Source organism: Danio aesculapii, chromosome 9, assembly GCF_903798145.1.
Source record: "Danio aesculapii chromosome 9, fDanAes4.1, whole genome shotgun sequence".
In the NCBI taxonomy this organism is placed as follows: Eukaryota; Metazoa; Chordata; class Actinopteri; order Cypriniformes; family Danionidae; genus Danio; species Danio aesculapii.
In genome coordinates, this window is record NC_079443.1 from 39,746,269 (window position 1) to 39,874,899 (window position 128,631).

General features: G+C 36.0%; 5 protein-coding genes across 9 annotated transcripts in view; all 5 read left to right on the forward strand.

The window, feature by feature from the left end:
- slc12a8 (solute carrier family 12 member 8) overlaps nucleotides 1–32,729 on the forward strand; it is a 39,971-nt gene extending 7,242 nt beyond the window's left edge. For all 3 annotated transcript variants that reach the window (XM_056465882.1, XM_056465883.1, XM_056465884.1), the window contains 9 exons: nucleotides 15,805–15,918; nucleotides 20,025–20,112; nucleotides 21,389–21,476; nucleotides 22,903–23,049; nucleotides 28,138–28,771; nucleotides 28,856–28,947; nucleotides 29,061–29,178; nucleotides 29,923–29,983; nucleotides 32,308–32,729. In XM_056465882.1, coding sequence (XP_056321857.1) covers nucleotides 15,805–15,918; nucleotides 20,025–20,112; nucleotides 21,389–21,476; nucleotides 22,903–23,049; nucleotides 28,138–28,771; nucleotides 28,856–28,947; nucleotides 29,061–29,178; nucleotides 29,923–29,983; nucleotides 32,308–32,479 — 1,514 coding nt within the window. In that variant the 3' untranslated portion in view covers nucleotides 32,480–32,729. The remainder of the gene's footprint in view (nucleotides 1–15,804; nucleotides 15,919–20,024; nucleotides 20,113–21,388; nucleotides 21,477–22,902; nucleotides 23,050–28,137; nucleotides 28,772–28,855; nucleotides 28,948–29,060; nucleotides 29,179–29,922; nucleotides 29,984–32,307) is intronic.
- A 1,896-nt stretch (nucleotides 32,730–34,625) lies between these two features.
- On the forward strand, nucleotides 34,626–51,923 carry heg1 (heart development protein with EGF-like domains 1). Its single transcript, XM_056465690.1, has 13 exons — nucleotides 34,626–35,081; nucleotides 38,339–39,829; nucleotides 42,745–42,858; nucleotides 42,974–43,096; nucleotides 43,185–43,276; nucleotides 43,411–43,466; nucleotides 44,876–45,036; nucleotides 45,231–45,365; nucleotides 45,452–45,494; nucleotides 47,298–47,335; nucleotides 47,442–47,529; nucleotides 47,613–47,790; nucleotides 49,642–51,923. Exons 1-13 carry the CDS (start codon nucleotides 34,820–34,822, stop codon nucleotides 49,783–49,785), a joined length of 2,925 nt encoding a protein of 974 aa, XP_056321665.1. The 5' UTR covers nucleotides 34,626–34,819; the 3' UTR covers nucleotides 49,786–51,923.
- A 6,542-nt stretch (nucleotides 51,924–58,465) lies between these two features.
- Nucleotides 58,466–67,718, forward strand: LOC130235481 (uncharacterized). The gene is made up of 2 exons (XM_056466071.1): nucleotides 58,466–58,742; nucleotides 67,009–67,718. The coding sequence occupies exons 1-2, from the start codon at nucleotides 58,466–58,468 to the stop codon at nucleotides 67,716–67,718; spliced, it is 987 nt and encodes a 328-aa protein (XP_056322046.1).
- A 6,874-nt stretch (nucleotides 67,719–74,592) lies between these two features.
- On the forward strand, nucleotides 74,593–80,738 carry LOC130234984 (uncharacterized). The gene is made up of 2 exons (XM_056465344.1): nucleotides 74,593–74,941; nucleotides 79,791–80,738. Exons 1-2 carry the CDS (start codon nucleotides 74,674–74,676, stop codon nucleotides 80,513–80,515), a joined length of 993 nt encoding a protein of 330 aa, XP_056321319.1. The 5' UTR covers nucleotides 74,593–74,673; the 3' UTR covers nucleotides 80,516–80,738.
- Nucleotides 80,739–84,226: 3,488 nt separating this feature from the next.
- On the forward strand, nucleotides 84,227–121,537 carry kansl1l (KAT8 regulatory NSL complex subunit 1-like). 3 transcript variants are annotated; one of them, XM_056465879.1, is made up of 16 exons: nucleotides 84,227–84,334; nucleotides 84,886–85,530; nucleotides 94,784–94,925; nucleotides 95,384–95,557; nucleotides 95,667–95,791; nucleotides 99,035–99,200; nucleotides 103,982–104,117; nucleotides 106,338–106,475; nucleotides 109,739–109,885; nucleotides 110,960–111,087; nucleotides 111,232–111,344; nucleotides 113,813–113,876; nucleotides 113,978–114,081; nucleotides 114,168–114,291; nucleotides 119,108–119,206; nucleotides 121,122–121,535. In XM_056465879.1, exons 2-16 carry the CDS (start codon nucleotides 84,920–84,922, stop codon nucleotides 121,149–121,151), a joined length of 2,301 nt encoding a protein of 766 aa, XP_056321854.1. In that variant the 5' UTR covers nucleotides 84,227–84,334; nucleotides 84,886–84,919; the 3' UTR covers nucleotides 121,152–121,535. The 3 variants fall into 3 exon arrangements, with proteins under 3 accessions (XP_056321854.1, XP_056321852.1, XP_056321853.1); XM_056465877.1 differs by having other exon boundaries at nucleotides 84,227–85,530; nucleotides 121,122–121,537; XM_056465878.1 differs by having other exon boundaries at nucleotides 84,227–85,530; nucleotides 119,108–119,169; nucleotides 121,122–121,536.
- Nucleotides 121,538–128,631: the final 7,094 nt, after the last annotated feature.

The window sequence follows — 128,631 nt, forward strand, 5'->3', positions numbered from 1 at the left end:
TTGCCTTACAACAAGCATGAAATTAAAACAATTACCATCAGAACAAATTAATAAAACGTTGCCAAACAAAGCTTTGAATGCATGTATGGAGTTGCAGGTACAAACACATCGTGATTCGTGAGTATGAAATAACATGATAAAAGATAGTCAAAAGAATGCCTGCTTAAAAAGATCAGTCTTGAGATGAGATTTAAGGGTATGAAGAATATCACTGCTCCTTAGGTCCAGGGAACGTGAGTTCCATAGTCGAGGAGCCACGGAGTTAAAAGATCTGGCTCCCATTGTGCTTAATCGAGTGTGAGATGGCACCAGGAAGAAAGAGTTGTCTGATCTAAGAGTGCAAGAATGTGTATGGAGAAGTTTGGTAAGATATTGAGGAGCAAGTTTATAAAGTGCCTTGAAAGTGAGAAGTAGTATTTTAAAATTAATACAAAACTTTACCGGAAGCCAGTGAAGCTGATAAAGAAGTGGTATGACATGCTTGTGAGATGAGGTCCTAGAGATGACACGAGCTGCATGGTTCTGAACCAGTTGGAGTTTATGGAGGAGTTTAGAAGGAATGGTGAGGAAAGCATTACAGTAGTCAAGACGTGAAGTAACTAATGCATGGATGAGAATTGCTGTGTTATTGGTCATGAGTCATGTCCAATAACACAGCAATTCTCATCCATGCATTAGTTACTTCACTCCAAAGGGCGGAGACGAGTGATATTACGCAGGTGGAAATATGCAGTACATGTAATATTATTGATGTGACCTTCAAATGAGAGTGTACTATCCAAGAGGACACCCAAACATTTGACCTGCACAGAGGGTAGAATTGTGCTATTTTCAACATCAATTGTAAAACTATCAGCTTTATCTAAAACACTTTTAGTCACAATGAGAAAGGCTTCAGTTTTGTCACTATTTAATTTCAAAAGGTAATGGCTGATAGCCAGATTTTTATTTCAGCTAAATATCTACTCCAAGCAGAAGGAGGAAATGAACTGGAGGGTTTAGTGGACAGGTAGAGTTGAGTGTCTTCAGCATAGCAGTGAAATTGTATGTTGTATTTTCTAAAAATGTGACCAAGAGGCAGTAAATGTATGATAAACAGGAGTGGACCCAGTAAAGCAAATTAATAGCTGCTAATAGTCTTCACAGGAATAAATGATATTTTAAAATGTCATTAAAAAAATGAAATAAATATAACTTTAAACTGTTATTTTGAATTATTATTTATTCTGTAATTAAGAAATGCAGCTTTGGGGAGCATACAACATTTTTAGATGCATTTAAATATCTTACTAACTTGCCAACAATAAATGTGTATGTAAATTTATTTAAATACTCTGTGACTTCAGCTATAGGAAACAGCTTACCTGCCTTTAACACTTGAACAACTGTGTTTATGTAAATGTATTTAAATAATGTGTGTGACTTTAGATATACTCATCTCTGATACTAATCTGAAATGGTTTTGGTAGTGTCAATATTATGTCTATTGGGATTAATGATCTAGAATAATGTCAACATTAATGCTGACTGATTTCATGTGTGTACATCTCAGTTACTTTGGGTTTATCTAAATATTATCGGTATTAGGGGCACTGTAACATGAGCTCATATGTCCTTACAACAACTGTCCAGTAGATGTCAGGGTAACATAAATGTCCCTAACTATGCTTTATCTAAGTTATTTGGAATGTGCTTCAGAAAAATATATGATATGATTAATTTATTAATATATCTTTTGCATCAGGTTTCTAAAATTCATTCTTAAAAACAATTTAGGCTCAACAATCAATGCAAGTCAAGATTTTGCACATTGAGTCAGGGTTTATGGTCTGCACTGACAATATAAACAGCTGAATGTATCTTCTGGGAGTGGTGCAAAAGGCCACCAGGGAATACAGGGTCTCTTCCTAAAATAAACACAATGACAGAACTCCAGCACCAATCATAATATGGAAGTTGAAGGAACAGGAAGGGTGAAATGGTTTGTCTTCCTATTATATACTCTCATATATATAAACCTGGACATCAGTAGGCAAAATGGTTTATGTAAATGTTTATAGTCAGTAAGCTTTAAAAAAATATTTTAAATTCTGCATTAAGTTCATGAAAGGTAAAAGTCAAGACATTCAATAGTGTTACATAGGATTTTATTATTAGAGATTTTAGCAGACATTCACTTTGAAAAAAATAAATAATAATAATAATAATAATATATATATATATATATATATATATATATATATATATATATATATATATATATATATATATATATATATATATATATATAAACATAAAACTTGCCTTACCTCAAATAAACCTTTCATCTAAATGTAAAAAAAAACTATTTTAGTTTTATTTTGTTAACTACATGTGACATTTTGTCTGAATTTTGAATAAAAAGATAAAAATGTTGCATTTTAGAGCATAAAAGGTGCAATGTAATACAATATAACAAATAAATATTATATATACAATATATAACAAATAAATATTTTTATTAATATATAAAGAAATTTTTATATATAATAAATAACAACATTTATAATATTCTTCTTGTATTTAAATGGGCAGTAGGTGATCTGCTAAAATGCTATCCGGTTAGCATAATATCTTTGAAACACAGTCCCACCCCTGCCGTCCAAAGCCACGCCTCCTGAAGCCGAATGTGGGCACGACAGCAAGCAATCCACATGTTCATGTCATTCGCCAGTTAGAAATGCAGTTAGTGGTTGGCTGGTGACGTGCAGGAATTACACTTATTACTAAGCCATACTTGCATGCTATTTCAGACTGAATATTTAGAATAGCATGGTAAACGATATATGGAGCGCGTCACAGGTTGTCATTGTTCAAAAACGAACCAATGTTAATATAAAACCAACTTCACCTCAGTAAAGCAGGCTAGGCATAATAGCGCTGTTTACCAATGTTTTGTTGTTAAACTAAATAAAAATCTACATTATTGATGCTGTTAAAGGTCTATTGAAAATAGTCACATTAATCTATTGCCAGAAGATTTCAGTGGCTGAACAACACATCTGTGCATGTAACCCATTCATAACAACACAATCTACGTCAGCTTTGCGTGACTAAAATACTTTTAAAACAAAACGTTACCTGTCAAAGAGAAACACTTCAGGCATGGTGTCATCCTTCCTTCCTATCCACACGTGTACGCGCTAATGGCAGATCTGAGTGAACAGGGATAGTTCAGACAGTCAGTTTGGGCTACTAATCAGAGTTATGGGAAATGTCGGCCTGACAAATTTTAATTGGATAAACATTTTTTAGTCTTATGCCTTACCCAGAATACAAAAATACATATAAATACATTTAAATCATTCACTTTCATCATTACTATTGGAATGTGAAGAGACTTTCAACAACACAACAAAAAATGTCTCTGACGACAATCACGTAATGCACCTTTAAAAGATGTTATTCTGACTGTGATCTGTCAACTGTGTGTATGTTAGTAAAACTGTGGGAATGTTTTTTTTTTTTCAATTAAGAAAAATGAGGAGCATTGCTCAGATATTTTAGTCGAAGGAGATGTAATAAATATAGTTGATCATTTTTAAATATTTAGGTATAATTATTGACTAATTAAAAATTTTAAAAACAAATCAGTTACCTACTGTATGGCTGCTGCTAAACTTTTTATGAAAACAATGATTTTGCCTCATTTATCTTATTGTGCCACAAGCTGGTCCCACACGAACAACTACAACATTAAATCCATCGTATAATATCTATAAGCAAATTGTAAACATTTTAGCTAAAAAAGAGCTATCATTACTTTAACTATATCGAACAACATAAATTACTAACTTTTGTTAGCTGATGTGTGTTTAATGTATAAAATATTTAATGATCTTGCACCAACACCTCTCAAACAATGTGGGATTGTCTGCAAGGACAATATAAGAAAGACTAGGTTATCGGTTAGAGGTGATTGTTCAGTTAAACTCAAGAGGACTGCTTTAGGACAATCAGTGTTTTCAGTCAGAGCAGCAGAAAGATGGAATAAAATAGCAGTGCATGTCAGAGAGAGTACCACTTTTAATCATTTTAAAACTGTTCTTAAAGTTCGGATTAAGCAAAATCAAATATGCAACCACCGATATGATTTCATTTCATTTTATTGACTATGATGTATTGTATGTATTATACTGTAAGTGTATATTCATTTATTATTGTATTATTTTTATTGTTAAACTTGTTACAACTTTCTGCCCAGGGACTACAGATGTAAAGTAGCTTTATAGCTAACTCTGGCACAACATGTCATGTTGTACATTGTCCCTGTATAAATAAAGAAAAATAATGATAAATAAATAGTAAAACTGTCATTTGAAATTGAAATATTTCACATTTCTAATACAGAATTCAAATGTCTTTACAATAAACTTCAATAAATTATTATTTCTATATTAGTAGTGCTTGTTATTAAGAGTGTCAATGAAATGTAGTCTTACAGTCCAATGAGTAGTTCAATCATTTGAAATGTCAGCTTGGTCATATATTTCAAATTGTTTAGATGTGCTTTTATACATATGTGCTGAAAAATCCTATTGCATTTAGTGCATATTAAAGCCATTTTAGTTCCTTGTAGAAGTAAAGGAGTATAATTGGCACTAGTTCAAATAATACAAGTTTATAATAGCAACTTGTCAGCATCCAGAAATGCATGTGTGATATAAGAGTCATTTGCTCTAAAGACAAGCATGCAGGCATTCTTAGTCCATTGTAATTTTTACATTTTTTTGGCTGCCCACTTCTGACGAGGTCAGTATGTACTTTCACACTGAGCTTGCAGGAAATCCATCCCAACGCTTCCTGTTCTCCTGATTACTGGTTTCCTGTCCAGAGAGCAGGCAAGACACTCAGAAAGATGCTGCTCTCAGTCTCTCGCTGCAGAGAAAGTAAGATATATTGGTGTGAACATGAGGCATTAACCCCAAACCACTGCTTCTGTTGTGGTCATCTTGCTCTGGTCTCTTTTAAGAGCTGGTCTAGGGGTGCATTGAGCACTGGCAGTGAGAAAAGGACGTGCTGGTTCCTCCAGGTTTTTCCAATTAAGCCTTTGTGGTTATATAGTGATCTCATAATTGGCATGACTCCAGGGGGGTTGCACGGTTTAGACCAGGCGCCGCATGGGCGGGTTACCTGCCAGTGGCCGGAAAAAGGAGCTGCTGTGCAGATGTGTTTACAATTTGATAACGCGGTTAATCACGTAGTCAAGGCCAGGTGGTCAGCACAAGGAAAGCTTCATAACCGTTACGATATAGAGATCCCAGCACGTCCGCATTCCTTGACAATTTAAAGGGCATGGTTCACACCAAAAATGCATGTTTTGTTATTGCAAAGCTGTATGCCTTTCTTTTTTCAGAACAAAAAATGCTACATTTTAAAATGTACCATGGTCACTTTTTTATATAATAAAAGTGAATGGAGAGGGGCTTTGGGCTAGTATTGGGTGAGTTAGGAATTGGTAAATAAAGTGGTCTGAAGGGGTCTTTTGTGGAGACTCAAGAAGGACATTGCTTGTTCTGCCTGAATTAATATGTTACCATACAGAAAGGGCAAAAATTAAAGTCGCTAAATGATAATCATGTCAACAATGTTGATGTCATGCAATAATTAGCATTTTGATGATGTCATCTCATTGAAGCAGCACTTTGCATTTGATTCTTTTTTAATGCAGCCTATTCCTATTTTGATACAGTAAAAAAAATAATTTTTCATTTACACGTTTATGTTTCTGTTGTCAGACAGTGTGGCCCACATTAAAGGTGCTGTATGTAAGTTTTCGACTGTTCTAAAGCATAATAATATCATAATATTTTTGCAGATATTTAAGAAACATGCCAAGTATATATTCTTGTTTATCTGAAAAACAATGCTGAAGTCAGATATTCTGCTTTGAAAATGTGTTTCATGTGCTGGAATGCTGTCTTTGTTTTGGTTCTTTTAAACCGCCCACTGCCAGTTTAGCCAATTATATATAAGCACCCTGTGTTGCCTTGATTGAAAACAGCATATTTCATTCATTCAGAAAGGATCTGAAAGCATGCGCTCGTGACCGAAAAGTGACCTCCAGTGGACAGTAGCAGATTCCGAAATGACTCAGATTCAGAGTTCCACATGAGGTTATTAGTTAGCAAATAATGTAAATATTACGAACATAATCATTAGGGTGAGCAGGTTACATTGTAACCCCATGTCTTAGTCTGTGTTTTAGGTAATGTGTGGCTTTTGAAATACCGCTGAAGGGAGGGTGCATGGAATCTTGTGCTTTCAGCGCTACCTTGCTATTGCTATCCTTTCCTGTTTTGTATATCCTAGCTTTAATTGTATTCAATTATTAATTGTGGGGAATAAACTGACATTGATTTCAATACGTGCTGAACGCCTACCCCTCCTGCGAGCTGGTAAATCACTGTGACCAAATCAACTGAGAATCAGATCAGTTAAATTGTTTTTTTTTTTACCAAATATATTTAACATTTTGTGCAGATACAATATCAAATACATACAAAGATAAGTAATACACTGATCTGCTTTTCACAACTAAGAACCAATGACCGTAAAAACAATATAGTTATTAAATAACACCGTAAATGTAAAGAGAATTAATAAAATTAATTAAGAAATAACAAAAAAACTAACAATAAAAGTAATAAATAAATAATAAAAAAGCTTTATTCCTCTTCTTCTTCAAGACCAAAAGTCAATATAATTCAACAAAAGTTTCCATGTTTTTGTAAAAAGATTTTAAAGACTCTCTTAATGAAAACCGAAGTTTTGCCAACTTTAAACACACAAAAAAATTCTTTTATCCATCTGTCATATAAAGATGTTTGTTTCCACTTAAGGAGAATAAGCCTCCTAGCCAATAATGTGGTAAAAGCAACAGCGTTCTGCGTTGTTTGCAAATTTGGCCCAAAAGGAATTCTGAATAGTGCTGTTTGAGGGTTTGGGGTGGCTGATATGTTAAAAGTTTTTTCAGTATCAAATATTTTAGACCAAAACACTGTCAATCTTGGACAAGACCAAAACATGTGTGTGTGATTTGCTGGAGATTGTTGACACCTATTACAACTATTACTTCTATTTGGGTATATTTTTTGTCTAATCTGGCATTAGTATAGTGTGCTCTGTGAAAAATTTTGCATTGCATTAAACTGTCGGGCACATTTAGAATAACTGTGTACAAAATTGAGTATATAATCCCATTCTATTTCACTGATGGTGATCCCCAACTCTTGTCCCTAGATCAGTTAATTTTTAAATGAATCATTGAGGTCATTTTATTAATTGATTAACGGAATAAATCTGACCATATATGAATATATGACTTTAAAATGAAAGTTTACTCATCATTTACCCGCCCTCAAGTGTGAGTTTCTTTAGTCTGTTTAACTAAAAAAAAGATATTTTGAAGAATGGTGAAAAAAATGTAACCATTGTCATCCATAGTAGGAGAAAACTAATACTGCAGAAGTCAACGAAACCCCTAGTTTTCTGAGTTCTTGATGTTTTTCTGCATTGACATTTTAAAAGTATAGGATATTAGGAAGGATGAAGAATGTGGTCACAGTTCATAGGGAGTGAACTATTCTTCCTGAAAGGCTGAATTAAGCTTTGGGGCAGAGCACATACTGACACATATTGTATCTTGGTTGTGAAATAATTCTTGGTAAAGGATATGTTTGAGTTATACACCCATTGGCTACTATTGTGCCCAGACACATAGCCAAAATGGCAGAGGAGTGATAGTTTTTTAATGCTGCTACCTAGTACTCCAGTGTTTTGTTAAATCATTTTAAAATATTATTGCTGGGAGAGATGAAGAAAATGTGAGCACAGTCCCCATGAGTGTTCATACCATTGTGGTGAACACATTTGTGCTAGATAAAAAAAACAAGAGCACCTCCTAGTTCTGTCCCTTCCCTCCTGCATATTACCACACAAGAGGAGCTATGAGAAAAGCTTTTCTACTACTGTACACTTTCTAGGTTCTTGCAAATAATGTTGGGAAAGTATTGCTAAAATATGAGAAGTAAAATTAATTTAATTGAAAATGGAATTCTTTGACTTGTTTATCTTGTCATGGTACTCTCAATCGCCTTGTTTTCCACTCACATAATCACGGTAGTTATTTTTGTAAAGGTGTGATATTCATGTCATGTAGAAAATGTTCTGTGTTTCTCGCCTTTAAACTCAAAGACACTCTATTTAAGCACCCAGAGTTGGACAGGAAGCTGACATGCGCTCAAAGTTTTGGGTTAAGGGTGTTGACCGGGCTCACCCACATTTTTGGCCCGAGACAAAAGAGCAGGCAGGAAGCAGATCCGAGTTCTTCACTAGCAACGTCCACATCATCACTTCCTCTTCCAAATCTTCAGATCAGATGGACTCTCACTATAAATATCCAAAGTTCAATCAAAATGCGTGTAGTGGTGGCTGAGAGGGCAACAGTAACGGCACTGCTCTTATCCACTGAGTCAGCACAGCCTGTTTTTCATGCTTTGTGCGTTTGTTCTCAATTCTGTCTATTTCTTTTTCCTGCTATGCATGGCCTTATTCTCTTTAAAAAAAGAACCTATTACACAATATTTTGAGTTTGATTCTTGTGTTTGAACAGCTACTGTTCACATGTTTGGAGTTGTTTTTGAAAGAATATGTACTGCTCAAAAAATAAAGGGAACACAATGTAACTCCAAGTGTTACCTTTGTTTTTTGAGCAGTATATAATGCCAAGCCTTAAATTTCTGTACAGAATTTCTGTCATGTTTTGTTTCGTTTTGTTTGTTTTTGATTGGTCTCACACAGTCACATGATGTGATTTCACAGGTCACCAAGCTTGAACTTTGCAATGCAATGAACTACGAAACTTGTCGCACAAGCTGGTGTTTCCGATTTGTTACATCCGCTTGCGTATGAAGGGAAGTCTATGGGGCTAAATGCAGTGTGACCATGGCTTAAAGATGAGTTTTTATCAGCCATTACTCTAGCCTTCATTGATTCAATGATTTTTCATAAATCATCCTAAATTATGCTGATATGGCTAGATTTGAGCTTTGGCTAGAAGATTGCTTAAAACAGTAGCAATGTTATACTGCATTGTGCCAGTTAAATAAATATACATAATAATAATTATTACAATTTTGCTGCTTAATTTTATTCTGCAAACGTATTTGCCGGCAGCTTGCTCTCTGCAACTCTCACATGGTCGCCCACTGATGCTAACGCCCTATTCACACGGGGCATCACTGTCAACACTTTTCATTCACTTTGAATTGGTGACGTCAAGCGTTGCCGAACTGAATTGGGGGTCCATCGGCGCTGCTTCAGCTGCGTTGCTTGCTGCTGAAGTTGGGAGTTTCTCAACTTTTCAATCGGCAATCAAAGCGTCAGCGAATCAGATTTATGCAAATTACCCAGAAACCGATTGCAGACTTGTTTCATTGGCTGACGGTGCTATGATTATTGCGTCAGCCCCAACTTCAGACATGCCCTCCGTTAAGCGTTGACGCTGAAGCCCTGTGTGAATCAGGGCTGCACCCGGTCAGTACCTGGGAGACCACATTGGAAAGCTAGGTTGCTGCCGGAAATGGTCTTAGTGAGACCAGCATGGGGCACTCAACCTGTGGTCTCTGTGGGTCCTAATGCCCCAGGATATTGATGGGGACTTTATACTGCTCAGTGAGCGCCGTCTTTTGGATGAGACGTTAAACTGAGGTCTTGACTCTCTGAATTTTTGTTAAAAATCCCAGGATGTCTTTCAAAAAGAGTAGGGGTTTAACCCCGGCATCCTGGTCAAATTTGCCCACTGGCCTCTGTCCATCGTGGCCTCCTAACCATCCTCATATCACAATTAGCTTCATCATATCTCCTCTCCACTAATCAGCTTCTGTGTGGTCTGGCGCAATATGGCTCCCGTCGCGTTATCCAGGTGGATGCTGCACACTGATTCCCCTCAAAAATGTGTAAAGCGATTTGAGTGTCCAGAAAATCGCAATATAAATGTTAGAAATTATTGTTATTATTATTATTATTGTTATTGTTATTATTTCAAAATTCTATATGAAAAGAAAAGTTCAAAAGAACATCATTTGAAATAAATATTCTTCTGTATTTTAAAAATTTGATGCATTTTTGTTTAATAAAAGTATTTAGTTTGTCGTATTGTGGTAAAGAAAAATAGTTTAGTCTTTCAGCTTGAATTCCATGCTTTTTTTGCCAATATGGTAAGATATTTTGGTTTTTCTTGTATTTGTTAAATATCAGACTCTGTCTTTGAGTCTAAGAGGAGTTGTTATGAATTCCTCATTTATAAATTTTGACCTCTAGGTGTCCTGAAGTGTTTTGAGTAATTCCTAGACTTAGTGCCGAAGTGCTAGTGACATTTTTAAAATTTAAAATAGTCATTTGCATATCTTCTGACCACTACAGTATGTGACTCCATGCTAAAACTGCTAAAGAAATGTCAGGACATTGTCATCATAACACACACCAGGTTTGGTCTGAACACAAATAATTACAAATAAGGTTACAAAGAATTTACAAAGAGGGTGACAAAGATATAGGTTGCGTCCCAATTCACATACTTGTATTATTTCATAAAATTATGTACTTTTTTTGTAAAGGAAAAGTATATACTTTTGAGTGTGTAACAGAAGAGTATGCAAGCTTTGGGACATGCTATTTCCCCCTTAACAGATCATTATGTTGCTTAGTTACGTCCCCTGTCAATCATCTCGACACATCATCCACATATCTTTCATATTTAATTACTGGAGAAGCAGCAGCAGGATAATCTGCCATTTGCAAGTCTTTCATGCAGAGAAATCTCCTCAGGTCTTTGAATAATTATGCATTCAGAAGGTAATGTCCAAATATATCTTGATATAAATTCACGTTGTTGTAGATGAAATATAACATAGAAAACGCAGTTTAAACATTTTCCAGTTGGCTAGATATTAATTAATAGTCATTCAAACAACTTTACCGAAGCCTCTCTACTTGACGGGTGGTCTCGTGCATCCGCTATGTTTGTCGTTTACACTTTTTACCCAAGCTTGTAGTTCTAAACAAGTTCACATATAACATGTAATGTATTGTGGCAAATATTAGCGGTTAGAGTATGGATGCTTCTACACTTCGAGTTTTTACCTGAAATAGTAAACCGTCCGGGAACCTTTGGCATGCTCTTTTTAACATACTATGGTTTGGGACATACTAATTCTATTTACGATTACTATTTAGAATGGATAGTATGTGAATTGGGAAACTGCACTAGGCTCACATCCAGTTTGTCAAGATCTTCATGTTGTAAAAAATACAGCCCTTATGGTACAAATGTTATTAGCACAAATGTCACAAAGGTTGGCAGCACTACAGGGACTAAGATAGAGATTTCAAATGTGCTGTGATTGATATTCAGACTGCCCCCTATCTGTGTGCTAAATCTCACAACTTTTTGCTATATGGTTCTGCCATGGACTCTAAAGGGGCAGGCTCAAAACTATTGCAACGATTGTATTTTTTTCACTTGCTATTGCAGATTGACCAAAGTTCACATTAGAGGCCAACTATGTAAAGGTGTTTCATGATGTGATGAAGTACAATCTGTTGTTTTTTTCTTACTTGCATGTTATTAGCCGTGTACTTGATATCTGTTATTTCTAAGACTGCGTGTATCTAAACTTTCTTTATGCACTTCCTCTACCACTTTCTCCTCATCCTTTCTATTGTGTCTTACTCTCTTTCTCTCGCTCTCCTTGTAGCCAAGAAACTATGACTTGGAAGTGTAGGAACAGGCAGGGCTTCTGAAAGGGTGGTGACTTCCTTTTGGATAAACATGTCATTAATCCAAGAGAACACATTCTTTCCCATCACAAGATAACCAAGAGGGAAACAGATCATGCTCTTACATAGCCAGGTCCTGTAGATCTCTCTTTCTGGATGAGCGGCTTGTCTCTGCAGAGGTGACACATCATCTCCCCAACCCACCACAGCTTACTTTCTTTTTCATTTACTCTTTTGTACGTTTTGACTGATTGGAAAAAACTATTATAACACAACATCATTGTGTTTAGACCAGACTGAGGCATTCCTGTTGGTGTTTTTCCATCATTTGAAGTGTTTTCCAGTACAAAAATGATTAGTCCAAACCATTCAAATGAATAAAGTTCCACCCCAAATTGCACATCCTTACACTGTAAAAAAATGATATGATCAGTAAGTCATGACATGTTTTAGGTCATTGTAACTTATTAAACAAAGTTAATCATGTTCTAACTTAATTTTACAAGTTACACAAGCTGTTTTAAGTCTGTTTAATATAATATAAGTTCAATGGACTCAAAAGGTTAGTTTGATTCAGCTTAAAAATTTAAATCAACAAGGATTTTTTACATTGTATGCTATTCCAAATTTGCATTTATTTAATTGGAAGTTAAAAGGAAGGTTTGACGAATATCTAAACCTCTGTTTTTATAAAGCGGACAGTGTTTTACAGTACTGTTTTTGCTTGGTGTTAATAAGCATTCAGTTCATCACTTGTGACTGCTTGTGTTTGAGTTTGAGCTCAAGGAATGTGATTGTGGTTTTTATTTTTCACCAAGAAATCCATTCAAATGTGTTTTAGACTGATTCCAGAAGTGGTTGAAAGCCCAAAATATTTCAGACCTTATTTAACCTGAATTTAGTGTCGTACATTTAAAATTGGATTGACAAAAATGCATCTTAATTCTAAGTGTAAATTGAATTACCACAGGGTTTAAATCTGATTTTACATAATGGATACACCTCAGCAACATTTTGTATTTGTAGAGCCAAGGCTCCTATGTTTTGCAAAAAAATGTGATTAATTATTCTTGAAGCCAATGAATATTGTAGACAACAGTGCTTAAAGAGGATCTATTTTGCAAAATTCACTTCCATAAGTAGTTTAAACACAGTTGTTTCCCAGCAGTATTTGTATATAGTGATGCAGTGGATTTCGGTCTTCAAATTGGTTCCAGGAAAGATAAATGTTTATCCTTTTTCACATTACTCTATTAATATGATTATTTGAATCAGTATTTAATCTTTGAAATGATTTGGATTTATGAGTTAAGTTAAACATTACCTAATTTTGGAATGATCAGTTGAAATGTCAGTCACATAGCAGTGGTGGAACTCATAACACTCTCTGAGTTAATTTAGTCATTACTAAATACAAAAAACCAGTCCAAGTTTTATCCCAGAGAATGTTTCCAAGCCTCTTACAATAGCTAGCTTCTATGGTACAGATTAGTTAATTATATTTTTATAGTTTCATAAAAACAGTCTCCTTAAACTCTTTCTCCCTTTTACATGTCATCAGAGGGGGTAAGCCCTGCCAACCAGTGACAATCTCTCACTCATTATCATAAAAAGCCCTGAGAGAGAAGCAGTCATCCGCCATTAGATTTGTCACGTTGTACCTCTCAAAGATAATGTCCGCAAAAAAGACACATTATAAATTATGAGTTTTAGAAAGCACAAATGAACAGCGTAGTCTCCATGTACTGCCTACTCCTGAGACATTTCTTTTGACATTTTCAGTTTTTTATAACTAACATTAGTCCTGTTTTGAATCTGGTGCTATGCTGACACACAGGCATTTGTAGCTCCGCCCCCTTTTGTAAAGAGCACAATCTAATTCGAATTTAAAGCAGCAGTCACCATTTTTTTTTTTTTTAAGCATGACGGTAAAACATGAATGCGGTTACTAATGTATTAAAACATGTGCTTGTTTGTTGTGAAAATTCGTAATAATGACAAAAAATACTAATTTGTGCATCTCCTTACTTACGGGTGCAGCTATGCTGCCGTTGTGGCTGGTTTTCCTACCCCTTGGTTTCGAGTGTGGTCTTGAAAAATCTCAGTTAGATGGCGTATCTACCTCTTCCCCTTAGCCCTATGACTTCAAGCTAAAGAGAATTGGGACATTGGGTGTAAGGGGAAGGGCTAAGGGGTAAAATTGGGATTGGGCCTTATTTTACATCAAGTAAGAAGGAGCATAGGTCCCTTCCACACGTACACAGGTATTTTTCCCACCCTTGTAAAATAAAAATGAAATAAATGAGTCTTAATGAAAAAGCAAAAACACCCTGTGATGCACTGTCAAGGGCATGCTGAGTCCACAGGCGGCAATAAAACCTTAGAATAAATCTATGTTAGCCAATCAAAAAGGAGAAATTAGCAGGCATGCTGATGTTATAAGGCAAAAAACAGTGGCCACACAAACGCACCATTTCTGAAAATCTTCACTCTGGCCAGAGTTTTCAGAAAGTTTTGGTTTCAGTCACCTGATACTGTGTTTACGTGTTAATGAATGGCTAAACCATGTAAAAACTGTGGTTTTAAAAATATCTGTGTTCGTGTGGACAGGGCCCAAAGAATTTCTTACTGTATGTTTCTTTGATGAAAAGAAAACAAATAAATTTGCATTATTTATAATAATTAAAGCTGTAATGCTTAACTTTCGATAATTTCAGGTGAAAATCTAATCTGTTGGAGACGTCGAATAGGTTATTAGGTACTGAAAAAGTCCACTGAGGTGGGGTGATCACAAGAATGGGGAAGTCCCAGAGTAAAATGAGAAAATATGATACATCTGTGTTTTGGAATATGGAAAAACTGTTTTCATCTGTTTTTATATTATTTGTTTCCATTTTCTTTTATGCGTGTCTCTTTTATTCCGGTTTATGTAAAGCACTTTGAATTGCCACTGGGTATGAAATGTGCTATATAAAAAACTTGCCTTGTCTTGCCTTGCATATTTGCAATATGTTCCCTGTGCTATGATTAATGTTAAATATGCATAAATGAGACATGAGACCTGGAACAAGGGAAATGATTAGACCTACAGTATCTGTTATCCCAAATTGGTCCAGGATTACATGTGGATAAGTAAAGACAGAAGTTATGTTTTGGAATAACTAGTTATTTAATTACCATACAGTATGGCACAGTATATACTGCAATTAATAATTCTAAACAAGTACACAAGCCAACTGAAATACAAGGCGCTCGTGTGACACTTCAGCACAATGCTGATATCTCTCAGTACTGTGTACGTAAATGTTCAGTGGCGCCTGTTCCTGGATTGTTTTGTTTGCATGTGAACACACCCAGACCTTAGTCCAGAATTCCCTCCATCATGTCCACACCGCAGAACTATTGAACTTGGCATGTGCTCCCAAGAAAAAAAAAAAAAAAAAAGGCCAGTCCTTGGTTTGCACGCATCTTGGCGGGGCGTCTGTCCCCCCTGGGTTGTTACATAAAGGGCGGTAACGGTCAGCCGAGAGTCCAAACCTACTCTGTAATATTTCACACCAAACATCTCTCCCACATTATTGATTTCAGAGTGAAAGGGTTATTATATATCAGTGTGCTATAGATCAATATTGCATGTCATAAACGCTGGTTTGGGGTCTTTGAAAGAAGGATATTTTCTTGTAAATGTCGTCACTATATGATTGAAGCAGACGGTAACATGCGTTAGCTGTCAGGAAGTTTTAATGTTATGAAATGTTTAGACTCAAAAATGCCCAAATATTTCCGTTTGGTTTTTCAAAACAAAGATTGTCATTTACAGGAAGACTTCTGTCTGTCTCACGTATACGATATGGCATTTGAGACATGAATCTGATTGTAATCGTTCAGTTTTCCATTAAGCACTCAGTAAAGCTTTAGAGTGGCCAGTAAATGAAATAAACACTATTTCCTAACATTGTTTTGTGCTGAATATGTTTATTGCAGAGCATGGATTCGTGGGCTATTCGGAGGAGCTGCTGCGTAAGAACACCCTGCCAGACTACACAGCTGGCGAGACTTTCTTCACCGTGTTTGGTGTTTTCTTTCCTGCGGCGACAGGTGACCATACACGCACAAACAATAAAGGCAAAACTGTGATATAACAACCACTGATTAAATGATACTGCGCTGTTAGTAAGGTGAAAGCCTGTGTAAATTACTAGAGTGGTCTCAAGTACTTGCAGATGTACATTAGTTTGGGTTTCTGGAGTTTTCAGAAATTGTGCCTTTGACAATAGACATTTTTCATCTCATTTTTTCTGTAATGAGGTTTTGGTCAGAGCTGTACTGTAGTAGGATGGTTTTAGGGCACCAGCAAGCCACACCCAAAGTGTGCTGACAGGGTGGTCTGGGATGATTTCAAACAAATCGCAAGCATGATGATTTTTTTATGCTGAAATCTATTTTAATGAATAAGAATCAATTTATGTTGTGTGTAAAATGCCCAATGTCATTTATTTTAAACATAACAAAATAAAACTGGTGTTTATATTAACATGATATTGCCACAGCCATATCACCCTGCAGCCCAAGACCGGTTACTCACTGAAGCTAAACAGGGCTAAGCCTGGTCAGTACCTGGATGGGAGACCACATAGGAAAACTACAGTAGCTTGCTGTTGGAAGTGGTGTTAGTGAGGCCAGCAGGGGGCGCTCAATCTGCAGTCTGTTTGGGTCCCAATGCCCCAGTAAAGCGAAAGGGACACTATACTGTCAGTGAGCGCCATCAATTGCATGAGACATTAAACTAAGGTCCTGACTCTCTGTGGTCATTAAAAATCCCATGGCACTTCTCGTAGAGAGTAGGGGTGTAACCCCGGTGTCCTGGTTAAATTCCCTCTATCGGCCCTTACCCATCATGGCCTCCCAATCATCCCCATCCACCGCATTGGCTGAATCACTGTCTCTCCACTTCCCCTATTGTGTGGATGCTGCACACTGTTGGTGGTGTGGAGAGACACCCCCCCCCCCCCCCCCTTCATCATGATTGTGATGCGCTTTCGGTGTATGGCCATACACAATAAATGTGCTATATAAATACACATTACATTACATGATTATATAAAACCAATGATTAACATTTTTTGCAGTAATTTTTAGAGGTTTGTTTTGCACTACTCCAATCAACTACTGGATGAATATGTGTGTTATACTGCTTTTGCCATACCTTTTTCCCACATGACTAAATCATTGGATGCTAAATACTAATTTGAGTCAAAGTATTTTATTAGGTCTCACTAAATGCAAAGCAAGTCCAGACTAGATGATCATATAGGGATGCATTATAGTCACACCATGCATTAAATAGAAGTTTACCACATAAATACTGTAAATATTTATGTAAAAATTGGCGAAAAAGTCTTTATTTGAGATGCACTTTTCAAATTGTACCTGTTTATTATTTTCTAATCCATTATCCAAGATCTTTCTGGCAAGATGGTGAACACAGCAGTGATATTAAAGTGCTATTTATACTGATAGCATTCGATTTAATTTTCTGTGCAACATTTATAACAGCAGCTGAGTTTGTAAGAAATGTCAGCCTGATCTAATGAGGAAACGTAACAAATTTTACGTTTTGTCAGTTTAGTGGTGGGTTTGTGCGAGTTCAGTCGTACGAAAATGAACTATTTTAAAAGGAGACATGGCAAAAAAAAAAAACACCCCTAAACCCAACTGCCATTGGGGGATGAGCAAATCATACTAAATTGTATGCTCAATGATGTTCCAGGATCAACATAGATGTTACTCCAGGATTGCATCATACTTTGCGAAATCATGACATACTTGATTTCACTAAGTAGGACATGTTCCTAGATTATTATCTACAGTATATTGATCCTGGAACAACATTTCAATCAGCCAATCAGAACTAAGAGATACGTTGACAGTTTATGTTAAGTTTAGGTTTACGGTTAGGTTTATGCACTTCTACATGATTGTTACTATTATTCCCCTTAGATTTTTGGGAATAATTTACAGTTATGGTTGGGTTTTGGGGTAGGGAAAATAGGTATGGATTACATTTTCCAACAAAAATGATGTTCCAGGATCAACATAGATGTTAATCCAGGATTGCGTCGTACTTGGCTAAATCATGACATGCGTGTCCGCAGGGTCTTAAAAAGTATTAAAAGCTGATAAATCAAGTTAGAAAAATTTATTTAAAAAGTAGTAAAGTAAATGCTATTTTACAAATGAACACATTTTGTATCGTTTTTGCTTGTACAATTAATATAGTCTAAAGTTATAAATATAAATAAAATCCTGCTAGATTTGACATCAAGCTGCTTTGTGTACTTCAATAACCAAGGCAACACCATTATTTCTGCTGGTCTATAGACCGGTGGTCCCCAACCTTTTTATCAACGATTGACGATTTAAACTGCGGACTGGGGCGGTGGTTGGTTGGTTGCTAGGTAACCATCAACCGTTTTCTTGGAGGATGACAAGCTGAAAAAACATTGCTGTAACTCTGATACAAGTTTTATTTATGGAGAAAATTACAAAGCACTGCAGTGTTTGGGTGATCTGTGTTTGTCTGAAATAATTAGTCTACCGAAATGTGCATATTCTATGCAAGCTGAAGCTGGTCATCTGTTCTTGTCATGTGACTCGTGGTGTGCTTGCGGGCATTCATTCAAATGGGTGCGTCTGGAAGGCGCAAGTGCGCAAACCACGCACCCATGTTGGAAATAACGGATTTGCGGAACTCTAGAAAAGACGCGATATGCGAACAGCCCCTAAAGGGCCGACGTCATTTGCGGTCTTCAGCAGTTGGTCTTCTTGCACAGACATGGTGCATTCACCTGCTGATTTGTTGTTGGGTTGCGGATCTATTCTTCGGCAGTTCACGAGTCCTTCACTGGACCTTTTCGCTTTAGCAAAGAAACTTTCCGAAGACGTCTGTTTCTCACTTATTTTGCTGCTTGTGGGTTAAATTTGGGTGCTTAAGTGATCGAGATGTAAGCTAGAGAATACTGTCATTTTTCAAAATAAAAGATTTTTCAAAATAAAAGATCGTTTAGACTCTGAAAATAATAAATGATTTCTTGTGCGGCCCAGTACCAATTGAAATGCCCGGTGGTGGAGGACCGCTGTCAAGGGTGCAATTCTGGTCTGAGAGGTGGGGGCGACAAAATCTGAGTGATGGTGATACTGTAGTTGTGGAATGTTGGTGATAGTTGTCGAAATGTGCAGCAATGTTGAATAATTGTGTGCAGAAAAGCCCAAATTTCAATTTTATTTGCTGAGAGTGCAAGCAGCTAGGGACATCGGCCCTCGCGGCCAAAAAACGGACCGGCCCACCGGGAATTCTCTCGGTCATCCTGATTAGCCAATCCGGGCCTGTGCTAACGTTATATCTAAAAAAAAGTGAGGGGGACATGTCCCCCCTGTCCCCCCCGGGAATTGTGCCACTGACCGCTGTTATAGACAATAACTGCTGGATTAGCATTTTTATTCAGGATATGAATTATGTTTTAGTTTAGGTTTAATTTGTTGCAATCAATATTTATTAGTAAATATACTGCAAGTTAAATTGTCACCAATGTTACCGGTTGAAACCTAAAGTGGCGATAAGGTCTTAGAAAGAGTCTTTAAAAAACTCTTAAAAGTGGGTTGGAGGATGAGTAAATGATGACAGAATTGTAATTTTTTGGGTGAGAACTATCCCTTTAAGTATTGCTTTTCAACATTCACATATTTTGTATAGCTTCAGATTGCCTGTTTGGTTTTAAATCACTATTCACTACTCACTATTTCAGGTTTGAATTAGGTCTTACCTTGTAATCTTAACATACAAAACACATTCATGATGCTTTTGACTTATTTTAAGAAATGAAAGACTCATGAATAAAAACAATCAAAACAAAATACTGTAGATAAATTAAACACCTTATTTTACACTCCCTTCTTGTCTTGGAGGCGAAACACAAGGTAAACTGATGACTTATTCTTGCAAAGTCTGAACGATCAAACAATTAATTTTGAGGAACACGTGGTCCTGTTCATAGTTTCCTTCTTGCTGCTGTTATTAGTCAGGAAGGTGTTTCAGCTGAGCTTCTGTGTGTTGTTCAGGTCTTGAATGGCCTCTTGTCTTCAGTCTTGTTTTCACAGTGACCCTCTCTATGCGTGTGTGTGTGTGTTTTTGTGTGTGTGTGTAGGTGTGATGGCGGGATTCAATATGAGCTCAGATCTTCAGAGGCCCGAACACAACATCCCTGTGGGAACTCTCGCCGCAGTCTGCATCTCGTATGTGTCTCACAGCCACAGAAATTATTATTTCATTCTTCCTCTGTTTACTTTTGGCCTTTGTTGTGTTGACTGTACACACAGCTTAGAAAAGACTGCAAATTATAAAGAAAAAAGATCATAATGAGCAGTCACAGGCTATGTAGCACATATAGGTCACATTAAGTTAACAAAAAAAAAACAGAATAATTTTATTGAATATTATAACAGTTTTAAATAGCTGATTTCTATATTTTAAAGTGTAATGTATTTCCTGGAAAGCAAAGCAGATTTTTTAGCTATTATTACTCATTTACTCTGCTACTATTACATTTTTCTGGGTCAAATGCTGATTTGGTGCTCAATATTATGAAATACAGTATAGGTTTATTGTAATATATTGAATAATATGTTTATATATATATACATATATATTTGTGCATACACAAATACAATACAATTTCCATCTCTATTGAGCAATTTATTGTCTCTTTGCTGAAACTGAGTATTTAATTAGATTTCAAAAAAAAAAAATATATATAGGAATATTAATATATAATAAAATAATACAAAATATATATGATAATAATAATGATAATACATTTTACAACATAGATTCAACATAGAAAGATGATAAAAAAACACATTAGAATGATAAAAAATCTAAAAATATCTGTCTGTCTGTCGTTCTATCTGTGGTTCTGTCTTTTAAATTAAATATTTGACAACTAATTTGATTTTTTTTTATTTTATTATCTTACGTTTAAATATTATTAATCTATTTATTATTATTGTATTTATTATTATTATTGTTGTTATTATCATTCATTCATTCCAAGGAAATACCATGCAGTAAAACGATTTTTCTTGACACCAAAACATCCAGCATTTTAGGATGATTAATGTGACACTAAAATGCTAATTACATTTTAAAATATATTCAAATAGAAAGCAATTCCTTGATACCTTTTTTATTATATTTCTGCATTTTTTATCAAATGCAACTTTGGTAAGACATAAAACTATTCTAATTATAAACAAACCAAATCATTCCAATTATTTCAACATTTCGGATGATAGTGTTAGCTATTATAGTGCAGTTTCATTTGCTGGGTAAGATATATTTAAGTTTATTCTGTAGCAAAAGTTTATTTTTGACCCTACATTATTATGACATGTTTATGTATTGTGTGAGATCACAGATTTGACATTGTTTCATTAAATCATTCTTGTTGCATAATACTCTATAAATAGTATGAATTTATCCCTGACCTATGGGTATTGTGGGAATCCGCAGGTGGTTCCTGTATCTCGTCTTTGTGTTCTTACTGGGAGCCATTTGCACCAGAGAGGCTCTGCGCTATGATTTCTTAATAGCGGAAAAGGTAATCTGATGTGATGTTATTGCAGGCTTGAAAGGATGGCCATCTTCCGTAGGGTTTTCCACTATTAAGACTCATTGTCTCAGCTGAAAGTGAGACTAGAGAATACCACATCATCCACAGACAAAACCTCATATTTGTGTTTATTGCCGTGTCATTCCATTCATGCAACAGAGGCATTTAAGGTCATTCTTAATGCTTCAGCTGGAGCAAGTGCTTGAAAGAAAATGAAGGCCAGTTGACCTTGCACATACTCTGGTTTTTGGCACGATAACCACACAGCTGCCAGTCAACATAGATTACAGAGAACTGCTGAACTAAGCTACATAGATGATGAATGTGTAAGCCTGTAGTTTTGGTGGTCTTATAGCTGTTTGTTAATGTGTGTTGCTTTATGGGGGTTAACACAATACCAGAACCAGTGTTAAGCTGCGCTCAAACTGCGCTTAGCCCCATAGACTTTCATTAAAAATGCAGCAGACAGGAAATGCAAGCTTGTGCGACAAGTTTCCTATGTCGCTGCGTTCCAAATGGTTCCAAAGTTTGGTGAACTCTGACCTGCGAAATCATATCACGTGATTGCGTGAGACCAATAGAAGATCAAAACATGAACCCTCTGTACAGAAATTGAAAATATGGAGCAATCAATCACTTTATTAGAGTTTATTAGAGTTTATTAGAGCAATCAATCACTTTTATCTAGAGTTTGAGCTTGAGAATTTCTGTTGTGCGGCATAAAACAAAATGATTAGACGTTCATAAAGCGAGTGCTTAAACTTATGTCCAGAGAGATCATGTTTTGACTTTTTATTGGTGTCACGCAATCACGTGATGCCATTTTGCAGGTCAGAGTTCACCATGCTTGAATTATGGAACACAGTAGCGCCATCTGAAATCGAATACTTCTATACTATATACTGTAGTATGTTAAAAGCAAGCCGAGTATTCATTCATTCATATTTCTTCCGCTCAGTCCCTTATTTATTAGGGGTTCCCACAACGGAATGAACCACCAACTTTTTCAGCATAGTTTAATGCAGCGTAAGTGAACACTTTTTTTTGGGATGGGGCAAGTAAAAGACTTTTCTTGCTGAACCATTAAAAAAAAACCTGAATTTGACTTGCACAACTCACATTATGTGTAAAGCAATACCAATGACCAGAACTACTATCAATACATACAATACAATTAATCTGAAACATATTAAATCCACAAAAGGTGCATTGTTGTGTTGCAAGATTTACACGTAATCATCACCATACTGTATTCTTCGCCATTGAGCACTGATTATGGGCTCTTGTCGGATTCTGCATTGTTTCTTTGATTTACTTTCAGCACATTATAAGCTCTTTTCAGTCTGGCCAAGCGGAACAGAGCTGGGTGGAGCCCTCTACACTCTCTTCCCCTCTGTGTTTGTTTTTTTCCCAGGTCTCCTTGGTTGGTTTCCTGTTTTTGCTGGGCCTCTACATCTCCTCCCTGGCCTCCTGCATGGGCGGCCTGTACGGTGCACCCAGGATCCTCCAGTGCATCGCCCAGGAGAGAGTCATTCCAGTTCTCGCATTTCTTGGAAAAGGGGTGGGTGCTTTTAGGGATATGATAACCATATTAATGTGGTTATTTCAATGTTCTATACTAAAAAATGGTTCATTATGTAAATTGCTTATGTTTAGATTCTAATCAAGGCTAAATCTGTAGCCTAAAGCTCAGTTTCAGTGATCTGATCACAAGTGGCTTTGATTTTAATCTGTATGTTTTGGTACAACACAGAAAAATACAGTGTGAACACCTTGTTTTGGTGCACTGTTGGTTTCACAACACGTCCCATATGAATAATAATAATAATTATTTATTTTTGTATAGCACCTTTTAAACGTAATTCTCAAAGGGCTTTACACTTAAAAAAAAATACACGGATAGCAGAAAAAAGTTATGCAAAAGATTAAAATTATACATAGAAAAATGAAACAAGTCAGAAACATTGTAAATACAAAACCGATTAAAGAAGTACATCCATTTCTCAAATAGACAAGTCTTAAAATTTTTTCAGTCTTAAGGGATACTTTAAATTCTTAAAAATATTCTGCATGCCTAATATTACAGGGGAGTAAGCTCCAGAGTTTTGGAGCTACAGAAGAAAAAGCCACATTTTAAGATTAACATTTTTCCTTTGGCATTATTGTTCTCAGTGTTTTCTGGCATGGCAGTTTATGATTTGATTTCCTAAAGATAATATCAGAGATGTTAAAGGGTTAATTTATCCCAAAATGAAAATTCTTCCATCACTTATTCACCCTTCACTTTATTTAAATCTGTTTCTTTATTCACAACAAAGTAAAAACTAGTAGCCATTGACATTCATAGTACATTTCCAGCTATGGATGTCAATGGCTAATTTGTTTCTTTAATATCATTCAAAATATCCTGTGTTCAATAGAAAAAAGAAACTCATAAAGGTTTACAACCACTTGTGGGGTGAGTAAGTTTTCATGTTTGGGTGAACTGTCCATTTAAACTATATTTTAGTATGATTATAAATCTGTATTTAGAGTAAAAAGAGGTGTACAAGTGTAATTTTGTGGTGGCTGTTCTTTAAAATTTAATTAATATAATCTAAATTCAAGAGATCTTGAAAGTATTTTGAATGTCTAAGAGTACTATTGTACTGTAAATTTTACCTGGGGTGCGTTTCCCAAACAATGACATGCAGCTGAACTATCATAGTACGATGCATCATTTGGGAAAAGAACAATGTAGTGCAGCGTGTTTCCCAAAACCGTAGCTGCTTTGTCGCAGGTCCATTGCTTAAACCACGCTAGTTATAACGTATAACATCCATAATGACCTACTAAACAGGGTGAAGTAACAATTTCTTTAGAGAAAATACCCTTAATTTTTTGTACAAATTAAATTGTTATACATGCACAAGCATTAAAAAAATCTAATATTAGTTTTGGTAAAAACTTGCACTCGTTTTCCATATTATTTCCATGAAATATATGTAAACAGCACAAATAGGACCTATATTTCCTTTACTAATGTTATTGAGAATATTCCATAAAAAAATCAACTTAGCTAACACTTGTTCTAATCTCATATATAAATCAAATAGCCTAAATCGTTAATGGTTGTAATTTACAGTAGGCTATTTATTAAGAAATGAAAAAAAACTACTATATTATTATTATTATTATTATTATTATTATTATTATTATTATTATTATTAAGTAGGATATGGTTTATTTGTTTACCTATAGGTTTCATCACGAGCCACGGCTGTGTTCAAAATGGAATAAATGTTTTCAAAGTGCGCTACGAAGGGAACGCAATTGTCAATAGGAAGATCGCTAAAACTGAACTGTGAAAGTACTTTGAAAGCAAATTATACCCAAGAGAGATGACTTTAATGTTTTTTTTTTAATCATTCCAAGTTTAAATGTTAGAATGTTCTAAATCAATAGGGCATAGGGGGATAATGGGGAATGCATCTAACCACAGCTCTAGAGGTGTAGTTGGAAATGTACTGTACAACTACAACCTGTTTGAGAATGTTTGTTGGAACAATGGATTTGGGAAACGCCAAATCAGCGAACTATGTTTCAAACGACGAAACTTGCGACCTTAGTTAGCTAACGATGGTTTTCGTAAACGCACCCCTGGCAGGTTTGAATGTTGTTAAAACTGGAAATCAATGGTTACAAAAAGTAATAAAATGTAATTACAATAATAAAATACATAAAATTGTTAAAATCTAAATAACGTAACCCTTAGTAACTTGTAACCTGCAACATTTTCCTATAAAACTATTTTATAGCAAGCAGTCTTCTATGATGCAAATAAAATGCAGGAATGTTACTACAAGGTGTGTTCTCAGATATTAATAAATGATTGTAAATGCGCTTCGGATGACGAGTAAAATCAAGCACTTGTTTTTCATGCACTTTGTGCCACTTTTAATTAATTGTTTACTTTTTCACGCTCACCGAGTAGCTCCACAGACGGCAGGATGAGTTCCTAATTATAGTGTGCCCGAGTGCTCTCCAAAAAAAAGTGAAGGAATGAACTGTAACAATTGTGGCTTTCAAAAGGCACAGCACACCCTTTCCCTCGCCTGAGCTCTGTCTGACCCCTCTCTGTGGGCTACATGCTCACCCGAGACATCTCTGCCTGAATCAAAGTCCCAGAACAAATGCAGGAAGCTCACAGAAGACCAGCCCTGCTGCATTTGGATGTGTGCCAGCCAGTAGTAGCAGTACCTCTATCCTAGAGACTTATGGGATCTAAGTAATGACTGGTCTAAGGTGACGAGAGGTTTTTTTTTATTTGGGATGTTTTAATTGGAGGCTTCCACTCACTTATTACATAACCTAAAGAGTGTGAAAGATATGAGAGTATACGAGCCAAACTCATAATGTGAAAGAAAATGCATCAAAACTTTAAATGAAAGCTGCAGGATAGAACTTTTGCCTCACTATCACCATCTCTGTTAGAAAAATAAAATTTCAAGCTACATGTTGAGAAATTATTTTTATTTTTTTGTTCAAACCATCCTTTTTATACATATATTTTATACATATATATATATATATATATATATATATATATATATATATATATATATATATATATATATATATATATATATATATATATAGACCAGGCTGGTCTGAGTATTTCAGAAACTGCTGATCTACTGGGATTTTCACACACAACCATCTCTAGAGTTTACAGAGAATGGTCAAAAAGAGAGAAAATATCCAGTGAGTGGCAGTTCTTTGGGCGCAACTGCCTTGTTGATGCTAGAGGTCAGAGGAGAATGGCCAGACTGGTTCCAGCTGATAATAAGGCAACAGTAACTCAAATAACCACTCATTACAACAGAGGTATGCAGAAGAGCATCTCTGAACGCACAACACTTCGAACCTTGATGCGGATGGGCTACAGAAGCAGAAGACCACAAAGGTTGCCACTCCTTTCAGCTAAGAATAGGAAACCGAGACTACAATTCACTGAGGCTCACCAAGATTGGACAATTGAAAATTGGAAAAATGTTGCCTGGGCTGATGAGTCTCAATTTTTGCTGCAACGTTTGGATGGTAGGGACACAATTTGGCGTCAACAACATGAAAGCATGGATCCATCCTGCCTTGTATTAATGGTTCAGGCTGGTGGTGGTAGTGTAATGGTGTGGGGGATATTTTCTTGGCACACTCTGGGCCCATTAGTACCAACAGAGCATCGTGTCAACGCAACAGCCTACCTGAGTGTTGTCGCTGACCAGGTCTATCCTTTTATGACCACAGTGTACCCATCTTCTGATGGCTCTATGTCATAAAGTGCGAATCATCTCAGACTGGTTACTTGAACATGACAATGAGTTCACTGTACTCAAATGGCCTCCACAGTCACCAGAACTCAATCCAATCGAGCACCTTTGGCATGTGGTGGAATGGGAGATTCACATCATAGATGTGCAGCTGACAAGTGTACACTAAAAAATGACTGGTTGAATCAAAATAACTTTTCAGTTATTTAGGCATTTCAACCTAAATTATATTAAACTGACTTAAGTAAAAGTGTTATACGTTTATAAACATCAATAACTTAGTTTATTAAGTAATGATTAACATAAACACAAAGATGTTCATGGTTTATCATCTTTAAGATAAGGAGACTGTTTTGATCATTGATGATTGTACATGTTCAGTAGCTGATCTTTGTTAGATAAAAATAGTTATTACAACTTCAAAAAATGAAATGTGGCGTTTTAATAAAGTAGACCTAAGTACTGTACAACATTTGTTTTTGCTTTCCAATTAATACTAGAATAACTGAATATGTAAACTATTGATGACATTTCTTTCAAATTTAATATATAAATGCTGACATTTAGGGCATTTTTCAAAAGTGCTGTTTTTAGACATGTTTATTTACATTTTTAGTGTTCAAATCAATATTTGGTGGAATAACCCTGATTTTCAAACACAATAAATGAAAACATTTGTTATTTTGACCAACTTTCTACAACAAAAAAGTTGTAATATTGTAATATTTTTATTTGAAATTTAACTGTAATATTTTTATTTGAAATTTGAATGGGTACTACCTCTCATGCACTCTGCATTGAGACAAAGATTATAGAATAAGGGACTTTTATTAAGATCAGTTTAGGTTCCTATGCATTTTAATAAAACAATACTGTTAAAATACCTGTAATGAAGCATTTTCCATATTTTGTGATTCGTGTTTTTAATTTTCTCCTTTTATTTCTGCTTTTGAATTGCATTATGGGATCTTGATCTTTCTTCCAGTAACTTTTAACCTTGAAAAGTTTAAAAAAAGTGACTTATAAATGATGTTAACAGTTTAACGTGATGTATTGTCTGCGTTGGTGTTGTGTATTTCAGTACAAAAGCCTTGTAATAAACTGCCAGTACATATTTTTCTAGTGTTATTTCTCTATATATTTCTAATACATTTTATTATTTCAAACTAGTAAAATGTCAATAAAAGTCACTTTGTTAAACCGTGAATTTTCAACATCAAATGTTGACAGAGCAGAAATCAATGTCCCATAATGCAATTCACAACCGTAAATTAATTTTTTTTTAACAGTGTAGGCAGTGCACATTAACACAGCCATATTTTCCTCTCCCCATCTCCTAGCGAGGGCCCAATAAGACACCTGTGGCTGCCATCTGTCTGACCAGCTTGATCACCATGGCCTTCATCTTCATTGGCCAGGTCAATGTCCTGGCTCCCATCGTCACCATTAACTTCATGTTAACCTACAGCGTCATTGATTATTGCTATTTCTGTGTGGTGAAAACCTACGAGCTGCAAGTCCAGCAAAGGAAGAAGCTGATCAGCAGGTCGAGCTCCAGAAAATCACTGGTGTCCAGCACTCACCCCCGTTATGGCAGCGGTGGAGCCATCAGTGACCCTGTGAATGGGACACTGCTGCAGTTCACCAAGGACATGGACCAGATATTTCCATTGCCCAGCACAGAAGAACAGAGAGCCAGTTCTGCCTCTAAAGCCAGAGGCAGGAAGACAAAGATTCCAGCTAAAGAAATGCTGATAAATAGTTTTGGGTTGGACTTGAACAGCAACGGACCATTAGATAAAGGAAAAGATGAGAGAGAGCTGGAACAAACTGCTGGATTGGATGATGATACCAGTGGCCAGATAGGACTGATTGAGTCTGACCCGAAAACAGGAGACCAGAGGAAACTGTCCTTGCCTAATTCTGGCGCGGATGAACTTGAACACCTCCCAAAAGAGAAGATAGACAGGAACGGTATGTAATTATTAAGGAAACATTACATAACTCCTCAATAGAGTGATCACAGTGGTATTTCACTATTTAGCCTTTTATTCACAGGTTCAGAAACAAATCTCGAAGAATCCGAAATCAGATCAATTCAAAATTCAGTTTATGCCAGATTTTGCAACCCCTGGGTTTCGTTAATTGGTGTAAGTTTGCTCAAATTTGTCTTATTATGCCTAATGCAAAAAAAAAAACCAAACAATTAAAATATGTAATTATTAAATCAAATCTTCTAATTATGCTTTTGGTCCTTCTTCAGGCATTGTGCTCTTTTATGATCATGTTCATTATCCAGTGGATGTACGCCTTGATTAACATTTCAGCTGCCCTTATCCTCTTTATCTACATTGGAACAACAAGCCCAGGTTTGCCAACAGGTAACTTAACTTACTTACTTGAAAAATATTAGAAAAATCTGAAAAGTTCATAATAAACTACATGTGCCCTGGGAAAAAAATGAACAAACCCTTAAGAGTACTGCTTATGTTAAATAGTAGTATATATACTTGCATGACTAATAAGTAGGGCCACACAGAATCAGTTTTTTTGCTATTTCTGTGCAGAATTTTGTAGATAATCTGTGGATTTTATGCGGAATGATTTTGGGAGTATCGTAATTAATATTAGTAACTTAATATATTAAAAATAATAAATTTTAACTGTTATTTAACGTTTACAATGCAAATCCATTTTGATCCACTTATTTGGTAAACAAAGCAAGTCTCTCATGTAATATTTCTCCTAAAAGACAGAAAACATCACTTTACAAACCGTATTGTAAAAAAATCTAATGAACTTTTTCATATTAGTCAATATTATTACTGAAATTAAGTAAAAAAACGAAAAAAAGTAAATTTGCACACACATTTACACAAGTAAATAAATAGACTCGATGGGATAAAAATTTGCGGAAATCTGCTGATTTTTTTTTTGTGTGCGCAGATTCCGTGTGAGCCTACTAATAAGATGCTTAAAATGCATTTTCCTTTCTTTGTTTTGCATGTGTTTGGGACATTTTGATATCAAGAAAATAATTTCAATCATTTAAATTAGTCAAAAAAGAGATTTTTTTAACATTAGGCTGACTCTGATATGGTTTAAAATAACTTCTCTTGCCACAGGTGCTGCATCTCACTTCAGCTTCTTCAAGTGGCTCAAGACATCACTGCATAATTTGGGGAGGTATGGTATTAGATCGTATTCGATCGTGTAGGCACTTGATTTTCAGGATGAAGTCTTTGTTTCAAATGTTTATTTTAACTGTGTGGTCATGGAGCACCTGCCGGCACAGTAAAAGACCAACTGAGCAATGTTTTGGTCATGATATTTTAGTAAATGTTTGCTCAATACACTATATAACACAGAAATGACATAAAACAAACAAAAATTTGTCCAATAATAATATAAACTGGTCATAAATGATTCAGTACTGTCTTTGTATCTGACAATATATAAGTCTGTTGCATATTGTGTAAAATATTGAGTATTTTGTAAGATTTAACCAAAATGACACACATAGCTTTCAGTGTATAGCAGTGTCCATCTATTATTCCAACATGCACCTGTTAGCAAATAATAGACGAATATTTGTGACGGGTCTTAATGGGATACTTCATCTAAAAATGGAAATTGTCATTTGCTCTTCCTCCACTTGCTCTGTCGAACACAAAGCGAGATACTCTGATGAAAGTTGGAAAGTTTGTGCCTACTCTGGATGTCAATGGCTACTTTTTCCAATATTCTTTAGAATATCTTGTTTTTTGTTTAGCTGAAAAAAATGAAATTCACATAAGTTGCGAACCACTTGAGTATGAATACATTTTATGTGAACTATCCTTTCAAATTCAGCAAGTTTTTCAAGTAGTTGCAAAGATCCAGCCACGCTAATTTGTTTGTGATATACATCATATGGTCAGTGATCATATTTTTTTTGGCCATCTGTGGTAGGGCCGCCTGTAGCTCAGATTGAGTGTAGGTGTTACAAGATAAATTCAGAGCTGTTGTCTTTTTGCTCTGTTGAACTTTTTATGATTATTGAAACTATCCTTTGCTTGGCTCATTAGGAGAGTTCCTAAATCAAAGACAGCAAATCATATATATACAGTTGAGGGCAAAATTATTATCCCTTGTGTGCAGTAGTTATGTTTTTTTAACATTCAAACACAACAACTTACATATTTGGTCCAACGTACAATATACAAACAATACATACAGATGTAAAATAATAATAGATAAGTACAATATAAAAAATACAAAAAGAAAATAAATAATAAAAATAAATACAAAACAGAATAAATAAAAACAAAAACAAAATACTGACCTTCAGTTTTAATCTAAATTAGTCCAATCCTCTTCAATTCAACTATTTTCTGTAGAATTTATATATTTAAAATAATCTATGAAAGGTTGCCAGACTTTTAGAATTTGTCTTCATTTTTAGGAAGAATCTGATTTTCTCCAGTCCCAAATGTTTCATTACATCCCCCTTTAGATCTACAGTGCTCAGCATATACAAGTACACCCCTCACAAATCTATCTTTTAAATTCATATGTTTAATATGAAGCTATACAATATTATATTTGTGCATATACATTAGATTAGTCAGTACTGAAGCCAAATCTGGAGCTTATCTAACAAAGTAACTTATAATAGTGGTCTAAAAACTAGTACACCCACATTGAAATGTTATAGAAAAATATTAAATACAAATTTAATTAAAAAAGAGGGAAAAAATTGAAAAATTTTGTAAATTTTATAGATTGTATTTTTTTTTTCAATATTTTGCTTGAATTTAATTGTGTTATCTTTCAATTTCTAAATATGTTTGGTGACTTAAATATTATTTTAATAAATATATCTGTTTGATGAATCTGTTTTGTTTAAATGCACCAAAATACACTGCCTATATTCACAGAGAAATGGATAAAATAATAATTCACTTAATTATGCTGAGCACTCTGTATATACACTGTATATTATTCTTTTTCAAATGTTTCTCAAGTGAAATTTAACAGAGCAAGGAAAGTATTTGAGCTGAGCAAAGCACAGTATTTCCTATTAGTTTTTTTCTTCTGGATAAAAACTTATTTGGTTTATTTTGACTGGAATAAAAGCAGTTTTGAATAAAAAAATAAATTAATTAAAAAACACATTTTATGGTCAGTATTATTAGCCCCTTTAAGCAATATTTTTTTCAATTGTCTACAGAACAAACCACTGTTATACAATGACTTGTCTAATTACCTTAACTTGCCTAGTTAACCTTAACCTAGTTAAGCCTTTAAATTGCACTATAAGCTAAATACAAGTATCTTGAAAAATATCTAGTCAAATATTCATCAGTTATTAGAAATCTACTTTTAAAAATATTATGTTTAGAAATGTGTTGAAACGTTTTTTTCTCTCCTTAAACAGAAATTTGGGAATGTATATAGTATATTAAGTATAGTATATTGGACACAAAAAACTGAACCTCACGTCACCAATCAGTGGCCTCTCTTCTTAGGCAAAATGGGGCCCTTCAGGACCAGATTGTGGTGACACCGTCTTTGTCAGCTGTTGGCATGGAGACCCGGCAGCTGACAGAGGAAAATGCAGACTTTGCCCTCCGTGATCGGTACCATCACTCCTCCTTTATCACCACCACAGACAAGATGGTCCATCCTCAGTCCAACTGAGTATGAAGCAGCTGTGCCCTGATGACCAGCTGGACTGAAACCATGGACACATGGGACATAATAATCTTGACTGATCACTGAATTGAGCAAGTACTGTATTTTTATTTACTGCAATTGTCAAGTACTTGGACTGAGTTTTATTTTCCTGGAAAATCTGAAGAAAAATGTTTCGGGAATGTGCAATCAAATCATGCATTTGTGTTCAGTGTGCCGTTGTGTGGGAAGAATATTTATAAAGAAAATCAACGAACAGCATTGTGTGCTTTGTTTCATTTACACCATGAGAATTGCAGAGGTATATTACTAAATGAAATTTGCACTTTTCTTTTTTTCTTGACCTGATAATACAGTGATGCCCAGAAGTGTCGTGTTCATATAGGCTGGAAAGTCCCCAACAATTTTTGGGCCAAATTATTTTTGAAAGCAACTTTCAAAGAAATCCATGTGGGATTCTTCAGATGAATTTTCACAATTAGTGGCTTGATCAGTGGTTAGCATTGCCGCCTCACAGCAAGAAGATCCCGGTTCAAGTCCCAGCTGGGCCAGGTGGCATTTCTGTGTGGAGTTAGCATGTTCTCCCCGTGTTGGCGTGGGTTTCCTCCAGGTTCTCCGGTTTCTCCCACAGTCCAAAGACATGCTCTATAGGGTGAATTAAATAAACTAAATTGGCCGTAGTGTGTGTGCGTGTGTGTGTGGATTAGTGTATGGGTATTTCCCAGTACTGGGTTGCGGCTGGAAGGGCATCTGCTGCGTAAAACATATGCTGGAATAGTTCGCTAAGGCGACCGCTGAAATAGAGACTAAGCCGAAAGAAAATGAATGAATGATTTTACACAATCTATGTGAAACTACATGCAAGTCTATGGCATTCAAATTGCATCTCTAAATAGAATGTTTTTATCATTTGCTCGCAAAAATCTTTTCACATTTTTTCCTCACTACAATCCAATCATGGATCACCGTGATATTACTTGCAAATAGCAGATTCTGTAACAAATGCACAGGATGACTACACAAACATTCTGTCATCATTTACTCACCCTTCACTTGTTTCCAAACTTGTCAGAGTTTCTTTCTTTTGAGCACAAAGGAAGATAATTAGAATAAAGCTGAAAACCTGTCACAGTTGATCTTAATAGTATTGTTTGGATGTCAATGGTTAAAGCCAGGTTTTCAGCTTTCTTAGAAATATCTTCCATTGTGTTCAACAGAAGGAAGTAACTCGTAAAGGTTTAAAACAACTTGTGGGTTAGTAATAAATGGAGTAAATTTTTATTTTTAGGTGAACTGTCCCTTTAACCGTGTGGACATGGTGTTTTAAGGCATCATAATTCTCACTGCCACTAATGTTGCAGGAAATTGCTGCTTCTCTTATAAATAATACTCAGCAGTCGGTGTGAACAACCATGTGTTTCTCTGATTTTTTTCTTTTCACTTTTTAAAATGTGAAGCAAATTCTGTTAATGCAGATTTCCACTTTTTTATTGATTTGAACAGGGGAATGCAAAGTTATATCTACAATAGCATACACATTTAACTCAAGCATCTTAATCAAGTTTTTTTCCCACCAGTTGATATGTCTGAAGAGCCTTAGATTTACTCTGTATTAAAGTCAGGGAATCATAAAAGATCTTTAGATCAATCAAAAAGGGTCACATTTTATTTTGATGGTCCGTTTGTTGAATTTAAGTTATATTGCATCTGCATGCCAACTAATCCTCATTAGATTATAAGTAGACTGTTAGGTTTGGGGTTGGGGTTAATGTAAGATGACATGTACTTGTAAAGTTTCTTATAGTCAGTAAAATGTCTGTTGAAGGAGCAGTATCAGCAGATATTAAGCAGACAGTCTACTAATACTCAAATGGACCATCAAAATGAAGTGTTACCTCAAAAAGAGTTTACAGTTTCTACACTGCAGTGAATGTGGTACTTTCTAAAATAACATAAGGATTTTAGTGATTTTGTCCATTTCCGATAATGCAGAGTTATAAACCACAAACAAAACCGTTTATATCAGTATCAGATTTCCACCTGTTCCATCATATGACCGTCTTCTATATCTGTCTGAAGCGGATTGAGCAGCACACATTAATGAGTGCGTTCATCCAGAGGAATGGGGTGGAAACCGCTATCGCCTGCCCGAGGGGAGGAGTCACCCGCCGCTCCGGTTTCTCACTCTCGCTGCCTGAAATAAAACCCTTCCAAGACTTCTTCACCAACTTTAAATCAATCCCAAGGAATTTACTAATGGGAAACTGTTAAAAGGGACCCACTTTCCGATGGTGACCCGGATCAGTTTGGCGTTTTATTTATTAGGAAGCCCGCCCGGTCGCCTTTATGATGGAAACGTGCGCTCGCCGTGTGCTTTTCACGGCCGCTCTGCTTGTCCTAAATACTATAATATCGGAAACTTTCTCCACAGACTCGGACACCGATAATCCATTGAGTACAGAAACTTTTTATAGCCGAATAAGTGGTTTAAAACAAACCTCTTCCTGGCCGGGGAGAGAGGCCACTGCCACAGCCGTGGATCTATCGAGCGGACTGGGAGAGATGACGGAGATTCCCGCCAGTGTGTCCATCACTGCAGCCCGAGAGGGTAAGACTTCCATACCCCCTGACTGATGCCCGAAAGTGCTCGCTTAAATAGATAACAGTCCACTAGGTCCTACAACAGCCTCAGTCTGCATAGTATAAAGTAGATGTGATTAAAAAAAATCAGTTTTGCAGTTTGCAAGAAGCAATGTGTTCAAACATTAAAAGATTACAAAGATGCCACCTCCAGTCAGGAGATTCTCATGTGATGAACACCGAAATGTACGTGTTTATCATGTGATAAAGACTGGAAGATGCAAGAATAGCATTTGATGTCTTCTATTTACTATTTTAATAAACCGATTTTGCATCAATTAATGCATTACTGTTATTATGTTGTTATTAATGTGTATAGCTTCAAATATACACAGTGCACATAATATATGCACTGCAGCATATTGTCAAGTATGAAATTTGCAAACTAATGAGATTTCTTACGGTTAGTTTACTCGGTTTTTGGAAGAGCATCTCTTAATGAATGACCTCCTTGGCTCATGACCATCCTCGTTCATAAACTGTTCCACTTTCTTGAGCCAGAGAGCTTTTGTCAGTCTGCAAGTTCGTGTTAGTGGTTTGTTTTTGTTTTAGTTTTGTGATTTAATTAGGAGATTTTGCGTTTTATGTCACTTTTTATGTTGACATTTTGGCATCAATTTTAGGATTAAATAAACAGAAGTGTATCTAGTTCTTATATACACTTGGCTTTTATTTGTTTTATAGAGAATTGAGTATAAACAACATAATTCAGCAGGTGACACTTTATAGGAAGGTTTCGTTTAACATTAGTTAACTACTGTACATTTTTCAACATGAAAAATACTTAAGCATCTTAATATTTATTAACAGATTTTACATTTATAATCTGTTTACACCATTTTAGGCACTGTGAACTAATAAGCATTTTATAAACAATATCAAAGTCTCCTAAACACTGTAAAAAGTTATTAGTTCATGTTAGCTTATGCCTTCTTAATGTTAACAAACAAAACCTTTTTGTATCACTTTATTTTGATAGTCCCTTTAACGCATTTGTTTGAATTTAAGTTACATTTCATCTACATGCCCACTAATTCTTAATAGATTATAAGTAGACTGTTAGGTTGGGGTTAGTGTAAGTTGACATGTACTTGCAAAGTTACTGATAGTCAGTTAAATATCTGTTAAAGGAGCAGTATCAGCAGATGTTAAGCAGTCTACTAATACTCAAATGAGAAGTAATTGGCATGTAGTTGCAATGCAAATTTTAGTCAACAAAATGTGCAAGAGGGACCATCAAAATAAAGTGTTACCGACCTTTTTGTAAAGTGTTATTACTGAGTATTTCATTATGTGTAAGCATTGTACTGGCCATCAGTCACACAACTTTAGGTATTGGTTTCAGAAGTAGCCTGTAAAACCCCTATGGATTTCCCAGTGTTATAGCCTTATATCCCATTAATGACATCAGATAATTTACTGTTTGCTTAAATTTATAATCATTCATGTGCTATGGGATTCAGCTTTTATTGGGATTAAAGCCGATACACATTATTCTAGCTTTACTTTCACTAATAAACTCAAAAATAAAGAAGAGCTAAATTCTTCTGAAGCGTTGAAACGATGTGATAAATGAGTTGAGTGTAAAATTTGTGTTGTGAAATATGTATTTTCATTTCGTCTGCAACTGTGATTGAGCACAATCTTTCTCTTAAGTTGCGTAAGTCTTCTCTGGGTTAGTCCCTGAAAACACTGCATTTCACTACTTTTCTTTATCTCATCTACTATTGTCCAGATCATACACTATAAAACCCAAAAGTCAACTTTATCAAATGAAATGAGTGTAGTTAACTCAAAATTGACTGAAAGTTAATTCTACTCATTTGAAAAGAGTTTTGAACTCAGAGTTGAAGGTAATGAGTTAATTAAATACCTCATTACTTCAACTTAAATGGAATAAGTTCACAGTACTCATATAGATTAGTTTTTTAACTCAAATGGTTTGTAGCAATCGGTTTCCTCAAGCAGCTTGAGTTGCCTTAACTTATTGGGTTTTACAGTACTCAGTTGGTTTGAGTTCTCTTTATTTATTGGGTTTTACTGTGCTCAAATTGCTTCATTTACTCAAATGGATTAAGTTCACAGTACTCATATAGATTAGTTTTTTTCTTAAACTCAAATGTTATGAGTTGCCTTAACTTATTGGGTTTTACAGTACTCAGTTGGTTTGAGTTCTCTTTATTTATCGGGTTTTACTGTGCTCAAATTGCTTCATTTACTCAAATAGATTAAGTTCACAGTACTCATTAGGATTCGTTTTTGAACTTAAAGGTTTGTTGCAATAGGTTTTCTCAAATGGTTTGGGTTACCTTAACTTATTGGGTTTTACAGTGTACTTATTTACTTGATTTTAGATCTTTCTCCATCCCCATTAGTTAGAGCCAAGTAAACATCCCATAAGTAATGCAAGCTAAATGATCTTCTGTTGACAGATTCCTGTAATCCAATCTGAAAGAGACATTATCAGTCAGTGAGCCAATGTTTGGACCGTGACATGACCCAAAAACATATGATGGCTTCCACTCTGAGATCAACTTCAAATTCATCACAGTCTTCATCGGTTTAAATATTATGGGAATCGTAATTTCACAAAAGCTCATTGAGAATAGTATGACTTTTCTTTAAACTAGAATTATGATATTTGTATGTGCTAATTGTATTTTATAGCCATGTTTGAAGGTTCCTACTTAGAAAAACAAATATGTTTTAAGCATTTTTATTAAATCACATCAAAGTATCCAAGGATAAATTGTTGACCATGAAGGTAATTTTACTCCGTTTGTTTCAATAGACTTGTCAAAAATGATTGAACACACATATCCAGTATTCCTCCCTATCCAGTCAGCGGTCCTGTTGATTATAATTTTGCCTGTGTTTGAACTCCATGCAGGCAGCGACAACTCTGTGATATGGACTGTGCTAGGTCAGCTGAAGGAAGGAAACAACAGGTCCCTATGGGTCAGATCCCCTCCATTTTTAGGGCTCAAGCTTTTGTTAGGTTAGACGAGCTTGGCTGCCAATTGTTCTCCACCCAAAATCATTACATCCGCAGTCACTTCTGAAAACATCTCACATGGTTCATGAGGTTTCCCAAGACTCACTCTATATGAAGCGCACCCTTGTGGCCATCTAAAATCCCCCATCCTCAATTTCTGTATTATTTACATTTTGACTGTTTTAAAGTACATAATTTCTAACTCGTTCTTCTTTAATTATCCAATCCAGGACATTCACCAAAATCTTTACAAACCTCTACAAATGCAGCGGATTGGAAGACAAGTATGACCTCAGATGAGACAACAGAACTTCAATCTGACACTGAGTTTACTCATAATGCAACCGCCCATTGGGAGAGTCCATCATCAGCATCTCACAGCATTACCAGCAACCATCCAATAAAAGAGGCCCGAACAGTGCGAGATGTAACTGGTCTGATAGACACCACAGACTCTGTCTCCCACACTGATAGCACCTACATTTCCACAACCAACCGAGTTGGAGAACGCACACTGCTCTCAGTGACCTCCAACAGCACCTCTGCGTATACCCAGAACTCAAGCATCTCTGATGCAGTGTCTCAAACGTCCACATGGGAAGAGAGGACATCAGGAGCCACGCAAGTCAATGACGAAACTGAAAAAGCTGAGTCTACAGTGTCTGAACAGACGCAACCCACTTTTGAAGACCGCAATGCCACCAGTGCAACTCTGGAGACTGAGCGGTCAACGTTATCCCAAGGCACTGAGTCACAGACGGGACAACCTAGTGTCACAGGTCAGACCGTTAAGGAGGTGACTAATAATGACAGTCCAAATTCAACACCGCCTCTCACAGTGACCAGTAGGGATGTAGAGGAAACAGATGCCACATCGGTGAGCAGCGAGACGTCTTATACACAAACCAGCAGTGATTCTGCCTCCTCAATCCTGCCTTTTACTTCTAGCGAACACAACGTCACTAGCACATCCAGAGAGAGCCATAATTCCACATTTACTTATTCCACACATACTGGTGGTTCCACTGAGTTTTCGACTGGATCAGTAAGCTCTACCGCCCATGAAGAAACTGAAGGGTCTCCAACTCACATAGTAGACGAGACGACCCTTCATGATGTTACTCCTGCACCCCCAGTGCTTGAAGATGTAGCCACCACTACTGATGACTCGCTTTCCAAGTTCTCTGCCGGCCAATCGCCTACCATCCCTAAAACCGATGACCAAACCAACACACAAGTGGTGCCAACATCAACTCATAGGCCACAGACTACAGATGAAGTCACCGATGAGACGTCTACAGTTTACAGTTCTACCACCACTTTAACTACCACAGCTCCTTCTGTCACCACCCGACAACTCCAACCACACCACACCACCTCGCAAACCCAAACACAACACACTACAATTGTTACCACAGATATCATTCAGGTACTGCGAACGACACCTTCCACAGCCCATCATGTGCCTACCTCGACTACCAGTGGACCACAGGCTTCAAGTACATTGGATTCTTTTGACGTCACCACATTGCACTTGGAAACCAGCACAGCCACACCGGGGAACACTACATCGCACCATGGACGTGCAACAACGCCTTTTAGCAAGAGCAGCCCGGGTAGAACAACTGTGGTAGTGACCACTGGACATCACACTGATAAAAGCACTACAGAGACAGGAAGCGCAACCACACAGATGCCTCTTAGGACATCAGCATCACCAGGTATGTTCAGCTTTTGGGATTTAAGCAGGGATGTGCAAAAGCAGCATGCAAATTATGATTTATTTTTGTTGGTGTTATTAATGATGCTTGTAAGGCTTGTAACCGATAAATGGACATTATTAAATTGATTCAAAACTTTGGGGTCAATACGATTTTAGCTTTTGAAAAAGAAATGGTTTTTATGCAAATATGCCAAGGATGCTTTGAGTTGATCAAAGGAGACTGTAATGACATTTGGATGTTAGGTAATAATGACATATCATAAATTTCCAATTCAAATTAATTAATTAAGGATGAATGAAAAGAATTTACCACAGTTTGCATAGATTATTACAAAAAAATAACATTGGTAAGAATAAAATTCAGCTCACAATCAGCTTATTAGATACATTTTCTGACGTTTGGTGTAAAATCTATTGAAATTAAGTGACAATTGAATAAAATTAAATGCTACAACTGAATTAAGGCTTACATCATCATAATGCACTGAATTAAAAGATATATGCATTTTAAAATTTGATATTATATTTAAAAAGTAAATTTTTTAAATGATTGGGCCCTATCATACACCCGGCACAATAATGCGCAAGACGTGTTGGTATTTTCAGACCAACGCCACCCTAATTTTCACGTTTTTTGCCACGTTGTTTAAATAGCAAATCCGTTTGCACCACTTTGTGGACTTATGGGATTGCCGGTCTGAAAAGGAGGTGTGTTAAGATGCATTGTTGGTGCGTTGCAATTTTGAGAAACTGAATTAGACCACGCCATTGACCAACTAAAAGCTGGTCTAAAGTCCAGCGCAGAGAGTGTTAGTTATGCGCCTATGCAGGTCCAAACGCATACACATTGCTGAATACACACAGGATGTACAGCAATACACAACTATCTTTACATATTAAAAAAATTAAAGGATTAAAATATTACAAAAATCATTCTTTATCCTTGCGCTGCAGTGAAGCGTTCAGTTTTTCTTCTTACAATGTCTGCCATTTAAATAGCAATCGTAACTGACTCTTAAAGGGAATGAGAGATGAAACTCTGATTGGTTTAATGCACGTAATGCTCAAAACACACCTATAATTCATTAAGTGAATAAGCACAGCCATTTTAGACCATGCGCCGGGGCACAAACCATATTTTTCCATTCTTAAAATAGCAAAAGTGGATTCGGACACACTCTTAATGAGTTTGCGCCATGTGCTTTATGCCTGTTTCACACCGCAAGCGAAAGCAGTGCGTGAGCAGCGCGCACGTGGCGCATATAGAGAGCAGAAGCAGCATGCATGCGTTTGCCTTTCACACGACTGCTTCTGCAGCGCGCAGCTCTTCGGCAGCTGCTGCAGAGATCAATCTATCCCTGTCTATTTTATCTAGTTACCTATCTCTTCTTATATACAAATACACTTTTTAATACCTTTTTATCTGCACCCAGGCCCGCGGCAACTTCCTCCTATGCCGTTTCCTTAACCTGCAAGTTTTTATTTTACAAATTATATAGATCATACAGTACTGTATGCTCCTCAAGCTCTATGAGGGGTGTCATTCATGTCTGGTTCACTCAGAAGACAATCACCTGTGATATCATGTCATTTTTGATTGTCAGGATGTTGTTGGCTTATAGATTTAATAATATTTATACAATATAGTTATAATGATATTTATACATGATCAAGCTAGTGTTACTTTCTCCGCTTCAGCGATGTCCAGTGGCAGAGTAACACCTCATTAATTCAGGCTCGTGCAAAGGATGAGACGGACAAAAGTAGTCAATGCATGCACTTCTTTTACTTATTTTCATGTTGTCACAGTGCATACAGCTCCCGGGTGGAATAACTTGAAACTACACTACCCACAATACACTTCGCTATGGACTACAACTCTCGTAAATAGCAGTCTTAAAGCGGCCACTTCTATTTCTATTCCCCCTCTCCTGCAACACTAGCGTGCAACTTAAGCAAAACTGATACTAAAGTTGTTTTACATTTGGTTTTGTAGTTCAGGCCTAAATGAATATTTGTTGCCGTTTTTAATCGTTTAAGTTCATTTGATTGACTAAATATAATTCAGTGGATATTATTGCATTTAGACATTTACATTTAGTTATTTAGCAGACGCTTTTATCCAAAGCGACTTACAAATGAGGACAAATATTGAAGTATTTATTGGGTAAAATTGCTACTTTTTACTGTCATTCAATGTGTTTTGGTCATTATCAATGCGCTGTCACTTTAATTGAGCGTGAGCAGCGCGGCAAAAATAGACCCAGTGCCGAAACTATCGCGGCACTGCTGCTTCAGCGACGCTCACACCTTACGCTGATGCGCTGCTTCTGGGTGCGGTATGAAAGCTGTAATCTGTTAACATGGATGCCGAAAAAACACGCTCTGCTAACGCGCTGCTTAAGCTTGCGGTGTGAAACAGGCTTTAGACTTTGTGCCTAGATCATTAATATAGAGCCCAATACCTTGTATGAGCGTTAGAAGTCAATACCTTGTATGAGTATGAAGTCAAAGGCAACCTGAAAGTAAAATTAGAAAAGAACTATTTAAAATCTATAATATTGGCTCAAATTTAAATGTGCACGAAGTTTAACAAACATTAATTATAATGTTAATTGAGAAAGGATGTGCTTTTAAAATTTTTCACAAATAATCAAATTTCATCCCTTCTGTCATTCTTTAATGTTATAGAGAAGAAAGTAGTGACAAAAAGTTGATAACCGACTTTTTTTGAGCGTAGTAATCAAAATTACATTGCAATAATTTTGCACATACAAGCACCTCTCACTTTAGAAAAAGTAAAAAATCAATTAAATATGTTTACATTTTTTAATGATTTCATACATTGTTTGTGACTTTATTAGCTCTTTCAAATAACTTGTATACAATTACAACAACACCTTTTCTCTGTAGGCCGTGTATGTGGACCTAAAACCTGTGCAAATGGAGGTCATTGTGTTAGATCAGCTGAAGGAAGTTACTACTGTCAGTGTCTCTCTGCATGGACAGGACCGTCCTGCACTGAAGGTAAGAAGAAATCATTTGTCCACACGTTACAACATGTCACAATATTCACACTTGTTTTGTTTACATCAGTGTATGGGATTAAAACGAATTAATTGGTCTCTGTGTATTTCTCTAGATGTGGACGAGTGTGTGAACAGTCCGTGTCCTCAGGGTTCAGTGTGTGTCAACACAGGTGGTTCTTTCAGCTGTGAATGTGACCTGGGCTTTGATCTGGAGGATGGCCGCAGTTGTACACAAGGTACGTGGTCAGTATTTGAGAATAAAATAATATCTAGAGTAGCTAGCACACATATAATAACTCTATGTGCTTTGGCTTTACCCTGCAGTCAAGACGTTTTTGGGCACTTTTACCGTCAACAACTCTCTTCATCTTAGAAATTCAGGTCTGCATGAGCTGCAAAGAGAGATCCAACAGCTGGTACGTAACAATATGCTGTATCTGGCATTAGAAGCTCAGCTAATGCTATATAACAACCATTATGGAAATGGGTTGAACATGATGAATTGATGGAGTTTGGGTTAATTTGATACATTTGTGTATTGGTTTTTCAGCTCAATGCTTCTCTCTCCATCTTCCATGGTCATAGACGCTCTACTCTGGGTAAAAGGTGAGTTTCATCTATCTATCTATCTGTCTGTCTGTCTGTCTGTCTATCTGTCTCTCTTCGTTCGATCTATCATTTGTTCTATCCTTCTATCTATCATTTTTTATCGTTATATTGTTTGTTCTATCATCCTTTCCATCTATCGTTCGTTCGTTTGATCACTTTATCGTTTTATCTATCGTTTGTTATATTGTTTGTTCCATCGTTCTTTCTGTCTATCTATGGTTCGTTGATTCTGTCTATCGTTTGTTCTATCGTTATATTGTTTGCTCTATCGTGCTTTTTATTTATCATTCATTTGTCCTATCATTGTATTGTTTGTTCTATCATTTTTTCTATCTAATAATCTATCTATCAATCGTTCGTTTGTGTGTGTGTGGGTTCGTTCGTTCATTATTTCATTCATTTCTTCGATCATTCCTTCGATTGTTCTATCGTCATGTTATTTGTTCTATCATTCCGTCTAGCTATCGTTCGTTCGTTCGTTCTTTCTATCTATTAATCATTCGTTCGATCATCCTATGGTTTGTCCTAACATAATATTGTTTGTTCTATCATTCTTTCTATCGATCATTCGTTCATTTGTTCTATCATTATATTGTTTGTTCCATCGTTCTTTCTATAGTTCATTCGTTTGTTCTTATGTGTTCATCCGTTAATTTTTTCATTCATTCCCTTGATCATTCGTTCGATTGTTCTAAAGTTATATTATTTGTTCTATCATTCTATCTATCGTTATATTGTTTGTTCTATCATTCTTTCTATCGATCTATCTATCCATCGTTTGTTCATTTGTGCATGTGTGTTTGTTAGTTCGTTCATTATTTCATTTATTCCCTTGATCATTCGTTCAATTGTTCTATCATTATATTATTTGTTCTGTCGTTCTGTCTATCGTTCGTTTGTTTGATCTATCAGTTGTTCTATCCTTCTGTCTATTATTCTATCTATCGTCTGTTCTATCATTATATTGTTTGTTCTATCTTTCTGTCTATATCGTTCGTTCATTCATTCATTGGCTCGATCATTCGTTTGATCGTTCTATTGTTTGTTCTGTCTGTCTGTCTGTCTGTCTGTCTGTCTGTCTGTCTGTCTGTCTATCTATCGCAGTGTAGTGTGTGGGTGTGTGTGTATACTGAATACAGAGATCTTACTGAATAAATTTGCTTGAGCTGTAGCGTACAAACACTATACACTGTAAGCATTATATTATAATTTGATAACATATAATTAATTTTACTTTTAAAAGCATAATAGATGAAATAAAAAAAATCACTATAGGTAGAGTTATTTCCAAACTGATACAATCATAAACAGATATTCTTATTTTCATTTATGCGTTGAATTCATTGCTTTTTTTCAATGTCCTCGCTTGTACTTGAATGTACATCCTTCAATCATCTCTTGTGCAGAGATGGACAAGGTGTGCAAATCCCAGTGGTGAGCATGTTTTTGCTCTCCTCCAATGTGACCAGCGCGGATGTCTTTAACAGTATCCAGATGTCCCTCAACAACTGCAGCCGGACTTACTCACACTGTCCCATTAAACTTCAGCACCAGCTCTCCTATCACGGTACGCACTTATCTCAAATCCTGTACCTCTGTTCATATCCACCACTCCACTTTTCCACTCCACAGATATGATAGCACCAGTCATGACGAACACACGGATAACACTGTCTTTCATATGGCCTCTATAATAATGTTTCAAGAAGCTCTGTTTATCTCCTGGAAGCCATTTGTTCTGAAGCACTTTTTTCTGTTTAGTGGAGAGCCTGTGCATGGCCCAGAAGACCAAGTGTGATGTGCAGTACTCAGATTGCTCAGATATTAGTGGGATTCCTAACTGTCAGTGCCTTCCTGGGTACTTTAAAAGGAACCCCGAAGACATGACCTGCAGAGGTACGATATACACTTTTGTTTTGCTTGATACAATAGTGTGAGTAATGCTTATGTTTAAATAAATGCCTATTGTTATTTTGTTTTAGACTGTGGAGATGGACTCAAGCTTGTTAATGGCAAATGTGTCGAGTAAGTATCTTGTTTATCAATGCGTAATAATGCATTTTAGTTAAATAACCGTAAACAGCCACTCAGATGTTTGGCAGTAAGATATTTTGTAGAAAATGAGTCAGACATGACTGCATCACAAACTGGGTCAAAATGGGGTATAGACCATTTCAGTGTGGTCATGTCTTTGACCCATGAGCATTTCCTGCTTGTTCTCAAACTATTTCAGTCATAACTTGTTAAAACAGATATCATAACAATATTTATCAATATGTGGCTCTTTTTGGATTCTCAGAAGCTATGAAAATTAAAAATGTGAAGCAGGAAATAATTTGGGACCATTGTTTTTGTTTACATCCCTCAGTATTGTCTATATACACACAAGCTTTTTATTTTCAGTCAGCCAGCCCAAACGCTTTCGGTGAACTGTCATGCTATTCCAAATCCACATGTTTAAGTGAAGAATGTGATTTCTTTACAAATCAATGATCTTGGCTGCCTGACTGCTCCTGATGGCGTTTACATTCAAATGGTCTTGTTTTACTCTTGAACAACAAAATGAATGCTTAAGTCTATTTAACTGATTGTGTTTTTAATTGCATTACAACATCAGTGCTGTAAAAGAAAGTCATGACATTGAGAATAGTCACATAAACATTTCACCGGAAGTTTATCGGTGGCTGAAAAACACTAGCTGTCCAAATAGCCCATTGCATTGCTTACAAGGAAAACTGAGATAAATTGCATTTGCAATAGTGTACAAGTTCCATTTTGTATTTTTTTCAAGTTGTATATCCATTCCCCTCACTACACAATGAATGAGCAAATGAATGGGGCATTTTCATATTTATGCAACCCACCGGTCCTACTGCACCCAACCTGGTCTGAGCTGGGATCGAACCGGCGATTCTTTGTATGAAAGTCGGTTGCTCTAACATGGAGTCTAAAGACCATGGCCTCTAGCCTCTGTCATTACAGTACATTTAGAGGTCAGAGGAGTGAGGTTTACCTGCACAGCACTTCGCTAGTTGGCCTCCGTTATACTCACCTCCCTAAACCTCACTCCCATCCCGGACGAGCCCCTAAGTGTAACTCACCGGTCCTACTGTACCCAACCCACACTGAGCTGGGATTAAACCGGTGATTCTTTGCATGGGAGTTAGTTGCTGTAACAAGGAGGCTAAAGATCATGGCCTCTAGCATCTGTCGCTAGAGCACCTTTTGAGGTCAGAGGTGAGGTTTACCTGCATAGGACTTTGCTAGCTGGCCATGGTCTTTAGCCACTTTGTAGCTGACCTATGTTACATATGTATTACTTTATTATTTACTACAAGTCCTTTATATTTACCATTATTCAGAACAGAAAAAGGAAGGGAAATATATATGAGAATAAAACAGCCAAAAATAATAGTGGCTTTTACTATACACATCAAGCCTAAACAAATTTGTTGAAATGTAGAAATTTAGACACGTGATGCATTCTACAACGTGCTCATGTATTTCTCGTTTCACATCAACCTAAATGAATGGCCAATTTGTGCGTGTTTTGCTTGCTTGATATTAATTGCATGAAATAATCACTTTGAAATAAAGGGCACAGCACATTCTGGTTAAATCAATTGAGTTTTGAAATCATTGTAAATAAATTGATGATTTTTAATTGATAAATCAGGGACTAAGCCAAAAGATAGTGAGTGAGTGAGTGAGTGAATTATTGTAAATAAATTTCATGAATTATGTCAAATCTTTTATTGGTTGTGTATTTGTTTTGTACGTGTATTTTACAGCAAAAAAAAACTAACAAAAAAACATGACCTTTTTCAGATGCATGTTTGGATTTGGAGGTTTCAACTGCAATAATTGTAAGATTTTAATCTTATTGGTACTTTTTTATATAAACGCTTTAAAAGATTGAAAATTAAGCTAAATTTGCGCCACTATAATAATAATCTTGATTGTGTCTAATAGTCTATAAGCTGATAGCCGTGGTGGTCTCGCCTGCTGGAGGAGCTCTTCTGTTGATTGTGGTCATTGCTCTTATTGTCACCTGCTGCAAGTAAGATCACAATGAATAATACACAACCTCCATATTTTACATTTACAAAAATGTCTCAAAAGCATTTTTCGCTGCATCCTCAGAAAGGACAAAAACGACATCAACAAGATCATCTTCAAAAGCGGAGAGCTTCAGATGTCGCCCTATGCAGAGTTTCCTAAGAGCAATCGCGTGTCCATGGAGTGGGGCAGAGAGACTATTGAGATGCAGGAGAACGGCAGTACAAAAAACCTCCTGCAAATGACTGACATTTATTACTCGGTATGTGATTATATGCACTTACACATCACAAGCTATAGACCATTTTAATGTGGTCATGTCATTGGCCCATAAACATTTCCTGTTTGTTATCAAACTATTTCATAACTGTAACAAGAGGCAGTTCAATTATAACTTAATGTTAAAACAGATATCATAATCTTATTTATCAATATGTGGCTCTTCTTGGATTCTCGTAAGCTATAGAAATTAAAAATGTATAACAGGAAATACGTTGGGACCATTGTTTTTGTTAACATCACTGAAATAGTCTATATAATGATCTAGTAGTTTGAGATTTCACTGATATATTCAGGACATATATTGCATGTGCTAGTGGGTGATAACATAAATGCATAAAGTACTCCTAACTAGAAATATGGTAAATGCCTTTACTTTTAATGTGTTACAAAACAAACATCTCACTGCTACAATGTAAATTCCAGCTAGTACACAACGTGTAGACGACAACAATCTGAACAATTTCAATATACAATAAATGCATAGACATAAATGTTACATATTAGAAAATAGAAAACTCATCATCACCTTTTATTTATATATATATATATATATATATATATATATATATATATATATATATATATATATATATATATATATATATATATATATACACGTGTATATATGTGTGATATACGTTAAACCCCGATGTCGTGGGGATGTTGCATCTTGTTTGGAAATGAACATCAAGTTTATATCAGAACCCAATATCAGGCTGACGTCATTGTCCAACATCCAACCTGATATCAACTAATTATCAATGTCTAATGATGTTACAGCTTGACGTTGTGTCGTTACTACTATGACGTCATGTTGGATTTTGGTTGCCATACCTGACGAATAAATGTCAGTATTTGACGTCAATATGATGTTGGTTTAAGACGTTGGATTTGGGTCACTTTCTAACACAACCTAAAATTAACCAAATATCAACCTCATTTGATGTTGTTATTGGACATAAAAATAACTTTGTCCTTAGAAGCTGGCTCGACATTGAATTTTGGTCACCGCCAGACGTCACAACCTAAATCTAACCTAATATTAACGTCTTATGATGTTGTGTGCCTGCTGGGCAATAACTAAATGCGTTTACACACATTTTTACAGCATAATACTCACTACTCTTAAATACTTTTAAAAGGTCTACTTTTTACTCATACTTTGGGTAATATTCACAACAGATACTTTTACTCTACTTGCACTACATTTTTAGGCAAGTAATGGTACTTTTACTTGAGTATGATTTTTCCCTACTCTTTCCACCACTGATTGTAATCTAATTTAACACATAATGTTCTGATTTAGTAGATCTAATCAATATGAATTGAATTCTAATCTAAACATTTAAATGAAATGACCCCTAAAAAGTTATTTTGTGTTAAATATGAAAAGCATCCTGTAGACAAAACATTTACAATAAATAGGTTTAGAAAGAAATGTTTAGATTCAATATGGAACAAACTATCTTTAGGCTACAATTGCCATGTTTTGTTTTTACAAAAGGTGCAACTAAATTGGTATTTAGATGCATTTATAGACCATTTATTGCTGATGTTTTGTTACCATTTGTTTTGCATTCTATATACTTTCATCAATAATCAATTGAATGAAATGTAAGATATCTTGCTCAGGTCTGGGGTGGATAGTTAAATACAAATTTGATGCATTTTTGATGCATTTTTGATAAATAATTACATTAATGCACTAAAATTGACAGTTCTACTAAACATGAATAAAACCAGCAACAACAGCCTACTTCACATGACCTTTCACATCCTAGTGGATTTTCCAAATAATTCACTAATTTGTCACTGCTGTTTTCTCTTTTAGCCTGCACTGAGAAACTCCGACCTGGAGCGTAATGGTCTGTATCCGTTCTCGGGCCTTCCTGGTTCCAGGCATTCCTGTATCTACCCAGCTCAGTGGAACCCTTCCTTCTTAAGCGACGATTCACGCCGAAGAGACTACTTTTGACAGCTTTACCCAGCAGGCATGCAATCTTGATGCTGCGTGTAAGCTCTTTTGGCTTGTTGCAGATCCTGTAGCTGGATTCTGACCACTAAAGGCCTTTGAATGTGAAAATGAGCTGGCAGGAAAAGGCCATTATCTGCGAGACTGGATGAAAGCCGCAGAGCCCTGTCGGGGTCAATTTAGCATTCGGACAAAGTGCCACAAAAAGATTTTAGTATGGAGCTGATGAACTGATGTTCTCCGCTCTCCACAAAGCGCTTATTATTAAGCGCAAGTCAGCGAATTTAGACTAGACGGAGGAAGAATAACAACACGAGATGCCTGAGCTACAATCTAACTTTTATATTATGAAAGTTTGCACTATGAACTTCTCACGCAGATATTATTTCAAATGGAGAAAGCCATACATGTTTCATATTTATACTTGGAATGATTTACCCAGCTGGTTTGTACTGTGTTAGGGTTTTGGGAAGGATGAGGTATCTGGATGCTTGTTTGAGTATGTGCATCAAAAGCTGAAGGGATAATTTCCCCCCAGATTTCAATTCTGTCATTATTTACTCTAGTACAGGGGTGCTCAAACTCAATCCTGGAGGGCTGGTGTCCTGCAGGTTTTAGTTTCCCAATTAGACACCTGAATCAGTTAACCAAGCTGTATATAGGCCATGGGTGCTCAATCCTGTTCCTGGAGATCTACCTAAAGCTGCGGTCACACTGCACTTTTTCTCCGTAGACTTCCATTCATACACACGCAAATGCGTCAGACCGGAAACACGATCTCGTGCGACAAGTTTCACAATTCGCTGTGTTGGCAAGTTCAAGCTTGGTAAGCTTTGACCTGCGAAATCGCATCACTTGACTGCGGGAGACCAATCAAGGATCAAAACATGAAAAATTTAAATATGGACCAATCGCTTGCTTTTTAAATGTTTAATCCTGCCCCTTTTCGCAGCGCCATACTACAAAATTCCGCAAGCTCAAACTCTAGTGTGACCACAGCTTTACTACAAAGTTCAGATCTAACCCTGATCAAACACACCTGAACCAATTAATTAGGACCTCAATAGCACTGGATAATTACAGGCAGGTGTGTTTGATACGAGTTGCAATTGAAATCTGCAGGAAGGTAGATCTCCAGGAACAGAGTTGGACACCCCTAATCTAGGCACACTAGAAACTTCCAGGCAGGTGTGTTGAGGCAGGTTAGAGCTAAACTATGCTGGCCACCGGCCCTCCAGGACCGAGTTTAGGCACCCCTGCTATAGTAAACCTTTGTTAGGAGTTGTTTGTTACAAAATGTTCAGCTCTTTGCTGTAAAATGATTTCAGAATCAGTTTATTAGGATGTTTTGAACCGTTGAAGTCAGGTCCTGATTTATTTGTATTATATGGAAAAGAGCAGTGTGAACATTCTTCAGAACATCTATTTGTTGAACAACTAGAGAGTGAATGTATGATGATATGATCCGCCTGTTAAGTTGATGTATCGGTGACGTATGAAATACTGTTTCCGGGTCCAAGCCGCTACTCATTTGAATTGAGAAAATGTTCGTTTAAGACCATTTTTTTTGTCATTTCTAGGCCCACACAGAATCTGCACATGTAGAAATCTGCAGATTTTCAGCCCATCCTTGAGTCTATTTATTTAGTTCTGTGTAAATTTATATTTATTCCGTTTTTAAATTAAATTCAGTAATATTATTGACTAATATGAAAATGTTCATATGATTTACTTAAAGTACAGTTTGTAAAGTAATATTTTCTGTCTTTTAGTAGATATATGGTAGATATCTTATATGAGAGAGTTGCTTTGTTTGCCAAATAAATGGATCTTATAGGATTTGCATTGCAAACATTAAAGAAAAGTTAAAAATGTATTATTTTTTATTTCATGTATGAAGTTTTTAGTTACAATACGGCTAAAATCATTCCGCATAAATCTGCAGATTTTTTACAATATTTTACACAGAAATAGAAAAAAATATCCGCAGATCCTGTCTGGCTCTAGTCATATTGCACATTAAAATGAATTTTTTTCTAAAATCATGGTGTACACGACAGTCTCTGGACTTGCTGCATCTCAGACACCAAAATTTGAACAGTTTATAAAAAAATAATCACTTTCTGGCCATCTGATATTAGCCATGGATATATATATATATATATATATATATATATATATATATATATATATATATATATATATATATATATATATATATATATATATATATATATACACACATATATGGTGATCATGGTTTTTCGTGGTGGATTGTGGCAATTGAAGTAATACATCGCTTTGTAAACATTTATCAATTCCATTTGATAAGCCTTCCCATACAGTTTGATAAGGCACTTGGACCCAAAAGGCGGTTAGCGTGACGCCACCCTTATCAAGCGGATATGGGTAAATTATCCTTTTAAAACAATGGTCTCAAACTCAATTCCTGGAGGGCCGCAGCTCTGCATAGTTTAGCTCCAACCACCTCCATCTCACACCGGCTTAATATTCTCTAGTAGTGTTGAACACCTTGATTAGTTGCATCAGCTGTGTTTGATTAGGGTTGGAGCAAAACTGTGCAGAGCTGCGGCCCTCCAGGAATCCAGTTTGAAACCTATGCTTAAAACATTGTAGTGATTTTAAAATGTTTTTTCTATCAGAGAAACATTGATAGATTTACGCTGGAGAACTAAACCTGTGTAAAAACTGGTCGGAGTTTGAAACACAATATTACTGGATGCAGCATTCGTGTGAAATGTAGCAAATATTGCCACAAGGTATTACCGGTGTTTGAACTACAGTAATAATCATAAAATGCAGTGCTGCCTTTTTGTTATCTAATTTATTTAATTTAAGGTTTCCATTTCAGATGAAGATACTGTAGTATTGTCTGAGGATCTCTCATAAACCCTCAGTGATATGTGTTCGTGTGGATGGTTAGTGGTGCATGAGAGGATGGACTTGACCTGCTGCCAGGTGTCCATTTTATTTGATCTAATGTGTGATCTTGTGAGATGTGCTGTATTTGTAATCTTAAATATCAGAGACTGCTTTCCTAACTCATTAGTATTTCCTCTGTGGATGGTTATTTCAATCTGGCGTTGTAGTCAGAAATGTATGGTAAAGGAGAAATAAAGTTTATTTCTTATATTTGTGTTTGTTTCTTTTTTATTATTAAGAGCTCCAACTGTTGTCACATTTTTAACATTATGCCTGTTTCATGTTTAGGTAGTTGTACACAGGAGTGAAGCTGGGAGTGAAGGGGGACAGAGTGCATAGGGCCCTGGCAATTTAGGGGACCTGCAACAGTAAGTCTACCAGCCACTAATGACTAGAGGTGCCCACTAAAGAAATTCTGTGCATAGGGCCCAAAAAATCTGGTGATGCCCCTGATTGTACACAAGTTAGTTCCAATTTCAAGGAAAAAGTAGCCTATAAACAGTGTTACTCATCAGTTGACTGGTATCTTTTTACCATTTTTACCATCAATTTAATGCAGTAAATTAATACATTTTAACCTGAAATGCAGGTTTTATGTGTTTTATGTTTTGTGGATTTCTGTGAGACTAAATGCCTCAAGGTTTTCCTCAGTTCGTTCTTCTTGGATTTTCAAAAACATGGCTAATGTGTGCGCAATTTTCTCAAGTCAATGGAAGTTGTGACAAGTTTAGTTAAGTTTTTAGGCCCTTGTTTTCCATAAATTCAAAATCATTTTGTGCAATAATATGATAGGACTATCGTTTTTTTTTTTTTTTTTTGTGAGCAGACCGAATTTAAATACAGTAATGCGCTGAATGCACAGCTAGTGTTTTTCAGCCAATGATAAACTTCCAGTGAAAGCTTAATGTGACTATTTTCAATTTCACAAGGTTGTTTTACAGCATGGATGTTGTAATTTAATTACAATACATTCAGTTAAATAGACTTAAGCATTCATTTAATTGTTCAAACACAAAACGAGATGAAAGGCCGTGTAACCGCTAGCGCCATTAGGATCAGCAGGCGAGCGCAGTATCTCCATTAAAAATACTGGGGTAAAATAAACCATCATATTTTAAAGACATGGCAGGGGGGAATGGAATTTAATGCAGTGTTTCTTCTCCAGTCTGAGACCCACTTCATTTTGTATATCTATCAGGCAGTGAAGATCACTGATTCTTTTAAAGGAATCAGACCTTAAATGAAATATAATAGAAAAGCCTGTTTACCGGGGGACGGTTGCACTAGCAGTGCGTAAGTTAAAACGTAGCCTAGTTGTGACTTTAAGGGACACTATACAATTTAAGCACTACTAAATATTTCTGTTGCACCATTTCACTTAGTTTAAACGTAGTGCTATATTCCAACTAAATATTTACGGCAGCCTCCCCCATGTATAACGGTAGAAAAGAGATGATGGTGAGATTAGTTAACATTGAGGAGGTCACTGAACAACAAGACCTCTACTCACAGCCTTATTTTCCTCACAAATCTCACATTTCTTTTGGTTTGAAAGAAGAGTTTAATTTTGTTTCAAGGAGTGTTTTGTGTTTATTGTATCCATCAACTAAATCGAGAATTTCTCCATGACTGAGTTTTTCTCCCTGCTCTTTTCTCTTTCACGTGTAGGATATAAAAAAATTGACGTTTAATGTTTTGATAACTGTGTATTTCGTGTGCATTGACGCTTGTGATGCAGGTGTGTGCGTCATCTATTATATTGACTGACTGTAATGTACTATGAAAATCTGATTTATTATTTAATTATCATAGGACAGTTATATATAGATGCATTAGTTGCTGAATTCTAAAGCAGTTTAATTATTTAAATGCTTTTTATTAGATATTACGTCATTCAATGCGACTATGCATGACTTTACAAATTAGCTAGTAGTTACTAAGCCCTTAGTGTGGACTTTACATTCCAGTTTAAGAAAAAACTTTCGATCAGCTGGTTCAACCCTACCTGGAAGCGCTGAGGCTGGCTGGCTGAAATTAAAAGTCTGTGTGCATATAGCCCATTGGTCTATCTTTTATTATCATTTTTTACCTTCTGTGGAATTTGTAAAGCGTATTACAAAAAGGTGGTGTTTTTATTGTAAATATAAAATCTAAATACAACAAAATGATATTCAACTTTACAAGTTAAGACTATAAAAAATAATAAATAAATAAACAAACACAAGACAGGATAAAGTTACAGAAATCATCCAAAATAAAAAAACAACAACAATAAAAAACAGATGACGGCTATAGCAAGTTATATAATACGAATAAATTAAGAATTTTTATTGTTTGTTTTTATTTTAGCCAGGGCATGTGAATATGCCATTTTAAAGACAACACATAGTGGAGGGGTTTATCAATATCTGCATTTATTAATAAAATATTTGGCTAATACAATGCTAATATTTATCAAATCGTGCAAAACAGAGCAATCTTTTGTAATTCCGTATAGTACATATTGTAATGTGAAAGTCAATTACCTTCAGCGACCACCTTCTTTATTATCATGCAGTCTTGCACTGCTTTCCAGAACGAATGAACAAAACTGCAAGTCCCTGTATATAATACGTGTTATGTCTTTTCAATTAAGTGTTCGCATAAATGGGATGGTGCCGAACACCACTAGTTTTTTATTTATTTATTTATTTATTTATTTATTTATTTATTTATTTATTTATTTATTTATTTGTGTTTTAACAATACAATCATATTAACCATAACAATGGATGACATCAAGTACAATAATAAACAAGGAAAATGAATAATAATAATAAAAATAATAATAAAATAAGATAATAAAAAATAGGGTACAGAGGCAAACTATCAAATTAAATAATATTCACAAAGTCCTTATAAAATTTCACAGTAATAAAACTTTTTTGCTGGTAACATTTTGTAAAGTAGTAAATAAACAATTCAAGTAACAAAAAAAATCTGCAACTTAGGTAATGATGAAGAAAGTTTACATTTGTGAATATAATATTTACCCAATAAAATAAATATATTGCCTATAAAGTCTATGTTGTTTGTCATGAAAAAAGTAACAAATTACATCACACATGGAAAAATCAATGTTAAACTTACATTTTGATGTGAAATAGATGGATAAATCAGACCAAAACATTTTAACATGTGGGCGTTTGACAAAAAGATGATCAATCGATTTGATACTTGAAGACAGAATTTGAATTAGCATTACCAAATTTAGATACAATCTCGTTTGTGGGGTAGATATATAACACTTTTAAATGTAATTCTTTAACTTTGACACTAAATTTGTAAGGTAAGAGCCAAGCTTTTTTCCAATTTCCAATTTATCTATTAGAGAATTCCAAAGAAATTTTCCCCTCGGAGAGATTCTTTTCTTTGACTGAAACATATTACTTATATTTTTATTACTACATTTTAGGTCATAAATGCATTTGTCTTCAACTTAAAACTTTGGTTCTTTTTTAACAATCACTTCAACTGACAAGTGGCATTTCATTAAATGAGCAAGGCCATTCGGTATGGCCTTAATCACAGTATCAAATTCTTTATGAATAACAGGGAAATTATATTTAACCATAAAATCACCATAAGAATAGAAGTTCCCTTGTGGATCAAGTAAATTACAAAGAAAATTAATCTCTTTTTCATGCCAATTCTTATAAAAAATCGACTTATTCTTTACTAAGATGCTTTCGTTGTTCCATAGCTCTATTTTGTGTGGGGAGAAATTGTGAACGAAACATAATTTCCATGCCAAAAGAGCCTGTTCATGAAATGTAGAGTTTTATAGGGAGTTTATGGAGAAAAACTAAAATTTGAGACCTCCAATCTTTTTATAAATATATAGAATCTAGGGAATTAACACAGTTTTAACACAATTTACTTTGAAAGTGTAATTGATGTCAAAAAAAATCAATCATGTCAAAACCACCATCAGATTTCTTACCACAGAGCGTGTTTCTTCAGATGCTGGTGTTTGTTTTCAAAAACAAAAAAAAATATATATTTTTTTTACATGCATTGTGATGAACCAATAAAGAAAAAGAAGGACAAATAATATAAGACAGACAACCCTTCAGCTTTTAATAAGAGAGCTCTACCAAGGCAGGTTATGAACGCCACTAGTTTTCGCCTGTCTTGTGACGTTTTGACGTCATACCAGACGCAGTTTGTCTAATGGCGCCAAATTTGGCTTGCGAGTTACAGCGTGCGGATGTTTACGTTTTCGTTTGCTCGAATGTTTCGGAACAACATAAGCGTGAGTAAATATCATTTATTTGATCGTTCTGCTTTTGGAACCATTTCTTTATCGGTTCTCATTGTTATTTTGGTGTTTCTGTTTCTCGCAATGCAAATAAAAGCAGACGAATGAAGTCATGGTTCAAAAGCCTTTTCAATGAGCTGTGTATAAGAATAAATGCATCAATAAGAACGAACCATTAACACTAAACAGACCACAATGATTTATTTAAAATGTGGCAGTGATTCAAATCAAAGCTAATTTTCGTTTCAAATAGCAGCAGGGGTTTCAGCAGGTAAAGTCATAATTTTCTCTCATAAACTACTTATTATGCATATGCACTGCTAAAATTGCCTTAGTGTTCCCCCCTAATCTACCATGATCCATCTCACATCCTTAAATCACGATACACACTTGACACATAAAGTTTATCACTTCTTTGGCAATCTAACATAATTATATTTATTTGAAGCAAGAACAAATGTGTCAATGTGGTAGAGCAGATAGGCCTACATTTACATTGAGCAGACATTTCTGTGACCATTGAAAGAGACATTTACATTGGACTAGATTGTTTAATATTGTCTTTAAATGTTTTAAAGTCCTACATTTAACATTCTAATATGTGCAAAAACTCTAAAGCAGTTATAATGTATGTAGTATTGTATTAATGTACATTAATAAATGTAACCTTTTATGTATTATTTAACATCTTTAGATTTTTCTTTTTGGTAGCTTCAAATTCAAATGTCACATCTCATTACTCAGAGATTTGCATATGTCTTATTTTAAATTTAGCGGGTGGAGTTTTACACCTTCTCTGTGTATAAAACAAACTCACTCCTCTTAGTGCTCAGTGGAAAAATGGGTTTCTTTTTTGTTTACATTAGCTTCTTGGCATATGCCTCAGTCAATGTGCCAGTTTCTATTATCACTATCCTGATGAACCTATTTTTTGTGTACTGTATGTTTTCTTCAGAGAAAGGACAAGCAAACAGCGTAAAAGCGCCGCTTAATGTTTTACTGTGGTCCCTTATTGGATGCAGTCTTCTTCATAACATTTTTAACCTTTTATTTGTTTTGTATGAAATCGTTTACCCACCTGTGTGGCTGTATATTATTTCGGGGGCTACTATACTTTTCGCCATGAGGACGAGTTTTACTGCATCCCTCGGTCTGCAAGTTTGTTACTTCTTGCAGATTGTTCCAGTCCGATGGCCTTGCTTTATCTGGATGAAGAAGCACATCAAACTCTTCATGTACGTCGTGTTGTTTTTCGACAGACTCTACTTTCTGTCTCAATATGCCATACGTGTTTTCCTTGAGATTCGGAAGGTAATGATGACCTTTAATTCATCCAGCATTTATGACAACACCACCAGCCCATCAGCAGATTTCGGATACTACATGTTTATCACAGACTTTTGGCTGAGATGTTGCTATTTTTTCATTTGTCTTGGCATTATGCTGGCGTCAGGCATTACGACTGTTGTCTACTTGTGGAAGCACATGAAGAGAATGAAGGAGAACACCAGCTCTTTATCTGCTCTTTGTAAAAAGCAGCAGATGAGAGTGACCATCATGGGCATCATTCAGACGGTCCTCTTCTTTTTTGCCTCAGGGTGGCTCATGTGTGAAGAATTAATTGAGTGTTATTTTGGTGGTTATGATGTGGGTACACATTTGGCTTCAACTGTAATGGCTTTGTATTCTTTTGGAACGACCCTACTTTTAGGGATTGGTCAGTCAAAATTCCGGCTAATGGCTAAGGATATCTGCAAAAAGACAACAAAAGCAAAATCCTGAAATTTAATTTGTGTTGTCACTTCTGGCAGCAGATGCATTTCTAAATATGAATTAAAGAGATAGATATTGGATGAGGAAAGTGACCTCATCATTTTTTCACTCTCATGTGGTTTTAAATGAGTTATTTTATTTATTTTGAAAAATTCTGGTTCCATAGTAGAAAAAAAAACATTTGGGTAAAGGATCTCTTTAAGAGGATCAAATGTTAAAACAGCACTAAAACTTAATATGTGGGTGATATTATTTTCATGCACATAAAGAATGACTTTTTAAATGACTTAATTTTCACTTAAAGTCATAGTAATACTGAAAAGGGCTTCAGTTTAAGATTTTTTTTTAAATGTAAACAGATTTGGCAGTACAACAAAGGTGTAATTTGTTGAAATCAAAGTACCCTGAACTGAAATCCTTTTATATTTGCAAACCACAGACTCACTTTTCTTGGAGATTCATTTAATTGGAATACTGTGTCATACTTTCATTTATTTACTTCCGCATGCTTCATAGTTTTAAATTTCCATAGTAATTGTTCAGAAACATACTATAGAAATAGTTTATTATTATTGTATGCTTCTGTACCACACCCACTGTCCAGTTGGCAGTACTATGTGATAATAATAATGAGATTGTCAAAGTTGTATTGTTCAAAGTCAAGTTTCTCTAGTAATAACGTTATTACAGTCATTTGATCAAAATGTCTTATAACTTCATAAATATTTCTATATAAGTCTATACATGCGATCCATAAAAAGAAAAATCAATAAACAGTATAATCTGATTAACTAAACACTTGTCTTTGCTCTTTTTTTATATAACACACATACACACTCACTGGTCACTTTATTAGGTACTCCCTACTAGTAGCGGGCTGGACCCCCTTTCACCTTCAGAGCTGCCTTATTCCTTCGTGGCATAGATTCAACAAGGTTCAGGAAATATTCCAGATTTTGGTCCATATTGACATGATAGCATCATGCAGTTGCTGCAGATTTGTCGGCTGCACATACATGATATGAATCTCCCGTTCCACCACATCAGAAAGGTACTCTTTTGGATTTGGATCTGGTGACTGTGGAGGCCATTTGAGTACAGTAAACTCATTGTCATGTTCAAGAAACCTGTACGGTGGCCGGGAAGTGCAAAACAATATTACAAAGTGTAAAACACTTTTACAAAGCTCGAGACAAATATACATTTTGAAAAATATTTTTACCTATCATAAGACACAATTACAAAGGAAAAACAATTTTACCAAGGACGAAACAAATTTACATTTCAGAAAGAAAAAAAAAACGCAAAACACTTTTACAAGTCCTGAAACAAATTTACAATAACAGATTCCTTACGGAAAGGGAATGTCCCACACACGGGAGTGACGGGGGGAAAAAGTGTTGTTGGTGGTGAGCGCAGTAAATTCGTGCTGTGGAATACATGGTGTAAATCAAGTTTATGGTGACCGAACATGGACTGCGGTCGAGGGATGTTTTGCGGCAAACACATGAGCAGCTTAACGCGGTTTTGCTTTACGCGTGGTTGGTCCTTGGAGTTTATAAAGGACGCAGACCAGACGGAAACACCAGACATACTGCATCACTCCATCAATGTGTTCAATATTTTAACGAGGGCCACTTGTACGCTGTAATCGTGGGCATGATGTCAAGTTTACACTGTGTAAACATCTGCTTGAGGACTCAACAGTAAACTGAATCAAGCCTGTGTTACGGGTTAACTGATGTTCGTGTTAACTGGTGATGTAAACTATTCACGTTTGCTGATTCATCACTTTTTCACAGCAACAAAACATGCCCATACCAAATAAGGAATCTTATTACGAGGTGTCAGTGTAAATATTATTGATTTTAATATCTCTGTAGCAGAACAGTATATAACCAAAATTAATGTAAATAAATAATTATAATTGACATGTCATTAACGGGATTCGAACCCTGGTCAGAAGATTCAGCACAGGTAACAACCGACCTATCTAACTGAGCTATCCAGGTCTGCGTAGTGAGGATGGTTTCGATATCTTTATCAGTCAACATGTGTCATGCTGTGATTGTTTCCATGTACTTGCGTTTACATGTTTCTACATACTCTCTCACTAAAAACCATGATTTTTATTGTAGTAGACGTGTTAACCTGTGTCTACAAAGTCACACACGAGCTGATATTTCCCGGTGTGTGGTACATACTACGTCACTTCTGGTGTGTGGGACATTCCCTTTCCGTAAGGAATCTGTTATTGTAAATTTGTTTCGGGACTTGTAAAGGTGTTTTGCGTTTTTTTTTCTTTCTGAAATGTAAATTTGTTTCGTCCTTGGTAAAATAGTTTTTCCTATGTAATTGTGTCTTATGATTGGTAAAAATATTTTTCAAAATGTAAATTTGTCTCGAGCTTTGTAAAAGTGTTTCACACTTTGTAATATTGTTTTGCACTTCCCGGCCACCGTAAGTCTGAGATGATTTGCACTTTGTGACATGGTGTGTTATCCTGCTGGAAGTAGCCATCAGAAATGGCTACACTGTGGTCATAAAGGGATGGACATAGTCAGCAACAACACTCAGGTAGGGTGTGGAATTGACACATGGTCAATTGGTACCCAAAGGGGCCACAGTGTGCCAAGAAAATATCCCCCACACCATTACACCACCACCACCAGCCTGAACCGTTGATACAAGGCAGGATGTATCCATGCTTTCATGTTGTTTCGTGTTATTCTGACCCTACCATCCACATGTGGCAGCAGAAATCGAGACTCATCAGACCAGGCAACGTTTTTCCAATATTCTATTGCCCAATTTTGGTGAGCCTGTGTGAATTGAAGCCTCAGTTTCCTGTTCTTAGCTGACAGGAGTGGCACTTGGTGTGGTCTTTTGCTCCTGTAGCCCATCCGCCCCAAGGTTTGACGTGTTGTTCAGAAATGCTCTTCTGCATACCTCGATTGTAACGAGTGGTTATTTGTTACTGTTGCCTTTCTTTCAGCTCGAACCAGTCTGTCCATTCTCTTCTGACCTTTGGCACCAACAAAGTATTTGCACCCACAGAACTGCTGCTCACTGGATATTTTCTCTTTTTCGGACCATTATCTGTTAACCTCACAGATGTGTTGTTCAAATCGTCTTGACCATGTCTACATGCCTAAATGCATAAATTTCATAAGAATAAAGCATTTTTCAAAATGTCCGTATAAGCATTAAACATATTACAGTAAGTATCATTTATTTGATCTAAATAACTGAATTGGCTCTCTGTAATACAAAAATAAACAATTATGTTACAGTTGATGAGTATAACAGACACGTTTGACCAAAATGAAATTGTTAGTAATTCCTCTTTTAGCAACTTTAATACAAAAAACCCATAACATTAATATAGGATTTCAGCATAGTAAAGCCTTTTTGTTAACTTTGAAGTTATTTTATAACACACCCAGGCCGTTAACGGCCATTTAGAAATAGTACATGTGATATGAAGTGAGACTATCCATTAGGGCTTTTACTTGCATCACCGGCTTCTTCTGCTTGATGCATCAGCACTGCTGAGTGACATAGTGCTCCTTCTAGTCCTTCTTTGTAAATGGCCATAATTGTTTCCTTGCTAGGTCTAGAACTCTTTCAGTTCCATCATGACCCATGTCATTGTGTAGTTATCTCAAGGCTAGCTGCCTAAACTTAGCAGGAAGGACAAGTTGGCATCTTTCATTGGTTTATCAATAGAGTATTCCACCTTGGAGAACAAATTTCCCCACTCATACAATAATCTCTTGGTGCCTCCCTTAGCAGATTTTCTCATTTCAGGTGTCAACTCTCTGCCACCTTTCTTCAGTTTGGTCAGTTCTCCAATGTTAGGATCCTCCTTCTGAGCTGTCCCAACTCATTGTGGTCAAGTTTCATGGTACTCTTTCTATCCTGCCACCAGCACCTTCCTGACAGCATTAAGGGCCACAACCCAGGCAACATCATTCTTTGTCTATCTGACTACCTTCCCAGGTGACCCGGACCACCTCCTCTGTCAGTACTTCTGTACATGCAGTCGGCTATTTATCAATGTCCAAGGGTCAGAGAGAGCACATTTGCATCTGCGTTTGTCTTGCCTGAACTGTAGCGCATATCAAACGTGATGTATACTAATTTTCCCACCCACCTGTGTACAACAGCATTGAGTTTGGCTGTGGTTAAGACAAATGTCAAATGGATGTTGTCAGTGAACACTGAAGTGGCGTGCATAGAACAGGTAATTATGGACCTTCTTGCAGACCGCCCACTTATGTGCCAAGAACTCAAGCTTTCCAGAGTCAACTCTTTATCTTCTCTCAGTTGGGGTCAGTGTCCTAGAGCCTTAGCCAATGCCCCTAAGCCTGCTCTTATTCTGCTGATATAGCACAGCTCCAAGTCCTTGTTCGGAGGCATTTGTATGGAGCACGAATGGGAGCTCAAATTTAGGGTTAGTCAGTACTTGGGGGGGCTGGTTAAAGTATCGATAAGTCTCTCCAACACAGCTTGGTGTTCCCTTGTCCACTCTACTCTGGCACGTGATGGTAACTGTGCTCCCCTTCTTCCAGCTTTGTCATACTCAGTCTTTTCTGCAGCGGCTACTGATTCCAAAGACTGGAGGAGCTCATACATTGTCTTAGCAATCTCTGAGAATTTCTGGATGTGCGTGTGGCAGTAACTGAGGAAACCCAGTAATCATTGCAGCTCACCAACTGTGCTTGGTTTCTTTTCTTTCAGAGAGAGCACTGCATCCATGTCTCTCAGGTCAATAAGCACACCATCCACTGAAACCAGTCTTCCCAGATATCTGACCTCACTCTTGAAGAGTTTGCATTTTTCTGGCCTCAGCTTTTCTCCATGCATTTGCAGTGCTCTGAGGACCCTTGAACATGGTTGTCAAATGTCTCACCAAAGCAGAGTATGTCATCGATGTATGGAATGCACAGTTCATCTCTTAGTGAGTCGAGCATCTCCTCTATACTCCTTTGAAAGATTGCTGCTGCATCGGCAAGTCCAAATAGTATGTGTACCCATTCATATAACCCCCAGGGGATTGTGAATGCTGTCAGGTGTCGGGACCCTTCAGCCATAAATACCTGATGGTAGGCTTTCCCCAGGTCTAGGATTGAAAACCACTATAGCCCCCTAGGTTGTCAATGAGGTCCTGGATCCGGGGAAGTGGATACCTATCTTGAACTGTAATTTGATTCAACAATCTGTAGTCAGTACACAGCCTTGAGGCGTGCCATGTTTCCTACAAACACAAACCACAGGGGCTGCTTTGGGTTGATCACCCACCCTTGAGCTAGTAAGTCCTGGATGCATTCCTTTACCTCTTTGTACATGGGTTTTTGGATGGAGGCGTATGCTCGCTGAACAGGGATGTTGTTCATCAAGCTGATCGATCTGTAAGCTTGGAATACACCCTATATCATCATCTCCCTGTACGAAGGCATTTGACTCTTCATGGAGCATTACTCTGACTAGTTTCTGCTGTTCTTCTAGATGGCTTATGTCAACAGATGGGTGCCACAGATTGTTTCTCTTCTCTTCTTGTGGGACTGCCCCTTCTATCTGACTCACTGGTATATCAATGTCACTCTATATCTTGTTTGATGAATTGAACTATGGGTTGGATCCTACCCATGGGTGTGTGTTGATGAATGCTGACTGCACTTGCTCAGAGGGACCCCCAGTTGGGTCAGTGGTGTACTCGTGATCAGATTCAGACAACACTACTGGCTCTGAGAGGTTTAGGCCAGCTGGGATTTTACACTTAACATGTGTCTGTCAGCAATGTAGTACAATTACATATTTTGGGCCAACTGTAACAACAACCCTTGTGAGGGAATATTCCTGAATGAAGCTCAACATTGAATTGACCTATTCATCTATAATATCCAGAGCTGCCTTTAGGAGTTCTTCAAATGCATGTAAGCCCTGTTCTGTGTGTATTTGATCTTCAATTACATTAAACCCCAGTAATGGCCTCTCTAGTTACATTTTATCTACAAGGAAAGGTACTTTAATAGTTCAAGTTGGATTGTCATTTCCTGGTATGTTCATTGTCACCTCTGTCCATCCCTCAAAAGGGAGTGGATCCCCATTACATCTGAGACACTAAAATCACCCCAATCTTAGAAAGAGGTCGAAAGTTTTAATCTGGTAAGTATTTACTTTTTCAATTGTCATCCATTATACTAATTTGTGTCTCTGTGTCTGATAGCGCTTACTGAAAAAATATTAATATGACACTTAAGGATAGCTTTCTTTCTGATAAACTGTGCTACTCGCTCACAGGGTTATTGTCTTGCATAACCGTGGATAGGAACCTGGAAGTCTCCTGACCCAGAAACTTTCTAATTGATTTGCGACTGAATTTGTTCGGTTACTGCTCACCTCCCATCAGACACCTTTTCTTTCTTTAGATTGCATACTGCACAATGTCCTTCTTCACAACTTAAAAAAGCAATGACTGCAAGAGGTAGCATCTTTGCTACTACAATTGGCACGTACCCGTCTGTGTTTTCGTGGCAGCGGGGAATCTGTAACTTTGTTTTTTGTCCTCACACTGATAACCCATCACTCAACTGTACTGTGGTTCACTTGCATTGGATCTGCATAACAGTAGGTGACGCAAGATCCTAGAAGACACATTTATAATGCTGGAATTGCTCATTTAAAAAGGGTTTTAAAGTTTCTCTGTGGATTTCTGTGAGAGTAAACGATTCAAGGGAGACTTGAAGTTTCCCTTAGAATTTGTAAAATGTAACCTACTACAAAAGGCACCAAACATCACTAGTTGTCTCCTGTCTTGTGGCCTTTTGACATCAAACCAGACATAGTGTGTCTAAGGGTGCCAAATTTGATTTGGGAGCTGCAAGCGTGTTTTCATGGATATTTATTTTTCATTTGACCTAATGTTTTGGAATAACATGGGCGTGAGTAAATATCGTTCTGCTTTTTGGAACCATTTCTTTACCAGTTTTCTTGGTCATTTTGATGCTTTCTGTTTCTCGAAATGCAAATTAAAGCAGATGAATTAAGTTATGGTTCAAAAGCCTTTTCAATGAGCTGTGTACACGAATAAATACATTAATAAGAACGAACCATTAACACTAAACAGACCACAATGATTTATTCAAAATGTGGCAACGATTCAAATCAAAACTACTTTTCATTTCAAGTAGCCGCAGGGGTTTCAGCAGGTCAAGCCATAGTTTTCCCCTTATAAAAGCAAACTTCTTGTTAATAAATTGTGCAAATGGACTTTTTTCTAATATGCTACAATTTTTAAACATCCTTAAATTAAGATATACAATTGACATGCAAATTGGGAAACTAGTTTTCTGGGAAACTAACAAAAATCTAACAAATCTAACAAAAATATGTTTAAATTTTAAAACAAGAACAAAGGTGCCAATGTGGTAAAGATACAACATTTACATTAGCTTACATTGCTTATTATTATTGTCTTTAATATTGTTGTTAATATTCTCTAATTAAAAAGTAATTTTCTTTTCAGCTTAGCCCCTTTATTAATCAGGGGTCGCCACAGCGGAATGAACCGCCAACTTATTCAGCATATATTTTATGCAGCAGATGCCTTTCCAGCTGAAACGCAATACCTAAAGCACATGTTTTTGGACTTGTGGGGGAAACAGGAGCACCAAGAGGAAACCCACGCGAACACGGGGAGAACATGCAAACTCCACACAGAAATGCCAACTGACCCAGCCAAGGCTCGAACCAGCAACCTTTTTGCTGTGAGGCGATCGTGCTAACCACTGCGCCACCATGCTGCCATATTATTTAACATCTTTAGATATTTTTTTCTTGGTAGCTTCAAATGTCACATCTCATTACTCAAAGATTTGCATGTCATTATTGCTTATTTTAAATTTAGCGGGTGGAGTTTTACACCTTCTCTGTGTATAAAAGAAACTCGCTCCTCTTAGTGCTCAGTGGAAAAATGGGTTTCTTTTTTGTTTACATTAGCTTCTTGGCATATGCCTTAGTCAATGTGCCAGTTTCTATTATCACTATCCTGATGAACCTATTTTTTGTGTACTGTATGTTTTCTTCAGAGAAAGGACAAGCAAACAGCGTAAAAGCGCCGCTTAATGTTTTACTGTGGTCCCTTATTGGATGCAGTCTTCTTCATAACATTTTTAACCTTTTATTTGTTTTGTATGAAATTGTTTACCCACCTGTATGGTTGTATATTATTTCCGGGGCTACTATACTTTTCGCCATGAGGACGAGTTTTACTGCATCCCTCGGTCTGCAAGTTTGTTACTTCTTGCAGATTGTTCCAGTCCGATGGCCTTGCTTTATCTGGATGAAGAAGCACATCAAACTCTTCATGTATGTCGTGTTGTTTTTCGACAGACTCTACTTTCTGTCTCAATATGCCATACGTGTTTTCCTTGAGATTCGGAAGGTAATGATGACCTTTAATTCATCCAGCATTTATGACAACACCACCAGCCCATCAGCAGATTTCGGATACTACATGTTTATCACAGACTTTTGGCTGAAATGTTGCTATTTTTTCATTTGTCTTGGCATTATGCTGGCGTCAGGCATTACGACTGTGGTCTACTTGTGGAAGCACATGAAGAGAATGAAGGAGAACACCAGCTCTTTATCTGCACTTTATAAAAGGCAGCAGATGAGAGTGACCATCATGGGCATCATTCAGACGGTCCTCTTCTTTTTTGCTTCAGGGTGGCTCATGACTGAAGAATTCATTATGTGCTATATTGGTGGTTATGATGTGGGCACCCATTTGGCCTCCACTGTAATGGCTCTGTATTCTCTTGGAACGACCCTACTTTTAGGGATTGGTCAGTCAAAATTCCGACTTACAGCTAAGGATATCTGCAAAAAGACAACAAAAGCAAAATTCTAATCCTATAATATTCTATTTAATTTGGGTTGTCACTTCTGGCAGCAGATGTATTTATGAGCATGAATTAAAGAGATAGATATTGGATGAGGAAAGTGACCTCTTCATTTATTCACCCTCATGTGGTTTTAAACTTCATGTGTTTTTTTTCTTTTGTTGAACGGAAATGAAGATATTCAGAAAAATGCTGGTTCCATAGTAACATTTTTTGGTGAATGATCCCTTTAAGAGGATCAAATGTTAGGAGACTACTCAAACTAATATGTAGGTGATATTGTTCGCATGCACATAATGACTTTTAAAAATGACTTAAATGTCACAGTAACACTTAAAATGGCTTCAGTTTAAGATTTTTTTTAATGCAAGCATAGTTATATTTGCCAGTAATACTTTGCAAGGACCTGTAATTTGTAGAAATCAATGCATCCTCAAGTGAAATCATTTTATATTTGCAAACCACAGACTCACTTTTCTTCTGCTTGTCAAAAGGGTTCAGTGATTTTTGCAAATCTTGCACCAACTTCTTCCTTTTGACAAATGGAGATGGATTTAATTAAAATACTGCATCATACTTTCATTTATTTACTTCTGCATGCGTCAGAGTAGGGCTGGGCCAATTAAACTATCATATCAAAATAAAATTTATGTTAATTACGATGATAAGCTCCGGACATTTTTAGTCGATATTGATCCTAAGAGCCAATCACACAGCAGAAATATGCAACAACAGGAATCTATAATTGTGTTAAAATTAGACATTCACCAAATTTTTGGTCATCGAAAATTATCGGCTGGAAATAGGTCATGCTGCGTCACTCAGTATTGTTTAGCTCTCTCGTTTCACTTTCCCGTCAGCAGTATCCGCATTCACACATAGTTGGGATACTCTTTTAAAAGTGGAATCATTAACAACTTCGAAATATATGTTGTTATCCTTCAATATAGAAAATAATTATCGAGATTGTATTTTTTCCATATTGCCCAGCCCTACTTCAGAGTTCCATTTCATTTCCATTGAATTCAATAGTGATTATTTCAAAACATACTATATCTACATATAATGCAAAGCAGAAATAGTTTATTGATACTGTATGCTTTATTCCATATAGAAATATGTGTGAATACAAATTATTATTCATTTGTTTGCTTAAATAATAATTAATGCTATTGAAATGCTCTCATATTCTGTTCACTTTTTGACATTGTCATTATTTACATTTTATAAAACACATTTTGTAGTTTGTATTCGGTTACTTTAGTGCTGTAAGTTTTTAATAAGAGCAAATCCAGTTTTTTATGTCAACATTTATTGTAACGTGTCATTAGATTATTATTCTGCCAATTGGTTATGCTACAAGTTATTGGTGATGTTGAAACTTGTCGTTTTGCTTCTTAATTTAATTGTGGAGCAATTTTAGAATATTTATCTTTAATCAAACTAAAAGGTTGTGTATGACTCTTTTCAGTGTTGTTGCTACTTGTATGTTTTTTGTTTTTGATTTTTTTTTTTACAATATATACTTGTTAAGAAACTGATATGATTATATATTGTATATTTAGTATATGTTTTTGCCATGAATATAGCCAATGGCGCTGATATGGCATTAAAACCTAAATAAATAAATAAGTCTTAATTTAATTGTTCTAGTCCCACCTGGTGGATTGAATTCATATTACAACCAATGTATGTTCAGATCTGAAGAGAGCAAGTTTCAGACACTGTTTAGAAACTTTTGCAGTTTAGTTTGACAATCATCTGCATCATTCAGACTGTCCTCTATTGCTTTACTGTGGCTTATGTGGATATAAGCTCCTTATGTATTTAGATTTTTTTATTTATTTTTTATCTGTTTGGATATTTGCTTTGCTCTGTTATGTTGCTTTACTTTCTTGGAGTGATGGCTAAAACATTAACAAAACAACTAAAAACCCATTTGATTTATTCTATGCTTACAGTATATTAATCTGTTAGTTCAGCTTGTCATTTCACAGCAGATGTAGCAATAGTAATATGCATGAATAATGGTAGGGAAGCAAGAATGTTTTGTGCACAAAGAGAACTTCATGGTTCAGTTTCTTCTGTCATCTGACAGTGTAATTTAAGTTAGAACAATAGCAGAGCTTAATTTGCATGCATTTCAATGGAAGTGAAAATGTGAACATTTGCAACTCACATTGTGTGTGTGTGTGTACTTTTCCTCTTTGTGCATTAAAAGTTAGCTTTAAATAGTTTTGTTTTCTGTGGGGATTTTTATTTATTTTTTATTAACCCTATGTAATGCTTTCCCGCTATAAAAATGTAGAAGTTTTACTGTTATGCTACCACTTGCATGGGTTTAATATATTTATTCTATTTTCACTTTGTCATCAATACTTTATCAAATATTCACATGCCTTCAGTAGGCATGAGCCGGTATAAGATGATAACTTTGGATAAAAATTATCACGGTTTCACGGTATTGTGATTACTGCTTTACAATTTAAAATGACATTGTTACAATTTAAAATGGCATACATTTACAATTTGAAACGGCATCTTTACTTTTTTAAACGGCATCTTTACAACTTAAAACGGCATCTTTACTATTTAAAATGGCATCTTTACTACATAAAACGGCATCGTACTATTTAAAACGACATCTTTACAACTTAAAACGGCATCTTTACTATTTAAAACGGCATCTTTACTACATAAAACGGCATCTTTACTATTTAAAACGACATCTTTACAACTTAAAACGACATCTTTACTGTTTAAAACGGCATTTTTACTATTTAAAACGGCATCTTTACAACTTAAAACGGCATCTTTACTATTTAAAACGGCATCTTTACTATTTAAAACGACATCTTTACAACTTAAAACGGCATCTTTACTATTTAAAACGGCATCTTTACTATTTAAAACGGCATCTTTACTATTTAAAACGGCATCTTTACTTTTTAAAACGGCATCTTTACTATTTAAAACGGCATCTTTACTTTTTAAAACGGCAGCTTTACAACTTAAAACGGCATCTATACTATTTAAAACGGCATCTTTACTATTTAAAACGGCATCTTTACAACTTAAAACGGCATCTTTACTTTTTAAAACGGCATCTTTACTATTTAAAACGGCATCTTTACTACATAAAACGGCATCGTACTATTTAAAACAACATCTTTACAACTTAAAACGGCATCTTTACTATTTAAAACGGCATCTTTACTACATAAAACGGCATCTTTACTATTTAAAACGACATCTTTACAACTTAAAACGACATCTTTACTGTTTAAAACGGCATTTTTACTATTTAAAACGGCATCTTTACAACTTAAAACGGCATCTTTACTATTTAAAACGGCATCTTTACTATTTAAAACGACATCTTTACAACTTAAAACGGCATCTTTACTATTTAAAACGGCATCTTTACTATTTAAAACGGCATCTTTACTATTTAAAACGGCATCTTTACAACTTAAAACGGCATCTTTACTTTTTAAAACGGCATCTTTACTATTTAAAACGGCATCTTTACTACATAAAACGGCATCGTACTATTTAAAACGACATCTTTACAACTTAAAACGGCATCTTTACTATTTAAAACGGCATCTTTACTACATAAAACGGCATCTTTACTATTTAAAACGACATCTTTACAACTTAAAACGACATCTTTACTGTTTAAAACGGCATTTTTACTATTTAAAACGGCATCTTTACAACTTAAAACGGCATCTTTACTATTTAAAACGGCATCTTTACTATTTAAAACGACATCTTTACAACTTAAAACGGCATCTTTACTATTTAAAACGGCATCTTTACTATTTAAAACGGCATCTTTACTATTTAAAACGGCATCTTTACTTTTTAAAACGGCAGCTTTACAACTTAAAACGGCATCTATACTATTTAAAACGGCATCTTTACTATTTAAAACGGCATCTTTACAACTTAAAACGGCATCTTTACTTTTTAAAACGGCATCTTTACTATTTAAAACGGCATCTTTACAACTTAAAACGGCATCTTTACTTTTTAAAACGGCATCTTTACAACTTAAAACGGCATCTCTACTACATAAAACGGCGTCTTACTATTTAAAACGACATCTTTACAACTTAAAACGGCATCTTTACAACTTAAAACGACATCTTTACTATTTAAAACGGCATCTTTACAACTTAAAACGGCATCTTTACTATTTAAAACGGCATCTTTACAACTTAAAACGGCATCTTTACTTTTTTAAAACGGCATCTTTACAACTTAAAACGGCATCTTTACTACATAAAACGGCGTCTTACTATTTAAAACGACATCTTTACAACTTAAAACGGCATCTTTACAACTTAAAACGACATCTTTACTGTTTAAAACGGCATTTTTACTATTTAAAACGGCATCTTTACAACTTAAAACGGCATCTTTACTATTTAAAACGGCATCTTTACAACTTAAAACGGCATCTTTACTATTTAAAACGACATCTTTACAACTTAAAACGGCATCTTTACAACTTAAAACGGCATATCTACTATTTAAAACGGCATCTTTACAACTTAAAACGGCATCTTTACTATTTAAAACGGCATCTTTACTATTTAAAACGACATCTTTACAACTTAAAACGGCATCTTTACTATTTAAAACGGCATCTTTACTATTTAAAACGGCATCTTTACTTTTTAAAACGGCATCTTTACTATTTAAAACGGCATCTTTACTTTTTAAAACGGCAGCTTTACAACTTAAAACGGCATCTTTACTTTTTAAAACGGCATCTTTATAACTTAAAACGGCATCTTTACTACATAAAACGGCGTCTTACTATTTAAAACGACATCTTTACAACTTAAAACGGCATCTTTACAACTTAAAACGACATCTTTACTATTTAAAACGGCATCTTTACAACTTAAAACGGCATCTTTACTATTTAAAACGGCATCTTTACAACTTAAAACGGCATCTTTACTACATAAAACGGCGTCTTACTATTTAAAACGACATCTTTACAACTTAAAACGGCATCTTTACAACTTAAAACGACATCTTTACTGTTTAAAACGGCATTTTTACTATTTAAAACGGCATCTTTACAACTTAAAACGGCATCTTTACTATTTAAAACGACATCTTTACAACTTAAAACGGCATCTTTACTATTTAAAACGACATCTTTACAACTTAAAACGGCATCTTTACAACTTAAAACGGCATATCTACTATTTAAAACGGCATCTTTACTATTTAAAACGACATCTTTACTATTTAAAACGGCATCTTTACAACTTAAAATGGCATTTTTACAATTTAAAACGGCATATTTACTATTTAAAACGGCATCTTTACTATTTAAAATGGCATCTTTACAACTTAAAATGGCATTTTTACAATTTAAGACGGCATCTGTAAAGTTCAAAACGGCATCTTTACAATTTAAAACAGCATCTTTACAGTTTAAAACTGCATCTTTGGATATACTTACTGCTGGAGATACTGTCGTCCTAAAAAAGAAAAAAAAAAAAAAGAAAAAAAAATGTAAATAAAAAATCTTACACATACCTTAGGAACAGTATAGCAGAAAATTTTGGCGGTTTTAAAATCTTGACTTTTCCAAACCGCGGTATACCTTAAAAATGGTTATCGCCCCATGCCTAGCCCCCAGTAGTTCTTCTGAGATATCTAATTCTCTAAATCAGTCACATGGCAGCACCTGAATGTATTTCGACATTTTGCTGCATGTTCAAACTACTTATTTAAAGTGAGTCAAAACAATTCTTATTTTTTTGTTGCAAAAGCTAAGTTGTTTTATGTTTTGAATGTGTAAAATGTGTAAAATTATAAATATAAGGGTAAACATTCAGATAATATATCCAAATATTCTAATATATTTGTAATGATTAAGCTAACTTAATATATTTGTGTTGGGACATTTCTTTTCACCTGAATATTTTCACTCAAGTTTTCAATAACATGTCTGGGCTGCTTGATCTCAAAAGTGCTATATAAATGTGAAACATACTATAAAAGAAACTAAAGATCTGAAAGAATAATGAAGATGACTATATTCTCAGTGTTTTTTTTTTATATTTGTTTATAATATGAATATTCTTGATAATTAATATGAATTATATTAGTTATTTTAATGTATTTTTACATATGTCTAATTAAAGTACTCAACAGGATATATAAAAGCTCAAGCATTCTTTCTCTTTCTGGAAGATCTTCATTGGCAGCTTTTTCACATGTCATTTTCCTCCCTATTAACATATTTAAATGAAGAGGTGGAGCCTTCACATCTTCCTTGTTTATATAAGGCACACCTTTCTATTAGTGGTCAGTGGGAAAATGGATCGGCCTGTTGTTAACATGAGCCCTGTGGCATTTGCCTTGCTTAATGTGCCTATTTCAATGACCACTATTCTGATGAATGTCTTTTTTATGTACTGTATGTTTTCTTCAAACAAAGGACCAGCAAACAGCGTAAAACCACCGCTTATTGTTTTACTTTGGTCATTTATTGGAAGCAGTCTTTTTTATAACACTTTTAACCTTTTATTTGTTCTCTTGGACATTTTGTATGCATCTCCATGGATTTATGACATTTCAGGATCTGCTATATTTTTTGCCATGTGGACTGGTTTTACTACCTCACTTTGGCTGAATGTTTGTTACTTCTTCCAGATCGTTCCTGTCCAGTGGCCATTTTTGGTCTGGATGAAGCAGCACATCAGACTTATTGTGTACTCTGCATTATCTGCAGATAGACTCTTCTTTCTGTCTGAATTCCTTTTTCGTGTCATCTTGGAAATGACTGAAATTCCTGAAACAAGATTTAATTTAACCAGCGGTCGTGAGAACATCACCAGTGAATCAAATTTAAGACCAAACACTGTTGAAATCTACATTACATATTTGTCTATTCGAGGTTGTATATTTGTGCTTTGTGTTGTCGTCATGCTGGCGTCAGGGATTTCGACTGTCATCTACTTGTGGAAGCACATGAAGAGAATGGAGAAAAACAGCACATTTTTTTCTGTTCTTCGTAACAAGCAGCAGATGAGATTGACAATCATCGGCATCATTCAGACGGTTCTCTTCTCGATTGGTTTACTGTGGCTTATGGGAGAAGAGCTCCTTGTGGACTTTGGTGTTTTTTTGGATGGAGGACGTTTGCTTCGCTCTGTTATGGCACTGTACTCTTTCGGTGTTAACATACTTTTAATGATTGGTCAGTCAAAATACCGCCTGATGGCCAACGATATCTGCAAAAAACTACAAAGACTGAAATTTCCGTTTCCTTAATTTCATTTTGGATGTGCAGATTCATCTATAGGCATAAAAAAGGGAAAGAATGCAATGTTGGGGTGGCACTCAACTAAAAATGCTCTGAAATCTGAATGTGTTCAAATATCAAATGTACTTCATGTAGTAATTTAGTGACTTCTGTTACCGTCACAGAATGAATACATGACATAGCTGAAATTAAAATCATGTTACTAACGTGTCAACAACTGTCAATAATAGAATATAATTTGCAGAGTTTTGAATGAGAGTGAGGTTAACATTTGCAAACCGAAAAAACAAGATAATTCCTCTTACTCTTTGCTCTTTATGCAAATCAGTAAACATAACTGTAGAGGTGCATTGTATTTTTTTTCTATGGTAATTATTCCTACTTTGATGCATACTCACAGTTTGATATTAGACATTGCATGTTATTTTTGGTTTCATATGCGTGTATTTATTATTTTTTTGCTGAGTCAATGCTTTATTAAAAAACAACACATGGTCCAAGTTTTTTCATTTCACATGGTCCAACATTGTCATTGTTTTTACAATTGTTATCATATACATATGCATAGTTCTGTAACTTACAGTGCATGCGGAAAGTATTCATAGCGCTTCACTTTTTCCACATTTTTAATTACCAACCTTGTTTCAAAATGGATTAAATTAATTTATTTCCTCAAAATTCTACACACAATACCCCACAATGACAATGTGAAAAAAGTTTTTTGAAATTGTTGCAAATTTATTAAAAATAAAAAACCTGAAAATCACATGTACATAAGTATTTGCAGCCTTTGCTCAATACTTTGTTGATGCACCTTTGGCAGCAATTACAGCCTCAAGTTTTTTTGAATATGATGCCACAAGCTGGGCACACCTGTCTTTGGGAATTTTTGCCCATTCCTCTTTGCAGTACTTCTCAAGCTCTATCAGGTTGGATGGGAAGCGATAGTGTACAGCCATTTTCAGATCTCTCCAGAGATGTTCAATAGGATTTAGGTCTGCCCTCTGGCTGTGCCACTCAAGGACATTCACCGAGTTGTTGTGAAGCCACTCTATTGATATTTTGGCTGTGTGCTTTGGGTCATTGTCCTGCTGGAAGAGGTCAAGGGCACTCTGAGGTCAAGTTTTCATTCTGGATGTCTCTGTACATTGCTGCATTCATCTTTCCCTCTATCCTGACTAGTCTTCCAGTTCCTGCTGCTGAAAAACATCCCCACAGCATGATGCTGCCACCACCATGCTTCACTGTAGGGATGGTATTAGCCTGGTGATTAGCGGTGCCTGGTTTTCTCCAAACGTAACGCCTGGCATTCACTCCAAAGAGTTCAATTTTAGTCTCATCAGACCAGAGAGTTTTGTTTCTTATGGTCTAAGAGTCCTTCAGATGCCTTTTGCCAAATTCCAGGCAGGGAGTGGCTCTCGTCTGGCCACTCTACCATACAGGCCTGATTGGTGAATTTCTGCCCAGATGGTTGTCCTTCTGTAAGGTTTTCCTTCTCCACAGAAGAAAGCTGGAGCTCAGACAGATTGACCATTGGGTTATTGATCACCTCCCTGACTAAGGCCCTTCTCCCCTGAATCACTCAGCTTAGACGGTCGGCCAGCTCCAGGAAGAGTCCTGGTGGTTCCAGACATCTTCCACTTACGGATGGAGGCCACTGTGCTCATTAGATCTTTCAGAGCAGCAGAAATTTTTCTTTAACCTTCCCCAGCTTTGTGACTTAAGACAATCCTGTCTCGAAGGTCTACAGACAATTCCTGTCTTCATGCTTGGTTTGTGCTTTGACATGCACTGTCAACCCTGGGACCAGTGGTGTAGTCTTTGCTATATGCACGTATACTCCATATGCCTACTTTTTTCCAAGAGCTGTTTGGGTATTTCGACTTCTGAGGATCAATAATTGCATATACCCTTGGTATACTCACTTGTTTTGCTGATTAGACCTCCCTAATTTACATGTATTTGCGTCCTCTTTAACTGTATACCAAATATTGTTTTTAAACTCGCATCTTAATTTTTTACAACTGATTAATTTTGTATAAATCGCGCCATTCTCCGCCCCCCTGATGAGCGCAGCAGCTGTGAGAAAATTTCGTGAGTATTTCGAAGACCGCGACAAGTCAACTGAGTGATGATGTCTCGCTGAAACGCTCAGATAAAATTAGAAAACAGCATGGGCGTCGCTTTACCCCTCCTATATTTCTATTCAGCCCCCTAAAAGTTTTGCGATTAGCTCATACTGTACACTACTAAATGATCACCTCAGTCTACTTTGATTTTGATATGAAACCGGCGGCAGACTTTCGCCGCTCCGTTTTCAGCTAGTTTTACATTACATTACAGCTGTGCAGTGCGAGAGCACAAGGTGTGTGTTTATCGAAAGATTGTTATAATATCTGCATATACAGAAACACTTGTATCACTTGTGCCCCAATGGGTCATGGAGGAGCATTCGGGTTTCCCCATCTACTGTTTCCTCGGCGCTCCCCTCATCATCACAGCTGCTTCCTCCAGCGAAAATGCAGCTCTTAACGAACATTTCGCTATGTTTATTTCAAAATGAACCATGAAAATAAAACACATTACAGTGCATGTGGCATTAACTATAGCATACATTCATGCACAAGATTAAACACAGTGACAGAACCGCTCAGTGAATGTACTCAGTGTTGTATCTTATTTTTTATTTTTCCTATTATGACTTATATTATGATAGTAAAATATGTAAAATAGCCTGTAAATTTTTATGTTCATATTTATGCTATTTTGAATTTATAAAGTGGCCGTTTTATTTAATATATGGAAAATTTTTTATTGAATATAGAAATTGATTTGTACTACAGTAAACAGGTATGTTGAGCCTATTTGGCTCATTCAGAACTCAAATACCTATGCCTGTCTATGAAATACAGTGGAATACTGCTAGTTTAGTATACAACCCTACCATATTAGTCAAACATTTTGAATTGATCATTTTAAATTCTTACTTAAACGCGTAACAATATGCAATTTAAAAGGGAAACTACAAGTATAGCGACAGCAGACTCCTAATAGCTTGGTTTAAAACAAGCATGCACTAATGTGACAATCAAATATAATGGCTGATTGATGTTTAGAGGAACCTATTAAATGTAAAGTAATAAGCCAGTAAAGAAAGTTTCAATATTAAAATGATTAAATAAGCTACATACTGTATTTTATTTGAATCTCATTTGAAAGTGTGCTTTGCTTTAGTTTTCCTGATTTTATTTTTTTTATTTTAAATTTACAGTTTATGTTAACAACATACAGTACTTGATATAGCGGTCTTGAAACATGATTTTTTGTACAGTATTTTCATTTTTTTACAAGTCCCTTTAGAGTTAAACAGTTGGGTTTTACCACAGCGTTATATATTCAGCCAATCGTTGGGTCTGCTAAGGGCACTACTAGCTAAACATAAATCATGGAATAGGATTAGACTATTAGCATCTACCTTTAAAACAAAAACAATTGTTTTTGTTTTTTTCCTTTTAAATGAATAGTTTTCTCAAGAAATGAAAATTTTCATCATTTACTCAACCTTGACTCATTCTAAACTGGTTTGTATTTTTTCCTTCTGTTGAACACAAAAGAATTTCCTTTTCGTGGAAGTTAATAGTTATATATATATATATATATATATATATATATATATATATATATATATATATATATATATATATATATATATATATATATATATATATATATATATATATATATATATATATATATATAATAAATCAAAGAAACATTGACCTTTTCAAATCATGTCCAATCAACTGAATTGACCACAGGTGACCACCAATTACGCTGCTAAAATATCTCAAGAATGATCAGTGGAAACAGAATGTACCTGAGTTCAATTTAGAGCTTCACAGCAAAGGCTGTGAATACTTCTGTACATGTGATTTTTCAGGTTTTATATTTTTTAATAAATTTGCAACAATTTCAAACTATTTTTTTTCACATTGTCATTATGGGGTATTGTGTGTAGAATCCTGGGGAAAGAAATGAATATAATCCATTTTGGAATAAGGCTGTAAAATGTTGTTTCCGGATGCATGCGCACACATAAACGTGGTCAAAATTAATGCAATTTGTACAATATATATTTTTTTCACCTGAATATTTTTGGCCTGCTTGAACACAAAAGTCTATAAATATGTGAAATATATTATAAAAAAAGAAAACAAAACTAAAGATACAAAATGTTGGATGACTACAAAAATGCATTTTCAGCATTTTGTATATTTGTTTATAATATAAATATTTGTTATAATTCATTTTAATAATATTTTGAATTATATTAGTTATTTTAATGTATTTTTACATATGTCTAATTAAAGTACTCAACAGGGTATATAAAAGCTCATGCATTCTTTCTCTTTCTGGAAGATCTTCATTGGCAGCTTTTTCACATGTCATTTTCCTCCCTATTAACATATTTAAATGAAGAGGTGGAGCCTTTACGTCTTCCTTGTTTATATAAGGCACACCTTTCTATTAGTGGTCAGTGGGAAAATGGATCGGCCTGTTGTTAACATGAGCCCTGTGGCATTTGCCTTGCTTAATGTGCCTATTTCAATGACCACTATTCTGATGAATGTCTTTTTTATGTACTGTATGTTTTCTTCAAACAAAGGACCAGCAAACAGCGTAAAACCACCGCTTAATGTTTTACTTTGGTCATTTATTGGAAGCAGTCTTTTTTATAACACTTTTAACCTTTTATTTGTTCTCTTGGACATTTTGTATGCATCTCCATGGATTTACGACATTTCAGGATCTGCTATATTTTTTGCCATGTGGACTGGTTTTACTACCTCACTTTGGCTGAATGTTTGTTACTTCTTCCAGATCGTTCCTGTCCAGTGGCCATTTTTGGTCTGGATGAAGCAGCACATCAGACTTATTGTGTACTCGGCATTATCTGCAGATAGACTCTTCTTTCTGTCTGAATTCCTTTTTCGTGTCATCTTGGAAATGACTGAAATTCCTGCAACAAGATTTAATTTAACCAGCGGTCGTGAGAACATCACCAGTAAATCAAATTTAAGACCAAACACTGTTGAAATCTACATTACATATTTGTCTATTCGAGGTTGTATATTTGTGCTTTGTGTTGTCGTCATGCTGGCGTCAGGGATTTCGACTGTCATCTACTTGTGGAAGCACATGAAGAGAATGGAGAAAAACAGCACATTTTTTTCTGTTCTTCGTAACAAGCAGCAGATGAGATTGACAATCATCGGCATCATTCAGACGGTTCTCTTCTCGATTGGTTTACTGTGGCTTATGGGAGGAGAGCTTCTTGTACATTTTGGTGTTTTTTTAGATGGAGGACGTTTGCTTCGCTCTGTTATGGCACTGTACTCTCTCGGTGTTAACATACTTTTAATGGTTGGTCAGTCAAAATACCGCCTGATGGCTAACGATATCTGCAAAAAAATACAAAGACTGAACTTTCCGTTTCCTTAATTTCATTTAGGTCGTCACTTCACAGCAGATTCGTCTATAGGCTTGAAAAAGGGAAAGAATGCAATGTTGGGGTGGCACTCAACTAAAAATGCTCTGAAATCTGAATGTGTTCAAACATCAAATGTACTTCATGTAGTAATTTAGTGACTTCTGTCACCGTCACAGAATATACATAACATAGCTGAAATTAAAATCATGTTATGTCAACAGCTGTTAATAATAGAATATGATTTGCAGAATTTTGACGAGTGATGTTAACATTTGCAAACCAAAAAAAATGTTTTTTTTAGTTTTACTCTTTGCATACTCTTTATGCAAAGCAGTAAAACTGTAGGCCATTGCATTTTTTCTTGTGGTATTGTTCCTATAATACAAACTCACAGTTGGATATTAGACATTGCATGTTTGTTATTTATGCTTTCATCTGTGTGTTAGGTATTTATTATACCTTTGCTTAGTCAATACTTGATAATAATCACTTTAAAATAATCTGTTTTTTTTAGACTGATCTTGTCATTCCGAGATTGTCACTATTTTTACATGCATACAATATGACTGTTACTTGTAAGTGTAATTGAGACCTAGACAAAAGTCAAATGAAATTTGTGATTTTGCATAAATTGGTTCTTTTTTTTTTTTTTTTTAATTGACATGGTACACATTTCCTTATAAAATAGAAGTCTTGTTTTGTTCTTCATGTGATCCAGGTCCTCTGTCATATATGCCAAATGAAATACAAGAAACATTTTAAATTTCATACAGATAGTACAGTACACATAGTGAAATACTGAAATTAGCTAATTAAACTATTACAGTTGTTTTTTTACAATTGCTATTACAGTTTTTTCAATACATTTAACAAGATTCCTAAACTCTTAATGCACCAACACACCTAAATTAATTTCATGCTCAAAATCACACATTGTAAACCAAAGCCCAAAACTCATTTTCAAAAACATTAATAAACTAACACAATACACCATGTCTAACAAAACACTGCAGCCATGTTTTAAAGTCAAATAATTATTTCAAACACTAACACATGTTCTCTTCCAACTGGAACATTTAGTCAATCATAACGCATTGACAAAAAAACACTATACAAAAAATGACCATCTCAGAGTAGCTTTATAAAATGTAGTTCATGTAAAAAATCAAATAAATACAGACACAGAATTGCTGCAGTATAGACTTTATTTGCAAAAAGACATCACTGCAAGATATACAAACAGAAATCTTCTGCATTTGGCCACATGTTCTCATTCACATCACACCTGATGTCTTTTCTGGCCAGGCATGGAAAGAATTCTCTTGTTCCTTTTCCACACAAGATCAGCCCAAATAGTTCTCTTTTAGAACATATGATCATGTGATTGGAAAAACCCGAGTGTGGTTCCTAGATGACAATCTGCTGTGATTTATATATTTACATAACTGCAATAAGCTGCTTCTCATTGGCAATGGAATAAAATACAGGAAATATATTAGTTTCAATTCACAATATGAACCGCTGTTCACTTTGACTGTAACCCTATATAAGTTATGTTTAAACCATGATGTTATCTGTTCTGACATACAGTGTGAAAGCATTTGTAAAATTACATTGTTTTGGTCTTGGTTGAGCTTGAATGTAAAAGAAGTACAAGCATTTTAAATTAGTGTTAACTGGATGCATTTTGTGTCAAAGCAACAAGAAATGTGTTATTTGTATAGCCCATGAAGATGGATGTTGTGCTAACCGTGTTAAGAGTTTAGGAAACTTGTTAAATGTATTGAAAAAAACTGTCATAGCGATTGTGGAAAAAAAACAACAACTGTATTTTAAATGTGAGTTTTTATTTCGGTTATTACCATGATGTGCCCTGTATCATCTCTGCTTTTCTGCAGCAGACAAGGGTGCCATATTCCTTGACAAAATCATGCACATGGTTTAAACTGATCTTCTTTGGATGTATAAAATAAGTCAAGGGCGTAGATTTGCTCTTGACATTGGTGTGGACGTACATCCCTAAAGCACATGCGGTGAACAGCACAAATTCTGTTTCATGAACATGAATAAAGGTTTTAAACACTTAATATACAAATAACAATTGATGAAGCGCATACTATGCTGCAAAACTCAATTTACATGAATTAATGCAATCTGGCTTTAAGGAGGTATGAATGTACAGAAATTTTGAGAGGCATGTGATGCAATTTAACCATTTCATCCTGATCATTAATTATATATGTCTATGAATTTAACCCTTTGAGCACATAGGTTACTAATGGTTGACAGAGCATTATTTTATTTTTAAGGCATTCAGTTATTGGTGGGGACATTTCAGTAATTGGTGGATATTGGTGGGGACACACTCTTGAAATAAGTTAATAATAATGAATAGCAATACCATGGACAATATTTAAGCAATATTTAAGCAAAACAGTAACAGGGTGAACGGTAACAGGAGTGACATTTTTTGCTAAACTCAGTCATTACTACTAACAGTATATGGTGAACAACAAGCTAGCACATAATGACCTGAGAAAGATTTGAAACATGTTCATTAACTGTATTTCTCAAAATTACAACAAAAAAACCCCACAAATGTTTCCTCTATAAAAATGGGTAACAGGGTGGACGTGTTATGCTTACAACAGAACACTACTCTGAAATATTGAAAATAAAAGAAGATAAAAGAGTCAGACTTCTCTGCTTCTTGTAGACAATTTTTCTCCATAATTGTGAGAATTTCTGTGAATCACATGACTAGACCCCCCGGGCGGTGTTAGATTAGATTTATGATAAATTTATGTGGTTTTGAAAACTTTACACAACATTATCATACAGCATGGAAGAGCCAGGATAAAATGTAAAACTACTGACTGTGTTTGTCTGAAAGAAGAAAGTCATTTACACCAAGGATGGCTTGAGGGTGAGTAAATTATGGGGTGACTGACTGTCAATAAATTTTGGGTAAACTAGGCAGTTTTGAAGGCAAAGATGTTAAACCCGGTAACAACGAGTATATAATAAAGTAGGGTTTGACTGTATTAACATGTTATTCTACTCAAAATGAGATTGTTATTGGTGATATTGACTTTGTTTTACTCCCACCTGGTGGACTGAATGCATATTACAATCTCTGCTCAGAGCAGCTGGAGCGTTCAAACAAGCTCTGCGTTTCAAGCCTAAACACGCACTTAGTAAGAAATCAAAACAAACAAGAGCAGCTTTTAGGAAATCATCTTCCTTTAACCAACCTGAACTAAAAATGTGATCTAGCTGTGGTAGAATTCTGAGCACTTTTGTTTTAAGATCACGAAAATAATCTTCAATTCCATTCTGTTAATCAACAGCACAGGCAATAAGGATTTTCTCTCCCAATAGCTCAAATGGGCACAAATATGCCACATATCTCGTGCATGTCAAGACGATCTCAGTTGTTTTCATTGCCGCAGTCACACACACACGCACACACAAGCAAAGCCGATAACGCTCGTTGTAAAATACCTATGTACAGATCAAAATAAAGTTAGATGAGTTAGAAAAAACACTCATAAGTTTTTATATTTATTTGTGTAATATTTATGTGTTCAATTAAAAGTAACCAACAGTGTACATAAAATCGAACACACACACACACACTCTCTCTCTCTCTCTCTCTCTCGGTCTCTCTCTCTCGGTCTCTCTCTCTCGGTCTCTCTCTTTCTCTGCGCTACAGTGGCGGTTGCTCAGTTGTGTGAAGGAACATATCGGACTGGATTAGTCGATTTCCGATCTCAAAATAATTTTTGAGAAGTACTTTTATGGCTCATTCATAGATGATCGTCTATATGGTATGTCTGTTAGTTTCTGGAATGTGGGACTGTTAAAAGGTGAGCCGAGGACTTTATTTTTCCAATCCTACCGTTATTTTCATACTGCGCTTATCGCGAAAAGTAAAATGTTAGTTTAACCGTTTAAATATTTGCCGTTATTCTCTATTTTTTTGTATAGGCTACTATAATTACCTGTTGTAACAGACGATGTCTTTTTAGCAGACCAGTTTGATTAATTAAACAGTTTCAGATGATGCTATAAGGTTCATCAACAGTCCCAGGACAGGAAAAAGGAACTTACTCCAGCTCTCATTCAGTCATCAGATCAAAACCTTTACTGATTTCATCCCGTGCTTTGAGTAACTTAAAAGTAGTAAGAGTATGGACAGTGTGGATGCGGAGAATAGCTTTGTGCAGAACATGTGGCAGCACCCTCCTTCATTTGTTCACCTGGACCTCCTGTCATCTAAAGGTTCTCCTCAGCTCTCGCCTTTGTTTCAGGACTCGCATCCCAAAGGTTTTCTGCTGTCAAGCCCAGAACCACTGCTCACCCTCCTCTCTTTAAACAGGAACTCACCGGGTTCTCCAGCAGGTGCTCCACCGATGTGTTTTATGCCCATTCTTGAAGACAATGGACAAGATTATGTAGAACCTACTCGCACTCAAAGGCATGGTGGTTCTACAAAACATTGGCCAGTTGGCACCAAACCTCTTTCTTCTGAGCAATCACAATGTCCTAGCAGGAAGAACAATGCTTTAAATCATACATGGGTTGGTGCTGTGGAGGAAATGGAGGAAGGGTTGATGATTCAGTCATTGTGGCATCTCTCCCAGCATGTTTCATTGGCGAATCGAGCTGGTTGTTTACAGCAGAGGGTGTTGGCAGTGCTTGGTGAACATGCTTCTAGGCACTATTGCCAACAACTGGACGGTTTGAAGAAGAAACTTCTTGAAGCACGCTGCTTCCCCAAATACTCAATGACATCAGACCCTCTTTTTGAGACTGCACAGGTAGACCAGGCTCTCAGAAGGAACTTCCAGTTCACTCAAACACATAAGCAACCTCTGAAATCCAGACATGTGCAGAATTTTGCTCACAGTGGACATGCTGTTCTGCAAGGACTGCTGGAGTCTCTGGACTCTGATGCCACAGCGAGCAGCTCAGATGAGGAGGGGGACCATGAAGACACAAAAGCAACCTCAGACCTCCCACAGTGAGTATGCAATGTTAAATAGGCTTTCTAATGAACGTTAAGGCTTTTGTTAAGTTGAGTTTGACACGTGGAAGAACTTACACCTAAATGAGAGACCTTTTGGTGTTTGATGTAAGTTTAGCACCATAAATGATTACAAAAACACCATTAAAGTGGATTGTATGAATTTTTTGCTATATGTCTAGTCTTCGAAATGGATAAGGATGTCCAAAATGCATATGGATGAAAGAGATACAGAAATTCATTGAAGGTCATTATTTTGCTGACAGTTTATTGAAAAATAAGCTATCTGTCTATCACAAAAATCTCTTGCATTTAAAAAAATATTAGGAATGCTCTGACTGATCAGCTGAAGATCATTATCGGCCGTTAATCACATTTTATGACTCAATCGGTACTCGCCAATCTCAGGAACCGATCGCATGTGTTTTGAATGAAATAAAATACCCTGGAAATCATGAAGATGAGAGTGAATTAGTAAAAGAACAGATTGCGCCAGGCATTGTGATGTGTTTTAAGCTTTATATTTGTTAGGTTAGATGAATAGCACAGTAAAGATATCTCGAGTGCACATCCCTGTCTCTCTCATCGAGCGATCGAGCTGCTGGGAGGCTGTCTGGAGCATAGGAGCTGCAGTCACAGACGTGCTAGTTAGAGAGCAACATATTGGAATGGCCTTGCATGTATTTAAGCCATTTTACATGTATAAAAACTGAAAGTTTGACTATTTTATTATTATTTTCTGTAAAGCTGCTTCTGATTATGACATATCTACACAAAATAAGAGACATGTTTAGGGGATTTTATGTAACATCCTTAATTTATTCTCTTAGGTAAGGAGAGATCTCCACTTAAGTCTCATACTTAGAGGGAAAATGTGCTTTATGCATTGTAAAGCTTGAAGCATCAGAATCGGTATTGGTATCGTCCAATCACTATGAATCGGTACTCGTTATCGGCTGTAAAAATCTTGATTGGAGCATATATATATATATATATATATATATATATATATATATATATATATATATATATATATATATATATATATATATATATATATAATAATAATAATAATAATAATAATAATAATTATTATTATTATTTCTTTTAACATATGTAACATAATTTGTAAGATTCTGAATGTTTGTTATTTCTAAAGAAATCTCTTTCTCATCAAAGCTGCTATTATTTAATAAAAATACAGCTAGCCGTAATAGTGGAATATTGCAATGTAATATATTCCTGTTATGGGGAAAAAAGCTGAATTTTCACCTGTAATTACTTCAGTATTTAGTGTCATGTGATAATTCAAAAACCATGACTAAAAAAGGATACTGTGATGCTTGTGATGTATCATTTTCACAATTCTGTTCACAATTTTTGAAATCAAAATCTTTTGTAAAATTATAAATGTGCTTACTACTACCATATTTTTCCAATTAAATGCCTCAAAAATAAGACATAATGTAAAAAATTATATAAACAATTTTAGATGATCTAATAATATTTATATTATCTAATAATAATGTGAAAATCTGCATAGTGAGAGCGATCAGTGATATAAATGTAACCCCACCGGTCCTATACCTCCTAATCCGCTCCGAGCTGCAACCGGCGACTCTCCGCATTAGAGTCGGTTGCTCTAACAAGGAGGCTAAAGACTATGGCCTCTAGTGTCTGTCGCTAGAGCACCTTTAGAGGTCAGAGGAGTGAGGTTTACCAGCACAGCGCTTACTAGCTGGCCTCCGTTATGCCCCATTCACACGGGGCTTTAGCGTCAACGCTTCCCATTCACTTTGAATGGGTGACGTCAGGCATTGCCAAACTGCATTGTGGATCCATCTGCGTCTCTCACTGCAGAAGTTGGGAATTTCTCAACTTTTTAAGCGCTAATGGAAACGTCAACTAATCAGATCACTGTATGCAAATACACCAGCTCAGACAGTAGCAGATTGCAGCCTAATTTCATTTGCTGACGCTGCTATGACGATCGCGTCAGCCCAGTGTGAATCGGGCGTTATACTCACCCCCCTAAACTTCACTCCCATCTGGGTCACGGCACCAATGTAACCCCACCGGTCCTACACCACCCAACCCTCTCCCAGCTGGGATTGAACTGGCGTCTCTCCGCATGAAAGTCGGTTGCTCTAACAAGGAGGCTAAAGACCATAGCCTCTAGTGTCTGTTGCTAGAGCACCTTTAGAGGTCAGAGAAGTGAGGTTTACCAGCACAGCACTTACTAGCTGGCCTCCGTTACATAAACACAACATATATAAGACTCAATCTCTAGCTAAAAAAAAAAAACCTTGGGTGGGATCTTGAAGTAGGTGAACTGGAGGGTAGAATTAATCTCTATATAGCAGTTGCCAGGCAGTAAAGGAGAGCAAACTTTTAATGACAGACCAGCCGTGAGTCTTTGCCAAGCAGAGAGCGAGAGAGAGCATAACGACATGTTCGGAAAAACAAACAGCCCCATACAAGATGGAGAGAGCTAGCGTTTGACTCTGGCTGTGTGCTGTATCTTTCTTTAGGTAGTTTGCTCTCAGACACAGAAGCACTCTGTTCTGTACACAGCTGTTGAGAAATTGTCACCGCATTTCTCCCCTGTGTTGAAGATGTTTATCTGGTGTGCTAATGTGCAGCTGGCTCTTCCTCCTGTTCTGTTTCTGTGTAGCCGTAGTGAAACAGACAGCTGCACTCTCCTTTTCCTGGGATGAGTAAATAAATAGAGATCAGGCTGCCCTTCGCTAGATCAGAGCTTTCATGTCCCTCTCTGTCATTCGCACAGACACTCTGCACTTACGCTGTACTGTAAGATCGTAGCATGAGCACAGATGGGAGAACATATAGTATCAGTATTAACAGCTTTCAAAGGATCTATCTTTTGGAGAGCACAGTAAATTGGAATGATTTGTTGTAGTAATTTTTAATGTAGCAAGATTTGTAGTTTCTTGTGTAATTCGATTATTATATTGTTTTTGTTTTGTTAAAGGGCACCTATTTTACCCCTTTTTCAAGATTTAAGATAAGTTTTGGTGTCTGCAGAATGTGTCTGTAAAGTTTCAGCTCAAAACACCCATTAGATTATTCATTTTACCTTTCAGAATGTTGTGATTTTTCTGCTCTGAACACAATGTAGCTGTTTTTATTGCCTATGCTAGTTTTCTCGGCCCACCATTTCCTCGTGCCTGTCAGAGTGTGCCTCAATCTCCAGCTGCGTCAGATAAACAGCACAGTGACAGACATGGAGGCAGATCTCATGTAACGTTTGTGAGAAATACTACAGTAAGAACTTTCTCGACAATTGTTGTAGTTGTTGTGGAGTTGCAACGATGAGTCACACACAATGTCTGTCACAGTGGACACACACACAGCACACGCACAACATTGTGCTGTCTCTGCACGGCACATGTGACAGGGTACACGTTAAGACCTATTGCTGTATGGATATCCATTATCTTGATGTACAAAATACACCTGATGTACTGCTGTAATGTTTTTGTAAGGGCCTTCTCAGTTTATTTAATGTTACTTCAGTTGTACTGCAGATTTTACTGCTGTTGATGCTATGTTGCATTATAGTTGCTGTTGTACTGTTCACTTCACTGCAGTTATTTTCTATTATTCGATTTTGCAAATAAACTCTTAAAATTCTATTTAGAAAATTATTTGAATCCAAAAAAAATCCCTGGAAAAAGTACAAAATATTCTTGAAGATGTTGAAGAACAAACCCCTTGGAACACAAGTGCAGTACAGTTCTTACCACACCATTGACATATTAGACCACAGCAGCACGAGTGCAGTACAGATGTAGTTTACTTGTTTCTATACTGGCAGTTCATATAACCCCAGTGGATCACACAGCTCTGGAAAGTCTTGCAGGCTTGGCAGCCATTCGTGGAACTTAGACTGCGGCTCTGGCCTTTCGTGGGACTCAGGCGGCAGCTCGGGCCTTTCGTGGGACTCAGGCGGCAGCTCAGGCCTTTCGTGAGACTCAGGCGGCAGTTCGAACCTTTTGTGGGACTCAGGCGGCGGCTCGGGCCTTTCGTGTACTGGCGGCCATCTTGTCAGGTAACTGATGTGCAGGAGACAGGAGTGATGGTGATGCCAGCGTTAATGTCTCGGTGGAGTGTACAGCAAGCCCTGTTGTCATCTGGTCTCGCTGTACACTGCCACCCCCCCCAAAAAAATGTATTTTAAGGGTGTCCTCCACCTCGGCTACAGTGAAGAGGGAGCCACTCATTTGTAGTGCCAAGTCTATGTATTTTTTTAGAGTCCACTGAGGTTTGTGCAGTGGCATGCTCGAATAAAGGGGTTCAGATAACCTACCATGAAAAAAATCATCATTAATATCTTGTCCAAAATGGTTAGATGAGCCAAATTGATAAAGTCCTCCAGATGTTCTTTGATAGACCGGGCTCCCTGACGCAGGCACATGATTTTAATACCTGCTGGATCCATTGTGTGGCCGAGTCTTTTGTAACCAGGGGTATGACACTTACAACAGAGTTCGGAACCAGATGCAGGTTTATTGAAGCAGTCAGGCAAGCAATGGTCAACACGGGTGCAAACAGATGTGTGAAGGCAATCCAGAATCGTAGTACAATAACAGGCGAGAGGTTGGAAGGCAGGCGGCAGATAGGGACAAAAAGACAAACTTGGCGAAGGTCAAAACACGGAAAAACAAGACACGGTAAACGCGTTGTAATGTCACTTGAAGTAAACAAGAATCAGCAGCTGGAGTGAGTGTATGTGCTGCTTAAATAGTGTGTGTAATCAGTCCTTGACAATCCTTCGGTGGCGTGTGTGTAATCAGTCGGAATGAGGAGCATGTGTTTGAGTGGAGTGCATGTATGAAGTTGTAGTCCTTAACAGGGTGGGTTTGTAGTCCATAAGCTATTGTGTGTGAATTCCAGCGATCTATGGAGTTACGATCACTGGTGATTGTGACAGCTTTTACTGCAGTTTACTGCAACTTATACTGCTGTTGAACTTTATTGTACTGTATTTGAACTGTGTTTATACTTCATTGTATTGCAGTTTCGCAATAGTACTTTATTTTACTGCAGTTATACTTCTATATACTGTTGTTGTACTGCAGTTACACTGCAATGTTACTTGAGTTTACGGCAGTTGTTTTTTGTAAGAGATCGCTGTAATTCATTACAAACATGCACTGTTTTAAAAACGTTTTAAACTTGTAAACCTCATTCTTGATCACATTTGATGATAATTGATGATCACAGCGAGCTGAACAGATCTTATCTTTTAATCCCAGTTGCTTTGTGCGCATCTTGTCTTATGGAAATGATTATACGTGTTACTACGGAGACATGGTAATACGTGGCTGTCAATCAAATGGGTGGGCGGGGAAATCGCACTCCAACGTCACGTTGTGGTCGGCCTATTTTAATGTCAGGAAATTAAAAAAAAAACGTTGTGTTTCTATCACTCCAATATGACTGTGGACACACTATACCCACACAGATCTGTCCAAACAGCTCCCAAAAGATGATTTTCATCATAGGTGCACTTTAAATGTTACATGAGAATGAAGCTTAGGACTACAAGGAGTTCAGAATTTGTTCATATTTGTTTTGGTACAGCATGCAAAGGATTGTTTGGAATATATGGACTGATATGGTGCAATTAGGCATGGGACGATAACCAGCTTCGAGGTTTACCACGGTTTGGAAAAGAAGCAGTTTTAAAACCGCAAAAATGTTCTGTTATACCATTCCTTCAGTATATGTAAGTTTAATTTTTTTTTTACGTGTTCAAATATTTTATACATTTTTTAGAGCAGTAGTGTCTACAGATGTGAAGGACAATCCACAGCAAAAGCGAATGGTTTGCCCATGATTCAGCAAACATTTAAAAGCAAATCGCTTGTGCACCTACATCCAAACATGCTATTAACCTGAACTGTGCAGTGGATTGCTTTATATATAAAAAAAAGAAAGATATCCAAAGATACTTTTTCAAGTTATAAAGAAATCTGTTTTTAAAACTAATGAAGATAGCAGAAGACATTAATTAATTTTAATTATTTAGCCTGACATGTTTTCTGTTTCAAAATACTTTAAATGTTTCTTAAAATGAAATCTATTGAGGAAAAGAACATATTTTAGAGCAATAATCACGATACTCTTAAAACAGTGATATTTTATCAAAGGTTATCATACCATCAGAATCTTAACAAGATGTTGGAAACATTCCTTAGATATGTTGATCAGTATTAACAGGAAAGCACAATAAAGTTGCTGCAAATATGTTGTGTGCCAATTTCCCTCTCTACCACATAAATGTGCTCAGGATTTAAGCTTTGGTGACATGGTGCGTTATTATGTTGGAAGTAACAATCATAACATGTGTACCCTCAGGGGGGTCAGCAACAGTCCAAGGTTGGCAGTGGCATTTAAAGGATGTTTAGTTGGTACTAATGGACCCAAAGTGTCCTAAAACATATTCCCCACACTATTACAGAACCAGCCTGAATCATTGATAAAAAGCAGGATGGAAAAATGCTTTCATCAAAATCTCACTTACTAACACCTGAATGTTTAAAATTTAGGCTGCTTGTCACAAAATTCTCTTGAATTGAATTGCTTTTCTAAGTTACTTAATATTAGTTCAATACCAGCCTGAATCATTGATAAAAAGCAAAATGGAAAAAATTCTTTCATCAAATTCTTACTTTAACATCTGAATGTTGCAGATATAAATAAAGGCTTCTAAGCAACCTCTTTTTCTCCAATCTTTGTTTGGTTTGCCTGTGAATTGTAGTTTCAGTTTCCAGATCTGATAGCTGACAGAAATGGCTCTTGATGTTCTGTTGTAGCACATCTTTAAGATTTTGGCATGATTTGTGCATTCAGAGAAGCTCTGCAGACCTCATTATACTGAGCAGTTCTTTGTTACTTTTGTTTTGTCTTTTGTCAGCTTGAACCAGTCTAGAAATTCTCCTCAGCAATGATTTAGATTTTTTCACCGACAGAAATGCTGTTTTTCAGACTATTATGTGTAAATCCTGTGGTTGTGCATCAGCAGTTTCTGAAATACTCAGACCACCCTGTTTGTCAGCAAATACCATGCCATATTCAAACTCATTTAAATCATCATTCTTTCTCTTTCTGAAACTCAGTTCAGTGGATTGTCTTGACAATGTCTACATGCCTAAATCCTGTACATTTACTTGCTCAATGTGTCAGATGAGGGAGACATATACAATTTTGTTTGAAAAGGGAGAAAAAAATGTATTTGATTTGTTGAAATGTAATAGTTTTTAAAGATTTTACTTTCACTTAACTATACTCTCTCAAGTAAATCAACTTTGCAACTTGTCTCATTGCACTCATTACTCATTGAAAATAAATGACTTCTGATTGCTTTGTTGCTGGTTACTGCTGTAAGGGTGAGCGCCCCTTAATCTTGGTAGCAGACTGTGTGTGTTTTTTAAATCTGTTCCCTTCAGGCAACAAAATAGTTTCAGTGACATTTCCAGATGCTCCAACAATCTCAATTACAATCTTTGCATTGGATCCGAGTTTTAAGCCAGTGGCCATTGCTCTGGATTCTTTAATGAAGCTGAATTGCTACAAGCTTTTGAATGAGTTGTCTGGCTTTTGGCCACAGAATTGCTTAAGAGCACTTTGTGGATTGAGATTGGGCTCTCAGCCAGTGGAGTGTAGCGGCTTTGACGTCAGCACTCCCTTCACATTTTTAAGTGGTTAAGTTGTGGTTACTTAATTCTGAAAAAAAGAAATGACTCAAAGCTTTACTGGAGCTTCAGTATTTGCTTAGTTGGTTTTAGAAAAAAATCTGTGAATTAATGATCTGGATGATGTTGAGACGTTAAAAGAAAATGAAGCAACATAGGCAACTGGCTTTTCAACTTTTCTGTTCAGGAATGGTATTGCCATTTGTTTTATTGAAAGAAAGTTGTTCCCTGTAAATGTGTGTTGAGAGAGAAAGTAGGCTGGAGCGGTGAAGTGTTTGTTTACATGGTGGCCCAGCAAGACTGTTGCCCCAGCAGGTGATCTTATGATTCCCAGTGTATTTGTACGAGTTCACTCACTGCTGCTCTGCTGCTTTGTAGATATTTCTGGAATTTGCCAGGATGTGGTGAGAGTCCATGTCCTTCCCTTTATGACAAATGTATATCAATGAGTACTTTCAGAATCAAACTCATATCATCTCAAACAGACTTGTGTGTTGTTGGAGATGTTTTCATCCACTGCGGGTGATTTTTGAGTCTTATTTGACCACAATTTTCTCTGTGTTTCAGCAATTAGAATGATTTTTGGTGACTTATTTTGACACATATTTTGGGAAAATTCTTTGAAAGTTTTTAAAAACTCAACAATACACTCAAGTTTATTGTTTCTTTCATTATGTTAATGGCTGTTTTTGCCCTCTTTCGTTATGTTAATGGCGGTTTTTGCCCCATTGACTTTCGTTATAACTACATTTTTTGATTGCAAAACGATGACACCATATTATTACACTGTAAAACCCAAAAAGAAACCAAACAAACCATTTAAGTTCAAAAATGAATCCAAATGAGTGCTGTGAACTTAATCTATTTGAGTAATTTAAGCAAAGTAAAACCCAATAAATGAAGAGAACTCAAATCAACAGAGAACTGTAAAACCCAATAAGTTAAGTCAACTCAAACCATTTGAGAAAACCGATTGCAACAAATCATTTGAGTTACAAAACTAATCAATATGAGTACTGTGAACTTACTCCATTTAAGTTGAAGTAATGAGATATTTAATTAACACATTGCCTTCAACAATAAATTCAAAACTCTTTTCAAATAAGTAGAATTAACTTTCAGTCAATTTTGAGTTAACTACACTCATTTCACTTGATAAAGTTGACCATTGGGTTTTACGGTGTATCTGTTCTTGGTTGTTGGTGGGTTTCCCTGTTAAGAAGAGATCAAATTTAAGTCACCAGATCTCAATCAAATAGTGAACCTTTAAGATATTGGACCAATATTTCCAAGGAACGTCCAACACTTTGATTTAAGACACTTCTGAAGGAAAAAATGCCGTCCAACTTGGGACTGTCATGGTGTACCTAATAAAGTGGCCAGTGAGTGTTTACGATAGATTCATAAATATAAAAAATAATAATAAAAAAGACTGCTTGCTTTGGGGATTGTCTTTGTGTGTAGTGAACTGCAAGTCACTCTGGATAAAATCTCAGACGATGACCTTTTCTTTCTTTCTGGGAGGGTAGTTGTGATGTTTGTGAAGTGAGATGGCTGAAGGAGAGAGCTGAAATCTGCAGTCGCTGGACGCGGATGCAGATGAGACTGTCTGAGCTGGACTCTCAGATTCAGAGGATTGAAAAACTCTATCGGCAGATCCTCGCTAATAAGGTAAAGTATCAGTACATATTGGACAAGTACATACAGTACATATTATACAGTACATAACAGTACATGATAAAAGTAGGCTATGATGGCTGAAATGCAATATTTAAGAATTGTTGGTGAACTGGAAAAACTAAAAATGAATTTACTGAATTCCTGTGTCTTTTATAACAGATGAAGTTAAAACAGGCATTCAGAATATTTGAATTTATTAGATGGGATAGCCCCTTGACATGAACCCTCTCACTTTAGGGGTCCCTAAGAAGTACACAAATCCAAACCTAGCACAATAAATCATAACAAATCGACAGATATATATATATAGCTGACTTTTGTTCCTTAAATGGAATAATTAAAACTAAATTCTTTCATCAATGAACACTATCATCAATGTTTTAATTTTGTCACTACCGCATCAATGGCCTCAACATTTTAAAATAAACATATCCTAAAATGTCTTTCAGAGTCGTGTGGTTTTGGCTGAGTGCCAGCCTCTGACAGACCAACAGATCCAACACACTTTGTGGACAGAGACTATGGATCTGTCATTTACAGCTGGGAACATGCGAGATTTGCACTCTGATCTAGAGATGGAACCCAGCAGCCCCACACGCCTTCTGAGGAACATCGAGAGACAGGTGAATACATCTCAGGCATTAAAGATAAGAACATAAAAATAAGATAAAGATGAAAGATAAGATGTAATGTTTGATTCCCAGCTCAAGTCATGTGTTTGTCTGTGTTCAGAGTGCACAGCTTACTCAGATTGTAAACAGCCTGATGCCATCTTTCTGTGCCTCTCCTTCCTCATCACCTTTGTCTAAAGGACCCTGCAATCGCTGGAGAGATCAACAGAAAACTGCTTTCAACAGGTAAGGAGCAAATCAGCACCTTCGAAGTCATCAGTGAACTAAAACTGACCTTGGATATGACACAGGGAATAGTTCACCCAAAAATGTAAATTTGCAAGTTGGTTTACTCGCCCTCAGTTCGCTTAAGATGTAGGTGACTATCACTAGACTATTAAAAGAGATTTTTAGCTGAAAACGTGGTCATTTGAGACTTTCAGTGCCAGTGTCAGAGGCCAAAGTCAGTGGATACCTGTACTTTGAGAGTCAAAAAAAAGCATAGTGTTTTCATCATCAGTCGGCCAGAATATTGGAGTCACAGAATGTAAACAACGCCACTGTACTGAATGAAACTGAACTGTACTGAATGAATACTTTTACTGAATGCTGACTATTTCTGCTGAAAATGATCAATTATTGCGATGTTTTGGCTGTACTAATAGATTGGGCTGAAAAAATGTTTAGAGTACTAATAGACTACCAAACGTTCTAACAAATTAAGCAGAAGAGAGACAAGAATAACAAACAAAAGTTGTTTGTGGTTAGCTAAATTGAACTAGAATTTCCAGTTCAAATACTATGAAAACATTCATGTTTGTTCGTATTATTGAATTAATTCATTTTCTTTTCGGGTTAGTCCCCTTATTAATCAGGATTCACCACAGCGGAATGAACATCCAACTTATCCAGCACATGTACTATGCAGCTGATGCCCTTCCAGGCGCAACCCAACACTGGGAAACACCCATACACTCTTGCATTCACACACATACACTACGGCCAATTTAGCTTACCCAATTCACCTATACCGCATGTCTTTGGACCGCACCTGGAGGAAACCCATGCGAACATGGGGAGAACATGCAAACTCCACACAAAATGCCAACTGACTCAGCTGGGGTTACAGCCAGCAACCTTCTTGCTGTAAGGTGATTGCGCTACCCACTACGCCACCTTTATTTATTTCAATTCAATGTAATTCAATATTAAGCTAGTCTCTTTTTTAATACTGCTCATACATATTTTAATTCTGCTTATGCACTGCTCATACACCATCTTTTAAAATAAGTTTGTCAAAAATTGCACCCTTTCCTGCTAGCTAAGTCCTTCTCTATAATGTATGATTCAGCTGCTTCTTCATGTTTTAGCTGTTTTTAGACAGCTTAAATAGGCAGAACAATGTATTTGGTAGTACTTTAATGGTGCAATCCATGCTTTCATTTTTGCACTTGAGTATTGCCAGTATAGCTGCACATATGGGTAACTGACCAAATTTTGACGTAAGTACAAACCCTCTTTAGTATGGCTCTTGATGGTACTTTCTAAAGTTAAACAGTTTGTTGTTTACAACATTATTACTATTATTCGACAGCCTCAGCAAATCAGTGTGGTCATTACAGTCTGATGCATGAGCTTCCTGCTGCATAATGACGTATGAGCTGGCACAAACTTGCACATTGGCTGATGCTGTTTATTTATAAAGCAAAAGGAGGATGTGTGTGTGTGTGTGTGTGTGTGTGTTATATACTTCATTATGTGACAGTAAATGTGCTATAAACTGTAGTAAATGCATTCAGGATCAGTATTAGACACGTTCCTTTAAACGAGTAATTATTTATAGTTACTAGTTATTTCTCACAAATAGTAACAGAGTTAGTAACTGAGTTACATAATTATAAAAGTAGCTAATTATCAGGGAAAGTAACTATTGTGTTACTTAAAAGAACATGTAGTTTGTCAAATGACTATAAAATAAATACAAAATATTGTACACTAAACTACACTATTTTTTTGATGTTGTTGTAGGACAATTTGCGAGACAACAGCAGCATGTCCTCAACTATAAATCTAGATATTATTTTGTTTAATTCAATCTGAGTAATAAGTGTTTGTGGTGGAGCAAAATTAAGTTTGATTTGCTGTGACGTCGTGGCTTCATGGCTTCCTTTGGTAGCAGAGCTCACGTTATCACCTGCATAGCCACTAATTTTGTGGTGGCATGTGATGATGTGAGGTGCTTAATTAGATTACAATTACTTGTCACCGACGCAGAGAGACTCTTTTTCCTGGCCATTTCCTATACCATTGCACAATACATAAACGTTCTTGCCTTTCACCTCAACGAGGGAAAAGTAGTGCTTATATTTTCAGTTTGCAAACTCCACCTTTGAATTTGTTGGATTTGCCATCATTCTGACTTCTTTTTGTTGGTGTGTGCGACAGTCTGTGCGTGTGCTTGTGTGTGAACCCGCATTATACTATATCACTATATGTGATTGGCAAACAGTGGAAATGTACTCTATCTAAGCCAATCATCACATTCTCATGTACACCACTTTCAGGCTGGCCAATCATCATCACTGGTTGATTATGTGTCCTGTCCCAGCCCAAAGAAAGAGAGGTCCTATGACTGAGAGAGTAATGCTTGCATGAAAAGTGCTTCAGCGTTATCAATCATAGTAATGCACATTTTATTGTAAGTAACGGTAATGGCGTTGTTACAGGAAAACAGTAATTCATTTGATTACTCATTAATGAAAAAAGTATTGCGATTAGTAACAATGTTTATTTATAGCTGTTCAGGATTAAATGTAACACTGACTGTTCAGTTTCAGACCTTAGTATCTTGTCATAAACCACAGGTAAAAATAATTTGTTTAGCCTTTTTTAATGTTTTTTTGTATTTTACAAATCAGCAAGAACCACCAGTTTAACTAATAACATTCTTTAATTCACTACCTTATAAAAGTCACCTGTGTCTTGGATGGTCTGACAGTGATTAAAGTTTTTGAGTGAACTTTTTAATTTAAACCAAACATATCTAAATATGTCATAGTGATTCATTTGCCTGTATGTTTTTGAAGAATTGGTTGCAAGATGTTCATTGTTCAAGAGTTTCATTCATAGAAATCTGTCATCTTTTAGCTCCACAGACACGTGCAGGGAAGCGCTTTGTCTTGATTTCATTCATGCTTTTTGTATTCACCGGCGCACTGCAGACACATCCTCATTCTGATACATATTTGTGTAAATTTATGTAAATCTCATGTGAATGTCAAGATGAATCATTCGCCTTGTGGAAATTTGAATGAGTTCGAAAGACCTTGAATTCGCAAGATGAAAGAAATTTAGAGGTGAAAAGAACTGATGAAATTTACCTGCTATATTTGTTATATGCCATATCAGATTTCTAAAGATTGAACTCTTCTAAAGATTCTACTCTACTTTGGCAATCAAGTGACATTCACTTCTGTCTCTTGTTCCCAGTGAACCACAGTGTTTACCTAAAGCCAAGAAGAGGAAGCGAACATGTCAAAGACGACAGTACGTCCCTCAGGTGGCTGCCAGCTTTATGTCAGCCCGGACTCGACCCCTTCTAAACTATCACAAGCCTAGACTTTTCCTCATGGACCCATTGTCTCATAGAGAACAGGTTGGTATTTTTTTAGCCACATTGATCTGAAAGTGTCTTTTTGGATAACCGGTCAATGAATGGGGTTGGTCAGTGTCTTCAAAGAAGTCTCACTAACAGTGCATTTGTTTGATCAAGAAACATCGAGCAGTAATGTTCATGCTATTGATTCTTAAAGGTCCCATGAAATGAAACAGTTTTTAGATGTTAGTATCAGTATGTTCGTTTTTAGGATATCTATAAGCTAGTGTGCACCAAAACAGTGACAATTTGCGTTTAGAAGATATAAAATTGATATAAACATGTAAAGATTGTAGTTTGTCACTTCCACCTAAATGAATGAATGATTTTATTCACGTCACACCTCATACTTCAGTTTCTCATCAAATCATGACCAACCAAATGCACCCTACTATCTGTATTTCTCTTAAATAAAAAAGGCAAATCTCAGCTGTGTTTGGCAATGCCTGAACTAGTGGGATTTGTTGTGTACCATGTCCAGCGTTTACAACGAATCAAGTGTTTGTATGTGTTTTCTCAATTGTTCACAGGGGAGCTCTGAAAGAATAGCCCAGCTTTCGTTTTATCCTTTCCCCTGGAAATGGCTAACATGCTGTGCTCAGGCCAGCTGCATAAAAGACAATAATCTTGGAATTGCAACCGGCTGACTTGTGGTCTGTCCTGCTGTCATTCAGTGTTTTCTATAGGCAGCATAGAACTGTAACTCAGACATACTAGCTTTAAAATCAAGTACGTCTGAGTTGCAGTTCTATGTTGCCTATAGAAAACACTGAATGACAGAACTCAAATCAGCCGGTCTACACTAAACTGAAAGGGATAGGGGGAAAAGAAGAATAAAATAGAAGAGAGTAATATTTCAAGGGCCATTCATAATCATTTATGTATCATAACTTTGTAAGCTAGAAATTATAAAAACAAACAATGTTTACAAATCCAAAGCAATGGAAATATATATATTTTTTACTTATGCTTAAAGAATAAAAAAAATTGCTTTTATTTGACTGTTTCAAAACATTGAATCATGTTCAGTTGCTTGTTCACAACTTGTGCACAAATGTGAGCGATATGTTACAGGCTGCAGTTCACTTTTCATCCACCAATGTCTTTCATGACAATTGTTTCTGAATTCTACATAAATGCTTTTTAAGCAAAAAGTAAAAGGTAAAATCACACATTTTGGTAATTATGGGACTGTTAATCCTTAAAAATGACAAGAAAAAAACTGAAAATCAGCAGGTCACTATAACAGTCAAAATATATTAGCCATTATTTGCTGGCAAGTTAAAGGTGAAGTAGGTGATTGTCAGCAAAAACTATTTTTGTTATGCTGGTTGACAGTTAAAATGATCTATATGTTGATATTATATGCATTTTAAAGAGCCCATATTATACATGAAATATGGTCATGTTTAGGTTGTAAGGGTCTCCAACAACAGTCTAATATGCATGCAAGGTCATAAAACACTTTGATGGTCTTATAATCTGCATTTATTTTGACCTAATTATCCCAGCGACTCCCATATGAATCGTTCAGCGATTCATTTGTTCCCAACCCCCTCCTCAGCGCGAAGCTAATCTGCGCTGATTGGACCGATGACAGCCTGCTGCGATTGGTCGACAGTGACAGGCTTCAGCACGAGACAGAGTGAAATGCCCAGCTGGTAATCAACTATATAAAAGTAGTCACAGTGCACACGCGCTTCATAGTGTAAGGCTTTTTTCACACACACACACACACACACACACACAACCCTCCTCAGAAGAACTGGGGGAAGCGACGCGAGTCTCTCTCTCTCTCTCACACACACACACACAACGCTCCTCAGAAAAACTAGGGAAAGCGACGCGAGTCTCTCTCTCTCTCTCTCTCTCTCTCTTTCTCTCTCTCTCTCTCACACACACATACACACACACACACACACAACGCTCCTCAGAAGAACTAGGGAAAGCGACGCGAGTCTCCTAGCTTCTCCCTCTCCCTCTCTCTCACACACACACACAACGCTCCTCAGAAGAACTAGGGAAAGCGACTCGAGTCTCCCTCTCCCTCTCTCTCACACACACACACAACGCTCCTCAGAAAAACTAGGGAAAGCGACGCGAGTCTCTCTCTCTCTCTCTCTCTCTCTCTCTCTCTCTCACACACACACACACACAACGCTCCTCAGAAAAACTAGGGAAAGCGACGCGAGTCTCTCTCTCTCTCTCTCTCTCTCTCTCTCTCTCTCTCTCTCTCTCTCTCACACACACACACACAACGCTCCTCAGAAAAACTAGGGAAAGCAACGCGAGTCTGTCTCTCTCTCTCTCTCTCTCTCTCTCTCACACACACACACACACACACACACACACACAACGCTCCTCAGAAGAACTAGGGAAAGCGACGCGAGTCTCCTGTCTCCTAGCTTACGATCGCCATAGCAATGACAAACGGCAGTGGAACGCGAGCTCACAAAAGCCTTTAACGTTAAATCCGTAAACAAAGCGGCACGCGTCGCGTTTTTAACGTGGCTTACATGTGATAAGAGAATATAAAGAGTAACCGCGTGTACTGTACCAGGTTAACAAGTAACAAAACACAATAAATACATAATTTGCAAGCTAGAGTAAACGAGGCAACAATTTTAATCGCACTTACTTACGCTAGTGGACCTCAACTACTGACTCTTCACAGTTCACAACTCATCTTTGGGTAGAGACTGTCAATATTATCCATCTGAGCACAGCGTGACTTCATTCGATCGGCGGCGTCTGTGTGTGTGTGTCTAGTGTTTTTTCTGTGTTAGTGGGCGGGGCCGCAGGTTTCAAATCTCCCTGGTTTGCGCGCGTAACTACTGGCGAGGCTTGTGTTTCGTGGCTGCGTCATCGCGAAACACCTAATGACTCGTTATCAAGGCGACTCGTTTGAAGCACTATGAGTCGACTCTTTTATAGATGAATCAGTAGTTTTAAACACTGTACACTTACAGATTTAAGCCTTAGCTGGATATTTCACTTCACTTAGAGCTGTGGTACACACTACATGGAAGGGCATTTTCAAAAACCCATAATATGGGCTCTTTAATATTCTGTCTAAAGTGTGAAACCAATACAGTTTCGTCAAATAAAAACATTCGGTCTGGACACAATAGGCTGTCCTTCCTGCCTGTCAAAATATTTCGGGCAGAGATGTTGGCAGCCAAACATCAACAACCTACCTTCTTTTTTGAAGTTTGCTATAGACTCTTTTCACAATGACGTCACTTCACTGCCGACTATCGACAACGCAGCGTATTTTTAGTTCCGGTTTACCTTTGAATGAATGGGAGACTTCTCTGAATAATTTACAACTGAAAATATAAACATTGCACATTGTGATTTAAGTCTGTTAAAGTAGCGTCCAAATGTTTCTCTTTCAATACTGAACTGCTTTCTGAGTTTGAAAATGATTGTTAAGAAGATTAAGAATAGGAATAAGTTATTGTTTATAAAGAAATTCATATGTTTGCAACCTTTTCACTTATTAATTCAGTTCATTTCCTCAATAATGGATTTATTTTTTACCTTGATGCTGCTATAAATATTAATGTATATTATGTGTTATGTGAATGTTCCAGCATGAGTAAAATTCTTTTATTAAATTTTCTCATATTATCTGGTAAGTATTTCATCTATAAATGCAGTCAGTTTCATCATTTATTATTTACCGATCCATAAATGTTTTTTCAATTTCTCCGTTTATATGAATTAAGACCTTTAGACCGTGTCCTGCCGCCACCTACTGGGTGGTTTTAGTTTAATATCTGGATACCTTTCACCCTAATAAATAATAAGTTACAAATAATTTCATAATCTAATAATACTGCATTTTAATCTTATAATTGAAATGCAGTCGTCTTATTGTTAGAAAACAGCCGTAGTGATGGTCATGTGAAAAGAGTCTATTGTAATTACTATTAAATTTCTTTGTGGTGAATGTTACTATATGGGATGTATTTAGTGATGTTTAGTGTGCTTTCAGGAAGTGTGGCTTTGGATGACAAATTGCATGGTGGGACGTAGGCTTTGAGTGCTATCAGGCTAACGTTAGCATTTTTCAAGATCTCCTATTGCACCTTTAGGAACTACTGTTTGTTTTTTTTAATCAGCTTTTTAATTAATCTTTGACATGCATTTTAATAAATTGCATTGTGTTGTATTCTCAACTCACAAGTATGAGTGGTGAGGTTTAAAATGATTGATCACCCAAAAAGTAAATTCTGCCATCATTTAGTCACCCTCCACTTGTTCCAAACCTTTACAGATTTCTTCTCCTGTTGAATAAATGATGAGTGTTCTGAGGATGATTAAACGATGGCAGAATTTTCAGAGCACAGAACTATTCCTTCAATAACGCTGTTTTCTGAGCATGTGCCAGCACTTTTAACAGTGCACCAAGAGTCTCACCATGATCTGAGTCTGTTTCCCAGTGCACTACATTTAACCTTGTTTATAATTCACATTTTATAGCTGTCTGATTTCGGCTGCCATGATTTTCCTTTTTTATTCATTATGTCATAATGGTTCCCCAGAGCACTGTGGGTTATATATTTGGCTTTAAAACCTGGTTGCGTATGTCCTTCTCTTTTTATTTCGTTTAATGTTCAGTTAATATAATCAAGTTTACATTAAATATGTGCAAATCAAGCCTTTGGCAGGGAGCGGAGACATTTGTTTTGTATTAATGCTTCCCAGGATTTGAGTTTTTCTCCAGTCTACCCATAACCTCATTGTTTGGATTACTTCTTTCTTTCTCTTCACAGGTGTTTGACTTTTCCTCTTCTGATTCTCCCAAATGTGCTTCCTGTGATCCTACATTGGTGTCTGCACACCCTGCATGTTCCCGCATACAAGAGAGTGCAGATGGCAAAGTGCATCCTTTTCTATCACTGTCCTCAGGTAGAAAGAAATGAATGCATTGTTTAAAATAGTTTTTTTTACTTGCCCTATCCACTATCTTGTATTTCGTTCGTTGAATCTGTCATATACAGTACTATGCAAAAGTCTTAGCCCCCTTGTTACATTTGTAGTTTTAGCGATGTATAATAACATCATATACTACTTCTCATTCTCTTTATTAAAATACAACCAGAAAATACAGGTTCTAGTTGGATTTTTTGGGGTCTAATTGTTTAAGACAAATGAAGGAAAGAGTTAGAGAAAGATGAAAGAATGAATGAAAAATAGTTTCCGAGAAAAATAGAGTTTCTGTCTTGGTTTGATCTGCGTTTTTGTCAGAGCTGTGGTCAATGTTGCCTGAATCGATGGGATTGTGAATGCTGAAAAGAACAGACAGGTTATAATCATTGATTCATTCATTTTCTTTCTGGCTTAGTCCCTTTATTAATCTGGGGTCACCACAGCGGAATGAACCACCAGCTTATCCAGCATATGTTTTATGCAATGGATGCCCTTCCAGCTGCAACCCATCACTGGGAAACATCCATACACACTCTCATTCACACACATACACTATGGACAATTTAGCTTACCCAATTCAACTATACCACATGTCTTTGGACTGTGGGGGAAACCGGAGCACCCAGAGGAAACCTACGCAATCACGGGGAGAACATGCAAACTCTACACAGAAATGCCAACTGACCCAGCCAATGCCCGAACCAGTGACCTTCTTGCTGTGAGGCGATTGTGTTACCCACTGTGCCACCATGACGCCCCAGGTTATAATTTGCCATGTAATTCCTACTTGAAAGCACCTAATTGAAATATCTTTATTTTCAGCATGGTAATGATCCCAAACACACTGCTAATGTAATGAAATCATATTTAGATAGGAAAACAGCTGAGGAAAACAACAAAGACAGTCATGAAATGGCCTCCACAGAGTCCAGACTTGAATATTATGTAAAGTATATAGGCAATATTATAGGCAGTATGCGATTCACCTGGAGAGAAAAAGATAGATAGAACATGTTTAACCTAAGAACAACTCTTAAGAAATGCTTGATGTTAAATGGCACATAATTTCAAAAAAGACTCAAGAAAAAAAGTTCAAGCTGTTGATTAATGCTAAAGACGTCATGTTAAACGCAGACTTTTAATGCTAGTCTTTTGATTCCAAAAGTAATTTTGTGTTGAATATTGTGTACATTTCACATATTTTCTGTTTGTAGATTAAAGGTATAGTTGACTTAAAAGTAATCACTCTGCACATGCTCATTAGATAGATTTGTGCTGAAGTCTTACCCCCAAAGCTGCCTCCCTAAGACGTTTGCACAGTACTGTACATTGTAATATGTCTTTATTTTTCATAGCGCTTTTACAATGTAGATTGTGTCAAAACAGCTCAACATTGAAGATTATAGTAAGTTGAAACAGTCTCAGTCCAGTTTTCAGAGTTTAAGTTCAGTTTAGTTCAGTGTGGTTTAATTTTCACTGCTGAAAGTTCACACACTGAAGAGCAAATCCTTCGATGCGCCCCTCCACAAGTCTCGAACCATGCAGGCCAATGGCCTTCATAAATTGTACATGAAATGCAGCTTTAGATGCCTAAATATGCTACCTACATAAGCATTTCACAGAGATTTAATACTACAGGAATCCATTAATCACTTCTGCACCAAGTCATTTCTGTCAGTATAATTTGTGTCAGACTGACACTCTATCAGAATATCACAATAGTGCCCGTCCTACTGTTTTGCTGATTGTGTGTAGCAGCAGGAATATGGAATGGATAGATCAAATGAGCTTTTAAGATTTGGCTTTATTTAGAAAGGTATTTTATTGTCTTATTTGTGCAAATGTTTCCATACTAGTTTACTTCAGCCTTGTATTTCTCATCAGTCCAGTGCCACTATTTTTTTCCTGTGTTTGTTGTATAAGCATGGTTTGTGTAATTCAATTCAATTTAATTCAAGTTTATTTGTATACTGCTTTTCACAGTAATTATTGTTTCAAAGCAGCTTTACAAAAGATGCACATTATTGCATTACTATCAAATTTGGAAAAGTTAAGGTTACCATAACTTTATTAGTTACTAAAAACTATTTGGTGACTAACAGCTTTTAACAGTTAAAGTTATTATATATAAACATAGTTAACCTGCAGTTATATAGTATATAGGTGATGTCTATGTGTATTGTGTGTTCTATCCTTTAGAAATGCCTTCGTCCTTCCATCTTCAGAATGCGCTGTTTGAAGAAAGTGTGCTTCAGCGATCTCTCCTCTTGAAGACTGAGCTCTCCAGTCCTCATCACTGTCTCAGGCCCAGAGGCAGAGTCTCCCGATCATTATTCCGTAAGAGAAATTGTATAATTTTTATGTAAATGCATTTAGATACACCCAGCCTGATCTCTCAAGCAAACGTAACTATTTTACGTTTTGTCAGTTTAGTGGTTAATTCGTATGAATTTGTACGGATGAGTTAAAAAAAAAATTCACCAAAATCTTTCTTTGTACCAGGCTGTAAACATCTTTTTTCTGTTGTAAAGTTAGCCATTTCAACAGTTAGGTCAAAAGAAATTTGCTCTATTATGGAGCCAGGACTAGGGGAATTTTGATGAATTGCAGTTTCATTAACTTCCACATTAGCTTCCCGAGGGAGAGTGGGAGCTTGCTGCTTGGGGTGAACAAGGAGCGAATAATTAGTGGGAGCAGTCGGGTGCAGAATAGAGTGGAAGTTCTGCACAGACCTCTAGGGTCACTGCAGAAAGACCTTTCAGTCTCTTGAATGTCAAGACACAGTATGCTGAGATCCTTAATATGGCTGCACAATATATTGTTTTAGCATCCATATTGCAATGTGAGCATCCACAGTAGTCACATCACAAGATACTCAATGTTCAGTCTGAATTATAGTTGAGCAGTAGCCACAGAATTGTATTCAATCACTGTATTTATAAGGAATTTATATGATTTGTGCAACAACAACAACAAAAATATTCTTACTTAGAATTTTTGTCTTGTTTAGGTCTTGTTTTGTCTTGTCCTCTAGGAATTTTTTTGATATTTGGACTAGAAATGAGACAAAGCAAAGGAAGAAAAGCATTGTTTTGCATTGTGATTCTTTTATTTTTGTACCTGAATACTGTTAGAGAACCATTAAATAGAGCTATTAAAACTATCTTGTGAAACTGTATTCATACCGCAATACTTATTGCAGAAAAATAAAATATTGCAATATCATTTTTTTCCAATATCATGCATTTTAAGTTTTAAAAAATCTGAATATATGTATCTTATGAATATGACTTACTAAACTTAGATTAATTTCATGTAGGACTATATTATGACTTCGGAAATTGTAGCTTATCTAACTTTCAATTTCCATTGTAGACTCGTGCACTAAATTAAAAAGTTGACATTGGCCTGATTGGGACATTTAAGCTGCATTTTTCTACACAGTGACGCACATGTTCACTGCAGATCTGATGGTCATGTCAATAACTGCTTCAGTCTTAATGCAGCGTTGTGCTTGAAGTGAGCTAAACTGACCTGACACCGGACTCTGACTCACCCGCTCTAATCATTAATGCTCTGCCACTCTTCTCTGCTCTGCTGGTTATTGTCTGACTAGGGGGGCTACTGATCCAGAAATGCTGTTCTTAACATTAAGACTGTCAGGGTGAGTGAGTGATTGCTCTGGAATGGAAGTGTGGTATGGCTTTCTGAAGTAAAAGCACACCTCATGCTGTTTAGTTGATTTTCTGTCAGCGCTGCGAAGCACCCATGGAGTCAGCGAGCAAAAAATAACTACATAGGAACTAAATGGTAAATGAAAGCCAGGAATATTTCCTCCACAATCACCTCATGCACCCCCCCCCCCCCCCCCCCCCCCCCCCCCATATACGTCTTGTCTTCACATCACCAGCTTGTGTGTGATCTTTTAATGGCAGTTCTTCTGAAGTCCAGTGTGTGGGATGGTGGAAGGGGTTGTAGGCTGCTGTGTGGGTTTAGTCATAACATTGTGGTGCATTGTCTGTGTTTATCTCAGTGGCTCAGGTGGTTTATCCACAGTCCAGCAGCTTTCCAGGCAATGAGTGGAGGCTCACAAATCGCAACAACTCACAAATTTAGCCTGCAGGCATTGAACAGACCTAGAAGCACTCGCTGACCTTTCAGTGGTGTCAAATTATTTATAGACTAAATGTATTATAGTCTTGTGGTTCCATTGTGATATCTATGCTATTGGTATTGTTTTTTAAAGCATAGCTAATACATTATCGAACAAACTCTGTTTTGCTCATGAAATAAAATCAATAAAAAGAAACTGCATTGTAAAAGTCAGAATTATTAACCCCCCCGTAAATTCTTCTCCAATTTCTGTTTAACGGAGTGAGAATTTTTTTTCAACACAATGTTAAGCATAATAGTTTTAATAACTCATCTCCTACTGATTTCTTTTCTCTTTGCCATGATGGCAGTACATAATGTTTGACTAGATATTTGTAAAGATACTTGTATTCAGCTTAAAGTGCCGTTTAAAGACTTAACTAGGTTAATTAGGCAAGTTAAGATAATTAGGCTTTTATAACGATGGTTTGTTCTGTAGACAATCGAGAGAAAAAAATAGCTTAAAGGGGCTAATAATATTGACCTTAAAGGGGTTTCAAAAAATTCAAAACTGCTTTTATTCTAGCTGAAATAAAACAAATAAGACTATCTCCAGAAGAAAATATATTATAAGAAATACTGTGCAAAAATTCCTTGCTCTATTAAACATAATTGAAAAAGAAAAATATTCAGAGGAGGGCTAATAATTTTTACTTCAACTATATATGTTAAATAAGTTTTGCCGCTTTTCATTTTATTTACACTTTCAATTTATATTGACTTTTGATTTTTAATCATGTAAACCCCATATTGTCTTAGTCTTGTACTGTATTATGGTACAACCCTTGATCTTATTTTGCACCTATGTGCCAGTGAGTCCATGCACACCAAAGCTTCCCTCAATAAATTACACATAAAGAATATTTTACATGAATTTTCATACTAGTGGTTATTCTCACAAAAGTCTTGTCACTGGCTGTTAATTAAATGAAGTAAGACGAAGTAGAAATCTTTTTCTGTTTGATAGTCTGATTAAATAAATAATAGAAAAATATAAAATGTTCATGAAAATTTCGGGTGTGGGACTCAAAAATGCTTTGTGAAAGTACCCTGATATGTAAAATGAATATCTATGTGGTAACACTTTATTTTGATGGTCCCTATTGCACATTTTGTTGACTAAAAGTTGCATCACAACTACATGCCAATTACTTCTCATTTGAGTATTTGTAAACTGACTGCTTAATATCTGCTGATACTGCTCCCTCAACAGACATTTAACTGACTATAGGAAACTTTCAAGTACATGTCAATTTACACTAACCATAACCCCAACCTAACAGTTAGTCAGAAGTAGTTGGTATGTAGATACAACCTTACTTGAATTCAACAAAATGTATTAAAGGAAATTAAAATAAAATGATATCATATATTTTTATATAATTGTTATAAACATGCTTGTTGTGTAGTAATAATATGTTTTAATGTTATATAATGAATGATTACAGAATGCAGTCACGGGACGAAAAACAAAGGGCATTTGAAGAGACAAAGACAGGAGAGCACTCCTATACGATGGGCAGGTGCTCGAGACCACCACAGTCATTCTTACAGGGAAAGTAAAAGGAGACTGCACTATTCTGAGAGACCAACGGGTACGTATGGGTAATATGATGGTCCAGCCCAAAATTTATATTGTCATTAATTTATTCTGACAAATTATACAATTATGTCATTATTTACTTTATTTATTTACATCATTATTATTTACTTATTTTGTTTAACACGAAATATTTTGTATAATAGTAACTATTTATAATAGTTTGATTACCAACATACTTTAGTCCTCATTTTATGCTCCACTGACAAATTACAGTCATAAAGGTCTGAAACAACTTGAGAGTGGGTGTGTTTACATGCATGTTTTTACCCCAGTTATTTAGCTGACAGTGCATGTGGTCATGTGAAGGTTCTGTAAAGGCAGTTCACTTGAAGTGCTGGTATACATATAAACATAGGCCGACAGGGTATATCAATAAGCAGATTTTTATGTGTTATTAGTATATTGGTGTGCATGTAAAGGCTGGGACATACCAAGCCGACAGTCAGCCATTGGGCTTCATCTGGCCATCGGTCCACACTGGTCTTGATAGTTGCACTGGTGTGTTCAAAATGTCCCTTCTCATTGGGTTAACTTTAGATTGACAAATGCAACAAATCAGAGTGTTAGAACAAAAACTGAAGTGACACACCCAAGTAAACAATTCAAGTCAAGAAGAAACACACCAAAACTGGCTGTAATTTTGCTGTGTTTTTAGATTATCAGACATATTTGCACGAGTAAATCCCTCTGTGGTGAGAATTACAGTGATTATGGTATTAAATCCTGCTTTGTTTTACGATGTGTGTGTTCAGAAGTTCCCTTTGTGGAATGAGAAAATGGATTACTGCCCCCTACAGGTGTGGAAAGACACGTTTGATCTCTTTCAGTTGGCTGCATTGGATTTGGTGTGTTCATGTGCAGCTTTTTGGTACAGACTGGACCAGATGCAAGTCAACACAAAGCGACAACAATTGATTTTCATCAGTGCTAGTTGTTTGGCGTTGTCCTGGTGTGTTCCAGGCCTAAACATGCTTTCTGATGACAGAGTTTTTATTTTCATTTATTTCCCCCTTGTGTTTCATTCATGCAAACAAGTAGTTCAAAGAGTAACAGTGCTTTGTTGCAGGCATGCAGGTCTCCAGTGTTACACCGCAGCCTTATCTGGTGTCCCAGAGTGATGACAGTCATGTGGAGGAACCGTTAGAGGATGTGAACATCTCTTACTGTACACCATCACAACAGAGAAACTCACAGGTCTGCCCTTTGATTAAACCCCATGAGAAACACTGCATATTTCAGTTTGCAGTAATCCAAACAATGATCAAGCTTGCTTACCTTAAAGGGAATGTTTATTTCATTACTGGTTAATATTTTGAATTACTGTCCCTTTTTCTTTAGCTTTCATTCCGTAGAAGAAACTGGGATAGCATTGATAACATTGTCATTCCCATGTCTCTCTTCTCCTCGGTGAATGTGGAAAAGCTTCAGTATAAGAACATTCTGACGCCCAGGTATTGAGTGTTTGGATAATTGATAATAATGACATTAGAAAAGGATCAGTATGTTTGTGCAGCTGTAGATGTACACTAGTGAGTAATCCATTTTATTTTATCACACAGTAAAAACAGTTCATTGGTGAAATTATTACAATTTAAATGAGCATTGAACTTCAGTTTTAAATGTGCAGTAAACCATTTAAAAAAAACTTGTAAGCAAGCTGTTTTACTATTTCCTCTAATAATACTTGTTTTTTTTTTGGATAATAGCATCTTTTTATTAAATCTCTTTTTGTTGACTACTTGTACTTATTCTTTAGTTTATTGACCCTCATTAAAAGATAATGCTACTTATTGATTCAATAATTAATGTATTTATTTAAGGGATATTTGACAGGGGCAATTCACACTAATAATGCATTCATCTACAATGTGCCAGAATTATTCAAAAGGCTGTTTTACTTCTGCAGATAAAAACTCTCAATATAAAATTAAATAGTGTGTGTTTATAGGTTTTACCACCTGCAGATGTCCCCCCATAGATTATTTATTTTTAAAAAGTGCCATAGTGTCCAACCAGTGACGATATACAGCCATATAGCACTGTGTTTATACAACAGTTCGACGGCATAATCATGTACATTAAAAATAAATCAAACACTGTTTTAATGATCCTCTTGAATGAGGAACTACTTTCTTCCACCACTCATTCGCATCTACAGCTGACGTCAGATCAGCAGAAACCGTTGCTTAAAAACACATCACTTTAGAACTAGTGTTTGAATGATTCTCTAGCTTAATGTCTAAAGTGATGACAAAACAGCTGATTTTGCTCACATTTTAAGATCGCATGATGCATGAAATGCCATCTCAGTGTACAGAGATTTCCCAGTATTTCTCTGTTGCAATCGGGAGATCACAATAATTAACCCCGAAAAAGACAAAGCAAAGCAAACACTACCAGATCACTATGGTATAAATACAGCACTACAACATACAAAAGAGAGAGAGATCAACTTAGAATGTCCCTTACCTGTTTTATAATGATTTGATCAGCTCTACGTTCAGTTTTTCTCCCCTATGGAGAAATGATGCGGTCTCTGTCGCCATTGTGGCACAACCGTCTTTGTTCTGCTCAGTATGACAGGCTGATGGCTGCCAATCTCTAAAATTATAAATATTTAAAATAGTCACTGTCCTTATAAATAAACTGCATAGTTGCAATCTAAACAACTATATTCTTGCCTAAAAAAAGCCTCAAAAGTACATTATGTTGTCCAACAGCTGCAATATTTGTGAAACTGTAGTGAGTTTATTCATCTGCTGTCACTCTATGTGGGCGGAGTATTACACAAGGGTGAAGAGGCTGTACGAGTGTTGTTATTACAGACAGATCGGAAGGCTATCAGCCAATGAGATTTGAGAACCAGACAGAATTGTTGTGTGCGTGTGTGTGTGTGTGTGTATATATATATTATGTTCTACTCTCAATTTGTAATAGTTAGTTATTGATAAAGTACTAGCAGTCAACATCAATCTCAAATGATTTCAAACCTTTTTTCTGCTGAACACAAAGCAAGATATTATGAAGAATGTTGGTAACAAGATGTACTTGCTTTCATAGTAGGACATTATGTAGTTTTGAAAACCTATTGTAGTCCATGGCTGCCAGTTTCCAATTTTATTCATATTATCTTCATATGTGGGGGAACTATAGTATTTCTTTAACTCTTATTTACATTTATGTTTTTTATGATTTAAGAGTATTTTAGTATCTTTATGATCTAACACTAGCCATAACTAATTGACTATTGACTATTAAACCATTTTTTTCACTGAGTTTCCAGAAGAAAAATCTATAATGACATATAACAATAATGTGTAGTAAAAAAAGGAATCTATTATGACATATGACGGTAATGTGTAGTAAGAAAAGAAAAAGAAAAGGAATCTATAATGACTATATAATCTATAGAGGGTGCTTGATAGATTACTGTATCAGGTAGTCACTTTTAGTAACTGTCAGGGTTTGATATGGCATTTTACAGGCCTGCATTCTTTTTTGGAAAAACAGACAAAATTCACAAAGTTTTGGAAAGGTCATGGAAAACAGATTTCTGTATACTTGAATATAGGTTATTTACTTCTTTTCTGTCCTTGGCCAATCACATACTCTCACAATATTAGTGCAGTGTAAGCATTATCTAAATCAATTTTACATAGATATAAATATAAATTGAAACTAAATAGATTGTTGCGTGTTTTACGATATGCTGTAATAAATTTGCATTGTTTTTCTTTTACCACGCATATGTAGACATTGTATGAAACATTTGGTTATGGAAATTTACTTTAAAGTCTTGGAAAAATCATGGAAAAGTCATGAAATTTTAGTAGTAAAAATGTGTAAGAACCCTGAACTGTGCTAAAGCATGAAAATGTGGATGAACTAAAGCTTTCTTTTTTCTGTTCCCTTACTTCAGCTGGCGAAAGTTAAACATTTCACCTTTATTGAAAAGAGAGCATGATGAGCAGGAGGAAAAACTGGTTGGTTTGACTATTTATACTTATAAACGTACTGTATGCCATACAAATGGTGATTGCCAGCCTTATCAGTGAGAGTGATGGACTATTATTATCTCTTTCAGTCAGAAGCTATAGAAGATGTGGATTTCTTTCAGAGACACCAGATATATGAGCGTAGCGAGAAGCTCCACTGGTCGTGCTGGGAGGAGGACAGTCAAAGCATCAGGTCTGTGTGTAGTGCTGGTTTTTGGTGTCTTATAGCTCATTTATTCTCCAGTTCATGTTTTCTTCTTTTTTTTTTGGTCTCCACAGGTCATCCAGGAGAAGCTGTTCTTCTGTATGTGTGAGAAATCATCCTGCTCACTGTCACTCACCTGCTCATTCTCCTGACCCGTCCACCTTTAGTTCTCTTGGAGATCTGGAGGATGACATAGAGGTAACATTTTCACAGTTAGGGGTATAACAGTATACATATTCACACCTAATCAATTTGGTCCAGGACTTTCATCACAGGACTTTTTTATATTTTTGCATAATATAAACAGTTCAAATTCGACAAAAGTTCTTACACTAACATATTATGTGTCAGACACATTTGTGTAGTCTCTGCCTCGGATTTTTGCACACAGTTCACCCAGCTAAGCTAGTCTCCAGCTACTGCTTACACTTACTGTATAACTCACATAAAAGGTCAGTGTGGGACAAACGCATCTCTGTGCATGAACATGAGTGATAAATAAAATGCCTTAACAAATATTCACATTATAATATCATTTTCAAAATAGCTTGATGCTTTTTTTAAATGAATGATGGCTCCATATAGCAAAAGCCAAAAATGAGTTTTTTTGTATTATTGAAAGAATTCCCTTTCACGTGGACAATTTATTTAGTTTAATTTATTTGAAAATGAGTTTATTTATTGGGAAAGTATTGTTTCTATTTTAATTTCATATATCATGTAGTATTATATTAACATATCTACAGTTGAAGTCAGAATTATTAGCCCCCTTTTAATTTTTTTTTCTTTTTAAAATATTTCCCAAATGATGTTTAACAGAGCAAGGAAATTTTCACAGTATTTCCTATAATATTTTTTCTTCTGGAGAAAGTCTTATTTGTTTTATTTGGGCTAGAATAAAAGCAGTTTTTAATTTTTTAAAAACCATTTTAAGGTCAATATTATTAGCCCCTTTAGTCTATATTTTTTTTCGACTGTCTACAGAACAAACCATCGTTATTCAATAACTTGCCTAATTACGCTAACCTGCCTAGTTAACCTATTTAACCTAGTTAAGACGTTGAATGTCGCTTTAAGCTGTATAGAAGTGTCTTGAAAAATATCTAGTCAAATATCATTTACTGTCATCATGGCAAAGATAAAATAAATCAGTTATTAAAGATGAGTTATTAAAACTATTGTGTTTAGAAATGTGTTGAAAAAAATCTTTTTTGCGGAAAAATATAAACAGGGGGGCTAATAATTCAGGGGGGCTATTAATTCTGACTTCAACTTTAAGTATATTAATATATAATATTTCATTTCTTATTTAAACCATAAATTGACTTTATTTTAAATAGTTATAAACGGTGACAATTTGTTATAAAATGTGATGATGAGCAATTTAACAAGTTTTTCATTTCCTTTCCCAATTATAATACCTGACAAAAGTCTTGTCGCCTATCATAGTTTAAGGAACAACAAATAATAACTTGACTTCTAGTTGGTGTCAGAAGTGTATTTGAAAGGTAAAGGCCTCTAGATTATGCTTATTTTACCAAAATAAAATGATCATGCCTTGATTTTTAATTATTTAATTAGGACAGTAAGGTCTGACTTTGCTTAGACAAAAGTCCTGTCACTTAACAGAAATAATGTACAATATAGAATATAAAGTCATGGTGCAGTGGAAAAAGAATGAATATTGTGTATGACTCCCATGAGCTTGAAGGACTGCATCCATACATCTCTACAATGACTCAAATAACTTATTAATAAAGTCATCTGGAATGGCAAAGAAAGCATTCTTGCAGCACTCCCAGAGTTCATCAAGATTCTTTGGATTCATCTTCAATGTCTCCTCCTTCATCTTACCCCAGACCTGCTCAATAATGTTTAAATCTGGTGACTGGGCTGGCCAATCCTGGAGCACGTTGACCTTCATTGTTTTCAGGAATGCAGTTCAACAGCTGATCTATCTGAAAAATCTACCTTCTGCTACTTTTCCAAATGATCAACTAGAAGTCAAGTTATTATTTGTTACTCTTACAACTGGGATCAATGACAAGACTTTTGTCAGGTAGTGTATACTGAAATTGAACAGGGCCAGGTTTTCGAATAACAATGCAAATAGGTTCTTTAGAGTGTTCTGTATGTAAGGTTGTGGAAGCTTGTTACAATTCTATGTGCGTTTAAAAGGATCATGTGAGAACTCCTTTTACATGCTAATAAGGAGTCGCTGTCCAAAGTGATGAAAAATAGGCGCATATTGAGTCATATGCTGAATGTTTAACCCAATAATCATCAATCATGTGGGTAAGCAATCAAGACCAGTCTATATAAAGCAACTACTGTACCTACAGGCTGAGGCACTAAAATAACAGCTGGGGAAAAAAACGTTAGCTTTAAAGAACATGTTTAAGTTAAAGAAATGCCTGATACATGAATGGTTTTTATTCACATCCGGGCAAGTTATTTACAGATTTTTAAAAAGTTTATCCATACTTTTCCTAGTCTTTCAAGCACATTTCCTGATTCTTCTATAATTTTGTTTGTACAGTCATTTAATTTAGATGTGTATATGTTATTTTGTTTGATTGTTTATGCCATTTTTAAAAATTATTTAATTTATTAATTTATAAAAAAACGAGTAATAAAGATATTCAATAATTAAAGAAGCATCATATTCTGTTAAATTTTGTATACATAAGCAAAATGTGGAGGATCTTAATATATTTGTCAAAATGTACCTAAATGTATAAATTCCCCCAATAAAAAAGGTGTACAACAAAGCACATCACACTGCATTTGAATAAAGTTACAGGTGTAATCTGCTAAACTGTTTAGAATAAAATCGCTCCTCGTCCAGACTGGCGTTTTTATTGCAATTCAGAAAAATGATCTTTGTCCACACTATACAGCATAAATTGGATGATACATTACCATTAATGTGCATATTTTTCTACCATCTATACTTTGCAGTCCACAGTTGGATATTGATCATATGTGAGGGCCTTGAAAAATCAGGGAACAATAGGCATTAGTCCAAAAGACTAATCGGAGAGCGATTTGTAGAGAGCTGTTTTCACAAGACTGTTATGATGTGTTTAACAGTCATCATAATCTTAAATCCTTGAAAAATTGTAATATTTTGATTTAAAAAAAAAAACAAAAACAAATGAACATTTATATATATTTATGTATGTATTATATCATCTTTGCATCAAATTACAAAAAACTAATTACCGCTTGTGCAAGGCTTTAGTAATACAGAGTATATGGAGAGGACATTTGTTGTTCTATTTTGTGCTTGCCATTGTCGAGTCTCACAATTTGTTTTCTTTATTCTGAAAGTCTTGATAACACCATCGTGGAGTTTTTCTTTTATTATTTCAGCAAATAGGATTGTAAAAAAGGGATTTGTTGTACTCTCCCATTCACTGTGCTCGAAGTTTACCCAACTATGATGACTTCTGCTACTAAGAAACCTGGAAATGTGAAAAGGGTCCATAGTTTGTGTTTCAGTCTGTCTATACAGAAACAGAATACCAGTGTTTTTTAATCTAAAAAGGTGGTCTTTTTTTTTCAAAATATTCAGATTTTTTTATTTATTTTTTTGGTCAAAAATGCTGGAGTAATATGGATGCCAAGCGTAACTGTAACAAACCATAACCATTGCATTCAAGAGTTCACACTTAGCTGATGATCCATCAAAAGCTTGTTTGGCATGCTGTCCCGGGAGAAAGCCCTGAGCTTAAGGGATCCTCGAGCTCAGGGCTCCCTCCCATTCGCAGAGTGAGAGGGGAGCTTGAGCTCGGTGGATCTCATAATTCCCCGGCTGCAATAGCTAAGGGAACATGTGAGAAAAAGGAGCTAAACGAGAGCTTGATTGCTAAGCCTGTTATGCATAATGTATATCTTTGGATGGTGGGAGGAAACCGGAGGACCCGGGGAAAACCCACGCGGACACGGGGAGAAAATACAAACTCCTCACAGAAACGCCCACCGGCCTGGCGGGACCAGGCCTGGCAGTGTTCTTGCTGTGGGGCTACCAGTGCTAACCACTGGGCTGCCGTGCCGCCCTAAGGAAGAGAATGGGGAGGAAGGGGGGTTTCTTCCAAACGAAGATAAAGTGGACCGAAGACTATGTTTATTTATAGTAGCTTAGGGCTCATTTGATTGGAAGATCATGATTAGCTAATACAAGGCTGTGATAAATCATCAGCACGTGATCCTCTCGGAATTACTTTTTAAATAAACTTCACATAATGTAAACGGCATATTAAAAACTGATACCTTTTAATTTAATTTATTTATTTAAATCTTTATTTTACCAGAAAAACCTTTTGAGATTTGTAATCTCTTTGTCATGAGTGTACTGGATATAGACTCACTGGCCACTTTATTAGGTACACCTTACTAGTGCCGGGTTGGACCCCCTTTTGCCTTCAGAACTGCCTTTCATCCTTCATGGCATAGCTTCAACAAGGTACAGGAAATATTCTTCAGAGATTTTGGTCCATACTGACATGATAGCATCATGCAGTTGTTGCAGATTTGTTGGCTGCACATCCAAGATCTGAATCTCCCGTTCCACCACATCCCAAAGGGGCTCTATTGGATTGAGATCTGGTTACTGTGGAGGCCATTAGAGTACAGTGAACTCATGTCCAAGAAACCAGTCTGAGATGATTTGCGCTATATGACATGGCGTATTATCCTGCTGGAAGTAGCCATCAGAAGATGGGTGCACTGTGGTCATAAAGGGATGAACATGGTCAGCAACAATACTCAGGTAGGCTGTGGCGTTGACACGGTGCTCAATTGATACTAATGGGTGTTTGGCTGATTAGAAATTTGCATTAATGAGCAGTTGGACAGATGTACCTAATAAAGTGGCCGGTGAGTGTATGTACCAAACCAGGACTTTAGTGTACTGTTACACCCCTATTCTAGAAATATCAATCATATAATAAAATATTAAATTCATATGTGTCTTTCAAACTTTTAACTGATTTCTTTCCCTATCATGTAGACATTGCCACCATGGAAGAGGCGGACATTCCCTCTGGCAGATGAAGACGAGGAGACTTTGAGGTGTGATGAAGAGCATAGCTGGCCTGTAATGGTCAGGGTAAACTAGGGTGTTTTATTTGTATTTCAACATTTTTAATTGCATATCCTTGTTTTCTTTCCTCGGGTCTTAGATCCTTGCTTTTAAGACATGAGGAAATGATGTGAAATTGAGATGTGAGGATGGATCAAAGTATAAAGCACAAATGTCAAATGGAATATTTTTTCTTAATCAAGCATTTCAAAGGAGCGTTATATTTCTTCACTATCATTATGTTACTGAAGCCTGATTGAGCTGGACATTTTAATGGATACAGCAAAACGGTTCAAAGGAAAGACTTGCCATGTTAGTCTCTGAACGAATTTAAATTGACAGATTTTTTTATATATGTTGATAAAAAGCATGCAGTAAATTTGAAATACATTATGTATTAAATGAGTCAAAATATGGGTGAAATAATGTTCCATCGTCATTTGCTATTATTTATGTAGAAATTAAACAACATGCTAACCTGTACTTAAGATGGTGGAGAAATATCAAGATGTAAAAAATGAATTCATTAGTATTTGAGTCTGCGCTTTCATCCATAAATTAAATCTTCAGGGTGTCCGCGGGCTCTTAAAATGTCTTAAATTCACTGAAATATTTTGTTGTAGGTCTTAAAACATTTTAAAAAGGTCTTAATTTTCTTCTGTCCAACTAAAGCTACAGTCGGGCCAACACGCATCCAATTATCATCAACCCATCTAAATAATTTTTTTTTTTTTTACAATCACAGCTGTTAGACATTTTTACAGAAAACTCTCTAAATTAAATTCCCAAATCGGGAAAAGAAAAGAATAAACAATTACATAACTCTTCATGACATTAACAGGGCAATATATGCCTTTATATGATCTTCCATTTATACAAAAACTATTTACAGAAGTAAGGGGGAATGGACATAATATTTATAAATAGACATGAAACTTAAGTTTTTATAACAAATGCATTTGTTTGAAAAAATGCTGAAAAAATATTGACATTAAAATATGTGGTTAAGAATTTTTATTTATTTATTTATTTATTTATTTATTATTTTTGAGGCAAGAAAAAAACGAATTCCAAGTGTTTAGCTCTGTATAAGTTTTACTGTATAAGTAAAATTTCATTCATCATGGTCTTAAAAGGGTCTTAAAAAGTCTTACATTTCACTTGTTGAAACCTGCAGGAACCCTGATTAATGCTTCATCAAAAGGGGCTTACTTTAAACATGCCTAATGATTTCTTTTTGGTAAATTAACTTATTTGTTTGCACAGAAAGACATTTGATGGGTGTCCCCTAAAAAGCATGGTAGAAATGTAGGACAGTCATATTTTTTATTTTTATTTTTATTTTTTAAACAGGACACGTTCTAACGTACAGAAAATGAAGCCATAACTCCCTCTATTGGACACAATCTGAATAACAAGCACTCATCACACTCGCTCCCCTGAGTGGGATTTTTTTTTCAGTTTTTTTTCAGCAAATGTGCATTGACTACCAAAAATAACAGTACACATATACTAATATTTTATCATTCAATTATATGCTGTTCTTTTGAATCTATTATTCAGTAAAGAATACTCCATTTTCTTTGAATTAATATATTTTTTTGGATTATCAGCACCAATTCAAATCCAAAAGTACCATGAAGACTGCTGAAAAGGCTGCTATGAATCTGTTTTTTTTATATATTCGTATTCAAATGTATTAAAACAGAACACATTTCATTTAAATTGTAATAATGTTTCACAGAATCAGCTTTTTAAAATAAATAAACAAATGTAATCTTCAAATTAAAGTTCAGCTCAGCTGGAGTCACACTTCTGACTTTTTGCCTGAAGATTAAAAAACTAAAGCACACGTTTACATTTGATTATGTAATAGATAAATGCTTTATTATTACTTTTTTTGATGGTCTTGCATTTGACTGATTATTCTGTGTTGTTACAGACTTCAAGATCACCAAAGCACAAAATCTGAGATCCACCAGGAAATGACATCATACTGAGGCACAGTCTCCTTCATCAAGTTTCCCCTCTCGATTTCATAAATCAGCAGGTTCAGATGCTTCAGAAGATTTATTGTTGCTCAAATAAACAGTGTTTGTATTATACTGTCTTAGTTTATTTTATGCCTGTAAAGCATTACATAATTTATGTAACCTTTGTTTTTAATTATTTATTACACTCAGATGATTTGAAAACAGAACAAATGACTTGGAGTGGGAAAAGCACTGTATTAGAAAGTTGATTGAATTAAACTGCATTAAAGTGATTTAAACTACCGCACAGGGAGGCCATCAGTCTTTCTTTATCACATTTTGCTGAACAAAGTGGCATTTGTTATCTGATACACTTGACAAGCTTTCGATGTCTATGAGGAGAACTAGTAGTTGTTTGAACTTCCAAATAAAACACATTTCTCATCTTAAAAAAAGAGAAATAGGTAATTGTTTTGTCTGTATTTGTCAGAAAGCAACCTAAGCTGAAAATAAATATTTAGGCCTAACAAATAAGATGATTCTGATTGCATATAAAATTTCCATCTGTTTGGATTACACACTTTTACACTAACAAAATGTATGTGATTGATATTTGCTAGTTAAAACTAAATGAAACTAATAAGAACAAGATTCATGTAATAATATAAATACATCCAATGTGTTTTAAATGCTTCTTATTAATTCATCTATTGTGTGGAGTATGGAGAGCTGTGGTAATTTTGCCCCTAAATAATAAGTAAACCAATCTCATAGAATTTAATTAATTGGATCTACAGCTAGATCAGGGGTCACCAACATTAGGATCCTTAGTTGCCCGTGGGCCTGTTCTAAATGGTAATTTCAGTCAAATTTGAAAGTTGATTTCTGTTACACAATTGATTGACAAACATGGTACATTGTAGGACATGAGTTGTTAAAAATTGTTAGTGGCTAGTGAAAATATTATAGAAGTAATCATTTTAAAATGTAAATACTTGCAGAGATTTATAGAAGCAAAGTGTCGCATATTGATATTTATCTGTTTCCTACCTTGTTAAATCATTGTTGACAATTGTGAGAAGTCATTAACATATGATCAGTGTCTTCACATCGATGAATAACATTAATAGTTAATAATAACATATAATTAAAAGTAAATTGAACCAACTAGTAGCCCTTTACATCCCCTAAAAGTAGCTCTCAGTTTCAAAAAGGTTGGTGACCCCAGAGCTAGATATATTTATAGCATGTGCATATCTGTTAAATCTAATAGTATTTAATGTTAACAGATTTAGATGGATTCTAAGAAATATCTAAACATACTTTAAAAACCTGACAAATCAAATCAAAAAGTTACAGTTAATGAAAAACGACATCCTGATTCTTTTTTGAGTGTAGTGAACTACTTGTAAACAATAAACACTGAAACTAACTACTTGATTCTTCCCAGTCTGTACGTCAAGGTTTGACAGCGCCAAATCTCATTACATTGATCCTAAATGTGTGTGTCTGTGTGTGTGTGTAGTCTTTGATGTCTTCGAGCAGTAAGCTGATTAGCCCATCTCTCCAGCAGCCCACACACATGCGCACACACACTCAGTGGGGAAAGGCTAATTGGCTGTAAGTAGAGGTCAAGGTTGCTGTCTCCATCTGAGCTTGTCCACAAGACAGGGATGATATTATCTCACTTGATTTACTCCTTATTTTGCACAAACACTTTCACCTCTAAGCTGCACTTCCTAATAGTCTGAACATGATGTTACCATGCAGGCTCTTCTCAAAGACAGATCTGCCATTTTAGGAAGAATTCTAATCAAGAAAGATCTGATGTTTGTTCTTTTTTTTGATAGTTTGTATTTTTAATCATGTTTCATCTCTGTAAATATTTTCATCTACAACCCCAAATCAGAAAAAGTCAGGACAGTATGGACAACGCAAATAAAAAAGAGTGATTTCTAAATTTACTTTGACTTGTATTTTACTGCAGACAATACAACAAACATTATTTAATGTGTTCCTGATGATTTTTATTTTTTTTTATTATTATTTTTTTTAATAAACACATATTCAATATCCAATTTTGGTGCTTGCAACACATTTCAAAAAAGTTGGAACAGTAAAGCATTTACCACTTTGTAATTTTGCCATTTCTTTTCACATAATTTAAAAGACGTTTAGGAACTAAAGACACCAAGTGATGAAGTGTTTCAGGTGTGATTTTGTTCCATTTTTCCTGCAAACAAGTCTTAAGGTAGGCAACAGTACGGGGTCTTCATTGTCACAATTTGCGCTTCAAAATGCACTACACATTCTCTTTTAGAGACAGGTCAGGACTGTAGGCAGGCCAGTCAAGTACCTGTATTCTCTTCCTCCGACTTTATAATGTGTGCAGAATGTGGCCTTGCATTGACTTGTTGAAATATGAATAGGTGTCCCTGGAAAAGAAAGCAGCATATTGTGCTCCAAAATCTCTATGTACTTTTCAGCATTAATGGTGCCATCACAGAAGTGCAAGTTACCATTGCCAAGGGCACTGACACAACCCCATATCATGACAGACCCTGACTTTTGGACTTGTTGCTGGTAATAGTCTGGATGATCCTTTGGTTAGGTAATTTAACATTAAGGTTTCTTTTATGTTCCTACCGTACCTTTTATGTTCCTAGCACAGCTGCCGTTTACTGTAAATTGTACAGATTTGTTTTAGAGTGTACTTAATCCGTTAAATATTTATATTTATATATACTGTTGGCCTATTCCATCAATTCCATGTGTGTTCAATTAAAAAGGTCAGGAGAGGGGTTTCTTCAATGTCAAAAATCATAACAATTTATTGTATACAAATGAATAATTCGATTGACATTATTCTGTTATCCTCAATGCAATGCAAAAGTTACATTCAGGAGGTGCGCAACAGTTTTCATTTCCTGACTTCAGCGTATAGGCAGCTGATATTAACAGGTGGAGTTTAGTGAAATCCGTCATTTGTCAATCATTGTCCAGTCCTCCATTGGCTGCACCCATCCATACATACTCTGTTTCTATGAATTTTCTGCACAACTATAAAAGCAAAAGACTTTCTTTGTTCTGCGTTCAGTTTTAACACATTTCTTCAGACAGGACTTTTCTGCAGAACTGAATTTAATTTTGGACCAGCATGTATCTACTTCTGCAAAAATATTAAGCTAATTATGTTGTGCTAATTATTATGCACAACATTCCACACACAACAGCAGAAGTTCAGTTAATATATGACCCTTAAATGGCCAATACAAATAATAGTTTGATGAAAAGAAAAAGAGACAAAAATAATAACAAATATATTCCTTTTCCCCAACAATACTTTCCTAAACTTTTTAGACCTTTAGAATTAATACATGAAATCGTAGTAGGCTAGTTAAGGTGTCATAAGTTTGAGTAAAAATAATATAGCCTAGAAATTGTACATTTTGTTAATCTTTAAAAGTATAATTGCAGTCTAAAAACTACAAAAATATTAGCTTGTTGATTATTGCCTATTTCAAAGTTTTAATTAGTTTGAAAGTGTAGTATTCTAAGTTATACCTACAATTTTACTTGCCATTGCTGTACAAATAAAATATGCAGTAGGAAACATTGTACCCAAAGTGTTTTTTTGAACACTGGATAAATGCCTCCGAGATTTTTATCAAAAAAAGGATATTTGTGAATATCATATGTGCCAGTAATGCCATGATAAGTTGGTTTAGATATTTTCCTTTATCAGACAAACAGGAAAAAGAGTAAAGGGACAACTAGTAAGCGCTGTTGTTAGTCAGTTAGGTGTTGAGGAAACAGTGGAATCTTCAGATGTTTCTCAAAGATAGCCAGAGACTAACATTGAGATCTGCAGGGTTTTTTTTATTCGCAGAATATGAGAATACGGGTCTTGTATGACGCAGAGCCACAGTATTGATCTGGCTGCTCTGAGAGCTCGATAAGCCTCTCTTTCCCTCCTGTTCTCTTTTGTTGTGAACTGTGAGAATGGAGATCGTTATTTCTAGCTCCAGTGAGAGAGAGAGGATCAGTGATTTACTTCTGCCAGCAGGGGGAGTTTTAGATGAGTTTTGGTGCAGTGCGCTAGAGGAGCTTGTGGGGAGCTATAGTATATGCACATTCCTTAAGAGTTTCGCTTAAACTAAACAAAAGCTATTAAAATTCAGTGAAATACAATGTAATATAATTTATTGTACAACAAATTAGATGGGGAAAAATTTAAAGGAAGAAGGGGAAAACTATTAAAATAAGTTTGAAAGTATTTAATAATATAAATATATAAGTAATAATAAAATCTAGACTTTAATGTGGTTTCTTAAAGGATTCTATGCAGTTGCTATGGTGTTTCTATTTGGGTACTTGAGGTGGTTTCTTAGTCCTGATTGTGTATTTGATGTGGTTGTTTCTAGGTTGCTAGAATGTTGCTTTGAGGTTGTTTCTATAATGTCTCTGTTACTGGGCTGGTGCTATGCAGTTGCTAGGGTGTTCTGTGTGGTTTATAAGATGTGACTATGCAGTTGTTTGGTTGTTCTGGGTCATTGCCAGAGTTTTGACATGCAAACATTGGTGTTTTATCTTCTGTGATTGCTGAGGTGTTCTAAGTGGTTCCTAGAATAGGCATTCTGTGTGGTTTCTAATGGATTGCTATGTGCTATTTCTGGTGGTGTGTAGAGTAGTGCTATGCAGTTGCATACATATATATATATTTTTAGTATATATCTTTTGAAAAATGAAAAAAATACTTTTGATCTTGAAGAATCTTGATGTAACAATTGATGCTAATAAAAACAAAAATACGTTTTTAAGTGTAGTATGTGCCCAGTGGTGCCCATACCACTTCTTACGAAGGGCCAAAAACCAAACTTGATTGAGGCTAGTGGGCCGATGTTTAGAAATGACTAGAAAGCATTGCTTTATATTAACTAATACAGCTTTGTTTTTACATTTAATAATGAACTTATTACACTAAAAATAAAACAAAAAACAAAAACAATCAAATTTCTAAAAGAATTACACTAGTTTTTGCCTTGATTTTCTCACCGGTGTCTTCTATATAGTCTTCTATCCGTCCAGTGACAGTATTTAAATTTTTAAAAATCTGATTCATTTACAAGCTCAGCAATAAAACAAACAAAAGTTACGTCAAATTAGAAATGACGATCTCTGTGTTAAAGGCGTTCGTCACAACCCTCTCCATCCTACTTCTCCTCTCAGATGAGGTGGTGGGCCAAATCCAAAGTTACAATGGGCCAAATTCTGCCCTCAGGCCTTACTTTGGACATCTCTGTTTTAGATCATTGTTTTGTTTTTGCTTTCAACTAAACCAATCAATTTGACGTCAAAACCTTGATGACTTTTTGACAAGTAACGACACAAAAAGCATTATGATTTAAGAAACATTTTATTCATCTTAAGCTTAAATTCCAAATTCCAAATTTACACTAAATTTAGTTTCTCTACAATGCATACAAAACTACTTTGACGTCAAAACATCATATTGACATCTAACATTGACGTCAAAGAACATGTCAAAAGGAATTATCTCTGCTTCTGGTTTTTATTTATTTATTTATGACTTTTATGGCAAATTACAGTAACGAAAAAGACAAAATAAAACAATTATATTTCAGAAAGTATAGATAGTATCAACTTAAGCGCATACATTAAGAAAAAAAAACATACCAACAAATAAAAAGGTAAATAATAATGTGGCTTAACAAAAACTACAATTGTACAATCACACAATACACTCTACTCTAAAGAAAAAGAATCAATTTGCTGGAACAAGAACTTGGTCTATATTTGACAATAAAAAATGTCCTTGGATATATTTCCTAAACGGGTCCCAAATTTTCTTAAACTGGTTAGATGAACCTCTAGACAGTCTAATTTTTTCCAACTCTAGGAAGAAGAGGACATCACAGATCCACTGTGTTGGGGTTGGAGGTGACTGATCCTTCCACCTAAGCAATATTAGTTGTTTGGCCAGGAGCACAATAAAAGCTATGCAGTCAGATTGTCTTTTTGTAAGATTAAATGATGTGGGCAAAATTCCAAAAATCAGTGGGCAAGGGGAGATAGTTTAAAAAATAGTGTCCCAAAAGCTTTATACAAGACCAAAGCATATGTGCATGAGTGGCTGGGGTGGAATTACAGTGAGTAAAAGCAAGATCTATATGCTGAAAGTGCTCTGAGAGCTTTAGGTTTGTTCAGTGTATATGATGCACAATTTTGCACAGCAGAAGTTCATCAGAGTCAGAGGACTTGTGAATTCTGTATAAGACTAATTCCCAATCCTCATCTGAAAATTTAATTCCCAGATCGTCTTCCCACACAGATTTTATTTGGGAATGGTATGTATCAGTTGGTGCAACATCTTTATAGTAGAGTAATGATATAATCCCGTTCCAAATTGTGCGCCTCTCCAGTATCAAATTATCAGCTCTGCATCTATGTCAAATGATATACCTAGACCTCTGACTGCTGTGAGAGACATCCATACAGGACTGACAGACACAACACTGACTCTCCTGATTCTGAATCAAGTACCAGCTCTGCCCAAACCTCACCCCCATTTCTTAGAAGGGTTGTCTCTATAGTGATAAGGGCTCTTGATCCGCGCCAGGCCTTCATTCAGCTTTTCTAATTTGAGGCAGTGGAGAGGATGGAAGAGCGCCTCGTTTCTCTGAGTGTCTCTCTCACTTTGCCTCCACTATACTTCATCTCTATGACAACTGGACACAAACCACATCTTTTTCATTTGGCTTTGTAACACTGGCAGGCTTCTGAGGCTTGAAGGGTGGCGTTTGTTTACTAAGCTGGAAAAGAAAGCCCATTGTGAATATCAGCTAAAGCGTACATGGGTGTAAACATGTCGGCTTGATTTAACAGTCCTCTCGAGGTTCATTCATATTTTATAGGTCTCTAATTTCCGCCCGGAGATGAATGTGGTTACAGTGAGTGTGAGATTCTGTTGCTTAACATTTGAGACATGTAGTTAAGACAGGGTGTGTTACACGCTTCACAACCCACACAAGGTTTGACTGAATGTTCAATTAAAAGGTGCAGTCGGTCCATCCGTTAGCATAATATCTTTGAAGCATATCTCCCTCCCCTGCCGTCCAAAGCCACGCCTCCTGAAATCACGAACGCGAACGTTAGAAAACTTTATAGTACTTGATAGTACTACAATTCCCAGTGAAAAACTGTATCATATCTAGCACGTTTTCAGTTGTGAAGAAAGAAAACTTGTCATAATGTGCAATATCTCATGCATGCAAGGATCGCCGGTCTCACTCTCTCACGCGCTTTGTCCTAAAGCGACTGCTGTATGGTTAGTGGTTGGCCGGCGGCGTGCAGCAATTACACTTATTAGAAGCAGGCTAGGCAGAATAGTGCTATTTACTGATGTTTGGTTGTTAAACTAAATAAAAATCTACATTATCGATGCTGTAAAAGGACCTT

Bases quoted from the DNA above. Each gene is read 5' to 3' on its own strand.
- heg1 (XM_056465690.1), top strand. From the start codon at position 34,820: ATGATGGAAACGTGCGCTCGCCGTGTGCTTTTCACGGCCGCTCTGCTT. The intron at 43,467-44,875 runs GTGAGTTTCATC...TCTCTTGTGCAG, and splicing joins CGCTCTACTCTGGGTAAAAG to AGATGGACAAGGTGTGCAAA. The intron at 47,791-49,641 runs GTATGTGATTAT...TTTCTCTTTTAG, and splicing joins TGACTGACATTTATTACTCG to CCTGCACTGAGAAACTCCGA.
- kansl1l (XM_056465877.1), top strand. From the start codon at position 84,698: ATGGACAGTGTGGATGCGGAGAATAGCTTTGTGCAGAACATGTGGCAG. The intron at 99,201-103,981 runs GTTGGTATTTTT...TTCTCTTCACAG, and splicing joins CATTGTCTCATAGAGAACAG to GTGTTTGACTTTTCCTCTTC. The intron at 106,476-109,738 runs GTAAGAGAAATT...GAATGATTACAG, and splicing joins AGTCTCCCGATCATTATTCC to AATGCAGTCACGGGACGAAA.
- LOC130235481 (XM_056466071.1), top strand. From the start codon at position 58,466: ATGCTGGCGTCAGGCATTACGACTGTTGTCTACTTGTGGAAGCACATG. The intron at 58,743-67,008 runs GTCAGTCAAAAT...ATGAAATTGTTT, and splicing joins GACCCTACTTTTAGGGATTG to ACCCACCTGTATGGTTGTAT.
- LOC130234984 (XM_056465344.1), top strand. From the start codon at position 74,674: ATGCTGGCGTCAGGGATTTCGACTGTCATCTACTTGTGGAAGCACATG. The intron at 74,942-79,790 runs TGATTGGTCAGT...TGGACATTTTGT, and splicing joins CGGTGTTAACATACTTTTAA to ATGCATCTCCATGGATTTAC.